Here is a 127,888-nt window from a genome sequence, read left to right as displayed (position 1 = left end):
CGTTAGATAGACGTCAGACACCATGCGTTATATAGACGTCAGACACCAGGCGTTATATAGACGTCAGATACAGGCGTTATATAGACGTCAGACACCAGGCGTTAGATAGATGTCAGACACCAGGCGTTAGATAGACGTTAGACACCTGGTGTTAGATAGACGTTAGACACCTGACGTTAGATAGACGTCAGACACCTGGCGTTAGATAGATGTCAGACACCAGGAGTTAGATAGACGTTAGACACCTGACGTTAGATAGACGTCAGACACCTGGCGTTAGATAGACGTCAGGCACCAGGCGTTAGATAGACGTCACACACCAGGCGTTAGATAGACGTCACACACCAGGCGTTATATTGACGTCACACACCAGGCGTTAGATAGACGTCAGACACCAGGCGTTAGATAGACGTCAGACACCAGGCGTTATAAAGACGTCAGACACCAGGCGTTAGATAAACGTCAGACTCCTAGTATTAGATAGAGGTCAGACACCAGACGTTAGATAGACGTCAGACACCAGGCGTTAGAAAGACGTCTGACACCAGCTGTTTTATTAGATGTCAGACTCCTAGCGTTAGATAGACGTCAGACAGCAGGCGTTAGAAAGACGTCAGACACCAGCTGTTTTTTTTAGATTTCAGACTCCTGGCGTTAGATAGACGTCAGACACCAGGCGTTAGATAGACGTCAGACACCAGGCGTTAGATAGACGTCAGACTCCAGGCGTTAGATAGACGTCAGACACCTGGCGTTAGATAGACGTCAGACACCTGGCGTTAGATGGACGTCAGACACCTGGCGTTAGATAGACGTCAGACACCTGGCGTTAGATAGACGTCAGACACCAGGCGTTAGATAGACGTCAGACACCTGGCGTTAGATAGACGTCAGACTCCAGGCGTTAGATAGACGTCAGGCACCTGCTGTTTTATTAGACGTCAGACACCAGGCGTTAGATAGAAGTCAGACACCAGCTGTTTTATTAGATGTCAGACTCCTGGCGTTAGATAGACGTCAGACACCAGGCGTTAGATAGACGTCAGACACCAGCTGTTTTATTAGATGTCAGACTCCTGGCGTTAGATAGACGTCAGACACCAGGCGTTAGATAGACGTCAGACACCAGGCGTTAGATAGACGTCAGACTCCAGGCGTTATATAGACGTCAGACACCAGGCGTTATATAGACGTCAGACAACAGGCGTTAGATAGACGTCAGACACCTGGCGTTAGATAGACGTCAGACACCAGGCGTTAAATAGACACCTTGAATGGACGTTGTAAACATTGCAACAAATCTCTCTCCCACGGCCCATATAAATGTGGGATTCGTACCAAGTCCCTGTGTTACCCATATCGAGTGTTGATCCTACGTCATGTGTCAACTGGGTTATCTCGAACTTTTTTTGCGGATATATAACAAGTATGAAACTTCTAAGACTGTATTGAATAGAAGGGAACGCCTTCAACTAAATGTGACAACCGTACATGTACCACCCAGGGGGTGGTGGTCCGTCTTAGTTCAGCACAATGCAGTGTGCTTTATGAAGTGTGGGGCACGCGAGGTCACCAGGTCATATAAGGCTGCTCACCTCTGTCCCCTCACGTATCTGAGAGCGTAACCCTAGCAACGGAAAACCCAGGCTAGTTACTGTAATCTTGTTATACAGAGAAACGCGTAAGATTAAGTCGGATTCAATTTTCTTCAAAAAGCTGAGGTCATAAAAGGGCCACAGAAAACAAAATCTAAAGAAGAATTAAGTCTATAGAAACCGCCATAATCCTACAAGTATGGTCCGGCGTTACTTCTATTGACCACGGATGTATTATATACATATACCTTTGTCCATCTCATCTTGTAATGCAAATCAGCCAAACGTGGTACAGGTGAACGAAAAATTTACAATATAGATTCTTAAAAAAATTATTGACATATTTTCTAATGATTTATCGAGGGGAAAAAACACAAATGCGAGAAAATGTCACAAAAGTTGCGCAAGGTCAGGAAACGTCAAAGGTATTTTATATATGTTACTCACTTAGTTGCAGTGACCCGATTAAATACAAAATGGCATTTTCCGCAAAGGGACCTTTATAGGAAAGGTTTAGCATAATGTACATAATATTATACATTTGTATTATTAATTTCAATCGTAGGAAATTTGCGGTTATTATAAGGCACTTGTTAGTTGAAACCAGGATACTCGAGATATGTCAGCGATGAACAAAATCAATACGGTAACATACGGTGCTGATTTTTGCCATTTCTTCCTTTCGTCTTACGAAAATTAAGGTTTGTTAATTTTCGTCTTTTCGGGGCGAAAGACGAAAGAAAGGACGAAATGGCACAAATCAGCCACCGTAGTATCAAAATATTTCTGACGAATCATATCTCTTATTGTACTGTAAGAAATGGTTCTGTCTCTTAGATAATGTCTTCAACACTTAGTGTTCTTTATCTGAGGCGTTAGTGGTTGAAGGTGATGGGTTAATACCGGGTATTCATGGATCGGATATTCATGGACCGGATATTCATGAATCGAATATTCATGGACCGGATTTTCATGGACCGGATATTCATTGACCGGATATGCAAGGACCATATATTCATGAAAATCTTTTTGTGTTAAGAGAGATTAGTAAACTTTTATATATGTTATACATTTAATTCCAAGATGTAACCATTGATCTTCTCGCCTCTCTTCTTTACACTGTCTCTTTTCTGGCCACAGAATAGACATCCCACCCTTCCGTCTCTAGAATATTGAATTTATAAATACCATTTGGAAGATACGACGGAAAGGCCCGAGTGGTTTCCGATTGGTATTCATGATAGGTAGCGTAGTGGAGAGAAAAATTGTATTACATATGGTTATCCAAATAGCGATCCTCATATTGCACGTGAGATGGCGCAATTCAATTAGGAACCATCATAAATTACCTTATTATGTATATAGACGTTGAAAAATGACCAAATAACTAAAAATGGCGACGAAAGGAAGGACCATTTGAATATGTCATGATGGACGTATTTTAGCTCAATCCTAGTTCTCATTTTGAGATTGTGATTTTACCAGGATTTGACCTGGAATTGAATGGGATGCCGTCGATTAGGCTGGAGACGTTTACTCTACGGAGCACCTGGTCGTGATTTCCTTGTTCTTTTTTCAATTGTCTCCGTGCAAATATATATTCATGTTTATAGTTTGCCCCCGTTTTATTGATTTTTAGTATATATTATAGTTTCGGTATCATATTGATATTCTTAGTTGTTTTGAAATGATTTTATTTTAAAGAGGCTTACCCGCAGACGGACCGGTAAACGGCACATCTCCGATCACTAAATAAACTTCAGTACACGTTTCTATGTGACAAAATTAGAGGCTTTCCGACAATATTTCTTGAAAACAATTACAGAATATGTATTTAAAAGACGTTTTAAAACTCAACCTGAGAGGAAAATGTATGGAATATAACGGCAAATCTTCTTTGTAAATCGCCGCTGCCTTTGAAGTTATCACTGTGCGGCACTGTGCACGTGCTTGTTTCTTTGATGTGTCAATCAAATTAGACTCCACTTTATATCGGGGACTTATTGCGGGTTGCGATTAAATAAATAATATTTAAAAAATGAGGTTTTAATATCACTTTTCAGCGTTTTACAAGGAAAATAAAATGAAAAACTCAACAATTCCAACAATCTGTCATGTGTAAAAAATCTTTTTCTATTAGCCAATTTTTCTGATCTCTCTGCGGGCAAGCCTCTTTAAGATCTTAATGATGTTGCACATCAAACTTGTTATACAAAATGAAGTTTCATGTTTCCTTTCGCTGAACGTTCAATAACGCTCCGAGTTGTTTTAGCCAACTGATGCATAGTCTGAAGAGAATATGTCAGATTCAGAATATTGGGCGGCGCCCTTGGTTTTGTAAGTTGAGACCCCATAGCCTTGATATTGAAGTTTCGGACGTAGAAATTCAACGTGTTTCTTCTATGATCATTTTACTGTATAAAGAATTAAATTACATTTTATTTCCAGAATCGTTTTGTTAAAGAACCTTACCACCTGTTGATATTTCTCGGTGACCTGTCATGCCCCGGCCTCCGAATAAGGTTTCCGAGATAACCCTATGTTGGGGTAATGTATCCCCTGTTGGGTCAGGGGTCAGGTTAAAGGTCAAAACCAGACAGCGGGGGGACTACTCTAATCCGAGAGTTTACGTGATTATATGTCACATTGTACGAAACGGCAAGTTTGTGTGGGAATAGGTAAGCGTGTAGAATATCAATAATTGTTTGTTCTCCTGTTCAAATTTATTTTAATTGTTTCATAACTCTTATAACCACCAATGCATATGTCTGGTGTCCACGTAACACACAGCATCCGTACAAATGTCTAGCACCTGCTGTTTGGCAAGAAGTAATTAGAGTACATTGTAGCCTAAACAGTCCTTAAACTTTTGTTTTTGCACACAAAACAATAACTTAAAACGTTTTGATATTAAATATTTTGCATTGTTAAGCCCTTCATTTAATTTTGCCTCGCTGATTTATTTCTCGTCTCGCGGAACAAACTGGAGCGTGACACAACAGGACAGAATACTTATTATAACTGAACTGTCGTAGTGTCTAGAGTAATACAAGTATTATTTATAACCAAGCATTATATAATGGCCTGATTGACCTTTCATTCCTCTTGTCATTGATGTGTATCAGCAAAAGAGCTTACAATTTATTTCCCCCAAATCTACCAATACAGCACTGTGTATAAAATCACCGGCCAATTGTCCTTTACCGCTCAATATCAATCTAATAATCACACATTAAAACCGCCAATGTTGAACACGTACAGTGATAAACGGGGGTGTAGAGGAGTACAAATTTACTGGTGTAGAAATAACCGGGTTTCAAAAAGGCTGTAATCTCGGAGTTTGGGAATGGTTGATGGAAAACGATGTCATGACTTACGAGATAGTCCTAAAATTAGACGCTCCTTCAAAGCAATTATAAAACAGTTGTCTGTAAACTTATCCGGACTTACGTATAAACTAATAAAATAATCAACTAAATATCCGGAATAGGGTTGCTTCCCCTTAGACCATATATTACATAAATAATTTTCTTTATCGGAAATTTATATTGGTACTGTTGCAAATCTTTTGTCAAAACAATCTTATACATGTACTTATAATACAGAGCAAAATCTCTCAAGAAAACCATTGAGGTAAGATTTTTTTGGATGGCACATCCTTGAGTAAGGATTTATGAATCTTGCTCGTTCAAATGCATTTAAGTCGCGAAAAATAATTTCCAGTTATGAGAAAACGCCGCCATACATTACAGAAGTCACTCAAGACTTATATTGACGTCATCCAGTAATTCAGTGAAATGTATGAGATATAGCCAGGGAAGGGGAGGTAGGAATGAGTTGATTAAGAGGAATTTCACAGTAAAAGAGAGCTGTTTTCGGAGTTTTAATTAAGTATATTGAAATGTCTTTGCCGTGTAGTAAATCGATGTTGTAATAATAAGGATTTATTTCCGTGTGTTCCGATATATATATATTCTTTTAATTATTTAATATAAATCGCATTTTATCTTTCTGGTGCCCTGCTACCCTTGTAGCGCCTTACACTTTGTACCCCCCACGAATGTCACCCTTTCGATCAATGTTGCCTCCTTGACGGCAGACCCGGCCGTTCGTGCGGAAGTCTAGCTCTGTGGTCCGGACAAAGGAAGCACTTTGTGTCACATTTGGAGGAATAAAGAGAAAGGATTTAAAACTGCCGATAAACATCTGATATTTAACATTTCAGTATCGATCATGTAGCGTATTAGATTGTTAAATCGAGGTATGGGGTCTAAAAACGGGTCACCTTACCCGCGTCAGAGTTAAAACACGTTTTGCACAGTGGTTATAACGCTTATATGCAATGTCATACCAAGTAATTTTGATAAAAGTAAAGGTTTTGATTTCGTAAACCTTAATTAATTAAGTAGTAAAATTCCATAGAAATTAAATGAACGTTGGAACACTTACACCGCCTCTTTTAAATGTCTAAGCGATAAAATTCCTTAATATAAACTAAATACTGTTGATATCTCCAGGTATCTTACCTGGTATGGAGGCTCTGGTTACACACGTCATGACTAACCGATAATGTTGACGTCGGGAAGTGAAATAGAGGTGATAAACTTAGTGATGCGTGCACCTTTAATGTTTTGAGGAAGTTACAATAATTTCTGGTTTGAATGCAGTTTTTAAGAGAACTAAATCAGCTAGGAAATCGAAACTATCCATAAAGGACGCATGCTAGTGAGTCAATTTGTGTCATTACATGAAATTGAAATATTTTGTGAATGTGTATACCATTATGTACATAAGCAGATTACTTCTAAATGGACACTTTAACACAAAAACAGTTGTTTCATTTTTACAATTATTCAATAATTGAATTTTTGACTTTTTTTTACCAACAAATAAAATTGGGCGCTTTGAAGCTCAATTAAGCATGGAAAAATATTGAAACCTACACAATAGGAAAGTGTTTTCACCTAGTATAATAACCAGTATGTTATTAATGACTAAATAGATAGTTCAAATTGCCATGTGGCGTTGTGTGACATTACTGGGTTGGTAGATCATTAGACTGCCGTGTGACGTTGTGTGACATTACTGGGTTGGTAGATCATTAGACTACCGTGTGACGTTGTGTGACATTACTGGGTTGGTAGATCATAAGACTACCGTGTGACGTTGTGTGACATTATACAATTATTGCCCTTGTTCCGGGTTGACATGAATATTTGACCACCCGAGAGGTGTCATGTCACCCGAGGGCGTAGCCCGAGGGTGACATGACACCTCAAGGGTGGGCAAATATTCATGTCAACTCGGAACAAGGGCAGTAATTGTTTTATTATACCGAAAAAAACATAAGTGAATTAATTTTGGTATCAATAAGTTTATTTATTACTATCAACAGTTTTTAAGAAAAGTTTTTAAGAGGTACCCCATCGTCTTTCTGGACCCGGCATAAAATTCTCCCAGTTGAACTTTCAATGTATGGACGTCGAAGTTTTCACAATCCTTTGGTCTAGGCCTACCTGTTGCAGATAGGAAATGTCTAAAGGAATCCACGGCCACATTAATGACCCTTTTGGTGTTTTTAGAATCCTTTTCTTGCAATAATTTCGCCAATTCCTCCTCTGTTGGCAGACGATAGCGTCCGCCGGCAGCCATTGTTGTTGTCAAGCAGAATACTCGGAACTTCTCTGATTCGACTACTTTTGAAGACGTTACGGAAGAGAGTTCCGAGTTGGGGCTCACGAGAGGGTGACATAACGATTTTGGAGGGCTCACGAGAGGGTGACATAACGAATGTTTTTAATCACGTGACATGGTTTTCACTAATCAGAAGCTGTGATACAAGTCCGTGTGACGTTGTGTGACATTACTGGGTTGGTAGATCATAAGACTACCGTGTGACGTTGTGTGACATTACTGGGTTGATAGGTCATTAGACTACCGTGTGACGTTGTGTGACATTACTGGGTTGATAGGTCATTAGACTACCGTGTGACGTTGTGTGACGTTGTATGACATTATTGGGTTGATATGTCATTAGACTACCGTATGACGTTGTGTGACATTACTGGGTTGATAGGTGATTAGACTACCGTGTGACGTTGTGTGACATTACTGGGTTGGTAGATCATAAGACTACCGTGTGACGTTGTGTGACATTACTGGGTTGATAGGTCATTAGACTACCGTGAGACGTTGTATGACATTATTGGGTTGATAGGTCATTAGACTACCGTGTGACGTTGTGTGACATTACTGGGTTGATATGTCATTAGACTACCGTGTGACGTTGTATGACATTACTGGGTTGATAGGTCATTAGAATGGTGTGTGTAGTCATACGTTTATGATATTTATGTGACATTGTGTGACATTACTGGATTGATAGGTCATAAGACTACCGTGTGACATTGTGTGACATTACTGAGTTGAGAGGTCATTAGACTACCGTGTGACATTGTGTGACATTACTGGGTTGATAGGTCATAAGACAACCGTGTGACATTGTGTGACATTACTGGGTTGATAGGTCATAAGACTACCGCGTGACATTGTGTGACATTACTGGGTTGATAGGTCATTAGACTACCGTGTGACGTTGTATGACATTACTGGGTTGATAGGTCATTAGACTACCGCGTGACGTTGTGTGACATTACTGGGTTGATAGGTCATTAGACAACCGTGTGACGTTGTATGACATTACTGGGTTGATAGGTCATTAGACTACCGTGTGACGCTGTGTGACATTACTGGGTTAGGTCATTAGACTACCGTGTGACGCTGTGTGACATTACTGGGTTAGGTCATTAGACTACCGTGTGACGCTGTGTGACATTACTGGGTTGATAGGTCACTAGACTACCGTGTGACGTTGTGTGTCATTTCTGGGTTGATAGGTCACTAGACTACCGTGTGACGATGTGTGACATTACTGGGTTGATAGGTCATTAGACTACCGTGTGACGTTGTGTGACATTACTGGGTTGGTAGATCATTAGACTACAGTGTGACGTTGTGTGACATTACTGGGTTGATAGGTCATTAGACTACCGTGTGACGTTGTGTGACATTACTGGGTTGATAGGTCATTAGACTACCGTGTGACATTGTGTGACATTATTGGGTTGATAGGTCATTAGACTACCGCGTGACGTTGTGTGACATTACTGGGTTGATAGGTCATTAGACAACCGTGTGACGTTGTGTGACATTACTAGGTTGATAAGTCATTAGACTACCGTGTGACGTTGTATGACATTACTGGGTTGATGGGTCATCAGACTACCGTGTGACATTATATGACATCACTGTGTTGATAGGTCATTAGAATGGTGTGTGTAGTCATACGTTTATGATATTTATGGGTAGTAGATGTTGATTAACACTACTGTATGACCCTATAGTAAATTGGTCATATTGTGTATGGAACATAAGCTTGAACATAATCTTTCTATCTCGTTAATTTTATAACAAGTATTGTTCCACAGAAACATTTTTTTTTTTTTTTTAATGACACTGATGAAATAAAACAGATAAAATTAATCGAAATTTTATAAGAAAGTGAAAAACTGTCAATCCGGCTAATAAGTAGTGTAGTTACCTATAATATATAGAGAAATATCATTATGCGGTATGATTAAAGCGTCATAAGCCTCCAGGATGTTGCCACCCGCTGTGGATACGGAATAACGAATACATTAACCTATTTCTCTCGCATAAATCATAGACATGTATGAATGAATACATATTTCCTTTTCATCTTCGTGTACATGGATTTCAATAACACGACTCCAATAAACCCCCTGGGACGAATTTGATGGGTAGAAGAGCAGTGTTCGACAGGACACTGCCCCTTCACAGATTGGTCAAGATTTCAATCTACAAGAGGAAAAGACACACTCTATTCAAAAGTAGCCTATTGAGCCGGATTTCAAACTTAAATATGGAAAAATATTATATTCTACACATAATTGGCCTAATGCGTCACCGATATTTACTGTGTCTGTCTCTTGGTGACTTCGTCTTAAACATGTCCTTTACAGAACGAGTTAATCATACAAAAGTAGTTATTGCCTTCCGCCGAGCGCGTGGAAACGTTAACTTAGATGACAATCTAAGGCGTAATGTTACCTGTGATATTGATGGTTTCCCGCTACAGGAGAGTTCCTATGTTCCACTTCCTCCACGTCGCCGGTAATGGACCCATTGAAGGGTTTTATGGACCCGAGTCCGCGGATGGAGACGTTAATAATAATCCGACCATTTAGGGTTTATGTGGACAGCTTCTATCTCTTCATCTCCGTCAATAAATTGGGATCCGTTTTATAGCTTTTCTCGTCCATAATCAATATAAACACAGCTTTCCTGACGATTTTGTTGACATCTTAGTCCGTGGAGTGATGATAAGTTTCCCTAATTGACTCGGAGTGCGGTAGTTTAAAGGGCGTTGTTCAGGAATAATCTTTGATATGTGATATCACAGTATTTACAAGACAAAACTTATTTTACTCGTATTAAAAATATTCTTTGCACTCTACCTCCCAGCCAGTAACGCCCACTTTTGTATTTTTGATGATTTCCTGAACATTTGAACTCATTACCAATGATTTATCAACAGTGTCTATCTGTAATCTGCTGTCCAATAATATATATGTATGGCTATAGATTAAAAAGTAGATCTTATTATCATATGTTTTATCATTATTACAACCTAATTCACTCAATTCAAACCTTCTTGATTTACATCTAGTGCTGAATTTCCATAGCACATCAAGATGCGGTTGTCCGCTTTCTAGAAAAATATTATGATTATATTTAGTTATTTAGAGGTTTCAACTTTATTAACCCCATAAAATATCTGGATTTACTTAATACAGCATTGCAATAACATGCATGTAAGATCTGTATACTGTATATGTCAATTTTGGTCAGTCATGATCCAATCTACTTTGTAAAATGACCACTTGTTTGACGCTATAAGCGTGACTGAGTGGGTAAATAGGTTGTTTTTGTTGTTGTTTTGTTGTTGTTGTTTTTTGTTGTTTTTGTTGTTGTTTTTGTTTTTTGTTTTGCATTTACCACACTCCTCTCCAAATATAACACTAATGACATCCCTAGCAACCATAGGTTCACTCGGTGAACTGTTTGAGAAATGCGCATATCTATGGTGGCTCGTTAGGGCCAAGTATCAAATCTCGCATTCTCGCACTCTCGACCTTAGGTCGAGAACGCGAGAATGCGAAAACGCGACGGCGAGGGAGCGAAAACGCGAGAATGCGAAAACTCGACGGCGAGAATGCGAAAACGCGACGGCGAAAACGCGAGATTAATCTCGCACTCTCGCCGTCGCGATTTCGCTCCCTCGCCGTCGCGTTTTCGCATTCTCGCGTTCTCGACCTAAAGTCGAGAACGCGAGAACGCGAGATTAGTCATTAACGGCCGTCCTCGCACTCTCGCTCCCTCGCGTAAGGATGTTCCCATAATTTCACATGCGTATTTAACCAAAAGCGTCTGGAGGATCGGGATGCTTCACCGCGCGCCTTTACAAGATGGCTTCAACTTCTGAAAGTACAAGTAAGTACCCCTATCAAGAATTTTTTTTACATATTACACCTTTGCATTGAAAGTATTTCAACCTTCGTTGTTACTACTAGCCAAGGAATGTATTCCCTGCTATCTGGCCATATTAAAACGACCAGAATCATTCGGGCTACTCGACCACCTGTCCACGTGGCTGGACTGATTTTTAAAATCAAACTTAAGATGTCATACCGTGTATTTAGTTCGTGTAATATTTTTTCCTTAGGATTCATTGATGTAAAAAAAACTTTGTTAGATTTGTCGGTTTGAAATGACTGTTGAATAGTATGCATATATTGGCACTGACTGCTCGCAGAGGACTGCGTGCTGTGAGGCGAGGCCAAAAAAGTTAAATTAGCATTTCAAAAATCTTCTCTGCTCCCAAACAGTGGATTCAAATACGGTACTCTTCATAGATTGAAAGGTCTTATAGGCCTATTAGGTCTTTAAACAAATTGTGAATTTCATGACCCTGTCCCTTGGGTCTCGGGTTTCCCCCGGGTAGGGGCAAATTTTACTGTAGTTTATATACATATATAGGGAACACATAATATTTAGCATTATTTATTCAATTGCCATAGAAAATAATATAGTCTAAACCATACTAGAACTATCAGTATGGGATGGCTGTTGAATAGTACATACATTGGACATTGCACACAAGCCCCTGTGTAAATTGGCATTGTCTGACCCCCAGGGACTTGAGGGGAGGGGCGAAAAGTGCTCAAATTGACTAAAATTTGAAAAATCTTCTCTAGCTACTTCTACCTTTGGTCAGAGACATATATACATATATATCTCTGCTTTGGTACAGTATATGGTGGATTCAACTTCCATACATGGAAGGGTCTGAAGGTCTAGTATCTTTTACCAAAATTATGAATCATGGTATGGGTCTCACATTTCTCCCTAGCTGCGATAACGTAGCTCTGGACGACGGACGGATAATTTTTGACAGATGGTCGTCTGCCGGAGAGCAGTGTAGGCAGGGTATGAATATTCGTTCTAATTTCTCCCTAGAGAGGGGATAAGGTATAATTAGTTCATATCACTATCAGAATTCAGGTGACCTGTCTGACCATAAGAAGGCCCCTGGGCCACTTCCTTTTTCTTATTGGCAAAAACTGAAATCTGGGTTTTTTAACAGTTTGGGATCTAGGCCTAATATTAAGTATTACCCGCTCTCTTCAATATGGCGGTTCTTACAAAGTTGACAGCTACGTTTCAGACTCCTACTTCATGAATTGTCTTACAAATATGTGAGTAACTAATTGAGAGCTGTATTCAGTATTTGTTTAAGAATTGTACATTATCTGTAATAGCACATTCTGTTTACAATGTCAAATGAATCTCAAAGGACTGGTAGCTCATCAACTACCATACTGTACCTTACAGACTAACCTACCACAGGGTGTATAATGTTAACACTTAAACAGGTGATGTTTGGCCTTCGATCATTGATGTACATTATCAAGCAAGTGTCCAAATATCTGGACCTGACAATTATTTACACAGATCCTCTGTGATTTATGAACTAAAATGTATAACTTGGTCAGAGCATGATAAATCTGATGAAATGTTTCAAAAAGGGTCAGCATTTAGGGGATAGTACGTTGTTTTGAGTGGCTATACTGGCAATTAGAATATGAAATTTGGTTTGAACTCGAGACCGATTGGATCAGCATTAAAAAGAATAGTGATAGTCTGGAAAGAGGAATCACAACTATAATTTTACTTGACCTTAGGTTGTATATTTTTATGTTTGTCTGAAGATTGTATTTACTGCACTTTTAAGAAATTTGTTCACAGTTGAAGTTGATCCATTTGAAGTCATCCTGGAGAAGATTGGATGTGGCCATCTCACGCAATCGTTCAAGGATGACATGGTAAGAGAGTTGAGTGGATTTGATAGTAGTACATGTATATAAGAAAATGTAATATGTCCTCGAAAGGTAGATTATAACAAGATAATGAAAAACATTGCTGCAAGGCCTTTCTGCTCTCCCAGGCTACTTCAGGCGGACTAATATATATATGCAATATTCCTTTAAATCGCTACATGCCACACTATAACCATATATAGCATTGTTTGAGATTTCCAAATAAAACAAATTGAAAATGAACATTATTTTGACATTTGGTCTAATCCAACCAGGTGAGCGATACAATGCTCGATACGATTCTTGTTAATAAAGTGTCAAATAGGAAAATTTTCTCCCACACCCCACAGGTTCTTTACTCTAGAGTCTAGGTAAGAGATGAAATTGGTTTTGCTCTACCTATAAAATGTATAGAAAATTATTGACCGATTCAGTATCGTCACTCTAGGTTCTGCATTTCTTAATAATATTTTGATGAAGGTACATGTATATACACAGAATATCTCAGACATGTTCTTTTTTGTATCAGCCAGGTTCCAAGGTCAATGTTGAGGTCACAGTTGCTCCTGTATAACCTTATAAAATCCTCAATCATCAGTTTTTCATACAATTCATGTTTTAATATTTCAGTGACACTTTCAAATTGGTGGAAGGGTATTCATGCATATTAAAAGCTATTTTCTAGCCGCAGATCAGATTCTTTTTCTTTTAAAAGTTCAGTTTGTAATCATTTCATTGGTCCACAAATCCATCAATAGATATTTTTTTCATGTTTCAGAGGTCTTATGGCAGAGATATGTGGGAAAATTTTTCAGGGTCAGGAAGGGCAGAACTTTTTTCGGCATGACCTTGAAAAATTATCTCAAGGATTCTATGAACTGTCAGGCAAACTGGTTGCCTTTTCCCTCCTCCATGGTGGGCCAAGTATACCAGTTCTCCATCCAGCTGTTGCAAATGTTGTGTTAGATGGAGATGTTGCTATGGAGACAGAAACATTGCCCTTGTTGGAGGATTGTATCTTCGACTGGGAAACCAGAGAGAAATTAATTCTGGTGAGTTGATATGATCTACATAATAAATCAGTAAACTTGGCTCATTTAACAATGTAGTATACTGGGTTAAGCAACACAGTCTTCTTTTTTAAGCAAATAAATGTACAAATTGGGATAAGTCAATTTTCGTCAAAAAATCATCTACTTCTTTTATAATTTGAATAACCTTCATCCTCATCAATATCTTCTTCATGCTGGCGGGGACTTCAAATTTACTTTATGTGCATATTCATTCCACCTGAACATGTGAATATTGTAGTATGATTACCTTAAATTCGAACTTTGTTGAACGTCATCCTTGAAAACCATTTCTAGAACACTGATATACTGGAGTATAATAAATATAAAAATATGATTTTGCCAGTATAGGTACATTGAGTGGTGTGCTATAAAACGTTCTTACATAAATAATGTTTTTTTTTCTTTTTAGTTGCAGAATACACTTGATGAAAAGCAGTACCACAATCAACTGGATAAAATCAGTGACTGGTGCTTGGAACAGAGTTTGTCTATCTCTAATTTTAGACATTTTGAGAAAAAACAACAACTAATGGACATCCTAAAAAAAATGAAATTTTCTACCGGTAAGTCAGAGCCAAATGTTTTCCAGCTAAATTAAAAAAAAAATGCAAAATAATTCTGATGATTCAAATATTATAAAGTCCATGGTAAACAGTGAAGCTGCGGAAGGGGGGAGACTATAGTTTTCCTCATCAGCTCTCTGTACGTACATAACGCCAAAAGTTGACAGTGCTTCAACCCTTGATCAAACTGAACACTATTCAAAAAGGAAGATAATTTTTCACACATGAAGTTTCAGGGATGTCGGGTCACTCACGTGCGGTTAGTTCAATTCATTTTGACAGTCAGTGTGTATAGAGTCCTTGGTAAGAACTTGTGTCAGGCATGGTCAACTGTAGACAAGAGAGGCAATTATAATTTTCCTAAAATTCAACATAATTTCTATCAAAATTCAGACGCTATAAGTTCTTGAATTTTTAGCTCACATGGTCTAAAGGACCAAGGTGACCTTATGCCATACCGTGGCTTCCAGCGTTGGTCTGTCTGTCAACAATAACCTTTGTATGTTGATATATATTGATAAGATCTTCGAGTTTGAAAATGGAAATGATTCAAAAGTAATCTAAAGAGTTATTGCCCTTGGTAATACTATTAATATTAGCTCACTGGTTATGAGTAACCCTGAGCTAATGCTGTACCCCACTGCCTGCGTCCATGTCAGCGTCCCACCCCAAAGTGAATATAATCCACCATAGTTTCCTTACATGGATAGTAACATACATATATATTGACCTTGTATAGGCATACAACAGAAATATGCACATGTATCAATGTGTCTATTACATTTCAGAGTCCAGTCAGAATTTTTTCAGTTCAGGAATGGATTGAACAAAGTGGGAAGACTGCTAGATGCAGTCCAACTGGCCTCAAAGTCTTTTCTTCATCTCTTCACCCAGACCAGCAAAGCTCTACGGTTCAGAGACATCGGGGAGCTTTATAAGGTGAACTGGAGTCCTGATGGATCCAACAATAAGAGGCAGGAGGAAAAGGCTTTGTATTGTCTAGAAGCTTTTCTTGCCTATTCAGAAGGTTATTTACATTATGAACACATACCATTTGTATCTATAATGGCATATAGATTTTAGTGTAGAATATTCTGCCAGACCAAAATGTGTTTCAGAATACAAACTTTCACCAGCTTTAAAATTCAAGCTATAAATTGAAAACTTAATCCGAGCTGCTCAATATTTAAATGGTTATATTGCATTACAGTGTATAGTTGATCTGTATGTTCAGCTGCAAAACATGAATTTGTTTAATGAACTGATGATCTTTAAGCATTGAAACATTGAGGGTATGTTTGTATTGTTTGAAAGATTTCTATATAAGTATCACATGCCCTGTATTCTGCAAAATGTTTTTTATGATATTTATGTAGCAATTGATACATGTAAATGTATTAGAAAAATATATCTGTGACAATAGTATCTTTAATTTTTTCTCTCAGGGGGATCCACAGGGATTTCATTAGACGAGGTGTTATCCTTTTGGACTGGAGCAGCAAGCATTCCTCCACTAGGATTTGAAAAATCTCTGGAAGTGTCCTTTGGAAGCACTAAACAATTTCCAACAGCCCACACCTGTGCCCTTATATTAACAATATGGCGTTGTTTCGATGATCCTGACGAGTTTCAGGATACAATTACAAAAGCAATAAAATGGGCAGGAGGTTTTAATCGTTTGACAATCAAAACATTTTCATGACAGCAAAGTTTCTTAGATTTTAAAATTGTGTTCAAGGCTTTCATTGCATGTTGTGCCAATTTTTTTAGATCTATAGCAGCTAACCTCAAGTGAAGAACATTTATTTAGGCCCCTGCCGGTGAAACTGGAGATCAATGTATTTGTCTCCGTCGTCTGTCTGTTTGTCCGGAAGTTGGCTTCCTGGCAAAACTTGAGTGAGAAGTGATGAATGATACAAAGTGGGATTGAATCTGTGGTCAAAATGTCAACTATGAGATCACTGTTACTGAATAGACTTACTACTTAATAGATATGTATGGTCAAATTGATAACCTCAATATTAGTCGTCTGATTAATATTTTGTAATGGCATTAAGGGAATTATGAAGCAAAGTTTATAAGAAACAAATTGAGAACCAACTGACCTGTGGTCATGTAAAGGTGAAGGTCACTGGTTCAAGATTAGATTTCGCATTTTGTGGAAGATAAGATTTTAAGACATGAAGAAAAGTATGTCAGAATGACACAATAAGTCAACTAACCTAGGGTCAACAAGTGTTATAACCTGTTGGTTGAATCCCTCTACCCAACATTAAATTAGGAGACAAATGTGTATAGTTTGCAATCTGATTTCGCATGTTGTCATTTTCCATAAGCTTTTCCTTTAAAAATAGCTTTTAAATCATGGACTCATTTCAATTTAATCAAATGCGATTGCGCAACAGATCCAGTTTATATTACACACATTAGGTTCAACGTGGTAAGACTGGATATAATTTCAATTACATGCTATTTTCAATGATTTAGAGAATTTTACTGACAATTTCATTTGATTCCAATGCAGTGTCTTCAGTTGTTTACAAGAAAGGATGAACATTAATATTCTGAGTGTTAGCTTCTTTCTTTGATTGATGTTCAAATCAAATAAAAAATAAATTTGGAAGATATAGCTCATGTTATTTCTTTATTAAGGTCATCTGACATATTGGGCCTGTACCATGCTGATGCAAAGCCCCACCATGTTGTTTAATTGAATGACTTTGACCCACTTTCAAGGTGACTGGGGTCAAAAAGGATATGATATTTAAAAAAAAAATAACCTAGGTACATATATATAGAGACCTGATGTTGGGCCTGTAGCTTGCTGGGATGGAGGAATACCAATTTTATTCAAATGAATAAGCTTGACCTACTTTTAAGGTCACATGTATCCAACATTTCAACCATTATGGGTTATACTACTTTTTGAAGTTTGACATACTCGATGTAGTCCGATAACCATTTAAGGTCCTTTGGGCCTCTTGTTTTTGTTAATCTTTAAAGTTTTTGAGGATAAACTATTATTGTCACAATCCTCATCACATTGTCAACTTATCCAATCTATATCTTTTGTAACATCCATTGGAACAGTTCCTTTGCATCTTCAGAATTTATAGGCTCACTCCTTCTACCTTCAAGCAAAATAGACGTGACGTGTTCCTTCATCTCCTCTGTGCATCCATAGCAGCTTGGATAACTACAGAAACTCTTCAAGGACTCCACATCACTTAATTTCACTGAAAATTTGTAATCCACTGTCCCTAAAACATAACATTATGATATACATGTAATATATGGTAATCAAAATTTTAAAATTAAGATTGGCATTGAAAGCAAAAGCGGGAGGCTTGTGTACCTTGCCAAGTATATATTCATCTGACAATGCAGAGTTGAAATGAAATAATACAAATTGTTAAAATTGATAAAATCATAATTATAGGCAATAAACTAGAAACAATGTTGGTGTCCTAGGCAAGAATTGAAAATTTCAAATAAAGTATCAATGATCTAATTGTAAAAAGGATCATATTGTATCTCCCTGGGGTAAAATGGGGACCACAGGGGGGTTACACCAACAACTTTTATTTTGTAACTTAAAATAATCTTCATCGATTCTAAAACTGGACATAAACTTTTATATACAATATCATTATATATATAATATTTCATTTATATGTAATCACTTTTCCTGCCACATCACCTAGTCCAACTCATTGGGATTAAGTTTCCCATTTCACCTCACAGAATTCAGTATTGCCAAGACGCAATGCATTACACACCCTCATATTATGTGAATAAAGATGCAAGACATTTATTTCCTTATATATGGTAAACTGATTCCTCCCTGTGGACAAATGGGGAGTTCCATGGGCTCAGCCTGAACAATTTTTAGAGATAGCATTTCTAGAACTTATGGATTTTAAAGATTGAGAGGTTTAACCCTTTGGAACTTTTAGGCAACAACACTATGTCTCTGGTTATTAGGAACCTTATTTTAACAAAGATGAATTCCTTCTGGTTCTAGCAAAGTTTCATTAAAATTCATTATTAAATTAGTTAATGTACCACCAGTAAAGTATTATTATTTATGAAACACATATATGAAGGCTTGGAATATTTATGAAACACATATATGAAGGCTTGGAATGGTAGACGAACAATGTTGATGACCCTTTGGGTTAAGATTACCTAAATTAAATTTAAAAAAAATTGTAACAAAAAATTTAACAATACTGTATAGCTCGGGGTGTAGATACATCATCTCTGGTTTTCCAGAACGACAGTCCTCTGGTTGTCTGGTAAGTATACACCTTGGAACTCCTAAATCATTTTGATTAAGAAACAAAACAAAGTAAATTATGCCAATGCTAATGAGGAAGGAATCTATTTTGTGTCACCTGAGACATATAGGTATCACTTTGGCGGCAAGGGTGTTGGCTTTTGCATTACTTTAATTTGTTAAAATACATGATGAATGTTCACCTTAAATTTTTGCTTTACATACCATTTATCTCTTCTACAAACTCTAGAAAGTATGAGGCAACCACTCTTGGGTCATTGTTGGTTCTGGCAACTTTTAACCATAAGACACGTCGTGAAAATCTGTAATATTAAATATTTACAACTTTTACAATTGAAACAAGAGCAATTTCAAATACAATTCATGAAACTTAGGTTTCATTCCAAATTAATATCAAATAACCTATGGCAATATTTTATGATTTTTTTCCTGTTATATGCAGTTTGATCTTGAATTAAAAGAAGACTTAGTCAAGAATTTGATTATATAGGAATACTCAGATACTAACTCATTATTACTATGCATTAAAACTTCAAAGTTACTATATAAACCATAATGATACTTATTTCAAACTAGATAAAGATATTGCTGCACACCATTAAATGAACTTTAATTGAGTACGGTATGATATTTTCCCTGCTTTTCTCTCTCCCATTTCTATGTTAACAGTCATGCCAATAGGAATAACATCATATTGTGACATAATAACTAGATTAATAGAACGATTGAATCAAGATGGTCTGTCTATTGGTCACTTTTATCACAATCAGTCTAAAAACTATCATACATACATGTATCTTGGTACAGATCACAAAAAGAAACCAAGGGAGTTCCTATATATACATTTTATGCAACTAGAGAAATATACATGCTGCCCTCCAAGAGAAAAAATTAACTTACCACTTGTTTGCCTTTTCAAATCACACAATGAATAACAATAACTGTTTAGGGTTAAACAAGAGATCAAGAGCAAAGGAGGATTTGAACAGTCAAAACAGAAGTTTAATTAAGATTCTGAAATGTTCACAGACTTTGTCACCCACAGATGGCTCCATGTATGGCTAATCCAAAAGGCTTCAATTTGTCATACCCATCTATATGGACCAGGAAGTTGGGCCCCTTGTTGTAGTATGTCCTCCTGATCAGGCAGTGATGTGTCCTAAGCTCCACACCTTTTGGGTCAATTTGCCTAAGAATGCTAGATACTGATTTTCTGTAAAAATAAAGTCAACAACAGGATTAGTGTAAAATATCAGTCTACAACATTTAGCAATATCATACAATATATGTACTATATCAAAGTCGGATAACATTAACACTTTTCTGGAAGCTCTGAAAGATAAAATACGGGCCAGTTGGATAGTAAAAACATTGATACTCTAAGAGGCTAATGAATAAGATCCCGCAACATAGAAGTGATTCTGAGGCATATTTAATTACATGGTACAGTCAAACAACCTTAATCATTACTCAAGATGTTATGGTAATAAAAAAAGTGTGAGTAATCAAGAAAGTTGTATGCGACACAGGTATACATGTATTTGGACCTAAATCCTAGTGTTTATCATCAATTTTAAGACGTCTTAAATGCCTGGATAAAGAACTTTTCCTTGTTTGTTATGATGTCATGAATGTGGAAGTATATAATTCAAACAGATACAAAGAAGTGTTTTATCTCACTGAATTTGTAGGATTAAATTATAATCAATGAAAAAGGTTAAATGATTTTAGTATTTACCTTCCAACTGCCATGCCATGCTTTGTCAAAAGTCTCTTAGTCAGGCTGCGGTATCCCAGGTTTTGACCACTGCCTTTTCTTTCTTCCTTAAATTAACAATATATTATCATACACTGTTGCCTTGAATTGGAAGATACATTATTTAAAATTACAAACATTTATCAAAACATGTACCTTCATGAATATACCATTGTATGACAATGCTGCTATAGTAGTATACTATTGCATCACCAAAGTCAGTTTTCTATAGTGAAGAATTTTTTTTCGTAATCTTTATTCTTTTTTTATCAAGTTTATAACAATGCAAACATGTCATACATAGACAATTTAACTTTCACACATTTTCATTCACCAATGAATCTTCATTCATAATTAATTTCAGAATTGCCTGTGATTGTGTCAAATTGACCTACAGACACAGAGAGAGAGAAAGTTGTGCCAACAAGTTCAAGGGAGTAAACATTGTATGCATTTAAAAGTAAAAGTTTCAAAAAAAGGGTTTAAGAATTATTAATTAAATTTTCCCATTTTTTTCATTCAATATTAAATTTTGATAAAAAATAATTCACCTTTCTTACCGCAATATATTTCTGAGTATAATATGTAAATAGAAAATTGATTGGAAACAGTATCATTTGTTAAACAGACCATTATAGTCTAAACTGTCAGTGATATACTGACCAGGTACATGTACATGCTTATATTATCTTTACATATATCTAAGTACATGTTTATAACAGGTGGGTGTATTGGCATATGGTACACCTAGAAAGAATCATGATCTTGACTTACATGTACAAATGATCTGACATATTAAAAATAAGGGACAAATATTAACTATAGTAATTGATCTGAAGGTCTAGGTGTCAACTGAACTACCTTTTTTTCTATATTCTGTTTTATATCCTTAAACATAATACATGTATACATTACAAGCTAGTGCATATTAGGCCCACTTACCTCATACTAATTCCTTTATAGTGCAGCTTTGTTTGCATTTCCAAATTGGTGTAATCTTTGATGAACAAATCCCTCAATATATCATCCCTGGTATCTATATTTCCATAACAAATAAATATCATTATTTAAATCCATTAAAACAAAACCAATGTTGATTTGAAAAGAAAGTTTATTGATATGATTTTTGACATAGGTTTTGTTTTAATGGATTTTGCCCCTTTAATTCGGGCTTTCCGCCGCCCATACGTGGGATCGAAATAAAAAAAAAAGTTTAATTAGAGTCTAGTCTAGCCCTCGGTCTGATACAGTCACATGCCTCAATGTACACCTCAATTATCTGAAGTAATAAGCTAACAATTTAAACGTTGTCTATAAGAATGTAACCTACCGTACATATGCCCTTTCCGCCGCCCATACCCACGGTATCTCCATCACCCACCGACATATAGTATATACACAGCAGACCTGTCATGATTAGGTTCTATCTATTACCGTATACACGTTTGTCATAAAACAACGATTTATTCATGAAAACAACAGTATAAAGTCTAACACTTACCTTCGAAACTCGAAGCCATTTTATTTGCCGAATCGAATTCGGAAAAGGATCCCGATCCTCCAGACGCTTTGAGTTAAACACGCATGTGAAATTATGGGAACTTCCATACGCGAGGGAGCGAGAGTGCGAGGACGGCCGTTAATGACTAATCTCGCGTTCTCGCGTTCTCGACTTTAGGTCGAGAACGCGAGAATGCGAAAACGCGACGGCGAGGGAGCGAAATCGCGACGGCGAGAGTGCGAGATTAATCTCGCGTTTTCGCCGTCGCGTTTTCGCATTCTCGCCGTCGAGTTTTCGCATTCTCGCGTTTTCGCTCTTTCGCAATCTCGCGTTTTCGCTCCCTCGCCGTCGCGTTTTCGCATTCTCGCGTTCTCGACCTAAGGTCGAGAGTGCGAGAATGCGAGATTTGATACTTGGCCCTAACGAGCCACCATACATATCCCAAAGATACAGGTTATCATGTCGGTTCCTGAAACATTTTGAATTTGCAGTCAGAAACATGGTATCAAGAAATCGACCGATGAAAATTCGAAAAATAAACTTTGCATGTCAAAAATATTTGCATCCAAAGTTCCCATTGCAAAAATGTGTGTGTGTATGTTTTTTTGTTTTTTGTTTTTTGCTTTTTTTAAAGCATTTCCATGCATATGGCATAAAGAACAACAGGTACGTATGTCATTGAAAATAAAGAAAGGTCACAGTGTGTATTTATATTTGAATAGAAACATATTTAATGGACATGTACGTTTGTTTAAGATCTTACTCAAATATAATAAATATTTAAAAGCGTCACGTGGTGTATACATGGCCATGGATACAGATAGGTCAGTGTGTTATATATATCCGTACTGGCTAGTCGCGAGTGTTGGTCATCAGATACGGTGTCGTCGTGTCTAAATGAGAACTATGAAGCCCGCTACATATTTACGAAAGATAAGATGAATATATGTCTCCGTAGATTAAAGCTTTATGGGGTTAATTCTGAGGTCGAAAAAATTAGAGTCTGAATGTTTAAATCAGGACATAAGGGTCATTTAAAACCAGACGGGAAACTGACCACTGGTCATCGTGGGGTCACGTACTGGTCATCTGAGGTCAGTCCCACCCGTTTGTTTGGACTGTAAAGCCCCTATTCAGCGTCTGGTCAGGTCAACCTGTGTCCTGTTTAAGGTTTTCTGTTGAAGTTGTACGTGAGAAAAACTTCCCGACCAGAAATTGTGGAATAAAATAAACAGTTTATCTGAGCATTTCTCAGCAATGTTTAACTATAATTAAAACTATAATCTATCTGAAGAACGAATACATTGATATATTCTGTGATTTTTAAGTCTACGATATTTGCAGTGTCGTCTGCATCTGTGTTTGAAATTTTGAAGTAAAACATCTACGCATGGGTACCTGTAGCAGTTTGGAACGGGAAGGGGGCGTCGTCAGGCTATTTGATAAGATTGGCATTTCATCATGGAGTAAAATCATATAAATAGAGACATCTGCATTATCTAGACACTAAGGTGTTTTTCCCCGCGAAGTTTTCTTTTTCGGTCTTTGTCAAGTGGTGACCGTCTGGTTTGACCTCTGACCTCTCTCGATGTCTTTTCCCGATTACTTCCGAAGGGCGTTAAAAACAATACGGAAGTCACACGTAATCGGTTGCTATCGTTCTAAAACACAACTAAGTGTTACTTATACACAACACACGCCTGTTTCGACAAACTCCAGTTTTCCCACGACTTTTTTAGTTTAGTTTTTCTTTTTCTCTCATTTTTTCTCGATTTAAAGAAAATTAAAGTAAAAAAAAATAAGAACATGTTTTCATCGTCTGCGTTTTTGTCGAAATATTGCTGAATCATCGTTGAATTATCTTGCGTCATCGTTCCATGTTCCCACTGCACTGATACACTATGACGGTGCATTTATCGACTGAAAGTGCAGTGAACTGCTATTCTCAGTGATGAAGTAGGAATTTAAAAGCTATTCATTTAATCCATATGACAAAATGAATCTCTATCTGATAGTCACACCCGCTGTCATGCTGTTCTAGTTCATATTGAAATTGTGTGTGTGTGTATTTTTTATTTTTTATTTTTTATTTTGTATTTGCCGTTCAAGGATATTATTTTCAACAACAAACGATAAAAACCAAAGATTAGATCTCCGAGAGCGGGCATTTCTATCAGTTCTTGGGATGCATTGTACCTTAGGGACCGAACCCCTTTGATACACTGCAATGCGATAACATGTGTATATTGTAAAATAACAATTGACATTGACATTTTTTATTCTCTGCTTCGGAAAAAAAAAAAAATGAAAAAAAATCTGTACGAGTTATTTCCCTTGTGACGTAGATCTTGTGATATTTCTCTTCGGATCACGGATCAAGTAGGCCTATGCGAGAAAACCAATACGTCCCAATGACAGCGTCACGGAGTTCGTTGGCGACAGCGTACAAGTAAGATTTGTATGAAGAGTCTGTGAATGGTTCATTTTAACAAAATCATAATCCATAGTCGACATGCATGCCAAATTTTCGTTTAATTTGATCATGCTTTTAATTCTTGCACGAAAAGATTTTTGCATCACTTCTTATCACCCCCAGCTTATGTTACTTCAAACATGAATGAGGGCATCCACATACTGACATTTCAATAGATTTTCACAAATGTTTGTTGTGTCATCCGATCCCGTATTTCCTCAGAATCAGATGAAAAAGTACAAAGAAGTTCGATCTCCGAGACGCGATCGGAACACCTCGCTCTTACACATGACTGCCCATACATTGTGTACGACCATCGTGTCACTTTGTCGATGGTCCTCTCCGTGAGAAAAAATAATGTTAAATATCAATATTTATAAAATCTCGGATGCTCTGTTACCAGGTGAATTTTATAAAATAAGATACAGACAATTTTGCCCGAGAATATCAACTTTAAGGACCTTTTTAGTGTCCAGGGACACATTTTCCCTGCAGCTGGGAACAAAAACCCACGTTACTTACGGGAAAACATGATATTGGATATGTGTTTCACACACCAACAAAATAAATCTTCAACGTGATCCTTTAAATTACAGAACTACACGTGTGCAGGAAATTAAAACCTGTTACACAGCAGTTACACTATAATCACCAGCGTTTACAAGACATTAACATCTTCGTGAGAAATCAAATACTATAAAAAATGATTCAATTTTAAATGAACGCCTTACTCGTGTTATGTATCCTACGATCTGGTACCAAGGTAGGGACATTTTACGTTCGTTTATGTATTTAACATACCGGAGTCCCTGAATAAACAGGGCCATAAATTTAATTGTATATGTACATGTAGTTAGGGGACTTCAATTTGACATATACTTTGGGATAATTGATTTTTAAAAATAGGTTCAAATTTATGGATGTGTAGACAGAAGGATTTCATTTATCGGCAAACGTTATTCGTGGTTTTAAATTCGAGATATGGTCAATGGTATTGAAACATGTATTATATTTAAGCAATCTCAGGTCATACAACGATTTCTTAATTACATGTATATAAGATGAATTTGAAAATAGCGTTATGTACCGATGATTCAACTGATTAAAGATATTCATATTAGCAGAACTGGCCTTTAATCAAATTTAGATAATTTTAGACCCGCCAGGTCTTTCGGACGATGTCCATAATGACGAAAGTCGCCGATCGGATGGCGTAGTGGATAGTGGTTCGACTCCAACGTGAAAACACGCGGGGTCACCCGACTTGATCGGTTTCATACCACATAAAACTAGCCACAAGCTCCTAAAAAGACTAATGCAAACCACTAGTAAACGAATTTGTCTAATAAATTATTATTGTTAGTTAACGTAGAACTCTCCAATATGATTAGAAATGAATTTATTTTAATGTATTCTGATAAATTATTATAACACATATAACTGAAAGTACAGCTGTACAATTGTGTGTACTAGTTACAAAAAAGGACGCCGAACAGATTCATATGCGTCGTGAATCATTTTTTTTTAAATTCATAAACATTTGATATAATTAAGTTCCTTATACATGTATATACATGGCTTCTGTTATCAATCTGTCTAACTCTCGTCTAATAGTTGAAATGAATTTTAAAAATCGAAATTTTCATCTTTGTATTTGAATTCGGATTAGATAATAACAAAATATATCATTCATGTGTTCTAAAACCTCGGATTAGCAAGTTTTCCCGATTCAACCATCGATTGATTAAAACATGCTTCAAACAGTACCAACTATATTGTTGGGCTGAATGTTTTAACGAGCACTTGCCTGATAGTTGTAAAACGGAAAAAAAAAATCCACGGAAATGTTTAATGATTAATTGAGCGTTTTACGATTAGCACGTCTCCGTTCACTCATTGAAAAGTATAACGAGCACTTAAATAGTTACTGATAAAAATGTCAAAAAAACTATTTTACACCAGTTATAAAAGCTAGCGTAAACAATGAGCTGTCATAAAAGTGTTATTGCGAGACAGTATTTTGAAGATTTTTAGATTAGGTACCGGAGTTTTTTGGCTATACAATTGCAAGGCAGCGGTGTACTGGGCTATGGCATAAGGGTCACTGAGAAAACGAAATCATCACGAGAGCAATGACACAATGAAAATCGTCACTTTTTAGAGACAATGTGACGTCATAATTTCATTGTGATGTTCTATACAGATATATCGCTATTTGTATTCGAAGACAAATGTTAGATATTCTCTAAAGAAATTCATTTTTTTTATATATTCTAAAGGCAATTTTAGTAAAAATATATATACATACATGTATTGCATCTATACGAATATTCATTCCACCTAATCTTAGAAACTATTAACATGTTTTTCGTTCATTAAAATAAATATAAATATTTTCTCAAGCTTCAGGCGCTAGGGGTTCTGCCATTTATATTTGTGAAATATGAAGTCTTTAATTGAGTTACAAAGAACGCCTTACGATATCTGTGTATCTCCTTTATAGGCGAATTAAAACGACCACTTTTGGACATTGACTGACCTCTCGGTGACCACTGACCCGCATGAACAAAGTCCGGTCGGGACATGGGGTCTGACAGGTACATGTAATTATGTTTTACCGACAAAATTGTCGAATAAAAGAAATTGTGACAGAAACAAGCGTCAGTGGCCGATTATCGCCACACGTTGACCAGCACTGGGCATCGCCAATGGTCATCGTAATGGTCAGTTTGGCTCAGTCACGTCTGATTACAGCTGTATCCCCAAAATAATTGGTCCGTGCACGCGGGGACAATCGGCACTCACACACCGGCTCTAAAGCCGGGCTAGTTATTATAATTCCATATGCCACCTTTGACCCGAGAACCATGTCTCAAAGAGCTTATCAGAAATGAGACGCGACATGTTTTTTATGCAAGGAATGTTAAAAAAATAAATCTCGACGTGTTTGTAGGTAGTTTGACCCCAAGGAGTCTGACCCCTTATAACAACGTATTTTAGGGAGGTGGCGTTGGGTCTTTAGTTGACCCTCTCTGACTCTGTGTGAACTCCGAACGATTCGGGGAGGACAGCACCGTTGTCTGTAAGTTGTCACCTTGCAACCAAAAATAGTCGCTAGATCAACATAACCTTAAATTTTAGATGGCATATTAAAATATTTGATTCAATCGTGAATTCAAATAACATGGCTAACGATGGTTATTAATATTGTGAAATTATAGAATTATAAAATAGGTGCTTTCCTTTCTTCAACGTGTCATTGCGATATTTGGAATAATATGGTTGCCGACGTCACAAAGGTTTTAACTATCGGACATGTAAATTGATGTGTTTGACATTCTGCAATAAACACTGTACTCAAATAGTCTGTGCAGACATTCTTTAATACTACAACAAATGATCTACACATAACATTATGACATTCTTTACAACCAGAGAATTCTACAACACGCAAGGCGAGTTTGAAAAAAGCACTCTTGAACAACAATCTTTCTACATAAAATAACCCTGCAAAACATTCAACAACAAACGTTTTCTTGTATACATATAATGCGACTTGGATAGTACAACAAACATCCTGTATACATATTAACAGGCATTGGAATCAATGACACTTTTATCCGCCACTTTAAAGTATTATCCGATCACCTATTAAGGAAACCTTACGGACGTAACAACACTTCAGCGAGCGATAGTTAGAGTTGAGATGTACACTATCGGCTAAAACCGTGACAGGCTGTATTGCCATCTGTATCTAAGTCATAAGTATGGCTAGCTTTAAAATGAAGCGATATCAAATGGCTAAAACCATTCCCGGGCGGGAAGGGTCCAAACTTACTGAGCATTTGGGATGTAACACCATTCGGTTATTGAATTTGAATAATTTGTTTCTATTTACATAGAAAACATGTGTTGTACATGTATTTAGTTTTGAAGGCGTTTTCCTCTCCGTTGTCTGACGTCGACTGTCAAATGGCCAGTAAGATATTAGATATTTATTTTGAACTATAGATACAGTTACCACACCAAGTATTTTGTAAGGCTATTTATGATGATATTGACAGAATTTATTGCTTAGAATCCATATCCCATTCAATTCTGTTTACTTAAACGGGAAATGCAATTTATCATTATCACATTTTTAATTGTCGGAATTTAAATTCAAGATACCTATACGATAATTATAATAAGTAGGTATAGGGGTGGGGGGCCAATTTACGATAAGATTTTTTATGATAAAATCAGTAGAGTAAGCTGACGTGACATTGAACAAGCGAAAAAAGTGGTCAGTGGCCAAAATACGATCACTGTTACAACCAACTTTCCCTGCCCAGCATGTTTGGTTCGTTGTTAACGAAAAATATTAGCTAATGTGGACGATTTTCTCACGTTCTCGCCGTGTTTCTCAATACCTGGACCCCAGGTTGGCAGGTATGATCCATTACACTCTCTGTTGACCATTGTCCGAACATGAGGAGGTGTCCGAACTGGACATGATTCCCCTCTAAGGCCGACAAAGTTCACAGTTAGAGTGTTATCCTGTCAAAGTGAAAGTGTTCGAAACACACCTGGTATATCAAGTAGCTTCTAATGCCCATAGAACGTGGTAGGTAAGGCCTAATAACGTCCACCAGATGACCACTTATTGTCTGTCCAGAGTGACAGGACTGACCACAATAATCATATTAATGAGATATATTTACTTAAGCGTGTAATCTACTGTCTTTGATAGCTGTTTAGTGAGATCTAAGTCATAGAACATGCGGGTAGCGACCTGCCTGTATAGAGGGCCCAGATGCTATAAACAGACTATCGGCCGTATCAAGTACAATATAAAAAGCATATAAATGTCATCTATCAAGTTATTAGCTTCTGTGTGTTAAAAGGAACTGGAAATGTTTATTTTTAGAACAGATGTGTCAGCTAAGAATATCTTATTTGTTTCCATTTTTTTTTTTTTTTTTTGTGCATTTTTAAAAATTTATTTTGTACATTTTTTCATAATTTTTAACTTCAGTAACTCTCTATAAGTAAAATCGTCATGATTCGGTTTAACGAGTCCCCGAAGGACGAAACAGCTGTATGTTGCAGTTTTGTATCAACAATTCGATATTTACTGTGTCTGTTACCGAATCCGTATCAAACGCGCTAATCACTTATGTGTCATTATACAATTCTTTGAGCCTCGCGAATCAAACAAGATCATTGGTGTAAAACCACCGACTTCATGATAACACTAATACCATTTTATCAATTAAAGTGTTTGATATAAAATTCCACTCCAACATTGATATTTGCACATGATAAATGAATTATTTGTCTTGCATGGTATCTTAATCCTCGAACAGAGACATGGTGTTTATTCTGCGATAACACCAGTGTTATCAGTTTAAAGTGATGGTATGTAGCTACGCGTATAAGTGTTATCATCATTTGCTGTACGTGTGGTCATTGCGTCTGGTCCTGTCTCGAGTGTAAGTTGTATACCGTATGATTGTTGTATAGCCGGGATTTTATTATAACCCTCATCGCCATTTCATGGGCGGGGCATCCAGTGTTACCCTTGTCCATTATTGCATCATTCTCGGTACTCATCGGCACTCGAGCCATCACCGCCCTCAAACAAAGGGAAGTAACTCTGATATATCAGAATATCATTACGTCATATCGTCATAATTTCGTTTCCTCTTACTCACTCTTTAACTGATACAGATATAGAACTCCAATCATGATGAAATTCAGGTATAGTTCTGATTTTTTATGGACACTTCCCCAGAATTATTATCATTTAACCAGAGACCTATATACTAAATTAGTATATACATATGTTGGTCTCTGATTTAACTAATCAAAATTTTCACAAAAACAGTAGAGCCAAAATGGGTGAGCCTTGCCTAACTCCAGTGTGAACTTAAAAACAGAAAAATATCACGGAATATATAAAGTGAAAAATCTCTTAATGGAGGGAACATTTTAACTGACAATATATGAGGTACAACTTAATTAAACTAGATCAGCTAGTAATTAACAAAGGCAACCATCCTTGGTCATTCAAAACCTGACTTGTAATGTAAAGTCATGAGTACACATCTTATCATAGCTAATAACACTTAAAAGTTCCAAACGACTCCTTTCTTTCGGGCGGGGGCATTCGTGTCGCCCGATATATTTGATTGTTGTGTACAACAATGGTTTTGCATTTTGGCATTTTTTAGTTAAGTTTATCAACCTATATTCAGATTAAGACAACAAAACATCTGTAACGCACGCGCGTGATATCAACTTCCTCGCGGGGCTTTGTTCTACTTTCACACGTGCCTGTATAACACTGAATTGTACACCGCTTTGTTTATTTTGCAGTCAAATGCTCACTTTAGAAAATAATAAATGCTCTCGGATAATTAAAACCGGAGTAAGGCAGTTTAAAAGCTTCCGGTTTTTGTTAGATGTTTCGTAATTCAATATTTCCTTTTCCACGTTAATGTCGACATTATCCGGAGGCAAATATAGATATAACGACTAAACAATAAAACATTTTAACACAAACGATGATGGTTTGTATGAGAATGTTGTCTAAAGTACAGGGAATAAGTCCGACAAGATTATGGCTTTTTAGATATTGTTTCCTATGACATCTGAGGCGACGCAAATTTAACTACCCCGGCTGGTACATAGGGACACCGTAGGGCAGGCGACAGGAAGGGTATAAGTTATAAAATGTTAAGTTGCAGGTAATTTCTCGCATACCCGTAACTCGGCCGACATATAAAGTGCATGAGAATGGAATTACGAGATACACCATGTACTCTAGAAGGTCCATGTTTTGACAGAGCGTGTGTTTATTTGGAGAGTGTGTTAATATACTTATTGTAAAACGATATTTACATCATCATTGTGACCAGAGACTTCCTGTCATTAAAGTGTCTGCTGTGATTAGACAGTCAAATCCAGGGGCTTAAAAATGAATTACAATTAAATGAAATTTTATTTACAAACAAAGTGTCAGGTTGAGTTTTAAGCATAAGTTTCCTATAAGCATTTTATCATAGACCTCTATTAACCATACAGATAATTGATTATTTTTATAAACACTTCAGGTAAAACATGGATAGATATTTTCTGAAAATTGCTCAAACCGAAAATCAAGCCTTCTCTGCTTCCGACCTTGTAGTTTTGTGATTGGAACTTTTGAGTCTTTGACAGAAACTGATCGACAAACATCTATCGATAAGAAAAACATCAATATCAAAGTTAAAAGCAAGAACTTGCACAGAAGTCCGATTATCTACCACCACAGCAGGACATATATTGACCAGACACTTGACAGGCTATCTCCAGTTCTCACACGTCTCTTTCAAGTCCTATTAGAATCGTATAAAATATTTGACACGGACACTAAATGGCGCGTCATAGCGAATGTTGACACCTGATTAGGCCGCGTCTTTTCTCACCTATTACAAAGAACTGGCCACCTTTATGTGTATGGTCAGTGTGTGGTCATTATTGTATATACTAGACACACTGATAAAGTTTATTGACCAGTTTGGCCACTGGTTAAGCAAGTGCGTCTTGGTATTACGTCACGTTTATTGACTATAGTGCTGCCATCTACCCACCATAAATAAACATAGCCTCCGGTATGACACTTCGCTTTGTCCGGGAAGGTGATGCATAAATTAAATGTTTGGAAGGTAGATATCTTTACATATTTATATAACGGTGGAACACTTTACTTATTATCAGAGGAAACAAAGAACTTAAGTCGTGTCGTAATTTGTACAATGGTGACGCGATGATGTACTTGGTGTCACGGTCTATAATGGAATTGACTGACCGCAACCACACGGATTTGGCAAATATTCCAAACCCACGGTTCATGTAGATAATAATATATAGACCGCGAATTACACTATAAAAATGTGTGGATAGTCCCTGTGGGCAAATCCATTTTTTTCTGTAGCCTCTGCTTAATCGTGATAATGAAAAGAATTACTGTTTACAGCCAATTAGCTGCTGTTTCGCCTGAGCTAAGTCCCCAACGAAAATGTGATTTACAGAGTTAAGTGTAGCCATTTTCTTGATTAATTAACATATGAAATATGTTCTTCCTATATATAAAATTAAAAAAAATACCGGTAATGTCTTAAGGATTGAAATATACACAATGTACTACTGAAAATGAAATGACGTCGTACGATAGGTGAAAACAGGCGGGAATTCCCTGGGTGGGGGTTTCCCAGCCACTGCGCATGTCAAGGTTGCTGTCTTTCGAGTACCTGTGTGCTCTTTAAACCCTAAACGCAAGAACATCATTTATCAGGCAGGGAAGACTTCAAAATTTAATTTGATATAAATTTCACATCATTTGAACTTCAAATTAGCGATTGTTTGGAGTCAGCAGTAATGACATATGATAAAACATGTAGTTGTGTGAGTCTTATAGTATTTTGTAAATTATACACTAAAATCTGTTAGGACCAGAAGTTCAGGCCCATAACTAGTTAGGTATAAATCATTAGTTACTAGTTTAGCTGTTAAATTGGCTCCAACTATTGTTAGACAACGCGAAGAAAACACCCGTTGAAGAAAGGCGATTATTACGGGAATTGATATATAAAATGTATTATATAAACTCTTCACGATACACGATTCCGGAACCAACCTATTCAATTTTCATATTACAGTGCACTCTGTCTAAACCGGACACCTTTGGGACCACAAAATAAAGCCGGTTTGTAGAGAGTTCCGGATTGTAGAGATTCTCCTTGATATTGTCGTTAAATGGAAAATTTTTTTTATAAAAGATATATTACAAAGTATATAATAACGGAGTATGTTTAAATCAGACAATATAACCAGTGATCATTTTGTAACAAGATTGTGTAGTCGTGGTCTTCTCAAGTTGTATGAGTGGTATTCAGCTCAAACCTATCTGAATGTATCCTGAGATGGTTCTGACAAAGCGTTGTTATTTTATGGGTCGGTCCGAAATCCGAGATGGCCGCCATATAGCCGTTATCTTTAAAAATAATGTTTTTCAACTTCTCGAGTTCCAGCAGAGAGTTTCAGCCCAAACTTTCCTGAAATGATCCTGAGATAATCTTGACCAACTCGTTGTTATCAAACGGGTCAGTCTGAAATCCAAGATGGCTGCATTTCGAAAAGCACATTTCAAACTCCTTCTCGAGTTCCACCATTAGGATTCAGATCAAACTTGCCTGACATTATTCTGAGATGGTCCTGACGACGTGCTGTTACTTAACGGGTTTGTGTGAAATCCAAGATGGTCGCCATTTTGAAGAAAAAAGCATTTAAAACCTCTCAAGATCCACCTATTAGATTCAACTCAAAGTTGTCTGGAATAATTCTGAGATGGTTCTAACGAAGTTCTTTTATTTTTCAGGTTGCTCAGAATTTTCATAATAGTATTGCACAATCCCAATCGTTGTCAATACCCCTATACTGCAACTAAATGACTGACGTTAAAGGCCCATTGGCTTCGACTCTTTTTTTTTTTAACATTGACGTTGACTAAAGATTAAAACAAAACATAATTTATTTGATATTAGCTTCTTAAGTATGATGATCACATTATGAAAATCTTAAACGAATCGACAAATGTTCGTTTGTAAAGCTCGCTTTCGCGTAAAACCATTGTGTTAAAATCTTCGGAACATACCGGTACGTGATAAATATATCTCTTTAGCGTTTCTTTGGTCTTTTCAGACGATTTGATAATTCAATTTCTAAACAGGCATTTACTATCCTAAATTACTCCATTAAACAGAATCATTAATACACCGAATTCACATAAAATACCAATTTCATAAAATATTAAAAAGTACCAACTGTGAAACACGTGTCGAACTATTGAAGATGATACACCAATTTAACCCTTCACCGGACATGCAGCCTCGGAACGTGCCACAACCGGATGTCCAGCTAAGGGTGCTAAATTATGAATAATAGGTAATGGTCATCGGCAGAATGTCCACATTTCAGCTGCCGAGGTGAAGCCGTAATATAGCAGAATTATTTTTATTTTTTCTGGTCAATTGAATATTGGCCAGGTTTTTGGTGGACAATAGCAGTTCTCCTCTGAACAACGCCTAATCTCACTAGTTTATTTAGTAATTGGCTTTTTATCCCCATTATGATTCTGTTGAACAGTGCATGACATTTTTAAGGTCACTCTTGACCAGCGGGGACAGCATTTTTTGTCTGACAGAGCGTCTGGCCGGAGATGCAGGTCACGGGCCTATTAGGGTCAAGCTGTGAATACATATAGCCCTTTGATAAGGAATACTGGTACCGTTAATATTCCCAGGCAGATCTCCAAATCAGGCTTTCTGAATTGGTCCTCAATTATCAATTTCAAATGTTTTGTTTTGTTGTTTTGATTTTTGTCACAATGAAATATAATCTCCTTTATGTCTTAACATTTGAAATTAGGAAAACCAAAGAGTTTGAGTGAAGTGGCCTCCAAAATGGGGACATTTCAGTAATGGCTCGTCATGGTCATCGTCCAACGTTTTCGTTAAATCTATAAACGTATATTCAGGTTAAGACAACAAAATGGAAAAAAAATTCACGTACATGTAATTTGTGTTGCAGTTTACATGGGTCAGTGGTTCGATATTTGACACACACAAAAAAAGGAAAATAAATTATAAAAATAAATTTATCATATACTTTATAAATATTGCTGCCCTGGATAATGTGTGAATGTGTTTTGCAAAAAGAGGTAATTTTACCCAAAACTGCCAAAGTGCTAGCCCGACTGAAAAGTTTTATGTATGAAGCATCGGTGGTTCAGTGGTAGAATTCTCGCCTGCCACGCGGGAGGCCCGGGTTCGATTCCCGGCCGATGCACATTTTTGTTTTCTTACGTCATAAGAAAATATCGTAAATCTGTTTTGATGATATTAACAATAGAAATCCAATTTAGTTTATATCACTTCATTATTACAATATCAACAGTTTCCGATATTATCAAATAATTTCCCAGTATGAGCCACGTATCTGTAAAACTATCACATCACATGAAGCATCGGTGGTTCAGTGGTAGAATTCTCGCTTGCCACACGGGAGGTCCGGGTTCGATTCCCGGCCGATGCACCATTTTATTTTTGTTTTAATTATTTTGTTATAATCGGCAATAAGAACTGCGGAAAACAGAAGTCAAATACCTACATACAGAGAAAGTATCCTACTTCGTGCGTAATCCGAAATGATAGTAAAAATAACCCTACCGGGTACATACACTGGACGATAGAGATAGACAGAGCGACACCCCTATGTCCAGGTAATTGTAACATTAATCAACATACTAACATTATTTTGTGCCTATATGATTGATATATTGTGTCGTTTCTGAGAATATAAGCCAGGTTTGAGGTGGATTAAAGAAAATCAAAGCCGCATCTTACTGGTTTTTTCCAGTAATTGGCTTTTTAAACCCTCCGTGATAATCTCTTTTGAATAGTGCATGTCATTCGAGGGGTCACTCTTGACCAGCGGGGACAGCACCCTTTTCTAAGGACGACTGGCCGGAGATGCAGGTCATGCGGTCATTATGGTCAAAATGTAAAATGCCCATGGGGTCCGAGTAGTAGTTTCAATGGATCGACAATGTCATTTCGGGTCAAACATTAACCAAGCTCAAATAACCGATTGAACTCGAATTGCGTTTTTACCGTGAATAGACCTTTTGCTTCAGTCTATTTGAATGGCTATCGTTTTATTACTTTTTACCAATCAATGCACAATCTAGACTGGCCACCAGCCCCCAAGTTTTTTTGTCCGAATTGCTCCACTAATTAAAATACTAAATTATCTCCCCCTAGTTTGAAACTTAGAATCAGACATATCCTGGAGATTTGATTAATAATTTTGATATTCTAGAGACAGTAACTTGTCTAACACGACCCATATACAACAGTGTTTGGCACAGATAGTATCACAAGTGTTTTAAGGGGACTACATAATTTTTGAAAATATTGATTATTGATAATAATTTTGATCTGATGAATGCTGATAAATGTATAAAATATATAAAATGATATATACCATTTGGTTAAAGCGTATCCGTCATTAATTATTCAGGTAGGTAGATTAATCCTACCGTATGCCTAACTGCCGAATTGGTAGCCCGTGGTAGTTGACTTCCGTTGTGTAAGAAGCATCGGTGGTTCAGTGGTAGAATTCTCGCCTGCCACGCGGGAGGCCCGGGTTCGATTCCCGGCCGATGCACATTTTTATTTTCGAAATTGGTAACAAAAGTTTTTTGACGACATTAAAACTAATTCGAAATCAAATATGATTAATTTATTTCTTTGTTAAATATCAGCATTGTGTTATATTTTCTTCGATATTATGAACTGTTTTCTGAGTATGATAACACGTACCTGTAAATAAAACACATGAAGCATCGGCGGTTCAGTGGTAGAATTCTCGCCTGCCACGCGGGAGGCCTGGGTTCGATTCCCGGCCGATGCACCTTTTTTATTTTACATATACAGCAGATTATGAGAGAGAAAATAAATGCTTCCAAGTCTAATTTAGTTGACACAAAAAATAACGAATTAACTTTTGTTGTCAGGTGAATTTAAAGTTGTGATTTTTTTTGATTTTTCTCTATCCCTCCCGATGAGACTGGTATCCTGTCCATTTGGTACGTTCTCAAGTTGGGGTATATCTCCCTCAGGAGAGTCTTGTTCTATCCACCTAGTACATCCACACGTCGGAGACAGCTTCCTGGGACGGACATGGGCGTGGCTAAGTAGTGTTTCTCGGTTCTGTGTCGAACTCCATGTGGAAATATAAATGATGTAGTTTGTTTGATATAATGTCGCGAATCTGTAGGAGGTAACATAGATATAAAAAAAAAAAAAACCACCACAGACACACACACAAACTGTACAGTTAAATGCTGTATCGATGAATTAATCTGTAAAGTTAGGTTGTATCATACGTTGAGAAAACATATCTTTCGCTACAAGTCTTTTTTTCTGCTGAATAAACAATAAAGACATTGTCACAAAGTGGACCAAATGGTGAAGTAAGTAATAACACTACCTACATTATCACTAGACATACTTCTACGGCTATAGACACTCACCGGTTTATATATTACGTATATCACAAACAAACCCAAGGTTGTCATAAACACGTATCTGTTATATGTGCCTGGATCAGTTTATTTTAAAACAACTTGGGAGGTTGATACGAAATTGATACGAAGTGTACAGGCGTTTACAAAGTAAATATCTACAAAGATCATAAATAAAAAAACTACGACTACACTCAATCAGTGCTGTGTACAGAAATAATTTCTTATTTACATAACTGTATATGTTACCTTCAGATGGACACTTATGTGTTATTTGTAGAAGGGAAATTTATAAAATCTAATCCAGGATGACTTACGTGTAATTTACTACTTACCAAAGTGATTCTACATATAAAACGATGTCAAGCGAATATTTATACATGGTGTATTTGTATACTAGCAAATAAATTTCGATATAGATTTATTTTATTCCGGGATTATATATATGATTGGTACACAGACCTCCTTATGAGTGAGTTCTCTGGTAGAGGTAAAATATTTTATTTTCTGTCACCACTGAAATGACACGTTAAATAAAATATATTTGAAATTATTTACATTGCTGTTTATTCTTATTTTTTTTTTATTTAATTAATTTATTTATTCAATTTATTTATTGCCACAGCCTTGTGACCTTTCAGGTCACGAGTTCAAATGACCAAAGGAGTTGTTCACGTGATATGCCAACGACCACACCAATTAAACTGCCAAGGAAATTAATTCTTTGATATCAAATAAAACAGGTTTTTATATGGGTAATAACACTTTTCTTCAAACATAAAACACAATGTTTCATTTGCTGAATAATGCGCGACAGTTTTTGGTGTTACTCTTGACATTTTTTTATGACCTCTTGCCTAAAACGTCTGACCGGTCACATGGTTATTGCGGTCAAGACAGTGTCAATACGGAATGTCATTTTACATATCAATGGTGCTAATAATTCCGGTTTGTTCCTACAACTGTAGTATTCCATCGCCGAATTCTTCCACTGAAGTATCAATGTTGTTTTGAGTAACAATACCTGATATATAATTCTCGAGATACGTCTACATGATTACGAAAATTAGATGATAGTTTCGATAGCAATGCCACATAATTCACAGACTGAAAAAGTGAAAATTTCAGTCATTAGTTAATAAACTTATTTTACAGAAATATTGTTGATTCAGATTAATTCTAAATATTTCTGTCCACAAATTATCTGATGCATACCAGTTAGACTAACCACTGTTATTCAGTTTTCAAAAGTAGTGGTACACGCTTGTTATTAAACGGAGAATTAACATCCAATACACTTTTATTAATTATATTGTTTATTTTTAGATTGAATATCCGAGTACTAGAATTAAATCTTGAATCTTTGAGATACACTGACCCGACCTTAGGTCGGTGGCGATCAGGACACCAACGTGGGGTACCGCATGTGGTGTCGGAAACATTACCGACACGGTATTATTTCCAAATAAGCGACTCCAGATTTTTTTCGCTGTTTTGTCGATGTGAAATTTCTGTTGTATCAACTATAACTTGTAGTGATGGTTTGCTTTACATATTTTATATTAATGTCAAATTAGTCGGGATTATCAATTTGTTGTCAATAATTCAACAAGCATCGGTGGTTCAGTGGTAGAATTCTCGCCTGCCACGCGGGAGGCCCGGGTTCGATTTCCGGCCGATGCACACTTTTATTTTCTTGTCTCATACTGAATTATCGTAAATCTGTTTTGATGATATCAGCAACAAATCAAATTTAGTTTATATCCATTCAATATTAACAATTTTCGATATTGTCAAATAATTTCCCAGTAAAGGCCATCTTACACGTGTCTGTAAAACTAACATCTTTCTCAAGTTGAACTGCTTACATGAAGCATCGGTGGTTCAGTGGTAGAATTCTCGCCTGCCACGCGGGAGGCCCGGGTTCGATTCCCGGCCGATGCACATTTTTTTTTACCTAAGCAATAACATAAAACTATTAGCCCTTATGAGGAGGACTGTTGGTTCTGTCCATTGCCACAGTCTACAAAAACAGTACATTAATTACTACTTCTGCTAAGCGCTCAATATTACTAGGAGTGGGACGACGGTGTCGCTCGTCGTCAGTATAATGTGACCAGGTGGAGTGTTTTGCTCTGGTGTCTTCCGCAGTATTCTTCAGTGAGATAGCACTATAAAATTGGCATCAGTTCCGTGCTATCGATGGGAGACAAACACGAACATACCGCAGTGAGGAAGGCTATTCGTCAGATTTGACATTAACACGTGTATAATGATAAGTTTGACTGGTCAGGTAATGTCTGATGACACTAAATCTTATATGGATTCAGGTATTAGAAGAGTTATGAAGTTTTAATCGATTTCCTCATGGACAAAGGCAGGTCTATGATTAGTGAATTTAAATGTAAATGAATTTATCAAAGGTAAGCTAATTCCTCCAGAAGATATCCCCACATATAAACAAAACAAATGAGCTAGCAACGTTGAAATGGTTTAAAAGAGATTTATAAATAAAAGTCATCAAACAACACTACTGCATATTGGTATTCTAACATAAGATACAAAATCCAGTCTGAACAATAGACCATTATAGTCAGGAAATGAAACATTCTATCCAAAAGTCACCTCTGTCAATCGTCCATTATCAACATCATTGAGGTGTGTTCCCTGTGTGTACCATACGAACCCGTTATATAACATATTGTCTGAGTCTGACTTCTCCCGTTGTCTGTTAAAAGTTCTATAATGGAGGGTGCTAGCTAGGTGGCAAGATAGTCGGAACTCCCACTATCACAATCAGTGGTAACAGACAAGGGCAGATAATTGATGTTATATCAATGAAAATCTTGTATCAGATAAATGCTTAGATATACTTACGAAACTTACAAGGTTTATTGTTATTTTTGATAGTTTTGACTACATTTTTATATACATACAGTGGGTGCAGTTATATTCATTTTTTTGGGACAAGCAGTGTAGAATGTTGAAGCTATAGCATCTCTTTAAACTCTTATATATATGAATACCATAACATAATTACAATACATACGTAAGATAGTTAGGTGTACAACATATATGTACAATTTTTACTAAGTACGTTCCTATTATTACACGACTTCCAAAATGTATCCTTTTATGTAAAAATGCATACAAGTGCGGTAGAGAGGACAGTGCAGTAAATTTCACAAACTAGAGCTGTATTGCCGCAGGCTACGACGCCACGTGGACCGTCCATTTGCATACAGAACACTACACAATGGTATCTCTCCGTACAATTAAAAATATAGTACACAGATACCAGCAACATCAAACTCATTTTTCAATTATTATTAAATCCTTTAGAATGAAATATATTTAATATATAAAGTTTGTTTTGAGTACGAAGATTTTTTTTTACTGTTAATATGTATAAGCATCGGTGGTTCAGTGGTAGAATTCTCGCCTGCCACGCGGGAGGCCCGGGTTCGATTCCCGGCCGATGCACATTTTTATTTTCTTAAATGATAATAAGATCTGATTCGCTAATCTCATCAACAACTCGAAATTCAATACAGTTGATGTCATTTCTTTATTACATGATGAACATCGTATTATAATTTCTTTAATATCAACAAATAGTTTCTAACTACTGATAAGAAATGTCACAAGTTGCACATCGTATGTATGAAGCATCGGTGAATTCTCGCCTGCCATTCGGGGCCTCAACCCCGAGGCCCGGGTTCGATTCCCGACCGATGCACATTTTTTACCGGTTCTGTCCCTGGCCGAGACATACCAAAGTCTACAAAATATTATTCAAGCTTCTACTTCTGCTCAACATTTCTGCGAGTAGGACGACTGTTTCGTTGTCAGTATAATGAGACAAGGTGAAGTGTCCTGCTGGATGTCTTCAGCAGTATATTTCAGTGAGATAGCACTATAAAGTCGGTAAAATAAAAGTACATTTTTCTTTATAATAAACTTCCCAAAACTGTATTATATTGTCATAATATATTTGCTTCCATTTGTGAATTGTACATTGTATATTGAATTTGATAAATCAGAAATGATATTCGTAAAATTTGATCAATAACCCAAATTGAATGATTCAGGTTTTATCGTGGTCTGTGACAGGTTTGTAATAAGCGCATTTAAATGTAAGCAAATATATCAACGATAATCTAATGTATCCTGAAAATATCCCCACATATAAAATAAGTAATAGAGCTTGCAACGTTTAAATAATTTCAAAGAGATTCAATAATTAAAAGTCAATAAATGGCATTGCTTCACGTTTGTATTCTAATATTAGATACAAAGTCCAGTCTGAACAATAGACCATTTTAATAAAGAAATTCAACATAAGATCCATTATCAAAATATGTCAGCCGCGTGTAACATAATAAGAATACCTGTTATATTGCATTATCTGAACTTGATTTTCCATTTTTTTGTAGTTCTGTAAATGCTAGCTATAGACTTAATTGTCCGGATTCACTCATGTAACAGACAAGGGCAGATAATCGATTATAAATGAGGATTTTGTATCAGATAAAATCCAGATAAAAATTTACACAATACAGTAAATCATCAGTTTACTTCAAGCTACTATCATGATATTTATCTGAATTCTAGGTCTTAGTCTAGTACAACTCAAGAGTTCTACAGATGGTTATTTAGGTATCGGTATAACTTAATGAATATTCTAAAATAATTACATTACATTAGTTACATATGCACATGTACCATTGTTACTAACCACACTCCTATTATCGCACGTCCTTCAAAATCTATCATTTTATGAGAGAATGTTTACAACACAATGCTTGGCCTACATACATAAGTTCGGTAGAGACGACAGTGTAGTAAGTTCGGCAAACAGGAGCGATATGGCCGCTGGCTACAACGCCACGTGGACCGTCCAATACATAATGCTAGGCCTGTCTCTGCGTACGATAAACACGATTAGCCAGGTCCATAGTTACACAGACACCATTAACATAAATTTTCTTTCAATTGCTATTAAATCCCTTGAAACGAAATTACATGTTTATGTACTTAAGCTTATTTTTGGTATGCACATTTTTTGTTGCAGTTTTGGCATGAAGCATCGGTGGTTCAGTGGTAGAATTCTCGCCTGCCACGCGGGAGGCCCGGGTTCGATTCCCGGCCGATGCACATTTTTATTTTCGAAAATGATAATTAAATATCGTAAATCTGTTTCAATGATTTTAACAGCAGCTCGAATTCCGAAATAGTTCATTTTATTTCTTTATCACATATCAACGTTGTGTTGTAATGCGATGTTTCTGACGACTGATAACCAATCTTAGATTACCTGTATAGCTTACCTTTGTATCAATTATCTCAAGTCACATGTTCAAGGTAAGAAGCATCGGTGGTTCAGTGGTAGAATTCTCGCCTGCCACGCGGGAGGCCCGGGTTCGATTCCCGGCCGATGCACATTTTTATTTTCTAAAATAATAATGAAAATTTCGTAATTCTGGTTCGATAATCTCATCATCAACTCGAAATCCAATACAGTTTATTTCGTTTCTTACAAATAAATGTACCGTGGGTACCATTCTTTAAATGATAATTAAATATCGTAAATCTGTTTCAACGATTTTAACAGCAGCTCGAATTCCGAAAGTGTTCATTTATTTCTTCATTACATATCAACGCTGTGTTGTAATTTCTTCGATATTTCTGACTACTGATAACCTATCTAAGATTACCTGTATAGCTAACGTTTATCTCAAGTCACATAGCCAAGGTATGAGGCATCGGTGGTTCAGTGGTAGAATTCTCGCCTGCCACGCGGGAGGCCCGGGTTCGATTCCCGGCCGATGCACATTTTTATTTTCAAAAAGTGTAAAATGCTACAATGCTATCTCATAAACATGTATACAGTAATTGGTTCACGTCCTATCAACAACTTTGGTAATTTAAGGACGGCCTCCATGTTTCCTAGATTCTTGAGTGTCAGTTTGGGGAGGCTTCGGTATGTTCGTGTTTGTCTCCCTGTGATAGCGTGGAACTGATGCCGGCTTCATAGTGCTACCTCAGTGAAGCATACTGCCGCAGATATCCAGCAGGACACCCCACCCGGTCATATTATACGGACAGGGATAGAAACTCCCAGAAATATTCAACGCTTAACAGAAGTAAAATTATGATTTGTAGACCTTGGTATGTCTCAGTCAGTGAATCAACAGCCTTCCTCACAAAGGCATGTCTTTATGGTATCGCTTAAGTAACAAAATGTGCATCGGCCAGGAATCGAACCCGGGCTTCCCGCGTGGCAGGCGAGAATTCTACCACTGAACCATGTAAGCAGTGTGATTTGAGAAAGATGTTAGTTTATAGATACGTGTAGGATGGTTTACACTAAGAAATTATTCGATAATATCGAAAATTGTGGATATTTAAAAAAAATGAAATCATATAACTATTTTGATTTCAAGTTATTGTTAAATATTATTCAATCATATTTACCATCTATTATCACAATTTCAGAAAATAAAAATGTGCATCGGCCGGGAATCGAACCCGGGCCTCCCGCGTGGCAGGCGAGAATTCTACCACTGAACCACCGATGCTTCATATCAAAAATGTGAAAAAATATCTTCGTGTTCAAAACAAACTTTATACATCAAAATTAGAGGATTTATTGGCAGTCGAAAAAATGATTTTGTTGTCGGTGGTGTATGTGTAATATTTTTTTTTTGTACGGAGAGATAACAATGTGTAGTGTTCTGTGTTATTGGACTGTCCACGTGGCATGGTAGCCCGCGGCAATACAGCTCCAGTTTGGTGAACGTACTGCACGGACCTCTCTTCCGAACTTGTAAACACTTTCACATAAAAAGACAGTTTTTTGAAGGTCGTGCAATAATAAGAATGTACTTAGTAAAAATACATATATGTTGTACACCTAACTATCTTCCGTATGTATTGCGATTATGTTAGGATATTTATTAGCGATTCTAAAGCACCAACAGCTTATAGATTCTACACTGCTTGTCACAAAAATGCCCAAAATTGCACCCACGCTATAGAAAAATGTAGGCATTTCTCTCAATGATAACGATAATCCTTATGAATTACTGTACTGTATTGTGTAAGTATATCTAAGCATTTTATCCGATACAAGATTTTCTTTTCAAAGTTACCACTCTGTTTGTGATGTGTGAATCCAGACTATCTTGTCATCTAGCTAGCACCCTTCATTACAAAACTTTAACAAATAATGGGAGAATTCAGACCCAGACAATGTAATATAACGAATTCTTATGGTACTCGCAGGGATCTTAGCTCGATGATGTTGATTATGGACGATTGACAGAGGTGACTTTTGGATATAATGTTTGATTTCCTGATTATAATGGTCTATTGTTTAAACTGGACATTGTATCTGATGTCGGAATACTAACGTGCTGTAGTGTTATTTGATGACTTTAGATTGATGAATCTTTTTAAAAATAATTTCAACGTTGCTAGCTTTTTTGTTTGTTTCTATGTGGGGATATTTTCAGGATACACTATATTAGCGTTGATAGATTCGTTTAGATTTAAATGAGCTTATTACAAACCTGTCACAGTCCGCGAGGAAACCTGAACCATGTAATAAGACATTACCTGACCAGTCAAACTATTCATTATACACGGGTTAATGTCAAATCTGACGAATAACCTTCCTCATAGAATACAATGACAAAATTCACGAATAGTAAATAACTGATGACAATAGAACACAGCTTTCGAAAGAGTATAATAATAATAAAAAAAAACAACTTAAATTGGAGGCGACGACTTTCAGCAGTAAAAGACGAGGTTTTGAATGTGTTTCAACACAGGCGATTTCTTGAGAGGTGATCTCGTGGGGCAGATGGTCCGTCTAGTAGCCTTACTTTATACTATCCTCTGTTTTACTATAGTGATCCTCTGATATTCTTTATCATAAATATTTTGTTTATAAACAGGAATGGTTAAACGTCCTATCTACAACTATGATAATTTAAGGACGGCCTCCCCTTGTGTGAAGGCTACGGTATGCCCTGTGATAGCGCAGAACTGATGCCGACTTTATAGTGCTACCCCACTGAAGACACCGAGCAGGACACTCCACCGGGTCACATTATACTGACAACGAGCGAAACAGTCGTCTCATCCCCAGAATTGCTGAACGTTTAGCAGAAGAACACACTACTTAATCGTTTTTGAAGACTCAGGTGTGTCTCGGCCATGAACAGAACTAACGGCTTTCCTCACAAGGGCGAAAAGGTATGTCTTTATGGTAAAGCTTTAGGTTGAAAGAGTGCATCAGCCGGGAATCGAACCAGGGTCTCCCGCGTGGTAGGGGAGAATTCTACCACTGAACCATCGATGCTTCATATTAGCAGTACGACCCGAGAGAGATGTTAGTTTTACTGAGAAATTATTGGATAAAATCGGAATTTATTGATAGCATAATAATGATTCGATGTAAGTTTATTGCAATTAAAGTGGTTGCTATTCTCATCGAAACAAATATACAATATCTTATTACAATTTCAGAAAATAAAAATGTGCATCGGCCGGGAATCGAACCCGGGCCTCCCGCGTGGCAGGCGAGAATTCTACCACTGAACCACCGATGCTTCATATAAAACACATGAAAATATATCTTCCTGCTCAAAACAAACTCCATACATCAAAATTAAAGGATTTATTTACAATCGAAAAATTATTTTGATGTCGGTGGTATACGTGTAATATTTTGTTTTGTTTGTACGGAGAGATAACATTGTGTAGTGTTCTGTGTGTATTGGACTGTCCACGTGGCATGGTAGCTTGCGGCAATACAGCTCCAGTTTGCCGAACGTACTGCACTGCCCTCTTTCCGAACTTCACATAAAAAGGCTGTTTTTGAAGGTCGTGCAATAATAAGAATGTACTTCGTCAACAAATACATGTATGTTGTACACCTAACTTTATTACGAATGTATTGCAATTATGCTAGGATATTTATTAGCGATGCTACAGCGCCAACCGTCTATACACTGCTTGTCACAAATATGCATAAAATTGCACCCATGTTATAGAAAAATGTAGTCAACACTCTCAAAATAATAGTAAACCTCATGCATTTCTATGTTGTATTGTGTAAGTATATCTAAGCATATGATCTGATATAAGATTTTCTTTTAAAAAAACCCCAGCAATTATCTGCCCTTGTCTATTGTACGGAGTGATAACATGTTGAAGTGTTCTGTATGCAAATGCATGTCCACGCGGCATGGTAGTCGCGGCAATACAAGATTCAAGATTTGTATTACTCTCTGACACAGTTGAGAGTGTGTAACAAGAGGTCAAACAAGTGTACAGCAATGTTACAATTATAACATGACAATGTGAGCAGATCATATGTATGGACATAATTGTATGTTTCTTACTTTTCCATATAATCAGTTGTGAATTGATAATAACTGGCAACTTCTACACTATAGCATATAAATTCATACTTATAAAAAGTTATGATTACAATACGCACAGGTAAATAAAACTAAGCTTTATAAAGTATACATATATTCATTGTAATTCTTTATCTCACTAGAAATAGCTTATATGTCCTATAGACTGGTAGAAATCTGAGGAAAGTTACCACCCCTCCAGATTGCCGATTTTTTACTGCACTGGCCTCTCTTCCAAACTTGTAAACACTTCCACATAAAAGGCTGTTTTTGAAGGTCGTGCAATAATAAGAACGTACATGTACTTTATAAAAATATAGTACATACAGATTGTATATGTCATACACCTTAACTATCTAACGAATGTATTGTAATTATGTTAGGATATTTATTAGCCATGCTACAGCGCCAACAGCCTATACACTGCTTGTCACAAAAATGCATAAAATTGCACCCACGCTATAGAAAAATGTTGTCAACACTATCAATAATAATAATAAACCTGATGAGTTACTATACTGTATTGTGTAAGTATATCTAAGCATATGATCTGATACATGTTTTTCTTTTAAATAACACCAATTATCTGCCCCTGTCTGTTACCACTGATTGTGATGTGGGAGTCCGTACTATCTTGTCACCTAGCTAGCACCCTCCATTATAGAACTTTAACAAATAATGGTATATGTCAGACCCAGACAATGTAATATAACGGATTCTCATGGTACTCGCAGGGATCTCAGCTCAATGTTTTTGATTATGGACGATTGACAGAGGTGACTTTTGGATATAATGTTGGATATGGTCTATTGTTCAGACTGGATTTGGTATCTTATGTTAGAATACCAATACAAATTAGTGTTATTTGATGACTTAAATTAATGAATCTCTTTTAAATAATTTCAACGTTGCTAGCCCATTTGTTTTGTTTGTTTTTATGTGGAGATATATTCAGGATAAACTAGATTAGCGTTGATAGATTCGTATAGATTAAAATGACCTTATTACAGACCTGTCACAGTCCACGAGGATACCTAAATCATTGTAATCAGACATTTGCTGACCAGTCAAACTATTCATTATACACGGGTTAATGTCAAATCTGACAAATAGTTTTCCTTATTTATCGAATACAACGTAAAATTCACAGATAGAAGTAAATAAGTTATGACAATAGAAGAAAGCTTTCGATAGATTTTGATAAAAAAAATACTTTATTGCAGGCGACGACTTTAAGCAGTAAAAGAAGAGGTTTGGAATGTGTTTCAACACGGGCGATTTCTTGAGTGGTGCAGATGGTACCTCTAGTAGCTTCACTTTATACTATCCTTCGTTTGACTATAGTGATCCTCTCATATTCTTTATCATGAATACTTTGTTGATATACAGGAATTGTTTAACGTCCTATCTACAACTATGATAATTTAAGGACGGCCTCCCCGTGTGCAAGATTCAAGCGTGTAGCGAGTGTGTGTTTTGGGAGGCTACGGTATGCCCTGTGATAGCTCAGAACTGATGCCGATTTTATAGTGCTACCTCACTGAAGCATAGTGTAGAAGACACCGAGCAGGACAGCCCACCAGATCACATATTACTGACAACGAGCGAAACAGTCGATTCTTCCTAAGAATTCCTGAACACTAAGCAGAAGGACACACTGATTAATCGTTTTTGAAGACTCATGTGTGTCTCGACCATGAACAGAACTAACGGCTTTCCTCACAATGGAGAAAGGGTATGTCTTTATGGTAAAGCTTTAGGTTGAAATAGTGCATCAGCCGGGAATCGAACCAGGGCCTCCCGCGTGGTAGGAGAGAATTCTACCACTGAACCATCGATACTTCATATTAGCAGTACGACCCGAGAGAGGTGTAAGTTTTATAAATACGTGTAAGATGGCTTATCCCGAGAAAGTATTTGATAAAATCGGAATGTATTGATAACATAATAATGATTTGATGTAAGTTTATTTAAATTAAAGTTGTTGCTATTATCATCGAAACAGATTTACGATAATTTATTACAATTAAGGAAATAAAAATTGGCATCGGCCGGGAATAGAACCCGGGCCTCCCGCGTGGCAGGCGAGAATTCAACTACTGAACCACCGATGCTTTATATCAAACAAATGAAAAAAATATCTTCGTATTTAAAACATACTTTATGCATCAAAATCAAAGGATTTATTGGCAACCGAAAAATAATTTTGATGTCGGAGATGTGTAATATATTTTTAATTGTAGGGAGAGATAACATTGTGTAGAGTTCTGTATGCCTTGGACGATCCACGTGGCGTCGTAGCCTGCGGCAATACAGCTCCAGTTTGCCGAACATACTGTACTACCCTCTCTTCCAAATTTGTAAACACTTTCACATAAAAGCCTGTTTTTAGAGGGTCGTGCAATAGTAAGAACGCACTTTGTAAAAATAGTGAATACAGGTTGTATATGTTGTACACCTTAACTATTTAACGAATGTATTGTAATTATGTTATGATGTTCATTAGCGATGCTATGAACAGCGCAACTGCCTATACACTTGTTGTCACAACAATGCATAAAATTGTATCCACGGCGTAGAAAAATGTAGCCAACACTATCAATAATAATGATAAACCTTATGAGTTACTATACTGTATTGTATAAGTATATCTAAGCATTTTATCTGGTACAAGTTTTTCTTTTAAATAACATCAATTATCTGCCCTTGTCTGTTACCACTGATTGTGATGTACAAGTCCGAACTATCTTGTCACCTAGCTAGCACCCTCCATTACAGAACTTTCACAAATAATGGTATATGTCAGACCCAGACAATGTAATATAACGGATTCTTATGGTACACACAGGGATCTCAGCTCAATGATGTTGATAATGGACGATTGGCAGAGGTGACATTTGGATATAATGTTGGATTTCCTGATTATAATGGTCTATTGTTCAGACTGGACATTGTATCTGATGTCAGAATACTAACGTGCTGTAGTGTTATTTGATGACTTTAGATTAATGAATCTTTTTGAAAATAATTTCAACGTTGCAAATGCATTTATTTAGTTTATGTATTTATATGGTATATTTACAGGATACATTAGATAAGCGTTGATAGATTCGTTAAGATTAAATGACCTTATTACAAATCTTTCACAGTCCACGAGGAAACCTGAATCATTGTAATCAGACATTACCTGGCCAGTCGAAATATACACTATACACGGGTTAATGTCAAATCTGACGAATAGTTTTCCTTATTTATCGAATACAACATACAATTCACAAATGGAAGAAAATAACTGATGGCAATAGAACAAAGCTTTAAATTGATTATGAAAAAAATACTTGTATTGCAGGCGACGACTTAAAAGAAAAAATTCAAAGAAGAGGTTTTGAATGTGTTTCAACACGGACGATTTCTTGACAGGTGATCTCGTGGGGCAGATGGTCCTTCTAGTAGCTTTATACTATCCTCCGTTTTACTATAGGGATCCTTTGGTATTCTTTATCATGAATAGTTTGCTTATATACAGGAATTGTTTAACGTCCTATCTACAACTATGATAATCTAAAGGCGGCCTCCCCGTGCGATAGATGCAAGCGTGTAGTGTGTGTGTTTGGGGAGGATACAGTATGCCCTGTGATAGCAAAGAACTGATGCCGACGTTATAGTGCTACCCCACTGAATAATACTGCACCAGGTCAAATTATACTGACAACAGGCGAACAAGTCGTCTCATCCCTAGAATTGCTGAACGCTAAGCAGAAGAACACACTAATGAATTGTTTTTGAAGACTCAGGTATGTCTTTACCAGGAACAGAACCAACAGCCTTCCTCATAAAGGTATGTCTTGATGGTAATGCTTTAGGGGGAAAGAGTGCATCAGCCGGGAGTCGAACCAGGGTCTCCCGCGTGGTAGGGGATAATTCTACCACTGAACCATCGATGCTTCATATTAGCAGTACAACCTGAGAGAGATGTAAGTTTTATAAATGCCTGTAAGATGGCTTATACTGAGAAATTATTTGATAAAATCGGAATTTATTTATAACATAATAATGATTTGATGCAAGTTTATTTAAATTAAAGTTGTTGCTATTATCATCGAAACATATCGACGATATTTTATCACAATTTCAGAAAGTAAAAAATGTGCATCGGCCGGGAATCGAACCCGGGCCTCCCGCGTGGCAGGCGAGAATTCTACCACTGAACCACCGATGCTTCATATCAAACATATGAAAAAATATCTTCCTATTCAAAACAAACTTTATACATCAAAATTAAAGGATTTATTTGCAATCGAAAAAATGATTTTGATGTCGGTGGTATACGTGTAATATTTTGTTTTGTTTGTACGGAGAGATAACATTGTGTGGTGTTCTGTATGCATTGGACGGTCCACGTGGCGTCGTAGCCTGCGGCAATACAGCTCCAGTTTGCCGAACGTACTGCACTGCCCGCCCTCTCTTCCAAACTTAAACAAATAATGGTATATGTCAGACTCAGACAATGTAATATAACGGATGCTTATGGTACTCACAGGGATCTCAGCTCGATGATTTTGATTATGGACGATTGACAGAGGTGACTTTTGGATATAATGTTGGATTTTCTTATTATAATGGTCTATTGTTAAGACTGGATATTGTATCTGATGTCCGAATACTAACGTGCAGTAGTGTTATTTGATGACTTTAGATTGATGAATCTTTTCAAAAATAATTTCAACGTTGCTAGCTCATTTATTTTGTTTTGATATTTTCAGGATATACTAGATTATCGTTGTTAATTCGTTTAGATAAAAATGACCTTATTACAAACCTGTCACAGTCCACGAGGAAACCTGAATCCTGGTAATCAGACATTGACCAGTCAAACTATTCATTATACACAGGTTAATGTCAAATCTGACGAATAACCTTCCTCATCGAATACAATGACAAAATTCACAAATAGTGGTAAATATCTGATGACAATAGAACAAAGCTTTCGATAGATTATAATAAAAAAAAATACTTCTATTGCAGGCGACGACTTCAGCTTTAATGAAGAGTGTGTTTTAACACAGGCGATTTCTTGAGAGGTGATCTCGTGGTGCAGATGGTCCTTCTAGTAGCCTTTTATACTATCCTCTGTTTTACTATAGTGATCCTCTGATATTCTTTATCATGAATATTTTGATTATCTACAACTACGAAAATTTAAAGGTGGCCTCCCCGTGTGATAGATGCAAGCGTGTAGTGAGTGTTTTGGGAGGCTACGGTATGCCCTATGATAGCGCAAAACTGATGCCGACATTATAGTGTTACCCCACTGAAGCATAGAGTAGAAGACACCGAGCAGGACACACCAGAAGACCCAGGTGTGTCTCGACCAGGAACAGAACACTGAACAGCCTTCCTCAAAAAGCCGAAAAGGTATGTCTTTATGGTAAAGCTTTAGGGGGAAAGAGTGCATCAGCCTGGAATCGAACCAGGCCCTCCCGCGTGGTAGGAGAGAATTCTACCACTGAACCATCGATGCTTCATATTAGCAGTACGACCCGAGAGAGATGTTTGTTTTATAATTGCGTGTAAGATGGCTTATAATGAGAAATTCTTTGATAAAATCGGAATGTATTGATAATGTAATTATGATTTCATGCAAGTTTATTTAAATTAAAGTTGGTGCTATTATCATCGAAATGTATTTACGATATTTTATTACAATTTTAGAAACTAAAAATGTGCATCGGCCGGGAATCGAACCCGGGCCTCCCGCGTGGCAGGCGAGAATTCTACCACTGAACCACCGATGCTTTATATTAAACGTATCACAAAATATCTTCGTAGTCAAAACAAACTTTATACATCAAAATTAAAGCATTTATTGGAAGTCGAAATAAAATAATGATGTCGGTGGTGTATGTGTAGTATACTTTTTGTTTGTGCGGAGAGATAACACTATGTTGTGTTCTGTATGCAAATGACTATCCACGTGGCGTCGTAGCCTGCGGCAATACAGCTCCAGTTTGTCGAACGTACTGCGCTACCCCCTCTTCCGAACTTGTAAACACTTTCACATAAAAAGACAGTTTTTTGAAGGTCGTGCAATTTTAAGAATGTACTTATTTAAAATCTATATATGTTGTACACCTTAACTATCTAACGAATGTATTGCAGTTATGTTATGATGTTCATTAGCATGCTACAGCACCAACTGCCTATACACTTGTTGGTTGTCACAACAATGCATAAAATTGCACCCACGGTGTAGAAAAAATTAGTCAACTTTCTCAATGATAATGATAAACTTTATGAGTTACTATACTGTATTGTGTAAGTATATCTAAGCATTTTAACCGATACAAGAAGTTTTTTTTCAAAAGTTATCATTAACTGATTGTGATGTGGGAGTCCCGACTATCTTGCCACCTAGCTAGCACCCTCCATTACAGAACTTTTAACAAATAATGGGGGAAGTCAGACCCAGACAATGTAATATAATGGATTCTTATGGTACTCGCAGGGATCTCAGCTCGATGATGTTGATTATGTACGATTGACAGAGGTGACTTTTGGATATAATGTTGAATTTCCTGACTATAATGGTCTATTGTTCAGACTGGATTTTGTATCTGATGTTAGAATACTAACGTGCTGTAGTGTTATTTGAAGACTTTAGATTGATGAATCTTTTCAAAAATAATTTCAACGTAGCTAGCTCAATTATTTTGTTTTCATATGTAGGGATATTTTCAGGATACACTAGATCATCGTTGTTGATTCGTTTAGATAAAAATGACCTTATTACAAACCTGTCACAGTCAACGAGGAAACATTAACCATTTAATCAGACATTGACCAGTCAAACTATTCATTATACACAGGTTATTGTCTAATCTGACGAATAACCTTCCTCATCGAATACAATGACAAAATTCACAAATAGTGGTAAATATCTGATGACAATAGAACAAAGCTTTAAATAGATTATGAAAACAAAATCTTGTATTGCAGGCGACGTCTTTAAGCATTAAAAGAAGAGGTTTTGAATGCGTTTCAACACGGACGATTTCTTGACAGGTGATCTCGTGGTGCAGATGGTCCTTCTAGTAGCTTTACTTTATACTATCCTCCGTTTTACTATAGGGATCCTTTGGTATTCTTTATCATGAATAGTTTGCTAATATACAACTATGATAATCTAAAGGCGGCCTCCCCGTGTGATAGATGCAAGCGTGTAGTGTGTGTGTTTGGGGAGGATACAGTATGCCCTGTGATAGCGAAGAACTGATGCCGACGTTATAGTGCTACCCCACTGAATAATATTGTAGAAGACACCGAGCAGGACACTGCACCAGGTCAAATTATACTGACAACAGGCGAACAAGTCGTCTCATCCCTAGAATTGCTGAACGCTAAGCAGAAGAACACACTAATGAATTGTTTTTGAAGACTCAGGTATGTCTTTACCAGGAACAGAACCAACAGCCTTCCTCATAAAGGTATGTCTTGATGGTAATGCTTTAGGGGGAAAGAGTGCATCAGCCGGGAATCGAACCAGGGTCTCCTGGGTGGTAGGGGATAATTCTACCACTGAACCACCAATGCTTCATATTAGCAGTACAACCTGAGAGAGTTTTATAAATGCGTGTAAGATGGCTTATACTGAGAAATTATTGGATGATATCGGAATTTATTGATAATATATTTATGATTGATATAAGTTTATTGGAATTCAAGTTGTTAATATCATCAAAACAGATTTACGATAATTTATTACAATTAAGGAAATAAAAATGTGCATCGGCCGGGAATCGAACCCGGGCCTCCCGCGTGGCAGGCGAGAATTCTACCACTGAACCACCGATGCTTTATGTAGGAACCGTACAACTGCAGATAAATAGGTCATACAGGTAATCTTAGATTGCGTATCAGTTGTCAGAAACTATTTGTTGATATCAAAGACACCACAACACGGCGTCCATACGTAATAAAGAAATGAATTGAACTAAATTTTATTTCGAGTCGTTGATAAGATTATCAAAACAGATTTACGATATTTTTATTATCAATTATGAAAATAAAAATGTGCATCGGCCGGGAATCGAACCCGGGCCTCCCGCGTGGCAGGCGAGAATTCTACCACTGAACCACCGATGCTTATGCCCTTCATTAAAAAATATTTTCGTATTCCAAATAATCAAATACATTTCATTTTAAAGGATTCGATAACAATTAAAATAGTTATGGTGTTGATGGTATCTGTGTTATATGTTTTTGTTTGTACAGAGATATAGCATTTAGAATAGTATTATTTAAGCATTGGACGGTCCACGTGGCGTTGTAGCCTGCGGCTATATAGCTTCCTGTTTGCCGAACTTAATGCATTTTACTCTCTGCTAAACATTTTTTTCACATAAAAGGTTACAGGAACGTTATAGTTACATATGTACGTTGTACACCTTGAGATGCTTAACTTTCTATCGAATGTAGTGCATGGCCGATACTGTCTGTCACAGAAATGCATAAAATTGTACCACTGACGTCTGCTTCTGGTTTGTATTTATAGAACAACATATAAGTCCATACACTTACTTCGGTATATCAACAGGGATTCTACACCAAGGTACGTTACTGAAGTTTGTATGCATTGTAGTCGGATTGAACTTCAATTCAAAATGAAGCGAAGATCACTCCCAACTTCCGACTTTTCGAGTGTTACATAAGTAGGTAGGAGCTTATATTTTTTCAATAAAAACTAACACGAATCAGACGCCTGTGATTGCACACAGGGTATAGAAAATATCTTATAAACACAATGTAAGATTATAATCACAATATCTATTTACTGATTGCTTACAAGACCAAAAGTTATAATCTCATCATAATGGCGATGTGTCATCTTTATATGAAGTTATACAGTGTATAAGAATTCGACCTATAGTTAAGGTAATATGATAGGAGATTGCAGTAACATTTTGAGTAACTGAACATCATCGATTATCTGCCCTTGTCTGTTATCAGTCTTTGATTGTGTTGAGTAAATCCGAATTATCAACTAGTCACCTAGCGCGCTCTATTGTAGTAATTAACAAACAATGGGAGAAGCCAGTAATGTATTATAACTGTTCTCATTATGGTACTCATATGGATCGCAGTTTAATGACGTAGTTATGGACAATTGCACCAGGTGACATTTGGTTCTAATGTTAAATACAATGATTATAATGGTCCTTTGTCGATAGTTGATTTTGTATCTAATGTTAGACTACTAACGTGCGGCAGTGCTACTATATGACTTTCAATTATTGAATCTGCTTTCAACAATTTCACAGCTGCTAGCTCATTTATCGTGCCTTTAATAAATGCGACTGTTTAAGGGTGCATTGAATTCCCTTAAGGATAGGTCAATTTACTTTATTGTACATTGATTTCAAGCCTGGCACAATCTACAATTGTTTTCTCGACTCTTGAAATACCTGAATCCACAAGTGTTAGTTGACCATACAATATCTGGACAGTAAAACTAGTAACTAATTAAACAAATTATGAGTTTCTGAGCAAAAGACGGACGTAAAAAATGTGACGAAAATAAATAACAGTTCAGGTTTATTAAGAAATATTTCAATTTCTACCCAAGTTGGACTCGATGAAACTACCAAACTTAATCTGTTTCATTTGCTCATGAATTTGACCAGATTAACACTGATCAGTGCGTATGAATACATGGTTAAAATCCTTCCGCGGAACTATTTCACTGTTTCTACGTTGTTGTTATAAACATGGATTAATTATTAAAATTATCAAATTTATAATGTATTCTTGTATTTTATGAAAGACCAAATATGCTAGATACTTTTTTTGACAAAATAATGCTGTTTTTAATCCTAAAATTGCGGACTATTTTACTCGACCGACAAGACATGCACAATCCGGAACTCCTCGGGCTTTTCCGCATTTAGACTTGCACAAGCACAAGATATTAATATCTAGACCGACTTTTTTATTCGAAAAAAAACCCAATTGAAATATAAGGATTGAATCTAGATTTGGTTGATTTCATGGGGTCATGAATTGAGTTGCTCTTGAGACAAATTCAACATGAACTGCTTCGCAGTTCATTAAATTTGTCTCAAGAGCAACTCAATTCATGACCCCATGAAATCGACCAAATCAAGATTCAATCCTTAAATGTACTATAACTGTATTGTATTTGGATGTATTGTGTATTGTATTGTACTGTATTGTATTAAAATTGTATTGTATTGTATTGTAGATGTTTGAAAAGTGTGTTTTAAACACAAATGGTTTCTTCACAAAGGTGGTCTTATAATGAAGGTAGTCCTTCGCGTAAGTTTTACTATATCTATATGAATGATTAACTTTTAAAATAATTATGTTATTGAGATAAGTATATTATGAAAAGAGTACACATTGTTGTTTTGTGTTATTGCTTCATAACGTACAAAATATTTATGTTAATTCTAATAATTAAATCCACTTTACTCGATCTCAGTCGAAATCCAAATGATCACGCCGCTGTATTAGCCAATCAAAAGGGACGTTACAAACTGCGAAGCCTTATTTTCAACGTTACGTTATGGACTGATGACACACAAATGCAATTTTCAAGCCAATGACAAATCATTCTGTATCCGCAACACATTTATATCCACGTGGTTGATATTTTTTAATCTTTTTTTTTTTTTTCAAATTTAACTCATGGTAATTTGTTTATTTTACGTCAAGGACTGATAACATAATTTTAAGCCAATTATAATTCTTGTTACAAACAAAGGTAAATTAGTATTCTTTACACTGAAAATACTTATACCTTGTTTGAATTTGTATTTTCTTAAATATAACTCATCAATTCCAAATAAGGTAAATTGGTCGTTAAAATTTGAATGTGTTAATAGTATTGCAACTTGCTCAATTGATCACCCCATATTGAAACAGTTAGCTTTATACCGTTATTACCTGTAGAAAATCCGGAAATATGTGGACACATTCTCTGTAGGTACATAATGATTTTTAGATCTTCAAGCAAATCATTACGAAATATATGCAACATTTTCTATAAACCTGTTATTTTCGTGTAGCCCTTGTTCCATCCTCATACATTATAACATAGTTCTACTGTCAATGCTATATTTGATACAGACGTCCTACTGGGTCAGCAGGTGTATACAGTTATTGAATGACCAGGAATGAGCTCACGTGATGAAGTTATTAGATGGCCAGTTAAACCTCTAATACGTCTCACTTTGATCGCCTCGGAATAATTAACTCCTTGAATATTTATACACTCTGCCGGCATCCTTCAAACGACAACATGGCGTCCACTATCAGTACATATTAGTATTCAGCCGGGTCATTTGTTTCGCAATTTTCCAACTTGGAACATAATTATAAGAAATCAATGAGTTCATTAAAGGTAATTAAATCTCTTTCTTAAATTTTCATTTGATGTTAAGAATAATAATCGTTTCATCTTTGCAGTATTACGTGCGAGATGCACGCGCCCAACAGACGGGCGTGCCCGGACATGACAATGAGTTTGGTGTTCATTGCTACTTTTGGGTTCTTTAAGCTACACCATATGCTCATCATTTTACTTTCTTTAAGGTTGGCCTCGTGCAGATGTTTATCGATCAATGTCCACCGATTTGTGCTATAATTGCCACACACAAGGAATTTTAAGTACTAACGTATATTATGAAACAATTTAAGAAAATTGTAATGCAAACATTAGTTCTGCTCAGGAAAGATAGTGTTTATTTTATGAAATAGCTTAGAAGAGAAATGTTTGAAATTAAGAATGGGAATTAGCTTTTTTTTCCTCACGCAAAGTTCAATGAATAAACTCTCTTCCCTGGATCTATCTCACGTATGCATTCTTTGTTTCCATTCGAGTATTTAATATCAAAATTCGAAGGTGTTATTTTCAAGTCACTGTCTATGTTTCGCTCATTTATTTCAAGGCTCTCTAGCTATTGGCCTTCTTTCACAATATCTTGTCCACCCTTGGTTCGGACATTTGAAACATTTAGGGCTGGTATGTATGAAAACGAACTAACTATATCACAAATGGTTTCGTGCAAGACTCTATTTTAACGTACGGATACAATGTCCTGTAAAGTGCCCACATATGTTTTATTCAGTATCTTTCGTAGTTCAATATCTTAATATTACCAATGAAATATTCTGAAATAAAATTCATTATTGTCTTCTTACATTTTCCATAACTATATGGTGCAGTTAGTTCATATTGGCTCTAATGTATCTAGCTGCTTTGAATGCATTATTGGTAAATGTTGAAAAAAAAATTGTTTTAACTTGTTTGTTTGTTTCTTTCTTTATCTCCTTTTTTTACATTCCGATACATTTCAATGTTCAGTAAAGTAATCTACGTAATACATATGACGCATTATCATTATATTTATATCGAATTAAGATGAAGTCTGTTTTATAGATCTGTATTTATCATCATTAACGACAACCGAAAATTCAGCTTGAGCACAGACGTGAAACAGAAGCAAACTTTGTCAAACCAGATATGACATTTCAAACTGTAGAAATTCCAAACGTATGTATCTTATATATAGCTAAGTGACATGGTAAATTCCATTACAAAATGCCAACATGCACGGGAGCCAAAACCGGTATTGAATTTTAGGCGTGGCGCTGTCTCTCGCCACAGGTGCGCAAAGGTACACACGGCGGACCAGGTGCGATTATTTAATTAAGTTATGCGGTATGTTTAAAATGCACATCATTATTTACTTACACTAAATTTATCACTCCTAGACCTGCTATATCAGATATACATATCCCCTTATCCATTTCCTATACCTAAGTTCACATTCCATAAGAACTTTAGGGTTTTCTAAATCACTTCAAATACATTATAATATACTATATATAGATCGCTTTCACGTTAGGGTTAAAATCTTTGAATTTCATTAAGTAAATACTCCATATGAGATTTTGAATGAAGCTGGATTCCGTATTTGAGCTAGGAAATTGTCATTCTAATCAATACTGAAAATGTAGAGTTTTATCATTTTAAATTACACAATCAAATACCTACACAAAATATTGATCATCAATCATTAAACCACCTTGCTGAATGCTTTTAATACAAATGATGTCCTGGCTAATAGTACGCCTGTCACAGTGTCACCTCGATGTTATTTATTTGTCTTAAATATGCATTTTTGACCATTGGTTTAGGTGTCAATATACTGCAGTTTGGAGTTTGTTGATTTCATATTTTTTGTAAAATGTATAACGTATTTTTGTCATAATTGAACTTTTAACCAATAGATGGACGAATGATTCGCTTTATGACACAACTAATAAAGTTATTGGAAGTTTAATAAAAGGACCAAAAGATAGCGTAGTCTTTACAGAAACGATAGATGCTATGATTTATAGCTTACAGGTATTTGAAGTCTGATTAAGTCATTCGCACGATCTCTGTCTAGTTAAGCCATTGGTCCTTTGATCGAGTGTCAGTCGTTTAACCTCTGACCTCGTTGTCAGTTTCTGACGAGGTAACCAGGGTAAAATGCCTCGTCTTCACACTTGTTGTGAGGTTAAAAGCTATCTAGTGACAATTCAAAGTCCCTCCGATACCACGAGTCATGAGGGATCAAACAAGTCCATGTGTAAAGAAGGACTTCAATAAAGATTCGGTTGGAGGGGGTTTAAGGTCACGTGGACCCATAACCCCTTTCCTAATACTAGTACGTCATGGTATAGTTGTTTGACCCTGAGAGAAATTTTATCAACAAACTTTTTGAAAGTCAAACAGGTACTTCAAACGTCAGTTACTGTATACCAATCGTATTATCACCACTGCTTGTGCATAAATATTTTGAGATGTACATATTCATGAAAGGAGAGAAGTTATTTTTGAAATGCAAACCTATTATGTAGCAATAAAAGTCAAAATATGTAAATTTAAATGAATCGAAAATCGCATCAGATTTGAAGTTTTTTTCTCTGCTGTTGTCCTGTGTAATGTGTTGAGTCAGCCGCGTCAGTGATATCCAAAGCGATAAGGAAGAACCAATGTGCATCATTAGATAAGGTTGATCGGTTTCCTATTCAGTGTCAGGTTTGTACTCGGCCCCATGTACTATACAAGTGCAAAATCTCACTAAATGACGCAACTGATCCGCCCCCAATACCCACTCCTCTAAAACATAGTATGTATAAAGCGAGCACGTTTTAAGAGTCAAATCGGTTCAGAAAATTAATATTTGCTACGGACTCATGCCAAGTGTAGGTAAGGTCAGAAATCGACACTATTCAGGTAAGATATATTTTAATATGTAATAGGATATTTGTAGTCTTTACACAACCTGCGTACGTGCGAGTGCATCTGAGGATCTTAGTTGGACATATGAGTCGGTCTGAAGCATGACCCGGGTATGTAATAGGACCTATCTTCATGTTAGTCGCGTGTCACGGACACTTAGAAAGACGTCCCCTCTGATGTGGTTTACATTCCACACAAAAGCATTAGCTTTCCCCTAATGTCTTCAACGTGTGCCTGCTTAGATGTTACAATGATGATGACTAAATGGAATTTCAATTTAGGAATGAATCATTTTATGGAAAAAACTTCTCGATGTTACTATAAAATGTGGAAAAATTAAATAGCGTTCCAACTGGTTTCGTCATGACCTTTGATTGCATTTTATAGCTCTGAAATAACACATTTGCCCTCAAGTTACAACTCGGAAAAGGATAATTTATTTTAAATGTTCGTAACCTGTAATCAAAGGTATTTTTACGCCAATGATCAAGGATTCTTTAATGCATCATGAAATAATGTAACCGATATAGGGTATAGATACACGACAGATACACGGACCGATATATTTAATCTTGTTCATCGCTTAATCATGATGTAATTCATTTTTTTTTCCTTTTTTTTTAGTATTCTTTATAAAATATTTATCCAATTGATATACATATAATTATGTTTGTAGCAGAAAAGCAATAGAATCAACATTCCTTAGTTCATCGCTTAATCACGATATTATTGAAATGTGGGAGTGAGTTATTTAAAAAAAAAGATTAAAATATTTTTTATAAAAATTATGTATATATGTTATGCAAGTAGTAGACATACACTCGATAAGATTAATTTTCCATAGGAAAACATTGCTTGTTTACGTAGAAATATGTGTTTATTTATCTTTAAACGAGCATCGCTGAAAGCAGGACAAATATAATAAATAATTCAAAGAATCATTTTGTAGTCATTCATGTATCAATATATTCTGACTAGTTTGCTATTGAGATCAAACATATGTATGCTACCGGTAATGCTATACACTAGATATGAGATCAACACTTTTAATTAAATACGTACTCCAGAAATCCCATATGTTTTATTTATCCCTGTACCTGTATAATAACACATCATGCGTTCCTTTATCGGGTTCGTACCAGTTTTACCGGTACGAATCTGCTGTACCACTGGTATCCAAAATGGCGGAACTCTGATTCTTCATTTGTCATGCAAATGTACTTTTTGTTAAAAACGAGACGGGGGATCTCCATTTGCGATGAAATTATATAAATTTTATAAGTCAATGTTTGATGGAACTATTCAGGTACTGATTTGACATCAGTTACATTATAAATAGGTAAAATAATCGGTGTTTATGTTTGAAGCGAGCGACGGTCGCCATCTTGGGAACTCGCTTGAGATTCCATTGCATTCCATCATATGATACCGTAACTATTTGGTACAACTGGTACGAACCCGATAAATGAACACTCGAACAGTGTCTGATTCTGCAAAATGAAATCAGATCAAGAAGGCGACATCCATCTGTGCTGTTAATCCGTATCTGTATTAGAGACACAAAGACGTTTTCAGTGTTAATCAATCTATGTCGTCCTTCAATGGACGTCAAGTACCAAGTAAACAGCTACTAAACATATTTATCTGATGTAAAAATAACACAGTTACATTGCAATGCATCATATCTGACATGGCGTCTCTTACAATATGACTGCTGCCTTCCACAGCTCGACCTAGACACCACTTGGTTTCGCCCATTGTTCGGAGATACTGTAGTAACCATGCAGGTGGACAAATATCAATTATTAGTCTTCTCCAAATATAGTTCTTTAATATCAGACCCATCAATATAAATGTTGGCTCCAGAAATCTTGAATTTTGTAATTGATTATTCAACGATTATTGTTTGATTAAAATTGCACCGAGGTTAAATGGGCTTTCACGAGAACGTTTGTTTTAGTTGGATGTTAAAGGGGATCACAAACTCAATATCCATTGGTATTTATATATGAAATGACATTAGATGTTTTTTTAATAGAAAATGACTTGACTAAATCCCTGTTTTTTTCGCTGTATCAGTTTATTTGTTAAGGTTTTATTTCTTATTTAGCCACCAGCTTACAGCGTGGTCATTCGTGCACTGATAATTTATCGAACCTTTGCGATGTCATGTCTTTGTCATCTGGAAAACTGTTATTTTTCTCTGCATGGTATGTATATGTGAGTTTCATTGTCTACTAGTGTAAAGAAAACAATTATGTTTCCGTGGTATATATCTGAATTGCATTGTTTATTAGCTGTGCAGAAGGCACTTATATCTGTGTATTACATTGTCGTATATTAGTTGTAAAGTAAAACCTTATTTTTCAGTGCTGTACATTGCTTTTCTTTCAACTACGGATTTTTTCATTCCAATAAATCTAAATGAATTGTCCCGTGCTGTATTTCCAATACCGTACGCAATACGCATGTCGAAAATTCAGTACTTTCGATTACATTTTTTACTCACACGTTTATTTTAATACTGAAACATAGATTGTTTATTAATGATCGTTTCTACATACAAAAATTAATCTGCGAATACATTTCATATATCCTACGATAGGATTGGCAATGTCTAGCTTGACTGGCCACCTGTCCCTATGTTTTTGCTAAGAACTGATCAGCTAATTTTTTAAATAATATTATCTCCCCCGAGTTTAAAACTTGGATTCAGAAATATCTTTGAGACCAAAATCATAAAGCTCAATTTTTATTAATAATCATAAATACTAAAGACAGGAAGCCAGTTTAATGTGATATCATTAATCATTAATACGACTGACGGGGAAAGAAATGTCTTGTAAAATATTAATTTACAATAAAAGAAGTGTTTTTCACATTAAAATATTCGTTAAAATCTTATTAAGTTTAATATCATTCATACGATGAATTGAAAGTTTATAAACCTCAAGAAAAAAGTTAATAGATAAAACGTACCATGTCACATTTCACGTTTCACGCTGAAATTAATCTGCCCATTTTTATCGCTTTTTGTTGAATAACTTGGATTGGTAAACCAATTGTATTCCCGAAAAAAATCCATTACAGTTATAAGTTGCCATACAGGTGTACAGTTGTCGGAGACTGTTTATACGACACGTCGATCAATTATGTATTAAAGACCTAAATAATGCTTTGGTGAATAATACTGATCATGATGCTTTCACTTTTTTCAGCATAGCCGTATAATATTCTTTTGGCCCCGGATATGACGCGACAGGTAGCATTACCGGTCAAGATGAAGTATGTGATTGGTCAATGTAGCGGTAAATGCAAAATGCAGTATGCAGTTTAAAACGAATGCATGCTGAATAAGTGGATGTATCTTTTCAAATGACACATTGATAAAATTATATTACTGATTCAAATGCGGTCTTATTATCACCAAAGATGATTCAAACTGATTTGATTTTGTTATTAGTTCGTTGATTTATTTCACCAACACTTTTACATTATAACCACCAACATTAAAACTATGCCGTTTATCCTTTTTAAAGATATTTCTTGTTATTGTTATTTATCAAATCCACGTGAGAAATTTACTTGTTACAACTACAGTTATTGTATCCCGTTTTTCTGACGTGTGCGTAGCGCCGAGACATTTTCGGAGATGTATCGGTCCATCACACATGCTGCAGCACGCGGCATTGTCCTCTTCTCTATTGTCACGGTAACACCGACTAATGGCCGCCATACGGATCAAAGCGCCATCTTGTCACATCGGCGGGTGCTTTCGACAGGTGTGCCAACCTCTCTCTAGATCGCATTGACTGCGTAACCGCTGCGTCTTAATGAAAACAGCAATCGAGCAAGACCTTTTGATCTTATTGCGTCACGGATCAAGAACGGATATGTTTTATATAGTCATTATAAAAGACAGAACGATATTAAAACGAAACGCATACAACGATCATCAATCTATTAATCTGACACGGATGATCCTGTGCGAACTCTGATCCTTTGTGATAAGGGTTTTATTCTGGCTTAATGACTTACATTCATGCCCCATTACATCAGAGCAGAGTTTAATATCAGAGCACTTCATTTTGTAGCAATTTTAAAGTGGCTTCTCTATCACCATTCTCCCTTTGATGGCATACACAGTTTCATTAGGCACGCGCAAGATTCAACTGTAATCAAATAAAGGATTGTACGTAGTTCTTCCATTGTTTCCATCTTCATATTATTATATGGAGAATAAAAGATTGTAAGATTACTTAAGGATAAAAAAGCGGTTAATCAGATAAGGAAATTCTAAACATTTTGAAAATAAACCTATATTTTTACGTAACGAAAAACTGATTTCAGCGAACTTTTGTAATTATACTCCTAAGTGATTAACTCAACTTTCGATTTTAGATGAAATGCGCGGTGGGTTATGTTGCGTTCAGGCCAGTAGAGAATGATAATTGAACATGCATCCAGCAACCGAATAGACTAATAGAGTGTTAGATAAAATCAGTAGTCCGGATATAACTTAATTATCGGATATCCGGAAAGTGAGTTTAATTATTCACTAATCTGAAATTACTGGGATTAGCGTTAGATTAAGCACAAATTGAATAATACAATAATTCAACCCCCCCCCCCCCCCCCCCCCCCCCCCCTTCCCGCTAATACACAGATGTATTGAAATGTTCATATACTAAATTGTTCAAGTACAATTTTCTGTACTTTCCAGATATTCACTCAGAAAAGAGATAGGATGTTTCTCAGAGGCTAATAAACCAATAATGTTTTCATGTGAATTCGGTATGAATGTCCTAAAAATATACAAATAAAGAACAATACATAACCAGATGGACATTTATCTATAGCACTGATCATCTAGACGTATGCAACGCACTAGTAAATCTTTATTTGCAGTGATATTTGAAGAAACAAAACATAAAAATAGGAAACAATCGACAGAAGTAAATTGTATTGCACACAATGCATCTGTTTACGGACAGTTTCAACACTTTGCGGTTAACTTAATTTGTACTATACGAATTTGCCACGGTCCATCTCAACCATATATGATAATGCTATTCTTTGAAATCTGATACAAGTTCATAAACATTTTTTTTCTGACAAAGCTATTATGAGATGAGGCAGTGTAAGCTTGGTTGACTATCCAGGTGTGACGGTGTTAGGTGATGGTCTCTCTATCCTATTGTCCGTATAAAGGCCCGAAGACAATGGACCAAGGTTTATCGGTGATGCTTCATTTCAGCTTGTCTAAAACAAAGGATGCTGGCGTTATTCTTGTTTCGTATTTTCCAGATGTACAGAGATGATGATGGGTAAAATGTAAAGCGTTACAGCTATCGGGCTTTTGTAATAGAACTGAACTGCTCTATTGATATTCAAGTATGCTCAGATACCATCACAGCTTGCTTTGTACTGCACTGTAACGGTATCAAAATAGGAGTTCCAAACTATTGCTGTATGGTATTCAAAGAATTGCCGGATAAGACGGGATCTCTTTCAAGTTCCGTACGGAAGGGGGACGCGGACGCGTGCCCAGCTGTTAATACCAAATGCTTGTTCTATTTACGTGCTACCAATTCTCTGATTCCGATTTCCGAAGAGTTCAAAGAACTGACGCTCATCGAAGTTGGATTATGAGTATCAGCGTCCGCCATAAAAATCAAATCACCTGGTTTTTTCAGACGCAATTCTTTCTAAGAAGCAAACACAACAACACAGTCATATTTCTTGATTCAAAATGTCTCTTTAATGTTTGATGGTATTCAGAATCGATAATTACAGCTGCTACGTCCAGACATGGCGATGCACGTGAAAGACAATTGAGCACCGGCGAACAAATAGGACTGCATGTGCATTTCTTGGAGAATGGACATAATGGTAACGCTGATGTGGACACTGTCAACATTTTGCATTACAACTAGCCCTTTCAGTTCGATAACAATCACAAGAAGCACAGCCAGTAATATTATGCTATTGGTAAATAATGTTGCAGCTGACCCCCACAGTTCCATAGCAATCTTAATATTATGATAAGAATATTTGGCATACCTTCTGACGATACTTTGCAATATCCAGCATATCGTGCCCTATCAATGACTATACTGTATAATGCATAGTGACGATTTACTCCTCTGGATATACATATTAAGAGCTTTCATCATTAAAATGAATACATGAATCACCTTGATTTCGCGAATACTTTATGTTATTAATTCTTTTTTTCCCTTTTTTTTTTTGCGAACGCTGATCTAGAAATCACTTTTAATTAGCGAATAATGATCTTTTAGAGTCATGGATTATGTAAGACTGCTTTATTGGTAATCAATAGTCTGGCAAAAATCCATTTGTTATTTTCAATCGCAAAAGATACTTTCCGCGCCAAAATAATCTCACGCGAAATATAAATGATTTTCTGTACTTTCCGCGCGAAAATAACCTCACGCGAAATATAAATGATTTTCGGTACGCCATGCACTTTGTCATTTTTGATTAAAATAATTACAGGATATAACTTATAATTATGCACAATTGTGTATACTGTTAATTTTGTCCTCTATCCAAAAGGAGGAGAACCAATCAGTGGTTCCCTATCGGAAACAGAAAAAGTACTACTTCTGGCTTATGGCCCCATTGCCACCAGACCCATGTAGCCCCAGGGAGTCAGCAATTTGATCAGGATCCCCATACAGTGATTAACATTGTTGCCAAGTTATTACGGGGTTGGTCAATGGGAGTTTTTTTTTCATTTTTATATGTTTGTGTTTTTGTTTTTGGTTTTTTTTTTTAATTTGTTTTGGTATCAATTGACCAAATGTTAAATGAAATCATTGTGACATACTTTTTTTCAATTTTTGACATTTTTTCAACTTATTTTTAAAGCCTTATAACTATTTTTTAAAGTATGATACCTGCAAAAACTATTATTTTTACTCTAATATTGTCCCATTTTCCCCTTCTGACATTTGACCCCTAAAATTTCTTTGAGCCCACGAAAACTCTGGTGTATTGACCTTAACGTTTCTTCTTGCAGAAATATGTTTATCACCGAGCGGTGCAAAATGACCCAAAATGGAACCATTCCTTTACCAAGTTGAATAAATCAAACCTTAAGTCGATATCCTCTTCTACGTGCATATTTACAGTTTGTACGCCTATTTCTACACTACCTATTTCTCTTTATGATTTCCACACAGTATTCATTTTTAGGTAATCTTAGCCTTGTTTGACTCAGTGGATACAAGAATATTCCTTTTGTTCTTTAAAATCTATTAATATAAATAATTGTCACAATTGCGTTGTGATTATTTTTCAATTGATGCCAGGGTTTAAACAATAATTCATTTTTCATGCGATGCTGATAATCAATTCATATATCACATTTATATGCGTTCAAGATATAGTAAACTCTCCATCTTTCATTACAAATCATAATTTATTGCGATTAAAATCACATAGTTTTTCATAACAAAATAAAGATATGACATTATGAACTTTGTCGACAAAAAAAAAAATGTATATATATCTGGTTTGAATAAATTGATTATTTCCTTAATAAATCGTAGCTTACGCAAGTGGCCCATGCACTAATGTTAGTGATATAAGCGAAATAGAAATAATTACAACAAAAGCATATTACATTTTCTATTCTATACATAAAACAAAATTCCCCAACTTGGAAAATATGGCAAACATTTGCATTTATTTGTCATTAAATTATTAACTAATAATATGGTTGAACCCAGCTGTTGAAACCACTTCATTTGAAAGGAAATTGATAGCGAGGTGGACCATAAATGCCAGTTCTCTAATTACACGTGTAACCTACAGGAATTTATTGAATTAAATTGCACAAATGCGCTGTTTTATTTCTGAATGATCATTGTTGTTTGGTCGCTAAACAGACTGTTGTTTTGCAAAGTGACAAAACAAAATATCTGATTAACTGTAACCTGATTACAAGAGTAACATACCGTGAGCGGGTAGGTGACCCACACATCTGAGGTAAACTCATTAAAGTATAAATAATCAATTCTTAGACCTTCGCTAGCTACCTGTCTTTTTTTCGAAATCTTACTCGACCGTTAATTGGTAACAATGAGAGTTCTAGATTTGGCGTGGCCGTTTTGATCGAACTCGCTTCGGACCATTAACAGACACGCGACACAGGTGGCTGGCGGAGGGACCCTAACATCCAAGTACCCTTTCCGCTGCTAACCACGCCTATGTCACGGGCGCGTTCGGCTATTGTGTGACGTTTTGTCCCCTGAGAGATACAAGGTTTTGTCGTGTAGATTTATAACGTGTTACGATTTTTTATAACGTGCTACCAAGTCTTTAAACATTGCACTGTTTACACGTTCAACCTCAAACAATAGAATTCTGTCGACACAAATTTACGCTTTTAATCTTACAAACTTGTGATTAGCGTTTTGCGTTCGGTAAAAGGTAGAAACGGCCGGTCACGCTCTCTGCATTGTACAATAAAGGGAAAGTACAAATCAATTAACTTAAAAAGCATTTTGATCTTGAGGGGATCTTAAACTAATTGTAATGGTATTCTTTAAAAAAAAATCATATTGGCTGTATCCTTTTTACTCTTTAGTCGAGTTACAAAAAATGCTCACTATTATAACATCAGTTGTATAGATAGATTTATTATACAACAGTTTTCAATTCCGTAAAATCATTATGCATCCAAACAAAAATAGTTTTAAACCATTGCTTAGGGCACCATAATATGTAACGATAAAAGATGCGTTTAATGGAAGGATTTCATTTGTGAAATTATGCACAATAAATGAGAACCAATTTGGTTTCACAAGTATTTTTTGTGATTTTGGAACTACAATTTCACACTCTTGTTATTTAAACCGGGTTTTCACATTAATTTCCGAACAAGCATTTTCAATATTTTTTCTCTGTCGTTTGTAATGCTATGCATCCGCAAACAAGGAGTAAAATTAGCATAAATAGCACATTTGATTGCCATTTATTTTCCCTGTTAGCGCCTTAGTCTACAGCTGTAACTATAATGGCTGTTTTCACAACAAGTATTGAATATAGATAATTTTGTTCTTCCTCTATGATATCAATACAGCCTGATAAATGTATTTTTTCTGTTGAGGTTATTAAAAGTCTATATAAACGAGCGAGTTTTGTCACAAAGGTGAAAACTAACGGAAGGTGTGATGTCATTTTGCGGTTGTGATATTGGATTCAAATAAATGAACAGAGGCAATAAAATTTAATTAATTGACCAATTTCTGCAAAAACCATTTGAAATAAAGTTCCAATATCAAAGTGCAAACATGTCCAGATGTTGTCATTCGCATTGCAACATCAGACGGGCCTCTTAAAGTGCAGATGCTTTCACAGTCGAAGCTAAGGGATGTTTTATTCCTCTAACATCAAAGTATAAAAATGTTACAAGTGTTAAAAAAAGAACTATCATTGCTGATATTCACTGTAAAACATTTTTTCCAGGGGAAGTTCCAACACAAGCCGTATTGTTACAATTTATTGTCACGTTCCCATTGCTGTATTTAATATACATTTGTATTAACAATGCGAATTGAAATTTCATTTCGCAAGTGGGTAAATATTTTCTCGGGTTGCTTTTTTGTGATGTGATTTGATGTTAACTTTTCTTTTTATGATTCAATGCATATGTATATTTAAATTGTGTTTAATTATAAAAATGTATGTACATGTAGTTATACGATGTTTTCATATTTTTCTGTCTAACTTATTAAGAGTCGAGACTTTGATTTTCTTAATTCTTCTTCATTTCTCTCCCGCCATCGATACATTTAAATTCACTTTTATAACAAAAATTACTATCTGGATCTATTGAAAATTTCTGTCTGAATTTTCACATCATTTAAACATTCCTATATGAAATATAAAAATTATATTAAACAAATGAATAACAACTATGTATTAATGCAAATTTGGAAGGTATAGATTTTTTTCTATTTAGATTAATTTTTATTCCATTAAAACCTGTCGTAACTATGGTACTTTAAGATAATGACTGCAATAATATTTGCAAAGTTTAAAGTCTAGTCCAAATGTATGGAATATCATCAACAAGTTTCAAATAACTTATATGACCTTTGATAACTACTAATTTGTCTACTGTATGCTGTATTGATTTAGTTATGTTTGTGTATTACTGAAATGATATTGGATTACAACAATTTGTGTCGAACGATACAAGAAAATAGACACAACAATTATGTACAATAAATATTTACACATCAGTTATATCAGTAATCGGTCTTTTATAATACACTTCTAGACATCCTTGATGTCGTTTCTCTACAATGCCATTGAACTCCTTAATTTCTTAATAAAAGCTATTGTTCGAAAATATATCATTATTTTCTGCATAATAACATAAAGTTACAGGCGCCTGCCATACGTCGTATGGAGGATGGTGTGTACCAGACAGTATGCATGCTAAGTGATGATCCAGTCATATAGATAACCATACCATGGGCCAGTCTTGTTTGCGTCCCCTTACCCATTGATCTCATACCGTGGTAAAAGTGTTCGTGTCCAGTAGGTAAATGAAGGATGACCATCTCCAAGTGTCCGTGACGTCCACGGCGCGTGCCATAAGGCCTCAAAGGCATGCCAGGCCATAAAGAACAAAGACAAAAGTATCTGGACAGATTTTTATAAACGTTTGAAGTAACAGTGGATGTTGCCGAGCAAACCAGAAACATTTCTGATCTATGTAAATAGACAACTGATCATTGTTAAAATATGGCATCTTTCCAGGCATGACAGAAGGTGTTCCTTTTCACCGCCCCTTTTGGGCAAAATAATTATGGAAATTGGTGAATGGAGCAATTTTCCTATTTGGGTTACATTAGTGAGAGATTGTTTTTTCCAATACAATAATTCGTGTTTAACCCTTCGTTGACCGTCTGAGGGCAATTCATATATTTATATTGTAAAATTACCCACGACAAATTCGAAAATACGTTTAAAAGTTGTTAAGTGATGTCAATGTCCCTTGTTATATCTTATTTATGGACTCGGTATATAATTATATAGCACTGGTTCCATTTTACATATACATGTCATAGAAACATTATATCTAGAGTTAAGGGTAGGGAACCTTTACACCATTCACCTACGATAACACGGTTTGAATTTAACATACAGAACTTTGTCTCCTCGCTAACATGTTTGATGTACAAATGAAAATTTTACATGTCTCAGTTATGGTTAATGTGCTATAGTACTAAGTTAATATATACAATATATTTTTATCTTCCAGAGAATTTTCTTCGCCAACTAGCCGAGATAAGAATTGTTTTTAAATCATACTATTAAACTACACTAATCGTAAGTATATGTTAACAAAACATTTATTTTCATAATGATATACTGTACATCCCAAAAATGATAACAGTAAAGCTTAATTCTGATGCAAACTGATAACATTGGGATTAATAAGAATATAGTAAAATAACCTGTAGACATCGTAATGTAGTAATCACTGTAATTCAATTTTCACTACAAGCATGACTTCATGATGTGTTAGAAATAACGCATAATATGTCAAACATACGTAGGATGATTTTTAATCCAGCCATGGAAATATTATTGGATTCTGTCAACAATTTTATCCCTGACGTAAAAAAAAACCCAGTTACGTACAAAAACACTGTAAACCTGTATTCACCCATCAGAAAAAAGGAAAGAATAAGGAAAAGAAAAAAAGGAAGAAAAGACATTTATTTATGATCTTGAATACAAACAGTTTAAATTGCAACAAGCATATGTTTTTGTGAGACAAAAAAACTGAAGGCGTTTCTCAGAAAGATATTTTAATGAGCACATTACTAAAGACCATGCTTATGGTATCATAATGCATTTTCACTATTCCTTTCATATCGTAATAAAATAACATCGAACGACCCGCTGTGATGATTAATCTTATTGACCTTTACCCTCACAATGTCCTTTTAATTTGGACCCATGTGGTGTTTCGTGGATTTTAATGGCGACAATGTACTATTACGTTGCGTCGTTGTAAAATATTGAGCCATATAAGGTCAATTAAATGCACGTGGCCATATTTAGTTACATTTTATTTATTTGTCTGAAATTAAAATGACCTGTTTATCGCTATTAGGATCAGTTAATAATAACTGTATCACGGCCCGCCTTTACGACCATTGCGTATTAACTTTTCACACATGTACGCCATTAGGTATTAAATGTGATTTCTCAATAACTCCTTATTTAATATCATTTGATAACTCCTTTGATTTCCAAATCAAGCATCCGTTAATTACTCCATCCAATCGGTATTAAGGAGACGAAATGATCGCTTAATACCATTGATATAAACACAATTCCACCACGTGTAGCGTCTAGTCACGTGATACAATCGTGTTTTTATTGTTTCTTATTGCTATAGCTGTCTATCCATAAAGACCACTTTACCTCTGGACATTAACACTCTGTTATAATATCAAAGCGTTAGTTTAACGAGCGTGTACTACAATCATTAACCGTTAGGTTAGGCAATAAAACAATACTTCTTTTAATAGTTTGTTTTTTCGTTTGATACATCAGTATGTGAACTCAGAGGGAAAGCAACTCCGGCCATTAATCGACAATTTCATCATACTATCAATCAGGCAAATATGGAGTTATACAAAAATACCCTCTACGCTTTATGTGGCAATCTGTATAATGAGTAAACATTTTCATCTCATTCGTTGTTGACTGGAAATAAAAGATACATTATTTTTTTATATTTTTGTAAAATAAGATTATTATCTCTATATGACTAATGTGTTCCTGGCATTTATTTAATGGACATTAATTAATCGCCAGCAGAAATAAATCGCAACATATTTTCCTCTCATATTGTAGACCAATATGACACTCGAGATAAAATGAAAATGGAAAGTATGACAGAATATAGATGTACATAGCTACCAATAAAAGTACCAGCATATTAAGACCAGGTGTTTCGGGGTAAGAAGCACATTTTGTTAACGACATGATACACGTGTAATCAAGTATACGCTATACGTAGTATGCAAGAAATCCTTCTAATTCAGATTGTATTAGTATACTGTATATTTGTTAATATTCGCGAGTGATTTATTTCGCTATATTCACATTCATTGAATATAGCGCTAAAATATATTGTGGTCCACGAATGTTATGTATGCATAAGCGAAACATTATTAAACGATTACATATTGTGCTGTTGGCATGGGTATTCGTGTAGCTTTGTAGATCATAATAATTTAGTTCATTGTCATTGAGATAAAGCATGCACCCTTTAATAGTCGACCATGATATGGAACCATTGATAGACAGACCATTTAGACAGGCAGTTGGATATCTAATTCTTATTTTGGAAGCATATTTACATTACGATCTGCACTTTTATAAATACACATTGCCGAAAGGCAACTCTTGTGCGGTGATATAGAGTACAAAAAAGTTACGAGATTGACCTAATGTAAGTGTATTGACCAGTATTTGGCCGGATTCTCGCTGTGTTAAGGACATGTGTATGACCTCAATCACAGGTTAACTATGATAGACGTAGTATATCAGACACTAACACATACACAAAGCATCTCATTAATGGTGCTTAACACTGTTGAAACGTACACTAGAATACATGTTCATGTTATTGTTTGGAAGATAAAGACTTTGGTAATCTTGACCGGTGGCGAAAATGCGTTATGGCGTGGTCAGGGCATAAGGTTCAACCGGTCAGTTCAGGTAACAGACCTTTTGCCCTGATTTCGGCCAGGCCTGGTAGTAATTGTCCCGGTACTATACAACACTATTACACATCAATGTTATGGTATGTTTAGTTATTTGTCGAATTTTGTTTTCGCTTGGAAATGAACAATTATAATGGTGTCAACATTCTGTAAATAATTGTTTCCCTTCTAGTTCCATGAATTATATTTTGTATGACGTTGTTATCATCGTTTACAGCTGGTTTATAAATAACTTTTTTCAATGTTTATCAATAACTACATTAGTTGAATTAATACTAATGTTTGAATAGTATGCATTTCATTTATTAGGGTCACGATGTGTTTTGTGTGTTTCCTGTCATGAGTAAAGTAAATAAATTGAATAAAAGCAGCGCCAAATAAATTCTCATAATTTCAGATGTGCATACACTTATACCTCTGAGATATTACATTATGTCAGCCTGTTACCAAGTTTCGAGTGATCAGCAATTTCACATGACAAGAACATAATATAAATGTCAAGATTGGTTATTAATCTTTTAGAGACCTAGGTTATCCTGTCCGGTATCAACGATAGGAGACACTATTGTTTGTATTCTGAAGCAACAGAATTATACAATAAATTATCAGTTTAGTTTGTAATCATCCCAACAGGGTGCAGCACGATCGCCAATCCGAGTCAGGTGCGTGTTTGTCTTGATACTTGACCCCTCACCAAAGATAAATACTTATATAGAATTTGACTCCGACTATCTGTTGATTTTTCCTCTGTAAGTCTATTCTAATGTCACGATAGGTTGAAACTTATTAATTGATACTCCAAACTTTACAAAACTAGCTGACACTTGAAATGGAGACTTGTTTGCTCTTCTTTGAGCCGTACCAACAAAAAGTTGAAAGTGGTCGTTGAAGAGTAAACAGACGATTTTTTTATAACTTGAGGGTAATCCATCGAGACATATGGTCGTGTCACCTCAAATACTGTGACAGGACCTTATCAACATACCTGTGGCATTTTTCTTTTGTGGATATTGATTTTAATTTAATAATATTCTCTAACGATACCTCACAAAGGGTTTAATCACAAGGACATGGGAATAGGTGACCGGTGTCCACTGCTGTACAGTGATATACCGCCTCAGTGAGTCGTGTCCACATCTGGGGGATCACACCAGATGTCTTTACATATTCGGCGCCTACAAATAAGCGCTACTTGATGAATTACATGATAATAAACATTTACATTGTGTACTTTAAAGGGGCATACCTTGGTTCGGACATCAGAAACAAATGCACAATTTCTATTGATGAAATCTAGCTATGTCCGAACGAAGATTATATGAATGCTTGTGAGTACACGTAATGAAATAAAAACACCGAGATGTACAGGAAAAAGGCATATCGTATTCAAATACCGTATGTCGTTGAGTAATTATTGATACTTCGGTCGAATTAAAAATGTTCAGGACTTAATACTCGAAGAACTTTGGTTAATCTTGAGAGTAAAACTGCTGTATTCATTTCAGTTAGTCTAATTTTGACTATCTAAAATTTATTCAAACGAAGGAAGGCCCCTTTAAGAACCTAATTGTCTACATCATTTACATATAACTAATGACAATAAAATAATTAATAATGTATTATGACAAAACTAGTTGGTTCATATCTATTATTTTACCTTAATTCCTATTTTCAGGAAAATGGAGTCATATGTCTGTTTGTATGCAGACAAAACACTGTTGTATGGAAGGTCAATATGGCGAACGCATTTCGCGTAATAATCAGGATTGGAAAGATACGCTGCGTCTCTCAAGAAGGTGACCTCATAAATACATGAGCTCACGAAGAAAGGGATCATATTTGTGAGTGCTGAGTGCTGTTTCTCAGTAAAAAAAGGAATTATAAAATATAGGATTAAAAATGAAAAAAAAAAAAATAAAAAAAAAAATAGAAGAATGAAAAGTTATATCAGAAGTAAATACGACTAAAGCAATATAAACATACATGAAGATACCTAAAGATATATAAAGCAATATAAAGCAACATAAAGATATATAAAGATATATAAAACAATATGAAGCAATATAAAGATATATAAATATATATAAAAATACATAAAGATATATAAAGATATATAAAGATACATAGAGATACATAAAGATACATGAAGATACATAAAGATATATGACGATATATGAAGATATAAACCTAAGTAAAGTTATATAATAACAAATGAATATATAAAATGATGTAAAATATCATTTGAGTGAAAAATAAATTATCATTGGGAGTAGATACAGCCCGACTTAACATTACATGTTTTTTGCGTCCTATTCGGTAATGGATATTTAATATCTACAATAATATACCAAACCCCTATCTACGGATGACAGCCTTTTGTTAAAAGTGACATTAAAAGCATCAGGTCCAACATCTAAAAACTGAAACATATGGTATTAATGCGAATGTGTTTCCAATGGTAATGTTATATACATGATCACAGATAACGCCAATGTAAACAAACCTGTTTATCCGTAAAAAATATGAATCATATGTATTGTACTTTAGATAAGCTCAGACGAACCGTGCGATTGCCGGAAAAAACTCGTCAATAGAAATCGATATACAGCTAGTAATGAGTAAAGCTGTCTAGAAATCTTCAAAGAACAACGTTGTAGCATTTTACAAATGACAGTTTCGCCACATGAGGTAGTATGTCTCTATATTACGTTAGATCAAACAACTACCAATTATCTTCAAGTTCAGTCAGGCGGAAGTTAGTCTCGAAGATTACAAGGTGACTACCGTTTCACGTGTTGATATACTATAATTGTTTAACAAAAATATTTTCATTCGCAAATAATCGACTCCGAACCGGAAGTTCTCGTTCGTGTGAAATTCTTCAATATTGAACTATCAGAATTTTCCCTTTTTATCTCCTTATTTGTACAAACATGTGTTTTTTCTCGGGTCCTAGATCTCCTGAGCGTTCCGAGCATAGAGCGAGACTAATCCTGTTGACACGACTTATTAGCACACAAAACCTTAGTGTGACGTTGACAACGGTTTCACCTGTCGGAGGCGCTAGGATCAAACGGGTTGAACACCTGTGTAACAGTAGAAGACTTAAGACAAGAAATTGAAAATGTCTCTTCGTTTGTCCGATTTTTATGGCCTCCACAAAGGAATGATTTCGTTCCAATTGAAGTTTACTAACAGTGGCTACAACTCTTTGTTCTCTGAAATGAACCGTAAGGAGAACGTGAACTCTATGTTAGGAATACTCGCAGCGTGTTTTGAAATAATGATCTACAGTTCCCAGATTGGACCAATCAAATGTATTTGGTATATAATAATATATTTGCTATTCATATATTTACTAATATTTTAAAGATATTTTTATTTACATTGATGTGCTTGTTTAATTCCCGTTATCATAAATTTCTTCCCTTTCGGTGTTATACACATCAGCATATGACATTAATATAAGCTCATAATAGAAACTACTTCGTCGTCGGTTGATATTATATTTTACCAGGTTAGTATAACACCAGATTAACCTCACTAAAGGGCAATAATTGATAAATATGAAATTATATAAAACTCGTTAGAAATTGATATAAATCCACATGGAGTTGATATAAACTCGTTCAATGAATTCAATATGAAGGGCACATGAGTTTAAGATTTTCTAGGAGTCCTCACCAATTTTTTTGTTAGATAACAGGTCTTTTAAACATGGATTATGAAAAAGAATATTTCAGCTGAGATGTAAGAAGAACAAACCTAAAAGAAAAATCATGGGATGTTTTGTAACAAAATGTTTCTCTAAAAATTATGTCATAAATAATAGATCGAGTATTTGATGTAGGAGAAACTAAACGGTTACTTGAGTTAGGAAGTACCAGGTTGAGGCGATAGACGACCACAACACAAAGGTCTCCGGACAACCTGTCACCATCATTTGGACCCGCATCACCGGTTTTATACACGACCTGTGGGTGTTTGGTGTAACAGATGTAATCCATTGTTAATGTCTAACGGATAAGTTTTGTGGAGTTTCACAGATACGGGTTATATAGCTATCCAAGTCGAACCATAACGTCATTTAGAGAACAACAGTAGTTGTTGTGGTGATATGCAAGGTATGACGCAGAATGTAACAGGTGGCGCTCAGGTTTGTAAGTAACTTCCGGAAAGTTGGTGAAATTATGTCACAACGTGTAACATTCTTACACATTTACAATGAAGATGATAACATCTGAAATACAGCTAGTATCAATATATCACAACTTTTTTGTCTCTTCGATCAATATGTGGACCTTGATTCATATAGATCCTTGCGAATGAGAAATCAAATACGAAAATATTGTTTTTAAAATGTGTGAAGAAGTGGAAGATAATTCCAACAGATTTCAGATCCAGGAACCAAACTGAAGGTTTCATTATTATTTAATTTTATGAAATTAAAATTTTCTGGTGGATTTCAAATCAAGAAAATGGAGCAAATGTTTTGTATGCAGTCCAGACACATAGAAAAACACTGTCATCTGCAGCCATTTGGGTGTACAATACCCATTTCATGTTAATGGAAGACTGGGAGTAAATAATGTATTTTATAATTACATCACCTGAGATGGTATATATTCAATCCATTTTATAGATTTATCTTCATGCTGATTGAATGAAAAAAAAAGCCAGTGATCAACAGCATCACATTTGCAGGCATTGATGTATTTATCGATTAATAACAGCTGCGGCTTACTATATATAACTTTATGAAATATAAACTTCAGGTATCTTGATATTTGTTCAAATGCTAATCCAACAGTGAAGCCGTGGATATACATTGTTACCATGGCGATGAGGGTTTATCTCTGTTAATACATCAGATCAACCTGTCGCCCAGGTGTGCTCTCCTGTGTTCAGGATACACATCTTCACACAGGTAAGAATCAGGTAGATTCATCAAATGTGGACAGGTACATATTATGGTCGTTACGAGTAATGTAGTCAACAAACCATCTAGCCCTAATGTGCAAATCATCAACTCCCATTGAACGCCCCTTCGCACCTGGCAACCCAACTTCCCCTCCCAAGGTCAAGGCCTAAACTGATAGTCTACCATACGACATTATCATTATAGAATATATAGTATATCGCGATTTAAAGTCTACTTTAGATTTTGCCTAACTTGAAATGTTATCATGTTTATTGTAAACGTGTAGGAATGATACACATTGTGCAGAATGTTGATTTAGCATCATTAAAAGTCGATCATATTCAAAATATCATTAAGAATTTTTGAAATTTAAGATATATGAGTATGAGGAATTAGATGATTAATTAATAATTTATAATATATTTCCTGTGATATCATCTGATACGTAATTATGATTTATTGAATTATGCATATATTAGGATAGTAGTACCTATAACAAACTATACGAATATGCCTTTATCCGGATCTAGTATCTGTATCTATTCGTTTTGTGTTTGATAATCCGAAACCTGCATCAATATTTCTAAACTTATTTTACTTATTGCAGTATTCTTGATATAACTAAAATGCATACAAACATAAACAAAATACATAAAAATGTATAAATATAACCAAAATATATACAAAATATATAAAAACGCACAAATGTAACCCAAATGTATATAAAATATATAAAAACGTACAAATATCACCCAAATATATACAAGATATATAAAACCTTACAAGTAAACCGAAATATATGCAAAATATATAAAAGTGTACAAATATAACCTAGATAGATCAAATATATAAAAATATATCTCAATTACATGTCTTATATTTGTATAACATTTTTCTTTAATTTCACTGCTCATTGATAACAGATTCGCCTTTTCAGTGACCTCCATCTCCCACTTCCGCCGTGGATGGCCATTTCCTGTTGGTGTCCAGGTGATACCTGATGAGGTCATGACATTCGGACAGGTAACGCACATAAAAATAAATCAGCGAAAGAGATTATTTATGACAAGAAGATTGTTATTTGTATTTGAACAGTACAATCGTATCAATTTATTCGCTTACGGTCCTTTGGATGCTGTTGAAAATGCCTTCTTAAATATCCTCTTAATTGTGAACTATAGGCCTCTTTGGCCGAGTACTTCAACACCCTCTAACTGATCGAACACTGAAGTTATCGTATAACACAAAATTAATGGCCTTTATGAAGAATGGACAGCAGCCACTTGACAACGCTAAGTTCTCGTTGTTACGCTTTTTAATCATTAGTCGCCCGTGGCGAACTCTTCTGTGTGAAAAGGCGAAGATTTTCACTTCCTGTGATTACATTTCAGTATGTAAATGAGTACAACGATCAGAAATCAAACTTTTCCCATGAATTTTAAGTTTAGTGCCAATATCAAATTGTTTAATCATGAAATCAAGAATTTTACCAAATATTTAATGTTTATGAGTAATATTTATATCTATATGTATATTAAAGCGGTTTGCTGACTTGAATTCCAGTTAGCAAGTCTCAAGCAAATTTCAAACAAGGGCCAATATCTACATAATCGTTGCCATGCTGACCGCAGTTCTACCGTGCAAGCTCACTATTACGTAGTTTTATCGAAGCCGGTCACTTATAACCTGGCCATAACTGTAAGCATGTTTGCAGTAACAAGGGTTTAGCGATAACAAAATACATGATGGTCTTCATATCTTTTCCATAATTATCCCTGCAAATAGATATTTGAAGAAGGTATTTTGTTCTAAGTTCATGTAAAACGGTGTTTACCAATGCCGGGACGGAGAACGCCATTAAACATTAAAGTGATATCTCACGGAAATATCATTATCTGTATGCAGTAGTAGTCGAAAAGAAACCACATGATTCTGACTACGTGTTAAAATATTAGACGGGACAGAGAAAGTAAAATCTGGGTACTGCTGTACTCCCAGACGTTGACACATAAGAAGAATCACCTGTTACGCTCCTCTTGTGACGGACAGTGGGTGTGCTTTCTCCAACCTAACCATTAAATAAGAGAAATAAGCATGGAACAGAAGAAAACAAGAAGATGACATATTGGATGACAAGGAGGTTGATATTGCAGTAGTGTAGTGATTATGGTAGCGATTATTGATGTTGTCATCGTTCCAAGTTTCCAACAGATTTTCCCGCCAAAAACATAGGAACTCTAATCCATTGATTCGTTTACATACGAATAACGGAAACTACGGTAGGTAAGGTCGTAGTTCCGATACTGACCACAAAATAATCGAAGTTCCTTGACCTGGGCTAACCTTATAGTCTATCAGTGCCTGCATTTGTTATCTTGACCATTTATAACTGACCTATGTAATCCTGGCTTTGGGCCGGATATCATAGTCCGAATTTAGATATGTCAGTGCCAGTGACCTTAGGGTTGAACACAATACGCACAAGGTAATAGCACCTTTTCAAACAAATTGAGATTTGGAAACAGTAGAGTTAAAATGAATTAAACTGCACAATATAGCTGGCCTTCTGGGACTCGTCAGTGATTGTACGGGCCTATAATGACCATAGGAGACGACAAAAAAAATGATAAAAGTCAAAATAATGACAAAATCTGAATGAAAAAATGCAAACAACTCGTAATTTCAATAAATCTAATAATTTTCAATATTTGCAAAAGGAAATTAAGTGCATGTGTATATGATGAACCGAGTCAATATTCAAATGAGTTAATACGAAAGAAGTATGTTACGATAAACCTTAATGACTACAAAAATCCACCAACAGTTTCTACCATCTGCAATCTCAAATAAATGTACAAAAGACATACGGTGCCATCTAATGTACCAGATCTACCTAAATAAATATACACATTTCTCTTCCGTAATAGGAAATAATTCACGACTGGTAGACATAGACATAAGCTCCTAATAATTACAATAGGCTTCAATAGTGAATTGTCGATTATAATGGAAACATTGTGACAGAGATTTGCTTGGTCGACGGGTTTTCATTATTTTCCTACAAATGAATTGTTTGCAATGTCTCTCATAAGCGAAATGCAGATAGACCGCGATAGGAAAACTATCAGGCGCGCAATACATTGATTTAACGTGCATCACAATGCTAACAATGGAGTAATCTGGTGATGATATAGCTACGCGAGATCTGTACAACATTTGTGCCACAATATACCACAGGCTACATACCTTTACTATTATAATCCATTATCTATATGATATCACTCCTGTAGATTCAGAGGGTATCACAGACCAGTTGTAACATACTATATGGCACAGTTGAAGGCAATATTATTTACGATCCCGGAAGAATCACGGTTTGTATATATTGCCCCCCGACAGAGACAAAAACAAAAATAGATATATTTGTATCCCGTTGGCATTGCAATAACTGGTATTTTCTCATTTCACTTCTACCTACTTTCCAAATTCTTCATTATTAAAGAAAACATTGATTAACCTTTTTTATCTGGTCTTTATGTATCCGATGTCGCGGATACTTCCTGTTCGTTTGCATTATTAACCCATTATATTAGGTATAACAAGTATAAGCAGAGTTCAATTGTATGGCCAATCACCCATTGGAAATAATTACAGTTTTGATGAATGAGAAGTTCAATGGGCGTTAAGATAGCAATTTGGATATTTTTACTTCATTTTGTTCTGCCATGCAAGTCTGATTTGAGAAAATTCCATGTTACTCTTTGCATGTGATGCGTGCATTTTAGAAAGGCTGATGGAAAGCTGCCAAAATACACAGGTACGTGATCAAGCAGTTATTAATAATGGCTATGTTTATACTTACAGTGGAGTTATAGATGCTATTTTATATACTAACATCGTCAACATATCAGTGGTTATTTATAAGCAATATTGTTCACAACATGTAAAGAGAATTTACACGAGCCATAAAAAATGTCCTCAATAGGACATGGTAGTAAGTATGCCCTTAATAAGCAGTGTTACATGATACTGGCAGAGAATTAATCATTTCTATGATAGGTCCATCGGGGAAACTCACACGTGTAACATACACCCGTAACAGAATTCAGTCACTGTCCACGTCATGCGGTTCATTTCATACGAAGTATCTGATGTCGTTGTCCATTACCTTTAGTAGGCTGTGTGGATAAAGAATATATGAAATACAATTCTAGATCCCATTAGCTGTAAATTACACGACCGTGCTCACGTCAATACTCTCTGATCTAGAACGTACTTCAACCTTTCCTGATAGCATCCTGTCATCAAATACATGTATATTGATAATATCCATATAACAGAACGAAAAACACATAGATACATCTTTCGGAACACCTCAATAAATGATGATTCTTTGTACAAATGTTTATGGCTACCATCGAGGTGTGCCAGATTTATATGAATTATTATCATATGATTCAAAGCATTATAAAAATGTGTGTAAATTAAGAAGACAAGCATCGAGGTGCTCCAGATTGTATGGAAAATACATCATAATCTAGGCCATATTGGTGATTACAAGTAACAATGACATGATATGCTAGTACGTTTGGTTTCACATGAATTTATTTGTTCAATCATAAAGTCAGCTTTCACGCATAAATAAAAGTTATTTTGATCAATACCTTCTTCAAGAAAACTATATGTATCTTTATTCGAAAGAAATAACAACATACATTATACTATAACATGGTCCATTGGTGAGAATAACGGGGTGTCTTTTACACGGTGATGATTGGGATTTCGCTATAAAAAGGGAATTCTTTTTAGAGATATTTTGTTCACATCGGCACGATTTTTCAGAACATGTTCATATTAATTGCTTCAGGACCAGTTGTCATGAACGCCTCCTTTCAAAATTGATAGGCTCTCGTCGTCTCTAACTCGGTCAAATGTCAGTATTAACACCAGTAACTTATTCCTAGGGGAAATTTGAAGGAATATTGATTAACTGGAGCCAGATCTCTTTGACAGGCAATATTAATTTTATCTATAACTTTAACAGTTTTGTAACGGTAAGCATGCACCTGTATGACATACAGTTAGCGACAGGTACCTTTCATGTATGTACTAAGTGGTTCCCAGTCATTAGAGATGAAGTTGGACATCCATGACCAAGCTCGTGCTCCACTGGACATTCACGACAGGTGCTTAACGCAACATGTTCTTTTATTTTTGGGGGCATAACTCGTTTATTTATTTATGCTATTACAATAATGGAAAGTCCAGCACGCAACTGTCTTACTGAACGGACGTTGACCTGTATATCAGACCGATATTCCAGGGATTTAATACTTTCCCGGGCAGCTACATGATTTCTGGGCCCAGTTGTTCAAAAAGTGATTAGGATAATAGCAGTTTAACAACTGTTTTGAAATCATGATAAAATCATTTCTAGTAAAACTATACTTGACAACACGCTTTGCAATTCTTCAGTCTCTTTTTGCCTATTTAAAGGAAATTACTCGTTTTGAAGTGAAGGAGAAATGTGATTTTAACTAATCAAGAAATTAAGTTTATCACCTTTTGAACAACTGGGCGCTGATGCAGTGAAATGAAGCAGGTTTTAGGTACCTATAGATATACGAATAATGTTCTGCTCTTTGGTCAAATGAATTGGGATACTTGTGTAACTGTACTGTTGTCACTTTGTTCAGATACATGATTTGTACCTTTATAACCGAACCATTGTTCAGCATGATCAGACACATACTCGATATCTATAGTAGCTTACTGTTGTCACAGTGGTCAAATACTGCTGCATATCTGTATATCCGTATACAGTTGTGACTTTGATCAAATAGTATTTGGTATGAAACAAGTTATCACTTTGGTCAAATTCACGTTGACTAACTATGTAAAAAATGCTAGCTGTAAGGTTATGCCCTAGTATGTATGCAGTTATTGTAAATTGATTGTAATTGGCAAAAACTTATATCGATCCTCGTTTCAATGAAATAAAATACCAATGTTGTTGAGAACACAAAAAAACAGCAGTTTGTTGTTTAGGTAATAGCATTTAAGTGTCACGGTTTAGAATTCTCCCCATTTGACACATTTATAATTATTTTTTTTATATATTCAATCAACGCCATTTCAGTTTATTCACTCGTAAGTTTTATTTCCGAGATTTAATTTGTTTGAAATTAAAATTCAATATCTGTCAATGACGAACGATTGAGATCATGTGATCCTTTTCATTATCAGGGCGACACTAAAAGCCTCAGATCATGACCGTATAGAAAATTCCGGATCTTATCACAGTCACGGGTAATTAGTTAGCCACCCCTTGATGCAACAGCTGTGATGATGTTTTTTTATTATTTTTTTTACGTTTGTGCATAAGACTATTTGTCACGGGGTTAGATGTTGTTAGCGAATAGCTATACGCATGGTGTACAGGAGAATTATTTTAATATGGAGATCGACCCCGATAACCAGTGGTAGCAGCAGAGTGACGACATGTTGTTATTAGTCATAAAATTAGCTACAATGGATAAACCATTAATTTTAGCATTAGATATTAAGATACAATAACTGTAAAATTCATTGTTGGAATACAATCATCATACGTAATAAAGTTTTTTTTAGATATATCATAAAACTAAGACTTTCCCCTTGATTACGAAAACAAAAAGTGTCCGCAACCATGTTTAGTAAATACCCAAATCAGTGCAAATATACAATATAACAATTTGGTAGGTTCCAACTTCGCTAGCGTAGGGTGTTTAATACGATACTATTAAACGCCCTTGGCTAGCAAAGTTGGGTAGATCCTACAAGAATGCAAATGATACCGCTCGTGAGCAGAACGCTGTATGCATTCGTCACTTGCGATCACGTGACTCCATTCGGTTTTTCCGTCCATCATTGTTTACACACGTCAATCAAGGTAAATAGTGGTTGAAACCCCGCTATATATACATTTATAGGACATTTTACGGTATTTTACAGCGTAGGCTTGTAAATTACTTTATCTTAAACCTATTTCACTATCTATTAGAAGAAAAAACATCGTTTATTGTGTATGAAATCTACAGATATATTCTTGTTTTACTAACAAATGGAATGCTTTATGAAGACAAATTTGCATGTTTTAGCTAAAATGTTGTCTAATCGCCTGATTTAAATATTGTGTATTTTAATCACTCCTTATAGAGAAACAATTTAAACATATTTGATCATATATACTACGACAGTTACAATTAAACTTAATAATCATCAAACTTATAATATTTTGTCAGCGAATCTATTTTTGCAACTTTTATCCGATATGTTTTATCACTAGTCTATCTTTATCTTACACCAGAATCTATTTTTGCAACTTTTATCCAATATGTTTTATCACTAGTCTATCTTTATCTTACACCACGAAATGTAGATAAACATCTTATATCTAATGACATCAGAAGAATCTAGAACATGAAAGAATACCAGGGTTCTTTTATGTAAGCGTTTCAACCTCTGCTCTCTCTCTATTCAGAATTTGTTTTGTTTTCTTTCTGAAACTCATCGTGCTTTCTCATTCCAGTCACTCCCTGGCCAGGTATCACAGCTCAGAGTGAATATGACCCGATGAAGTTACACTGTCTTTTATTCAGTCAGGGACATATATACATCACATATATACATAGACGTCTCTGATACAGTCAGGGACATATATACATCACATATATACATAGACGTCTCTGATACAGTCAGGGACATCCATAGATATGCACGTCCCTGACACAGTGTTACCCTATTTAAGCTTTACGATTATTCATTATGAACTTCTAAAATAAAACCTGACATACGGATATCTCCTTATGTCACCACCTCCCTACAAAACCAAATAAACCTGTGTTTATTATACACATCCATTTTTAAATATTTAAGTTTTCCTTAACAATTATGGTACCCTATGTTTCCAACGTCTTACCAAAGCAGAGCATATTTTCTTATAATTGTTTTGTTTAATACGGTTTCTTTATACATGTTAACGAGAGAAAAATCAACCTGTTCTTTGAAAATGTCTTAAATAAGCAACTAGAGTGCAGTATGCATTGATCCATAATTGACTGTTCACAACGTTATCACACTTTAGGAGACGCAGGAATTGCGATTATCTGCAATGATTGATAATAACTGTGACGAGATATGTATTCAAATGATATAGCAATAAATTACCCAATAATACTAACTCACAATGCGCCCCCATGCTATAACTTGAATAATACTGTGATGACGTCACCATCAAAGAGCTGGTGTTTATATCAAAGTACATATCTATGAATGGATTTGTATATCAATGAAATTACCAAAGCAGTCCGTACTAGTAGGATATAGTATTGCATAATTTGTCAGTTCACTGGGTGCGTCAATATGTGTTGACCTTGTCATTTGTGGTAGGAATTACCAATATTTCAGAAAACATCTTGGCATTGGCATTGACATTGACATCTAATTCAAATTCAAATTCAAATTATGCACTCGAATATACACAAATGCTTTGTGATCTTTTAAAATGTACTTTTAACTTGCATGTCTTATACAAAATTCTTGAATATTTGTTAGGGAACATAATATATATCTGCGTTAATTGCACGCGAAGCAATGTGTAGCGAGATTTGACACCTTAGAGTAGACGCCAAATCGGTTTCAATTCTCACCTCTCGTCCAGGTGAACATGTAACCAGGGTAGTGTTAGTCATATGTCACGTGAGAACGTGGAAACGCAACAACTAGAAGTTTAATCATCTGCTTGTAAAATAAGAACTTTGTATTATTGTGTGGGGCGTACCGGTTACTGATTGCAGGTGTAAACAGGTGTACCCTTAAATCCGACAGGTAACATATTTACCGTATACGAGTGGAGTATCAAAGGTCACGCGCACCCTTCCGATAATCACCCAAAGCAGTCATAGTATTGATAACATGTAACATGATGGACTCCTGTATGCTACACGCTTCAAGTGTTGTCACTGCAATATGGCGAATGACCATGTTTTGTTGATATTTGTATTTCTACCGTACGTCAGATGATAACACTACTGCAATACATATGTTCAAAGCAGTTGAGAGATATCAGAAATTATCTAAGGAGACGATAAAAGTTGGCACTCATGCTTAATTAGACAAATCATAAAGGTTAGAATTTTTCTGTTTCACCAATGTGACATTTTAAGCCTATATTTTTGGCGCACAGCATCTATAAATCGGTAGTTGCACTTACTAAGTTTTATAGCTTCTTGTCCATTTATAATATTGACGCAGAACTATTTGAATAAATAAATGAAATAACTGAATAGATAGATAAATAAATAAATAAAACACATGTTAGTGTCATTAACAGGTTGATATAATTTATTTGATAAATTCATGATTAATATATCGAGCGTATAAAAAAAATTACCGAATTAATAAAGAAACCATACATCAATCTCAAAATCAATTAAACGAGGGAAAAATAATTAATTAAATGTTTGCATGGAGACTCCTACAATAGTACACAGAGACTAGGACCAGGTGTTCCGGAATAATGTCCGCTGGTCCATAGACAACACCCGTCATACAAATCTAGGTCAAATCATGATAAAGTCACGATCTCTGACGAGAGTTAGGATGGTTACAACGGAACCAGTAGGTATACCAACAAGCATCGTCTGAATTCTTATCGCATAATGAAACATAATATTTCTAAATGAGACCTTGGTATCGACCATAAAACTCTCCCCTGATCTTCATTAACCTGCGTCCCTCGACACCGTATGATGTTAATTTCTCCGTCATTAGTCGACTCGTTAAAACATACCATTAGTAACATATACTTTAATAAACCACACTCAAAATAATGTACAACATACATTATAAAGCCACGTTGATATGCTCTAATAATGAACTGTAGTCAATATCAGGTATCATATACCTCATTATAGACCTCGGTGAATGTCTTGTATATCTTGGAGCAAACTTAAATTGGTACCTTTGAGCACTGAATTTAACACCGTAGTTTACAGGGTTAACAAGCTTCTGTACTGGATTATGATACTAGTATACTTTAAAAATCTCGAATTCAGTCTGGATTAACGGAATGCACAACGTTGTGCACTGGAAGTATTGCTAGTGCACTTGATTATACTACAACGTTTTTTTCTGGTGCAAAACTTCGTTCTACAAATTACAATTAACCAAGTTTTTTTTCCCAACGACATACATATAATTATCATGAGAAGTAGCAACAACTGTAACATGATTATCAATATTAAGTTTTAATTTTTGTCCATACTTACTAAATTGTGTACTTAACACTTATTTGATATCTATCATTTTCAAAAGGGCTTACCATCAATTCAATTTGAATTATTTAAATTGATAATAACATTTCTTTTAAAAAAAGCTGTAAATGTAAATCAATTAACGGCTCATTGGTTATGTCGTATTGGTAGTCGTCGGTGACTATCGCCATAGGTCACTCACTCGCTATCCGAATGTCGTTATGTCTGTATCATTAAGAGAAATACATTAGATGTATTGATTGCTATCTTCACAGGTGATGACACTTGCTACCAAGTAGTACCCTTTCTCTTGTTCACAATCTGGCTCTCTCTTGTCTCGCGGCGGCGTCTTTGACCGTACGGGCTCCACCCGAGTGTTCCCGAGAACATCGCTCCATTACTGGTAACGTAAACATTAATTATTTAAGAAGCCATTATTAAATGACCACAGGGTTCCAAACAACATACAAACAGTGAAATAAAACAAAGATTGTGATCATTCGGCCATCAAACACAACAACATTCATGACTAATGATTGAAAGAGATGTTATGACAACAACTCCACATTGTAATGATAATGTACTTTATATTGCCATGATTTCAGCACCAGCTTCTTTTTGACGATGGAAATTAAATGCATATCACTCCCTTTAGGTTGGCTTTAGATGTACAGAACAATACAATGACTGTATCAATATTGTTTTCAAATATATAACTTACATATAAATAAAAAGTGCTAGAGTTCGAATTGACTTTATTTACTATTTCGTCTAATATGTAGACAACTAAAGTATTTTAAAAACGACTCATCAGTTCCGTTTCTGAGTACACGTGTTTCCAATAAAAATAATCCTGAAAAAAATTAATTATAGATAAACATGTTTCAATACCTTTGATACAATGCTCATTTGTATAGAGCACTAGAACCCACATCTGTTGGCATGCTTCTTTAATATCTTTTTTGTGAACAAAGTTGAGATATGAGAATATAGCATATGAACCAAAAATGGCAAAACCACAAAAATGAAACAGTCGTATCCTGTGTCGGTGTCGTTCCATTTGCTATCTTAATTAGTCCTACACGTGTACCGACGGTGTATAGTCGACAGTAGCTGGCTTCTCCAACATTCGTTATTTGAACGAAATAAAGGTAACAAAGGTCACCTGATTACTCAGACTCCAAATTCCTGAAAGGTGTCGCCACCTTGGGACGTGCCATGGCTTTCCTGTCACTACCAGACACGCGTTAGATGCGTTCACACGTGTTGCAGGATGACGGGAACACGTGGACATTGTCTTAGTACAGGGGTTGTCAAATAAGACAGGAGATCAGTTAGTGATCGCTACTCCATCTGCCGTGATATGCACACGTCCTGCACGCGTGCGCACAGAGACAAATAACTTATTGCTTTACATCGACAGCAGGTGGGTCCTTTGTCTAGAGTCATCGAATTCTCATCCATCAAGGTGGGAAACTGTACGCCAATGGAATATGTCACACAATAAAGAAAGTCAATCACAGTTTTAAGAAAAATAAATAGAGGGTCAAATAACGAAATCTAAATCAACAGAAAAAAGTAGCGTGGGGGTAATTTTGATACCGGTAGCGTTTAGTAGTCATGGGAAATAATTGTTATCGACCGATAAGAAACATGACAGCGTTAACGACTCCAAACTCTTAAGTTATGTTTTGTACGAAACAATTTGGCGCTGTTACTGTATATCAGTAGAAACATTTTTCGTTCTCAAGATCCTTTGTCTAATAATTATACTGATGATCGCTTGTTTTTCATTTATTCTTACCCAACACCTCATCAGTAATTTGTTCGTGAAATCATATTTCAAATTTAACACTTAACTGTAATGCGCAGATAAATATAATCTTATCGATGTATTGATTTATTTATTAGGAAATACAATTGATTAAAAGAAATTGTTAAAAGGAATCAATTTTATATTATAAAGTCAAGATAAAAATTGTTTTTGTTCAGTGAGTATAAAAATGGATATCTAAACTTTAAAACTCAAAGCTGAATATCATGTAACGGTTAAATTTTCTCCCAATCAAAATGGCTTGTAATTTGATAATGATTACATATGCGAGGGCAAGAAGGCAAGAAGTATCACCGATGTCTCTTGTTAACAGTGATTTTATAAGTCTTTAGGAGGAGGAGGAGGAGGAGGAGGAGGAAGAGAGGGTGGGGTGATATTACAGATGTTACGTCAGTAGTCACGCAAACATGTCCATCATAATGTAAAACAATATTCGCAAAGGTTTTCCTTCTTTAAGTTGTGATGTAACTATCGCTGTGAAAATCTTAAATACTATTCACTTTTATAATATGAGAGGTGTTTGGGGTGTAGTCTGAACACCGAGGTTAACAAAAAGTCTCGAGATCAACCGATAACAGTCGTAGTGTGATAAAAATTACACGTCAGGTCTTACACGTATTAGAGCAGAAAGCTTTTACATTTAATTTGATACCGTTGTAAATCAGTACAGTTACATACTGTGGGCTGCTTATGTGGTCGTTTACACTTTGTTCTTTCCTTTATACACGTTCAACAAGTCAGGTCGGGGCAAACTAGTATATACCATTACATTTGTCCCTGGTGTCATGAGCGTTCAAACATTTCGGAATTAGCCAAAATACGTATTAACATTAATAAAGAAATACTTCTAAAATGTAAATTTTCTAAAATGAAATTTGATCAATTGTCTGATATTTGAGATACTATAATATCTAATAACTTTATTTGATGTTAAGTTTAACTCATTTTAGCTCTACTGTCTCTTACACTATACAGTTTTACAAGGTGCGTAAACCCTCTGATCCTTTTGTACGAGCCTTACATTAGGTCTATAAAATATCTTAATTAACCTTGTATATAATGTAGCTTAAATTTGTCCACGTCGTATGAATCACTAAAATAATATAAACATTTTCTCAACCAGCCTGGTTCCAGTTTATCAATGTTCCTTAAATTAAGGAAATTCTTAAACTTGAAATTTTCCATAGGAAAGTATTGTTGGAATTAAGGTAAAAGTCTTAGTTAAGGAACTTTTTCATTCAGTAATGCTATCCCGCGGAAAATTTCAATTTAAGGATTTTTCTTCGGTTATAAAATGTTGATGATGAAACAGGCCCCGTATCTGTGATTCACTGGTAACACATATTATTAATGGCAATACGACGGAACAATTCAAAACACCCAAAGTACTTATATCAGTACCGACCTAAATAGTAGGTAAAGGGCTGATGACTATATTTGCCGTAGGTACCGATGGTACTGCTCACAATAAGGACAATATAATTGTGTCCTTGGTAATTTTATATAAGGAATTTATCCTCACATCAGTACTTTGTCGAACAGTCGAACAATATGATTGTTAATATCTACTAAATAGAGCACAATACTAATCTAGATCAGGATTTATGTTCTAAATCATAAAAGTCATCATATCATATGCTACAACAGCCCACACCTGCCCTCCTATCTATTATACATTGTGGGGAGTATTCAAATGGCTTTGGGTATCTGCTTCAGTAGTGGTGCCAGCTCAGACATCTAAGAGTTTGTCTCCAAGCTTGTGACATCTATATAATTCGTAGAGGACATGTGCCCAGTGACCGGTGATAAATCATAAATATATTATCGAAAAGTCTCTGTTTGTTAAAGAAGTCGAATCTTAATTCGAATTTCAAAAAATCAAATTATACCACGTAATCGGATTCTCTATTTTCGGAAGTCACGTGTCACCAGAATGTAATTAATCATAATTTATTTCAAATATCCATCTAGATGAAATTGATATATTGGAATCAATAGACCTTTGAAACGTCAATTTGAGAGATTTAATTAAAAAGACAAAATGCCCACACGTCAAATGATATGTTAAATTAATATGTGTTGATTGATTAACTAATGAGAAAAATTAATGGGCATTTCGTTCCATTTAAAGCAATTAAAGACAAGGTTTACGTACAAAGACTTGAACTTCTAATTTAGCTCATTCATTTGGTAGCTGAAAATGCACTATATCGTCCACCTATTAGCATCGTTGGGTCAGATAGGACAGTGTTGGTTGAATATGTATACGGTCAGTATTACTGGTGGGGACATGAACAAGTCTAAATAGACAAGCGTCCAAAGTATGACGGTAAGATCATAAAAAACATTGGTGATGAATCTTTTGGTGTGGCACAACTTTACGATGTAAAAGTCTTTGGGTGTCAGACATCCTTTGATATTCTGTATTTTGAATATTTTGCTTTCTGTAGAAAAAAAACTGGCTTCTTATGCCCTAGCTAGTTAACGCCAGCTAGTACATATATATTTTGGGTAATAAAAGCCCCCTATATCACTTTCGAAACATGGTAGATACACTAATCTATAGGCAAATGAAAAAGTGTTGTATTCATTCTGGGAATTGCAGTGTTAACTGTGAGTACAATATTAGACTGATCTATCAAAGGCTAGGTGACCACAGCGAATTGGCCGAGGTGTTCCGACGAATGTAACCGAGGAGATGGTCCGAACAGTGTTATGGATGTGATGACTAATACTGGTCATCTATCAAAGTATAGGTCTCACCTCTGAGTGACAATAACATGCATCTATCCTTGTATGTCCTCATGTAACGGCTCAACTCAGAGCGGTCAGCAACCCGGCCACATTGGCTATCGATCAAACTAAAAGCGACATCTATTGACCACGAGCACCGACTACCTGTCAATATAGGACAGCGCTTCTTTATTAATACTAACGAGAAGAAAACATTGGTGTCTCCCACAGGTCAGTAGTGGACTGATAAACATTCGTTGAATGGCAATGCGAAGTACTAAGATCCAATTTCATTAATTGTTATGCTTATACCAAACAAATGTGTTCCATTGGTCAACTTCGATGAAGTATTTTAGCACGCGCCCCTCAGACGTTGATAGGTCGTGGAATCTTATAAGTAGAACAAAAATGCATTTTGTTTTAATCCTCTTTACAATGAATTTGAATTTAATTGTCTTTTCTCATCCTCGTTAAAATCTATTGTTTTATACATTTGTTACCGTGTCATATCTGGATGGAAATGGGGAAGAATGTCTAGAATGTTAAATTGGTTGGGTTTATTTTGTTTAACGTCCTAATAACAACCATGGCCATTTAAGGACGTTTTAGAGATGGGGGAAAGCCGGAGTTCCCGGAGATAAGCCGACGGCCTAGGGTCAGTACCAGGCAACTGTCCCCACGACAGAATTTCAAATACTCGTCTAGAATATATATATGTATATATGATACTGTGAAACTGATTTGGTTTCTGAATAGGATCGTCGAAGAATTTTTTATATTGATGCGCTGTTAATAAAAGCCATTGATTGTCCATGTAAACTCAAGACTGATAGGCTTTAGTTCGCAAAGTTGTAAAAAGATGGAGACAAAGATATTACACAAAGCTTACAAAAAAATACTTTTATCTTCGAAGTCTAATTGAACTCGTGGATGTTTAAAAAATGAAGTTCACCAGGTCATAACAAAAACTGAGTTTGGCAATTGAGGGTAAAAATCGAATGCCTCCGGCTGTCCTTTGTAGACATATCAATCAATATATTGACGGATCCCACCTACACGACTCACAGCTAGTTACTGTCTTACTGGGGCTTGTCTGGGCGACACACATCGTCGACCCCAGGTGACCGTAGTAAAACACAGTTACGTCAAAGTCGATAACAGAATACACCGATAGGGGCACAGAGAGGTGAAACGGTGACTACAATATCTATTATCAGAGAACAGACATGTGAGCTCGCAGTGATAGGGCTTTTTCCTGGATAGCAAGAGTTCGTGTGATGTCGATAAACTATTTCCTTGGCATAAAAGGTTTTTTGTTCATTGTAATGCTATGTATATTGCGTAATATAAAACATACTGTTGGAATGCTGTTAATCGTTTGTGAGTTTGTATTATTTGTTACTAACCAAGTTTAATATCCTCTATTGCGATCTTTCGTAGCAAACAAGAAGATCGGGAAATGACTAAAAACTGATCTGGTATGGAGACAGGGGATTGCACAAAAGACCCACGATATTAGCACATTTCAATGCAGATTGATAGTTCGATACAGCAGAGCAAACAGTATCATTAAGCTGTTTCATCGCTGTAGGACGCTTCAGTGATGCTAAGGGCTTAAAAAACTTTGAAAGGTGACATGGAAGGAAATGACAAAATGTTGATTGGGATGGTGCAATAGCCCAATCATAAATAAAATCCTTATTTTCAATTCTAGATTTAGAGGTATGATAACAGGTGAACCATATCTATGTTCTGACATCTGTAATAATTCCACTGACTATATATACACGTTATGCTTACCTGCTTACATCACAAATGGCGAGGTATGTACTAAATATCATAAGACGATAATACATATCTAACAATAATTATTACGATCTTATATTAATATGTTAACACAATAAGTACTTATCTCACATAGAAAGGAGAAAGTACATGGTAATGGTATAAATGGTAGTGTCAGTAGCTCATAAAAGAATCCTTCGATAAAGATTAGTTATGTTCCAGAGTATAACAAATCAATACAATTTTATGGAAATAAACAGTAGTTATGTATTTTCCCATTCTTTTCTGGAGATTGGACGAGAAGTTGTTTTTTACATATACATGTACTTTGTACCAGGATTTCTGGTGTTTATAATTATGATTGCATTATTGAAATATTATAATCTTGAAATGCTGTCTTGACAAACCCTCATGATACATTATATTCTTGGAACGGGAAACCCATGTAGAAATGAACACATGGATCGCCGAGGGGAAGATGTGTGCAAGGCACGATTTGGAGTACACTACCATGGCATAACATGGTGCAAAGCCTATCCATCTGCATACACCAGATGTATGCAAATTCGTCAGAAACAAAGACGCCATTGAATGACAATCACAGATATTTGTAGTTCATTTGTGAACCCCACCGTGTGTTCCGATTGGCTCTCTTTAGAACGGAGACATTCTCAGTGAATAGGACAAAACGCCAAATACCATTATATCCAATAATATCTGTTTTAAAGCAATACCATTCCATTTTCAAATTCGTCAAAAATAAAAAGGCATAATTCCAGCAAGGATAATGAAGATAAAATTTTAATAAATCATACCTAATTTAACTACTTTCTTTGAATTTGTACCCGATAATTATCAAACATTACGTTTATTTTCATGAAAGGGAAAACTAAAGTTTGATCTCCGGGGTCAATCGAGTATACATCAAACACAAAAAGAACCTAAATGGACGCAAAATTGGTTTAAGTGCATAATATATTAAACACTGTCAATCGGCTCCCTGCTAATACCCAACTTTCGCAATGGACCCAATCAGAATGATTATTATTAATAGGTCATTGATTAGCTTGCGTCAATAAGATCCCCCATTTGTCTCGAACAGTCGTTGCCAATGCTCGACTTAACACAATACGAAGATACGACTGTGTCTTTTTATTTTCCAATGGTTGAGAAATTCTTTTGAAATGAGAATTGTTTAGTTGACTCATAGCGAAGAATGCTTTTCATGTGCTAGACATTATCTTAAAAGACGCGAAAGCGTATTTTAAAGGGTTTGATTGCGGGAATATTTAGTACGATTGAATAAAATTATCTAAGATAGCTTTTTTTCAATTATTGCCACAAGAATAAACCCATTCTTCAATGCGGCATTGGAATGTAACCGGAAACTGCTATCCATTTATATCAGTGGAAGGAGATAGTAGGCCATCAGAATGTGTATTTAATCATTGCCTCTCTTATCGTTGGATAATTACTCTCCGTGATATCGATCTTACTATAAACAGTATGTATAACGACTTTATCCTGCATAATATATCCGTAAGGCGAGTTCCCCTCTAAATTCTGGTATCTGTGTTATTGATATCGCTAACATTCAATTTTATTTTAAAGTTTTTTTTTTTATTGATTTATTATTTGATTTCCTCTATTCTCCGTAAAAAAACGTCCATGTGTGATACAATAAAAATGGTTAAATAGACTTTTAAAATCCTTTAAACCTGAATAGTGATCATGGAGGTGTTTTTGTAGGAGAATTAGCTTGATTAGTTATTTCAAAGGTAAAGCGTTTTCCGAATAGATTTTTATTTAGGTAATAATATGTTTGAAAAAGTTAATATTCACTGCTGTTGTTATTACGAATTTAGATTATGAAATTAAAATCAGCTCAAATGGCCATTAAGAGGAAGCATAGAAACAGAAAGATTACGACAATGTAATATACCCCCATATGGATATCATTGTATCCTTCATTCAGTTTTGACTACAGCAAGACAATGGTATTCTTCCCGGTCAGTTTGCCAAAAGGCATTCCGGGGTCGTTGGCATTACAGGATAGTATTTTGTAATTATTATGAAATAGAATAATTGCATAATTATACACTTGATATCAATATCTACAGAAATTCACTCGTATGTGAAAATTCAAATGTTGAAAAGGCTTTTATTTAATTGAAAAGTTTGCTGTACGCTTGATCTGTAATGAAAACTCCGACACTGAAGTGAAGTGACTCCTCCTTCGACTGACATTAGTATAGCTTCAGGTCAGTATAGGAGTTTTCCATTACAGACCTAGCATACAGCAAACTTTTCAATTAATAGCTATTATAACCAGCGCAACACAATCTGATAATGAAATATAAAAATAACGTGTAGCAAGTTAACTTATCTAAAAAAAAAAAATAACAAAAAAATAACAAAGAAAAAAAACCAATGATTTAGTAATCAATATATCCACGTAATATTACTCCTTACAACACATATCTGTTTAAAAGCCCATGGTATAAGCACTTATAAAAGTCATTCTACAAATCAGGCGGTCAAACTTGACTGATGGCATGTTTGACGATAAACACGAAAGAATTTGCAATAAAAGTGTTAACGATTTGATTGATATTTGTCTTATTCCCGAATAATAATCGATCGCTAAATTAAATACTTAACGACAGTCTATGCAGACATATTGAAGAATTTATTACGAAATGATTATGAATGGATTAGTCACGACACCTTTAAAATGCCTTTTGTTCACTGTGTAAGGTTTAAATTTGACATTTTGCTTCAGTCAGTGATAGTCAATCCATGACTGGTAGATATTTTATAATTAAATATAAACTTGACACAGTGAATCATTATTTGATGTCTATGAGCTAAAGAGTGCAGAAAAGTAACTGGAATGGTCCTTGACAAATACTGTTGTGTAACATCAGAATTTTTATGATGGTCATAATAATTCGTCAGTTGTACAAGATTTTTACCTTCGCACGGAAACAAGAGCCAAACCACAGACTATCTGAATAAATCTGCTTAGATTCTACCCTCGTGGAGATGTGGCCCTTACCTGTTTCTGAGGAGTAGTACAATCTGTTGTATCCTGGTTACTTCTTAGGGTGGCAACGGGATTTATATGTATAAGCTATCAATTAGAAACATGTTTTCATTTGTGAAAAAAAAAAAAAAATGAAAAAAAAAACCAAACAAAAAACCAAACAAAAACAAAATACGCTTATATTGTTTGGAAAGTTTAAACAAATTTCATTATTGACTGTTCCAGAAAGAAATCACCTTCAATTGGGAGTCAATGATAAGTTTCTGCTTGGAACAAAACTTTACTCTAGTCAGTTAAATTATTCAAACTGTTAAACATGCAATTTGATATATTTTTATTTGGCTTTGGATAATTTTCAACCAAAATTCATTCGTCAGTTAGGTTAGCTATATGCGATGTTCCTGATATATCTTAATAAGTATACGCTGCAGTTTTATTATCCAGGGTCAACACGACATAGTTTAGCATTATTATCTCCAAACTGTCGGTTTTAAGTACGGAGATGATATAGAGTGTACTTATATGCGAAAATCTGCAGTGGCGCAGGTGCGAATGAAGTCACATATACCTCTGCCTTTTTGTATCGTCCGGAAACCATCTGGCGTTTTCGTATCTTCTGTTAAACAACCCTTCTATATAACAATATGGAATTGTTTGGGTCTTTTTTTCTAACAAGTAGTTTGATGTAAACACGTCTATATTACCTTACAGGGTAAGGGAGATTTGTATTTCACACCTGTGTCTACACAATAACAGACATAGAAACATTCAGTACGAACACAACTTAACTTCTGTTTAAATCTCTAATGTACAAATGGTTTTATCTTAAGTGAAAATCGCGAAATCTGAACCCAGAAGCTGATATACGAAATCACCATAGATCATTTGTGCATAGGAATATGACAATGTTCTATAAAACAATACCACAGAAATCTGTTCATCTGCTTCATATTGTTTTCTTAGACGTAAATTCAAAGTACCCTTTATGTTTTGAAACGGGAAACCTCTCCACTAAAGATCATGAAGGAGTTTGGTTTATGCAGAATCGTTCGCGAAAAAAAAGACTTGTTTTATTGAAAGCGTTTGACCAGAAGAATCCCCACTGTCTTCCAACTACATTATGTATGATAAACTGGAGACAATTGGTCAATTCTCTGCTCTAAGTCAATGTATTTGATGTTCGATTCCTGACATAAAGGTCTGTTTTGTCATTAACCATGGGTTAAGTCTTCTTTATGGAGGCGTTGTTATCAAACTCTCAAATCATCCTCCGAACGAATGGCGATTTTACCTTCCGTTATTTTGATTGGTAAATATCACGCGCAATTGTGTTGTTATGGAAACTGGCATCTATTATCCTCATGTTCTCCTTATTAAAAGTATCCATCCGAAATATAGCTCCTCGGTGAACAAACATTGGTCTCGTTAGTTAATGTCTAAAGGATAATCTGAACTGATTTGTTCAGGAAATTATTTTTTGAAGACAGTTTCTAATATATATTTTGCACAAGACTAACCACCGTGAACCGATTCGCATTCATCATGTAAAACAGCAACGTGTTACAACCGACAACGTCGTAAAATATGTGGCTGAAGGAGGAGACGACCTGTATTCTATCATGCTTATTTAGTTCTCATTATCATTCAATGATTTAAACATTAAATGAAATTCCATAATGATGTACACGGGTAGTCGGGATTCATAGTGGAAAGCATATCCCTCTTCACCAAAAACGGTCGAAGCTCGATTATCCGACATTCGTAACTGAAGCATCTATTTGCCCATGAATGAAGGCTCCGTTTGGCCATGACTGTAGCCCGTTTGGCCATGACTGTAGCCCCTGTTTTACCATGGCTGAAGGCTTCATTTTACCACGACTGAATCATGTTTTACCATGACTGAAGGTCATGTTTGGCCATTATTGAAACCCTTGTTTTACCAATGCTGAAGGAAATTCTTGACCATGATTGAAGCCTCTGTTTGACCGTGACAGAAGGCTCTGTTTGACAGTGACTGTAGACTTTGTTTCATCTTGAATAAAGCATTTATTTGGCCATGACTTAAGGCACCTTTTGTCCATGATTAAAACTTTCCATTGAGACCTCTGTTAGGCCATAACTGTAGTCTCTGTTTGCCAATGAATGAAGTCTCTAACCGTGACTGAATCCTCTGTTTGACCGTGACTGAATCCTCTATTTGACCGTGACTGAAGTATATGTTTGACCGTGACTGAAGTCTCTGCTTGACCGTGATAAAAGCCTCTGTTTGACCGTGATTGAAACCTCAATTTGACCGTGACTGAAGTCTCTGTTTGACCGTGACTGAAATCTCTGTTTGACCATGACTGAATCCTCTATTTGACAGTGACTGAAATCTCTGTTTGACCATAACTGAAGCCTCTGATTCACCGTGACTGATGCATCTGTTTGACCATGACTGAAGCCTCTGATTCACCGTGACTGATGCATCTGTTTGACCATGACTGAAGCCTCTGATTCACCGTGACTGATGCCTCTGTTTGACCATAACTGAAGCCTCTGATTCACCGTGACTGATGCATCTGTTTGACCATGACTGAAGCATCTGTTTAAAAGTGACTGAAGCCTGTGTCTGACGATGACTGTAGCCTTTATTTGACTGTTACTGTATATTACTGAAATATCTGTATAACTGTAATGCTGGTCTCTTTTTGACCATGAATGGTAGGTATTTGATAATGACTTGTGCTGTTATTTTTAACATGAATACAGCCTCTATTTGACTATGAATTTTCTACAGCCAGCTTTATGTGTGTGTACAAAAACACTCATAAGTAGTCTGGAACAGATAGCATGATGCCTCCTATTCACGAGTAAAGAAAACAATAAGACTCCATTATATATTCGTGTAAAAACAATTGCTAATTGGATCACATAGTATAACAGCATTGCATTACACAACTGTATTTTAAAATACTCAATCAAACAGAACGTCTGCCCTACTTGACACGAAGTCTTCAGATATCGGTTAGCTGTGCCAAATTTATTTCTGATTATAAAATATTCCTCGGCTATTGAGAGACCTATCAATTAGTGCAGAGTTTTTGAAATGTCAAATTTAAACCTTACACAGTAAACGGACATGATAAAGTGCTGAAGACGACGCAATTGAAATGTGCTTAAGTTTATCTAATCTGGATAAGGACCGAAGATCGCGGCGATACTGCCCCGCTCTATTCAATTTAAAGTACTTTGTGCATGGATCTCGAGTGTTGGGCCCGTAAACTTTCACCCCAACCGTCATCCATCTCGCGTCTACTTTGGTTTGCGGGCCCTCGTCAGCATGTCCGGATGGCAGAGCGGCAGCACCGTCGTCCCGGCGAGACGATGGTGAAGATATAATTACCGCTGGGTACCCCCCTCCCTCCTCCCCCTCCCTAAGTTCCTGCTCATCCCGGTAACGTATGTGTGATATCAGGGTTGTATATCAATTGTTACTGCACAGTACAATAACTCACGAGAGGCCATACAACCAATGACGGTGTGTCATTTATCTCCCGACGTCTCGGATGTAAAGGATTGAACTGGCGATCACAAACGAGAACACTCAACAGAACTTCATATTATCGGGACAGACCGTTGTGTTGTCTGTAGTAGCATTTATGTTGAACAAAGCTAATATTTAAGACTGAAAACATTAAGTTAGATAAATGTTTTGGGTTAAGTTGTGTTTTTTTCATGAAGGCACATTAACAGAACCTTCGGATATGTACTAGATTAAAAGTAATTCTCGTCATATTACATATCATAGTTCACGTCATATTACATATCATAGTTTACGTCATATCACATATCATCGTCCACGTCATATTACATATCATAGTCAACGTCATATTACCTATCATAGTTCACGTCATATTACATATCATAGTCCACGTCATATTACATATCATAGTCCACGTCATATTACATATCATAGTCCACTTCATATTACATATCATAGTCAACGTCATAGTACCTATCATAGTCCACGTCATATTACATATCATAGTTCACGTCATATTACATATCATAGTTCACGTCATATTACATATCCTAGTCCACGTCATATTACATATCATAGTCCACGTCATATTACATATCATAGTTCACGTCATATTACATATCATAGTCCACGTCATATTACATATCATAGTCCACGTCATATAACATATCATAGTCCACGTCATATTACATATCATAGTCCACGTCATATAACATATCATAGTCCACGTCATATTACATATCATAGTCCACGTCATATTACATATCATAGTCCACGTCATACAACATATCATAGTTCACGTCAAATTACATACCATAGTTCACGTCATATATAGTTACCATTGTATGGCACTGCCACTATATAACCCTACCAATTCAGTTGCGAGTTCACCAGCTTATGAACTGCCAACTGAAATTTGAATTTGAAAATTTCAAAAAAAAAAATCGCACGACAAATAAAAAATCGCAGATGGTAAATATAAGCATTGAACGGCTTTCAGTTGGCATTCATAGTCAATATGAATGCCAACTGAAAGCCGTTCAATGCTTATATATTTACATTTACACTGCAGCCCCACTATATAACTTTACCAAGCTCACTTGGAAGTTATGAGTCCATAACTTCCAAATCTTTTATTATGACGACATTGATATAGTGACGTCATAATTATCACGTCGGCGATAACGAAAGATGGCTGTTCAAAGGCTGTTCCGTCTTTGACGATAATAATTTGTTCATTCATCGTCGGAGCAAAATTCCTGGATATAGTCTTTCAAATTCGTTGTCACATGTAAATATAAGCATTGAACTGCTTTTAGTTTGAAGTGATGGGCAGATGAATGCCAACTGGACAAAGGCAAATTCAACATGAAGCGCTAGCGCGCTTCATTAAATTTGCCTATGTCCAGTTGGCATTCATCAGCCCATAACTTCCAAATGAAAGTAGTTCAATGCTTAAAAACATATCATAGTCCACGTCATATTACATATCATAGTCCAAGTCATATTATATATCATTGTTTACGTCATAATAAATGTCATAATTCATGTCATAATAAATGTAATAATTTACGTCATAGTAATGTCGTTATATGTCATATCTCCTGTCATCGTTGAAGTTATAGTACATGTCATATTACATATCATATTTCACGTCATAGCACGTCATAATCACATCAATAGAGTACGTCATAATCCACGTCATAGTACGTCATGGTGCAAGTCATAGTATTTGACATTGTTTTCAAGTTGGTTTTTCCAACTGCGTGGAGATCTATCTTACATCATTGCTGATAACTTGAACGGGGAGATGAAACCGTCACGTGACTACATATATCATGATATCCATCTCACAAAAGTCTTATCATTACAAATCACGTTTTCAATCACGAAGGGACCTGACAGTATAGGATTAACACGATACCAATGGAACTCTGTGGGTAATGATTTCTAATTTCTGAACAGAAACAAAAACGCGAGCCGGATTTGCTATCTGAAGTAAAATTATCCCTCCTAATGAATTGCTTCCAGAGATTCAAAAGCTTTTAATGTCATTGATCTCCAGTATAGGGCCTTGAAAATGTCCGTCATTTGATAGTATCACCGGTCGTTTTTTTCCGGTCCTTTCATTTTCCAATATTAGATTTCATGAAATCTTTTTGTCCAAAAATGTCTCTTTGTTTTTTTGTTGCTGCTATTCTGTAACTAGGCAACCTGTTTGTATTGGTCGATTGCGGAGAAGGCGAGTCTTTGTAAGGTATTTGAAATGCTTCGTTACAGATAACCTTTATTCATTGTACCTCCACCTCCTTTTCACCTCTACCTCATTCCTTCCAAAAACATTTTATCACCTGAAAATCTGTGTACTTGTATCACATAACCAAACACAGTTCTTTGTTATGCTTCCAACTCTCTAACTTGTGTCGCGTGCCAACTGATACAATAGGATACAGGTATGGAGTCTTCTTTGATAATCAAGCGTCCACATGAATATTTAAATCGATTAAAGCCAATATCGAGGCCGTTTAACTAGTTAATGATTTAACAGGGGTTTCAATCTCTCTCTCTACCCAATGTTTCGTGAGTAATATTTGTTTCGTCTTTGTGATTTTTTTTATATGTAACCTGAAATGAAGAATTATATTACTCTGTGTTGTCCATTTGGAAACAAAATTAAAAGACGATCTCTAATGGACATTTAAAATAAATAAAAATCGGACACTTACCTCACACCTGTCGTGGAAAAAAATACGGGCAATGAAAAAAAACCATGAATTATTTATATATCAATACAATCCATGCTTGATATATCATTATATTACTGTTAAAATACATAATGACTTTGTGCTGATTTTAGGTGGGTTTTTTTACTACTAAAGTATTACATGTATTCCAACTGCAACAAAGACACAAGTTTCGCATGTCACTTCCCGAGTACAATCTGTTGTCGGCAGTATGTAAATTCTCCGTTTAAACTAATTCAAGTACAGTGTTGTTTACACGGGCAGCCAACAAAAAAATACCTGACTTGAGGATTTACCAGGAAAGATAATAAAAACCTCGTAATAGAGGTTTGTTTATGAGATGGACATTTAAATTATGAAAATATACACGTAATGCATTATTTACATCATCGTCGTCGTCAATCGTCGTCGTCGTCAATGTTACTAGAATCTTCCCACTGGTATCTGTATGGGTTTGATGACATTTTGATATTCAAATCATAGTTGAGCAAATATAAATTGGATTGAATATTATGCTGATTAAAATAATTTGCAATGAAGGGTCAAGGAGACCCTGCTTGTAAGAATACACGTAGGGAAATTTCACAACAGGTGCAAGTTTACTCAGAGTTGATTATAAAATTAATTGATTAATTTTCATGAAGTTACTGACGAGAGTATGATGGTAAACGCGGTGCTACGGTCCAATTCCAAATCAAATTAAACAGTTACATTCTTTAAATTTTATCTTGTTCTACATTATACAACTTTAGTGCTTTATCTCTCATTGGCTGGGCCGAGTCCCTATCTCTTGGACAGCTGTTTATGATAACACGTCACGAAATTATCTTCCTTCGTTTATACCTGACGGACCGGTATGACAATCTTATATAATATTACAATACTACTGCGTATATAGTACTCGTGACGAGCTTTGTAGCTTAAGCACTTCAGTTGTAAGAATGTTAAAAACCACTTGACCATTTACCTACTCTCAAATCTTGACCAGTGGTTACATGTCGTAATTGTATCTCTTCCGTGTTTATCACATTCTGAAGTTCCACATTCCGACTTGTTTTGATATGCATACTTGACTCATTGACCATTGGCCTTGGAAAACCCGCGTTACACCTATTTCGTCTCCCACGTCAACATACCCTTTGTACACGTGCCATGCCCTTTATAAGAATATCAACCGTCCCAAACCCGTAACCAGTTAAATTTGTTTTTCATTTCTTGACCATTCACCTGTCTTTCACATTGATAGGTTCCGGTATTGTGATGAGTAGGGCTGCAATGATGTCCATTTCTATATCTGAACCCAGGTGTCATCACTGGATTTTGACCATCAAAATATTGCACACCTTGATTTATTTACCTGTCCTAAGATATCACACCTGTATACAGCGGTGACACGTGCCCCGCCCCCTACCTGATCAGATCGCTGAGTTCCACTATAGACACCTTTCAAATTTATGTAAAACTTTTTTATCAGTTTTATCATTATTATTCATATACCCGAATCGGACTTGGACCTTTAAACGTCTGGACATTGGGCAACTCTGGACAATACAATGAAAACTGACATGTGTCAGGTTTAGCTATAGAGGGCAGTTTGAGGGGAACTTTAACGATAGCGATCTACTCGATGTATGATGTATTCCCACGCATCTCCGGGGAGAACAGGATAACCAAGAAGATGACATGCAAACGAAAATAAATAAATAAACAAATAAATAAGTAAATAAATAAATGAATATCGTAATATGTCACGAGTTTTCAAGTGCAATTTTGCATTGTATCATTTAATCGCAATAATTTTCTTTGTAGCAACAAGGCCATATAGCAAAAAACAGTCACCTTATGTGTCCCTACTGTGAACTGATGCTGTAAAATGTGTTTTCTTCTTTTTTTTTCACAACTTAATATTATAAAAACAAAATATTAAAATATATGTTCTTTTTTCCAAATATCAAATATTCAGTCAATAAGCTCTGTCTCGAAGACATTTGCGCCGATATCTATCAATATTTTCTTATCTAATTCCATTTGGCAAATTGAAAATTTAATCGAAACTTAATGATAAATTAGCAACCTGTTTCAAAATGCACAAGTTATACGAAGACAAATGCTCGCCAAAAAAACTGTCAAGTGTTTATACGACACCTTGATTGGCCCTAAAAGACGGAAACAGAGACATCAAATTTGGCCCCTATCTCAATTTACCTATATTGTTGGGAATAACAAAAGTCGAATACAAAAGTACCCCGGACAGGTAATAAATCACGGTACCTGAGCCAGGTAAATACAGGTAAGTTAATGTAGTATTGTCATCTAAGGTCTAACCGCCATTGCTTGTAAGTGGCTTTTGTAAAGACTTCATAATGGAAGGTCGTATCCTACCCCCGGTTCTAATAAGTAACTCTGAAATTTGGTACAGCGTGCATTCAGACACAGGTGTTGGATAACATTCATTTCCCCGCGATAAGAATCTCACTCGTTATCGTATATTGTTGGGAACTATTTAAAGGGGCCGATTATTGTTATCCCTATTATTTATGTAATTATTCAGAGCAGAACGCTTCATTATCTATCCTACAGGCGCTAAGAGTTCTCAGCATTTTGTCTACGAAACAATCAGAGCGTCGAAATGCATGCATCATTTTGTCAAAAGAATGACAGTGCTTTTGTAAATCTCCCTATTGTGTATCATTTCACACCGCTTAGATTCCGGAATAGCCGTTTACGTTGTTGCATTGTATATTAGTACAATATCGACCTTTCCGGCTTTTGTTTTTTATGGTTCCAGCGTAGCTAACTACGGCTTTGTTTTGTAAATTACATAGACAATAGAACCTGTTAAGGTGTAATTGACCTAATGCAATTGGTTCAGCCTTTTTCACGCCACACAATACTATAATGACGACTTAAAGTTTTGTGTGAAGATAGATAAACCCGATTTCATCTAGTCAGTGTTTTACTTCGAAATAGGTAACGCCTTCAGCGAAGTTTATTAAATACCTGACTACCGCCGTTAACAGCCTTCGCGACTCTCCTCCCCAATAGACCCGTCACGGCCTTTGTGCACTTCCATTTATATTATGACTGACCATGGGAAATAGGGAGGTGTTCAAACAAACAACAATACGTGTGGATTTTTAGGCATTTATGTTCCATTGGACCTATTACTCATAGGCAATATATGTGGCCCCTTTCGTAGATTTCCCAGGGAGAGGGGACGCGCACACGTCACTGCCCGTGATAATGATGTGTAGATGTAGTAAAATACTGTTGCTACCCGAATACAATCGTATTGTGTATCGGTTTTAGCGGAGAACTTTGAATAGCAATAAAGCATGTATATTCATTGACGTGTTTTGAATAGTCTGACGCTTTTTGTAATAAAAAAAAAAAAAAAACAGATAAAAAATCTAGTAATATAGTGTAATGACAATACCTTGATAAACATGGTTATGAACGACTCATTAGGCAACCGCTCGCTCGAAGAAAGAATGCAGTTTCGCGTGACATGGACAAACGTTTTACAGTTATGAGAAAACACAAATATGGTAGAATATAACACAATTACATATTTACAGTGTTAACATTTCCACCCCGGTAATTTTAACAAGTTAAATCAGCTGTGACATAATATTAAACAGTTTTTTTCCAGACCCAAAAACTTTATTGAAAGGACATTATATCAGAAACATTAAAAAGGGGCATTTTTTTTTTATTAAAACTGGATGAGGCGTGAAAGTGATTAAAAAAGAAAAGAACACATTAAAATTCAAATTTAATGTTTTCATTATTCGTATGATAAATGTCTTGCGATATAAAACGCACGAATATCGATAATACTGTGCATAAAACATGTATAGGTTTTACAAAGAGTTGAAGTATAAACGCTCAAAGCACTTTACTTTTTACCAATTCTATGTTTAAAGAAATCAATAGGGGAACCTAAGTTACCTGCGTCGTTAATGCAATTTTTATACACTTCATTTCAATTCTCAAATTTCATTTTATTTTTACTTTAAAGTATTGAACATAAAAATAGGGTAATTAAGTATCATTTGCGTATTGAAACTTATTCGCTTGTAAACGTTTAAATGCGTCTCTTTAACTCTTAAACGCGTGTGACCGGATGGAGAATTGCTCATCCACGCAATCAGGAAAATAGGTTTCAAATCCAATGGATTTTTCATCAATGAGCATTAATCAATTATTGTAGAATTTGAATTTACAATTTATGAGAAATGGGATTTTGGAACTAAAGATCATAAAGGTGTTACTTTATTGGACATTGAACAGGAGAACTATTCATCTCTGTCATATAACATTTGGTGACAACTAAAATATATCGTGAATATAATTCTTAACAATAATTAATATGTTCGTCCTTTCTCTCTAAAAAATGACTGTACCAATGATCCTTCAAACATATATCAAACTCAACAAGATACAGCGGTAAAGCGAGTATGTGTCGATCTACACCCCTTTCACTTGCCTTAATTCGTTTATGTCCCAACTTACCTCTCGTCATCTAACCCGAAACATCCCACTCTACCTCTCGTTTTCTCACCTTCGACCTCCTAGCCTACTTCTCATCATTTAATCCACAACCTCCCACACTACCTCTCGTCTTCTAACCCCCACCCTCCCAACATACCTCTCATCTTCTAACCCCAACCTCCCACCTTCCCAACATACCTATCATCTTCTAACCCCCAACCTCCCACCCTCCCAACATACCTCTCATCTTCTAACCCCCAACCTTCTTCCCTACCTCTCATCTTCTAACCCCAACCTCCCACCCTCCTAACATACCTCTCATCTTCTAACCCCCAACCTCCCACCCTACCTCTCGTCCTCTAACCCCCAACCTCCCTCCCTACCTCTCGTCTTCTAACCTCCAACCTCCCACCCTCCCAACATACCTCTCATCTGCTAACCCCCAGCTTCCCACCCTACCTCTCATCTTCTAACCCCCAACCTCCCTCCCTACCTCTCGTCTTCTAACCCCCAACCTCCCTCCCTACCTCTCGTCTTCTAACCCCCAACCTCCCTCTCTACCTCTCGTCCTCTAACCCCCAACCTCCCACCCTCCCTCCCTACCTCTCGTCTTCTAACCCCCAACCTCCAAACTCCCTACCTCTCGTCTTCTAACCCTCAACCTCCCTCCCTACCTCTCGTCCTCTAACCCCCAACCTCCCTCCCTACCTCTCGTCCTCTAACCCCCAACCTCCCTCCCTACCTCTCGTCTTCTAACCCCCAACCTCCCTCCCTACCTCTCGTCCTCTAACCCCCAACCTCCCTCCCTACCTCTCGTCCTCTAACCCCCAACCTCCCTCCCTACCTCTCGTCTTCTAACCCCCAACCTCCCTCCCTACCTCTCATCTTCTAACCCCAACCTCCCACCTTCCCAACATACCTATCATCTTCTAACCCCCAACCTCCCACCCTCCCAACATACCTCTCATCTTCTAACCCCCAACCTTCTTCCCTACCTCTCATCTTCTAACCCCAACCTCCCACCCTCCCAACATACCTCTCATCTTCTAACCCCCAACCTCCCACCCTACCTCTCGTCCTCTAACCCCCAACCTCCCTCCCTACCTCTCGTCTTCTAACCTCCAACCTCCCACCCTCCCAACATACCTCTCATCTGCTAACCCTCAGCTTCCCACCCTACCTCTCATCTTCTAACCCCCAACCTCCCTCCCTACCTCTCGTCTTCTAACCCCCAACCTCCCTCCCTACCTCTCGTCTTCTAATCCCCAACCTCCCTCTCTACCTCTCGTCCTCTAACCCCCAACCTCCCACCCTCCCTCCCTACCTCTCGTCTTCTAACCCCCAACCTCCAAACTCCCTACCTCTCGTCTTCTAACCCTCAACCTCCCTCCCTACCTCTCGTCCTCTAACCCCCAACCTCCCTCCCTACCTCTCGTCCTCTAACCCCCAACCTCCCTCCCTACCTCTCGTCTGCTAACCCCCAACCTCCCTCCCTACCTCTCGTCTTCTAACCCCCAACCTCCCTCCCTACCTCTCGTCCTCTAACCCCCAACCTCCCCCCCTACCTCTCGTCTTCTAACCCCCAACCTCCAAACTCCTTACCTCTCGTCCTCTAACCCCCAACCTCCCTCCCTACCTCTCGTCTTCTAACCTCCAACCTCGAAACTCCCTACCTCTCGTCCTCTAACCCCCAACCTCCCTCCCTACCTCTCGTCTTCTAACCCCCAACCTCCCTCCCTACCTCTCGTCTTCTAACCCCCAACCTCCCTCCCTACCTCTCGTCTTCTAACCTCCAACCTCCCTCCCTACCTCTCGTCTTCTAACCTCCAACCTCACTCCCTACCTCTCGTCTTCTAACCCCAACCTCCCTCCCTACCTCTCGTCTTCTAACCTCCAACCTCCCTCCCTACCTCTCGTCTTCTAACCCCAAACCTCCCTCCCTACCTCTCGTCCTCTAACCCCAACCTCCCTCCCTACCTCTCGTCCTTCTAACCCCCAACCTCCCTCCCCACCTCTCGTCTTCTAACCCCCAACCTCCCTCCTACCTCTCGTCTTCTAACCCCAACCTCCTCCCTACCTCTCGTCTTCTAACCCCCAACCTCCAAACTCCCTACCTCTCGTCTTCTAACCTCCAACCTCCAAACTCCCTACCTCTCGTCCTCTAACCCCCAACCTCCCTCCCTACCTCTCGTCTTCTAACCCCAAACCTCCCTCCCTACCTCTCGTCTACTAAACTATATCGTGAATATAATTCCCTACCTCTCGTCTTCTAACCCCCAGCCTCCCTCCCTAACTCTCGTCTTCTAAAACCCAACCTCCCTCCCTACCTCTCGTCTTCTAACCCTCAACCTCCCACCCTCCCAACATACCTCTCATCTTCTAACCCCAAACCTCCCACACTCCCAACATACCTCTCATCTTCTAACCTCAACCTCCCAACCTCCCAACATACCTCTCATCTTCTAACCCCCAACCTCCCACCCTCCCAACATACCTCTCATCTTCTAACCCCAAACCTCCTTCCCTACCTCTCATCTTCTAACCCCAACCTCCCACTCTCTCAACATACCTCTCATCTTCTAACCCCCAACCTCCCACCCTACCTCTCATCTTCTAACCCTCAACCTCCCTCCCTACCTCTCATCTTCTAACCCCAACCTCCCGACCTCCCAACACTACCTCTCATCTTCTAACCCCAACCTCCCACCCTCCCAACATACCTCTCGTCTTCTAACCCTCAACCTGCCACCCTCCCAACATACCTCTCGTCTTCTAACCCTCAACCTCCCACCCTCCCAACATACCTCTCATCTTCTAACCCCAACCTCCCACCCTCCCAACATACCTCTCATCTTCTAACCCCAACCTCCCGACCTCCCAACACTACCTCTCATCTTCTAACCCCAACCTCCCACCCTCCCAACATACCTCTCGTCTTCTAACCCTCAACCTGCCACCCTCCCAACATACCTCTCGTCTTCTAACCCTCAACCTCCCACCCTCCCAACATACCTCTCATCTTCTAACCCCAACCTCCCACCCTCCCAACATACCTCTCATCTTCTAACCCCCAACCTCCCACCCTCCCAACATACCTCTCATCTTCTAACCCCCACCCTCCCACCTCCCAACATACCTCTCATCTTCTAACCCCCAACCTCCCACCCTCCCAACATACCTCTCATCTTCTAACCCCCAACCTCCCACCCTCCCACCCTCCCAACATACCTCTCATCTTCTAACCCCCACCCTCCCACCTCCCAACATACCTCTCATCTTCTAACCCCCAACCTCCCACCCTCCCTCCCTACCTCTCATCTTCTAACCCCCAACCTCCCACCCTCCCAACATACCTCTCATCTTCTAACCCCAAACCTCCTTCCCTACCTCTCATCTTCTAACCCCAACCTCCCACTCTCTCAACATACCTCTCATCTTCTAACCCCCAACCTCCCACCCTACCTCTCATCTTCTAACCCTCAACCTCCCTCCCTACCTCTCATCTTCTAACCCCCAACCTCCCACCCTCCCAACATACCTCTCATCTTCTAACCCCCAACCTCCCACCCTACCTCTCATCTTCTAACCCCCGACCTCCCACACTACCTCTCGTCCTCTAACCCCCAACCTCCCTCCCTACCTCTCATCTTCTAACCCCAAACCTCCCTCCCTACCTCTCGTCCTCTAACCCCCAACCTCCCTCCCTACCTCTCGTCTTCTAACCCCCAACCTCCCTCCTTACCTCTCATCTTCTAACCCCCAACCTTCCACCCTACCTCTCATCTTCTAACCCCAAACCTCCCACCCTACCTCTCGTCTTCTAACCGCCAACCTCCCTCCCTACCTCTCGTCTTCTAACCCCCAACCTCCCTCCCTACCTCTCGTCCTCTAACCCCCAACCTCCCTCCCTACCTCTCGTCTTCTAACCTCCAACCTCGAAACTCCCTACCTCTCGTCCTCTAACCCCCAACCTCCCTCCCTACCTCTCGTCTTCTAACCCCCAACCTCCCTCCCTACCTCTCGTCTTCTAACCCCCAACCTCCCTCCCTACCTCTCGTCTTCTAACCTCCAACCTCCCTCCCTACCTCTCGTCTTCTAACCTCCAACCTCCCTCCCTACCTCTCGTCTTCTAACCTCCAACCTCCCTCCCTACCTCTCGTCTTCTAACCCCCAACCTCCCTCCCTACCTCTCGTCCTCTAACCCCCAACCTCCCTCCCTACCTCTCGTCTTCTAACCCCCAACCTCCCTCCCTACCTCTCGTCTTCTAACCCCCAACCTCCCTCCCTACCTCTCGTCTTCTAACCCCCAACCTCCAAACTCCCTACCTCTCGTCTTCTAACCTCCAACCTCCAAACTCCCTACCTCTCGTCCTCTAACCCCCAACCTCCCACCCTCCCAACATACCTCTCATCTTCTAACCCCCACCCTCCCACCTCCCAACATACCTCTCATCTTCTAACCCCCAACCTCCCACCCTCCCACCCTCCCAACATACCTCTCATCTTCTAACCCCCACCCTCCCACCTCCCAACATACCTCTCATCTTCTAACCCCCAACCTCCCACCCTCCCAACATACCTCTCATCTTCTAACCCCCAACCTCCCACCCTCCCAACATACCTCTCATCTTCTAACCCCCAACCTCCCACCCTACCTCTCATCTTCTAACCCCCGACCTCCCACACTACCTCTCGTCCTCTAACCCCCAACCTCCCTCCCTACCTCTCATCTTCTAACCCCCAACCTCCCTCCCTACCTCTCGTCCTCTAACCCCCAACCTCCCTCCCTACCTCTCGTCTTCTAACCCCCAACCTCCCTCCTTACCTCTCATCTTCTAACCCCCAACCTTCCACCCTACCTCTCATCTTCTAACCCCAAACCTCCCACCCTACCTCTCGTCTTCTAACCGCCAACCTCCCTCCCTACCTCTCGTCTTCTAACCCCCAACCTCCCTCCCTACCTCTCGTCCTCTAACCCCCAACCTCCCTCCCTACCTCTCGTCTTCTAACCTCCAACCTCGAAACTCCCTACCTCTCGTCCTCTAACCCCCAACCTCCCCTCCCTACCTCTCGTCTTCTAACCCCCAACCTCCCTCCCTACCTCTCGTCTTCTAACCCCCAACCTCCCTCCCTACCTCTCGTCTTCTAACCTCCAACCTCCCTCCCTACCTCTCGTCTTCTAACCTCCAACCTCCCTCCCTACCTCTCGTCTTCTAACCTCCAACCTCCCTCCCTACCTCTCGTCTTCTAACCCCAAACCTCCCTCCCTACCTCTCGTCCTCTAACCCCCAACCTCCCTCCCTACCTCTCGTCTTCTAACCCCCAACCTCCCTCCCTACCTCTCGTCTTCTAACCCCCAACCTCCCTCCCTACCTCTCGTCTTCTAACCCCCAACCTCCAAACTCCCTACCTCTCGTCTTCTAACCTCCAACCTCCAAACTCCCTACCTCTCGTCCTCTAACCCCCAACCTCCCTCCCTACCTCTCGTCTTCTAACCCCCAGCCTCCCTCCCTACCTCTCGTCTACTAAAATATATCGTGAATATAATTCCCTACCTCTCGTCTTCTAACCCCCAGCCTCCCTCCCTACCTCTCGTCTTCTAAACCCAACCTCCCTCCCTACCTCTCGTCTTCTAACCCTCAACCTCCCACCCTCCCAACATACCTCTCATCTTCTAACCCCAACCTCCCACTCTCTCAACATACCTCTCATCTTCTAACCCCCAACCTCCCACCCTACCTCTCATCTTCTAACCCTCAACCTCCCTCCCTACCTCTCATCTTCTAACCCCAACCTCCCGACCTCCCAACACTACCTCTCATCTTCTAACCCCAACCTCCCACCCTCCCAACATACCTCTCGTCTTCTAACCCTCAACCTGCCACCCTCCCAACATACCTCTCGTCTTCTAACCCTCAACCTCCCACCCTCCCAACATACCTCTCATCTTCTAACCCCAACCTCCCACCCTCCCAACATACCTCTCATCTTCTAACCCCCAACCTCCCACCCTCCCAACATACCTCTCATCTTCTAACCCCCACCCTCCCACCTCCCAACATACCTCTCATCTTCTAACCCCCAACCTCCCACCCTCCCAACATACCTCTCATCTTCTAACCCCCAACCTCCCACCCTCCCACCCTCCCAACATACCTCTCATCTTCTAACCCCCACCCTCCCACCTCCCAACATACCTCTCATCTTCTAACCCCCAACCTCCCACCCTCCCAACATACCTCTCGTCTTCTAACCCCCAGCCTCCCTCCCTAACTCTCGTCTTCTAAAACCCAACCTCCCTCCCTACCTCTCGTCTTCTAACCCTCAACCTCCCACCCTCCCAACATACCTCTCATCTTCTAACCCCAAACCTCCCACCCTCCCAACATACCTCTCATCTTCTAACCCCAACCTCCCAACCTCCCAACATACCTCTCATCTTCTAACCCCCAACCTCCCACCCTCCCAACATACCTCTCATCTTCTAACCCCAAACCTCCTTCCCTACCTCTCATCTTCTAACCCCAACCTCCCACTCTCTCAACATACCTCTCATCTTCTAACCCCCAACCTCCCACCCTACCTCTCATCTTCTAACCCTCAACCTCCCTCCCTACCTCTCATCTTCTAACCCCAACCTCCCGACCTCCCAACACTACCTCTCATCTTCTAACCCCAACCTCCCACCCTCCCAACATACCTCTCGTCTTCTAACCCTCAACCTGCCACCCTCCCAACATACCTCTCGTCTTCTAACCCTCAACCTCCCACCCTCCCAACATACCTCTCATCTTCTAACCCCAACCTCCCACCCTCCCAACATACCTCTCATCTTCTAACCCCCAACCTCCCACCCTCCCAACATACCTCTCATCTTCTAACCCCCACCCTCCCACCTCCCAACATACCTCTCATCTTCTAACCCCCAACCTCCCACCCTCCCAACATTCCTCTCATCTTCTAACCCCCAACCTCCCACCCTCCCACCCTCCCAACATACCTCTCATCTTCTAACCCCCACCCTCCCACCTCCCAACCTACCTCTCATCTTCTAACCCCCAACCTCCCACCCTCCCAACATACCTCTCATCTTCTAACCCCCAACCTCCACCCTCCCAACATACCTCTCATCTTCTAACCCCCAACCTCCCACCCTACCTCTCATCTTCTAACCCCCGACCTCCCACACTACCTCTCGTCCTCTAACCCCCAACCTCCCTCCCTACCTCTCATCTTCTAACCCCAAACCTCCCACCCTACCTCTCGTCTTCTAACCCCCAACCTCCCTCCCTACCTCTCGTCTTCTAACCCCCAACCTCCCTCCCTACCTCTCGTCCTCTAACCCCCCACCTCCCTCCTTACCTCTCATCTTCTAACCCCCCAACCTCCCACCCCACCTCTCGTCTTCTAACCCCCAACCTCCCTCCCTAACTCTCGTCTTCTAACCCCCAACCTCCCTCCCTACCTCTCGTCCCCTAACCCCCAACCTCACTCCCTACCTCTCATCTTCTAACCCCCAGCCTCCCTCCCTACCTCTCGTCTTCTAACCCCCAACCTCCCTCCCTACCTCTCGTCTTCCAACCCCAACCTCCCACCCTCCCAATATACCTCTCATCTTCTAACCCCAGCCTCCCTCCCTATCTCTCATCTTCTAACCCCCAACCTTCCTCCCTACCTCTCGTCCAATAACCCCCAATCTCCCTCCTTACCTCTCATCTTCTAACCTCCAACCTCCCTCCCTACCTCTCGTCTACTAAAATATATCGTGAATATAATTCCCTACCTCTCGTCTTCTAAAACCCAACCTCCCACCCTACCTCTCGTCCCCTAACCCCCAACCTCCCTCCCTACCTCTCGTCCCCTAACCCCCAACCTCCCTCCCTACCTCTCGTCCCCTAACCCCCAATATCCCTCCCTACCTCTCGTCTTCTAACCCCAATCGTCTATCCTTACTCTCGTCTTCTAACCCCCAACCTTCCTCCCTACCTCTCGTCCCCTAACCCCCAATCTCCCTCCCTACCTCTCATCTTCTAACCCCAAACCTCCCTCCCTGCCTCTCGTCCAATAACCCCCAATCTCCCTCCCTACCTCTCGTCTTCTAACCCCAATCGTCTATCCTTACTCTCGTCTTCTAACCCCCAACCTTCCTCCCTACCTGTCGTCTTCTAACCCCAAACCTTCAACCCTTCCTCTCGTCCTCCAACCCCCAACTTCCCATCCGACCTCTCATGTTTTAATCTCCAACCTCCCATCAGATTTCTCATCTTCTAATCCGTAGCTTTCATCTCCTTTTCTCGTCTAACCCTTAATTTTAATTTTCACTGTGTATTGATGAAATAATGCCGTTATAATCTAGTAAACAGAAATGTAATCATTGTCGTTGTTTGGAGATAATTATTAACAACAGTGTGCTTAGGACTCCCGTCGTTATTTAATAAGAAAACACAAAACACCACTTCAGTTACTCAGGGGTTCCGTCAAGTGGAAACCTTTTGTTAAAGAGATAGAGGTAACAGATGTTAATAAGATACAACTTTCAAGCTTAACTACATTTCAATTGGTTTATTGTTGTCATAATTATGTATGACTGTGTCCATCCTGTTTACATATTAGATTTATGTTTGGGTGTGTGAACGGTGTCCTCGTCCAACGGACAGGGCATACCACGTGACCGTGTGTATGTATCATATGTATATCGAATTTCACAATAATTATCATCTCCAGCGATAATAAATGTAATGCTATATACAAATGAAATATTATTTAAAATTGTACCCACTGTTTAAATTACACAGTAAGATCGAACTGGTAACCGTTTGAAATTCGATCGTATTTATATGAGAGTAGTCCTCCCTTGTTTGATTCAGCGGGGTCATTGAGGAGCTTGACACTCTCTCAGCAGCTGGACCAATTCTGATCATCTGGTGTACCTTGTTAATGGTGACAGGTGACAACGATGTACCGGAGATCAAAGCTCGAATGGATTTCTACCTGTAAACTGTTCATTCGTCATTTAACAAAGAGAAGCTCGTCAACTGAAGCAGTCGTATTTAGTCTGAAATGTCATTGTTTTAAGTGCTGAGATCAGTTGATAAAGCTAACATGCTGTGCAGGGCACATGCATTTCCTCGTATACCACACTCGTGTGCCTGCTATACATTTACAGATATAAAAGGCGACATTTGCACAGATAGTTAGATATTCGAGAACAAAGAAACACGGTGATGTGATACAAAAGTTTTTTGCTCCATCTTAGTCAGCGCGTGCTCGTCACAAAAGAGCAAGCCGGAATCTCACATGCATGACAAAGAAATACGGAAATACTATCCCTAATGCATGTTATCGTGTTTTGGGAACTTCCGTTCTGGGCGCGTGCGGGAATGTTGGTTAATTATCTTGGCAGTGAGTGAAATTATTCGGTTGAAGAAAGCTGGGTGATGCGGAAAAGCATGCATGTGTTAATGTGAATGTTATCTTATCTCGTTTTTTTTTTTGTTTTTGCAATACCATTCTATGCACATACTTTTCATGTTAAAAGTGCCTAAATTATTGGGCTCCTTGTTGACCAGGTGCCATTGGGCAGTGATGTGGAATTTTAAGACGGGCGATTATTATCAGATATAAGTACTCCTAAAATAGACTTTGTCCATTCCATACATACCATATACACACGCCAATAAAGGGGGAGGGGTCGAGGGGAGTCGGGATAATTACTGGACACAAAGGCCTTAACTGACCGCTGGTCAGTCCACTTGTGATTCATCCGCTGGTTATTACACATTAAAAGCACTTGAAACATAAATACTCGCACCTACAGTCCGATTGTAGTTACCACTCTATCTGCCCTGGGGACTCCGGCCATTGTGTGGTCAATAATGACCATGCCCAATCACTGTCCACTTGAAGATTTATTTTCTCTGTAATACAACACAACACTTGTCTACTTGAAAGCATATGTGCGGGTTAATGGGGCGGTAAAATGGCGCTGCTAACTCTTACACGGATTAGTGACGACATCTGTCCACAACCAAAACATGGCCGCTTCGTCAAAGCAGGACCGCGTTTGACGACTTTGGGTGATTGAGGTTTTTAACACGTTTGATACATACACAAATCTAATTGATTTGTCCATATGATAGCCTTCAGCTTCAATCAATATAGTCCAGCGCCTCGTGTGTGACTATTTGACACATTTTGGGTTGTCGGTCAACAACCTTTTCGACTGAAATGTAATATACTTGTATATAGTGACTACCGGTGGATGGTAACTTTATCATTGATAACCAAAGTCTTTGTTTGCCCTGAAATTCACACAATGCGTTAAAAATCAAGATGAAATATTTGCTTTTAAGATCTAAAGATCTTTGACACCAATATGAACGCACGGTCTTATTTGATCTAACATGCCGGGAAAACATATGTTTTAGATATATTTTCTTCCTTTTGAAGACAATGGCGTTTCCCTAAATGTTTTTTTTTTTTTTTTTAAACTGTACCAATGTTTTCCTATGGGAAAAACATCATGGAAGAAACTAGACACTGGAAAGATGCTGGTTGAAAAAAATGACCGAGTTTAGATATTTTTATCACACCCACAGAAATCTCCGGTAATAAGAAAATTTCCAGACGAGTTTTATTTTATGAGCGAACTTATTAGACATGGAATAATAGCATGACCTTCACCTTGTATTTCTTACGCAGACCATACCGAATACTACTTGTAATACTCGTAAAACGTATTGTCTAGTCGACAAAAACGACACTAATCTCTAATTGGAGAAGATGTTTCGCAATTGTGTTATTCCATCCGGTTGTAAAGTCTACGTATTTTCAATGTCATACCTTCCCGATAATTTGAGATTTGCTGTTTGTAAACAAATCGCACCATAAAACGCGTACAATGAAGAGTCACTCAGCCGAGGGTGATAGCATTAAAAAGTAATGGCTGAACATTTGTCCAGATGGTGTTGCCGGTTAGCTTCAAACGATAGCAGTTGACCATTGGTCACTTGTATATCGTAACAATACGTAATGAGGTAATAAAAAACGCATAAAACATTTATCTCGCCACTTGTGGTTAGATGTGAGATACCGCTGCGCCCTCTAGCGAACAGAACGGGATTCCTTTGTCCAGATAATGACCAAATCGTCCCCAATTTTCAGCACATTATGTAGTTTATTTTCTGTAAATAACGGAATGCAATTGAGCCGGCCTGTGTCGGTTGACATGAAAGTATCCACATCGGCATGTAACCCCATCAAAATACAATCAATATTAACCGCTTTCATTTGTTCGTAATAGCGCCTGTGATAATTCTCCAGATAAATGCTATCGCAGGTTTGTCCAACCTGTCCGTATGACTATGGGGTGTCATTTAGAGTCACCGAGCCTATACAAACCCGTTACTCGCATATCAAGTATCTTTGTATCGATTCTGGAATCGACCTTATTTCCATCACCAAAGAAAAAATATTACTTTTAAAGTCAGAATTTATATAAGAATGGAAGAACCGAGAATTTCTCTATTTACACAGAAGAGATTTATTCTATTTCTAAACTATAATGTTTTACATTACGGTTAGTGAAGCACTGTTTTTGGTTTATAGCTACAACTTGACGCCATAATGTTAATATTTAACATAACTTGAATGGTGTAGACGAAACCCCTCTATTGAATTTGTTTATTACAAATTTAATCATTGTTAATAAATAGTGCCTTTTACATCTTCTGCTCATATTGGACTCAGAGAAAACACTTAATGTTTCCTCGATTTATTTGCCCATGAATCTGACGAAATAACATTGTATGCGCACATGAATATGTGTCCCAATTCACACCATCTAATTATTGTTAATCCGTAACGAAAGTTGATTTTCATGGTATTTTTGTTGTAATAAATTCTTTAACAAATTAAAACAGTAATATTCCACGTGTATGTATATGGTATGGAAACTGCTTATATGATATTGGTATTTGAATCGCTGTTTATGAATATGACCATTTCTGTAACGTATGGTATTGTTGCGTAAACTTTTACAAATAATAGCTTAAATTGATCAATGGTAGAGTTAAAAACACACGTTCCAGTTATCAAACAAATGTGTTGATTTGAAAAATAGGGATTGGCTCTTAATTTATTAGTTTGATGGGTGTCACAGATGGATTGAGTTGGACTTGAACTGCTTCGTGGTTCATTGAAATTGTCTTAAAAGACCAACTCAATTCATCACCGTATAAAATCGACAAGGCTTGTTCTTGCTGTACGAAGTAATACAGTATATTTGTGTTTTTTAATATGATGTGTTTCTCTGTCGCAGGACACATGCTATAGCACACGTCACAAAATAAAGCTTTTAAAAGGAAAGTTTGCACACGTGGAGCTGCATCACGGAGGGCATTCTTAAAATACTCGGGGTGAATGATTTTACTATAGCTTCAGTTAATTAGCATTTGCTTTACTGCAAGTTTTCTTTTTTGAGAGTTTAATTACAATTTGTTTTAAAAGAATCAAATTACTCGAAGATAAGAGTACTTATTTTTCTGTAGCTTTTATAGTATGAAAATTGGGAAAAAGATGTGCATCGGCCGGGAATCGAACCCGGGCCTCCCGCGTGGCAGGCGAGAATTCTACCACTGAACCACCGATGCTTCATGTCTAATAGACCGAAAAAATATTGCCAATTGGTTAATAAGCCTTGACGAAGATAATAGATTTTATTCATTTTACGGTTATGTAAATCGTTATTGAGTCGATGATTTCAAAATGAAAAATTTAAAAGTACTAAAAAGTTGATAGTGTAGCGAGAGTTCTGTAACAGATGGCGACCACATATCTAATCCCCGAGTGGCATTTCACTGACGAGGACGCCAAGAGATGGATCGGCCGATAAGCCGAAATCTTGCTAGTGCTTGACATTTTGTATACACGTGCATCAACATGTTTGCCTTCTAATGTGACAAGGGACACGCGCATTCGTCAATATCAATTTGCACCTGCGGATCACATGCACACGTGCACAAGTAGATATCGAGATATGACGGCTTTTACGGGAAAACGTAACAGACAATTACCGTAAGACATGACGTCTGCACGCAAAGGTCAGCAAAGGTCAATCCAGTAATATGGAGTTTCCTTTCTAATCTCGTTCTTTTGTTTGCTCATGATTTAGACTTGATTCCCTCGGCTCTCTTACCTTCTCAACACGGTTTTGTTTTATTATAGCTAGCTTTGCAAAGCACACCATCAATATTGTGTGATTTATTCGGGATTTTGTCACAAATTCCCAACCCACTGTACATATATAGAGGATATCTAACAGTGTCTTCAGTAATACCAAATATATTTCACGAGTGGGGCTAATATTTTGATATTTTTCATGAGTGCGCAGCACGAGTGAAAAATATCAAAATATTAGCCACACGAGTGAAATATATTTGGTTTTACTGAAGACACTGTTAGATATTCTGTTTATTACATTTTTTATCAACGAAAACCCTATCCCGTTTGCTAACTAGGACTACAGCGATAATTTGTAAACAAAAAAAGTAGTTTCCCCTGTCCAGCTGCTGACGTATATGTCGGGCTTTCTGATTGGTCAATTATTTTGCTATTTTCTAATCATTAATTTGATTGGTCAAATCAGCAAAAGTGATATTTTTCACTAGTGAAAAATATCACTTTTATAGAATGAATAATTTTTGATATTTCACTGGTAAAAATGTAATAAATGTATATATTATTAAATTTACCATATATGGGCACAGAATTTACAATTTGTGCCATGTCCCTGTGATTTTGCTCTGAAAACGGATCCATCCCCAATTTGTTGGCTGTCTTGTATGAATCTTGAACACAGGGATTTGGCACAACTTCCCAACCAATGTTCTATTATATATAATATAATTTTCATGTGCCGTATGTTGGAATTTTATGTCAGGTCCCTGTGACACATATCGCACCTCTTTCAAAGTGAAAGAATGTTTAAATTGAAATACCCAGATATCTTAAAATAAATTAAATTTGTTGAAATGTCAATACAGGAAACTAAATTAAAATATATCTCTGGTCAATATGCAAGAGAAATCGATATCAATAAACACATCATAATCGATAGTATATTTATATTTAAGTCGGTTTAAAGATGTTGTAATGTTCTGTCACTTTGGGAATTTTGTTGTTGAAAGTTGATTTTTCAGTAAATAAGTAAGTATCTTAATTAAGAATTTTAAATAATTACGTAATTAATATCTGCAGGCCAAGAGTCAGTCCCGTGTAAAATTAACTACAGCTAACATGGATACTGACACGTCGGTATGATAGTAAGTATCGTCGTAAGCTATCATAGAGCTAACAAACGAATCGGCACCGGAGGGAAGAGATATTTATGTCGACATAATTTGTCGTTATTAACCTCGCACGAGCCCTAAACAGGATGTGAATGATATCATAGTTCTAAAACAAAGTCGTTAAAACGCTTGTATTGACAGGCGCTGACAAGATAACTGTGTCCTTTTCACACCCGGCTTTTCGAGGTCACCGACCCGACCCCTAGAGGTACTGGCCCGACCCCCGAGGGATCAGGTCGTCTTGGAACAAATCTACAGCATCGTCTTACAGTACATTAATTGTAGCGGTATCTACACTCGGTGGTGCCGACAAAGGTCTTTTGGTCTGTACAAAAACTGTGAACTAACGAGTCACCTTAGGCCACAAGGTTATCACAATGGCCATTACATGTACTGACCCATCTGTCAGGTCAAACTAAACTCTCCGCCCCTAAGATCGTAATCTTCGACTTGGTCATCTGTTTTATCTTACCTGACATCTAACGAAACTCCATTACATTGACCACACCATCGTGACTTGTGGACTCGGAGACCGTGTTAGACCAGGAAGGTCGGTTCCTATCCTATACCGGAAACAAATCTCTAAACTAACCATTCATTTGAATTTTAAATCGCCAGAACGATTGGTATAATATAATCTTTCCCCTGGCCAGAGACAGTATATTAACGACATTGCTGTCTGACGTATTCCATAGTATTACTCCTTTGAAAGGGAAAAAAAATCTCGTATACTGATACGTCGTATCGTAAGTTTTTCTTCACTAATCGATCAATAGGTAATTTCTCCCAAACCACTTGCAGCATTTCCCCATTCCATATGGACTTGATACGTCACGTCCAAATAATGTATTTGTGACCCATTATTGGTTAAAAACAATAGTTCATGCCCTTGGTGATGAGGGAACCGGCCTTCTTATCTGAGTATTTTTTTGGTTGTTTTTTTGTTGTTGTTGTTGTTTTTTTTTCTATGCAGGGGGTTATATTTTGAAGATAAAAATAACAATTAAATAGAAATAAATGTCAAAACACCAACCAAGTCGCCTCAAAGGTCCTATTTGTCGCCGATTCCCAGAATCCCGTCAGTGGAGAATACACTATTTCGCTGTGATATTAGATCTGTATTTTGTCTCAGTTGTCTCGACAAACACACCCACAGTTTTGTTTATCGTTTGTGGAATGCTAACTCGGCAGTTTTTTTTACCCAAGTTCTAGTTTCCAATTTAACAACTTTGAACCTTCACCGGACAATCACGCCTACAAAATACTTTAATTGGTCATAACTGTAACCGTCCGTCGTAGACCAACACCCTGGACTACCAGGGAGAGTAGTAATTTGTCGTAACAGAAAGCCATGGACATTGTCCCGTATCCTCACCAAAGTCATTGGACATAATTAAGTCCGAATTTGACTTGTTTCACAAATACGAACTCAATTCTACGATGGACACGGCTAGTCCCGCCCATTCAATCGCCTGCCTCTATTGTTTAGTCCAAATAGTAGGTTTCGTGACAAATCTGCGTCTCATAAATGTTTCAGTATATGACATGCTCAATGAGATTATGCAAATTAGGTGTGTTCCGAAACTGATAGGATAATGAGGTACATGTAAATTGTTCTATTGTCCTACACATATGGTCAGTATCGTCTATAGCATAGTAACTTTGTTCCCACAAATACATAATTGATGGGAGTGGTCACTAGCTGACCACAGGAGCGTGTCCACTGGACAAACAGTGTAAACAGTTACTGTATCGTAAAGGTGTTACATACCTCTACACAATAGATGTAAATTTCATGGATAAAAAGCAAAATATCTTTCGGAACTATATCTGTATATCTGTTAATGAAACTTATATGCATTTTTTCAAAATATATTTGTATTCCAATCTGAGGTACATTACATGTATGGTAAAGATTAAAAGCAAACTTGTTTCGTTTCGTAAACATATGTAAATATCACTCTCAATCCCTATAAAAATTTTGCAATGCCGGTATCTCGCCAAAGAAAGTATATACAGTCAAATATGACAATGGTAACATGAGTCCGGTCATTATAATTTTGTGACAGGAGTTCCAAATGACATATGAACGTCCTAACTCTCCTGATGGCCTGGCGATTGATGAATGTCCTCGTGTCATGTACGTATTTCAGAAGAATTGTGATGGGGACCGAATCCGCGAACTTCTTGATCATAGGTGCAGGACCTAATTTGTGAAATCTTACCGAAAATCATAGCACGATTATTCTAATTACGGTTATCATCAGAATTACGTCCCCTTGTGTAAGTTCTGGTAACATGAAATACTGAGAATGAATATGCTATCATCACAGGTGAAAGAAATACTGAATACCATATTTCTATTTTTTTTTATTTTTATTTTTTTTTTCATTTAATTTCAATCGGAGACCTGTTGGTAAAGGTGTTTTTTGAAATATGTTTGCAATACCTTAAAATACGGACAAGGAACCGGAAAGGTGTCGCGGGAATTACGGGGAACTAACGCTACCATGCCCATCAATCTTGTGGGTTGTAACGGTACTCTTTGAAGAGACGCAACGCGCGTGCCCTAAAGTCTATGACTGATACTGATGGCCCTTCGACAAATGTCGCTAACAAGTCGCCCAAACCGTTATAGGGTCTCCTAGGGTACTGTGTATATGATCTCCCGGGGCGCTCTCCCGACCCACAGACAAATTACACGCCAATCTGACTATGAAAATTGATTTCCCCGTGAATGAAGACCGATTGATATGGCGACTTGAAAGAGCACCGTCGCCATGTTGTTACGTCATAAGT

General features: G+C 37.1%; 2 protein-coding genes and 21 non-coding genes across 34 annotated transcripts; 11 read left to right on the top strand and 12 right to left on the bottom strand.

Moving 5' to 3' along the window:
- The first annotated feature begins 10,904 nt into the window (after nucleotides 1-10,904).
- LOC117327223 lies at nucleotides 10,905-17,313 on the top strand. 2 transcript variants are annotated; one of them, XR_004532600.1, is made up of 6 exons: nucleotides 10,905-11,168; nucleotides 12,984-13,060; nucleotides 13,833-14,106; nucleotides 14,537-14,690; nucleotides 15,479-15,717; nucleotides 16,136-17,313. XR_004532600.1 is itself a non-coding variant. In XM_033884105.1 (5 exons), exons 2-4 carry the CDS (start codon nucleotides 13,840-13,842, stop codon nucleotides 15,514-15,516), a joined length of 459 nt encoding a protein of 152 aa, XP_033739996.1. In that variant the 5' UTR covers nucleotides 12,565-13,060; nucleotides 13,833-13,839; the 3' UTR covers nucleotides 15,517-15,717; nucleotides 16,136-17,313. The 2 variants fall into 2 exon arrangements, 1 of the variants encoding a protein (XP_033739996.1); XM_033884105.1 differs by lacking the exon at nucleotides 10,905-11,168 and having other exon boundaries at nucleotides 12,565-13,060.
- Nucleotides 17,314-17,321: 8 nt separating this feature from the next.
- LOC117327222 lies at nucleotides 17,322-22,509 on the bottom strand. Of its 11 annotated transcripts, none has more exons than XM_033884098.1 (7): nucleotides 22,248-22,489; nucleotides 21,689-21,782; nucleotides 20,729-20,810; nucleotides 20,030-20,203; nucleotides 19,195-19,292; nucleotides 18,924-19,010; nucleotides 17,322-17,950 (listed from the first exon to the last, which is right to left on the bottom strand). In XM_033884098.1, exons 3-7 carry the CDS (start codon nucleotides 20,740-20,742, stop codon nucleotides 17,751-17,753), a joined length of 573 nt encoding a protein of 190 aa, XP_033739989.1. In that variant the 5' UTR covers nucleotides 20,743-20,810; nucleotides 21,689-21,782; nucleotides 22,248-22,489; the 3' UTR covers nucleotides 17,322-17,750. The 11 variants fall into 11 exon arrangements, 10 of the variants coding, with proteins under 10 accessions (XP_033739989.1, XP_033739988.1, XP_033739986.1 ...); XM_033884097.1 differs by having other exon boundaries at nucleotides 20,729-20,814; nucleotides 22,248-22,488; XM_033884095.1 differs by lacking the exon at nucleotides 21,689-21,782 and having other exon boundaries at nucleotides 17,322-17,926; nucleotides 22,248-22,494.
- Nucleotides 22,510-35,521: 13,012 nt separating this feature from the next.
- Trnag-gcc lies at nucleotides 35,522-35,592 on the top strand. Its single transcript has one exon. It is a non-coding gene; the product is annotated as a tRNA-Gly (tRNA).
- Nucleotides 35,593-35,767: 175 nt separating this feature from the next.
- On the top strand, nucleotides 35,768-35,838 carry Trnag-gcc. The gene has a single exon. It is a non-coding gene; the product is annotated as a tRNA-Gly (tRNA).
- Nucleotides 35,839-36,901: 1,063 nt separating this feature from the next.
- Nucleotides 36,902-36,972, top strand: Trnag-gcc. Its single transcript has one exon. It is a non-coding gene; the product is annotated as a tRNA-Gly (tRNA).
- A 175-nt stretch (nucleotides 36,973-37,147) lies between these two features.
- Nucleotides 37,148-37,218, top strand: Trnag-gcc. The gene has a single exon. It is a non-coding gene; the product is annotated as a tRNA-Gly (tRNA).
- A 2,225-nt stretch (nucleotides 37,219-39,443) lies between these two features.
- On the top strand, nucleotides 39,444-39,514 carry Trnag-gcc. The gene has a single exon. It is a non-coding gene; the product is annotated as a tRNA-Gly (tRNA).
- Nucleotides 39,515-39,704: 190 nt separating this feature from the next.
- On the top strand, nucleotides 39,705-39,775 carry Trnag-gcc. Its single transcript has one exon. It is a non-coding gene; the product is annotated as a tRNA-Gly (tRNA).
- Nucleotides 39,776-41,243: 1,468 nt separating this feature from the next.
- On the top strand, nucleotides 41,244-41,314 carry Trnag-gcc. Its single transcript has one exon. It is a non-coding gene; the product is annotated as a tRNA-Gly (tRNA).
- A 1,603-nt stretch (nucleotides 41,315-42,917) lies between these two features.
- On the top strand, nucleotides 42,918-42,988 carry Trnag-gcc. The gene has a single exon. It is a non-coding gene; the product is annotated as a tRNA-Gly (tRNA).
- Nucleotides 42,989-43,202: 214 nt separating this feature from the next.
- On the top strand, nucleotides 43,203-43,273 carry Trnag-gcc. The gene has a single exon. It is a non-coding gene; the product is annotated as a tRNA-Gly (tRNA).
- Nucleotides 43,274-43,593: 320 nt separating this feature from the next.
- On the top strand, nucleotides 43,594-43,664 carry Trnag-gcc. The gene has a single exon. It is a non-coding gene; the product is annotated as a tRNA-Gly (tRNA).
- Nucleotides 43,665-44,341: 677 nt separating this feature from the next.
- On the bottom strand, nucleotides 44,342-44,412 carry Trnag-gcc. Its single transcript has one exon. It is a non-coding gene; the product is annotated as a tRNA-Gly (tRNA).
- A 1,719-nt stretch (nucleotides 44,413-46,131) lies between these two features.
- Nucleotides 46,132-46,202, bottom strand: Trnag-acc. Its single transcript has one exon. It is a non-coding gene; the product is annotated as a tRNA-Gly (tRNA).
- A 179-nt stretch (nucleotides 46,203-46,381) lies between these two features.
- Nucleotides 46,382-46,452, bottom strand: Trnag-gcc. Its single transcript has one exon. It is a non-coding gene; the product is annotated as a tRNA-Gly (tRNA).
- Nucleotides 46,453-49,035: 2,583 nt separating this feature from the next.
- Trnag-acc lies at nucleotides 49,036-49,106 on the bottom strand. The gene has a single exon. It is a non-coding gene; the product is annotated as a tRNA-Gly (tRNA).
- A 202-nt stretch (nucleotides 49,107-49,308) lies between these two features.
- On the bottom strand, nucleotides 49,309-49,379 carry Trnag-gcc. Its single transcript has one exon. It is a non-coding gene; the product is annotated as a tRNA-Gly (tRNA).
- Nucleotides 49,380-51,413: 2,034 nt separating this feature from the next.
- Nucleotides 51,414-51,484, bottom strand: Trnag-gcc. Its single transcript has one exon. It is a non-coding gene; the product is annotated as a tRNA-Gly (tRNA).
- Nucleotides 51,485-52,715: 1,231 nt separating this feature from the next.
- On the bottom strand, nucleotides 52,716-52,786 carry Trnag-acc. The gene has a single exon. It is a non-coding gene; the product is annotated as a tRNA-Gly (tRNA).
- Nucleotides 52,787-52,989: 203 nt separating this feature from the next.
- Trnag-gcc lies at nucleotides 52,990-53,060 on the bottom strand. Its single transcript has one exon. It is a non-coding gene; the product is annotated as a tRNA-Gly (tRNA).
- A 1,986-nt stretch (nucleotides 53,061-55,046) lies between these two features.
- On the bottom strand, nucleotides 55,047-55,117 carry Trnag-gcc. The gene has a single exon. It is a non-coding gene; the product is annotated as a tRNA-Gly (tRNA).
- A 219-nt stretch (nucleotides 55,118-55,336) lies between these two features.
- Nucleotides 55,337-55,407, bottom strand: Trnag-gcc. The gene has a single exon. It is a non-coding gene; the product is annotated as a tRNA-Gly (tRNA).
- Nucleotides 55,408-123,320: 67,913 nt separating this feature from the next.
- Trnag-gcc lies at nucleotides 123,321-123,391 on the bottom strand. Its single transcript has one exon. It is a non-coding gene; the product is annotated as a tRNA-Gly (tRNA).
- Nucleotides 123,392-127,888: the final 4,497 nt, after the last annotated feature.

Source organism: Pecten maximus, chromosome 5 (assembly GCF_902652985.1).
Source record: "Pecten maximus chromosome 5, xPecMax1.1, whole genome shotgun sequence".
Lineage (NCBI taxonomy): Eukaryota > Metazoa > Mollusca > Bivalvia > Pectinida > Pectinidae > Pecten > Pecten maximus.
This window is presented reverse-complemented; position numbering and strand designations above follow the sequence as displayed.

What these genes read in the sequence shown, in the direction of transcription:
- LOC117327223 (XM_033884105.1), top strand. Translation starts at nt 13,840, where the DNA reads ATGGCAGAGATATGTGGGAAAATTTTTCAGGGTCAGGAAGGGCAGAAC. An exon ending in CCAGAGAGAAATTAATTCTG is followed by an intron (nt 14,107 to 14,536) that starts GTGAGTTGATAT and finishes TTTTCTTTTTAG; the next exon opens with TTGCAGAATACACTTGATGA. An exon ending in AAAAATGAAATTTTCTACCG is followed by an intron (nt 14,691 to 15,478) that starts GTAAGTCAGAGC and finishes ATTACATTTCAG; the next exon opens with AGTCCAGTCAGAATTTTTTC.
- LOC117327222 (XM_033884093.1), bottom strand. An exon ending in ATACATGGAGCCATCTGTGG is followed by an intron (nt 19,293 to 20,029) that starts GTGACAAAGTCT and finishes TTAATATTACAG; the next exon opens with ATTTTCACGACGTGTCTTAT. An exon ending in GTTTGTAGAAGAGATAAATG is followed by an intron (nt 19,011 to 19,194) that starts GTATGTAAAGCA and finishes AAAATGATTTAG; the next exon opens with GAGTTCCAAGGTGTATACTT.